We start from the raw sequence: 123,223 nt of genomic DNA on the forward strand, positions 1-123,223 counted from the left end.
CTCTAAGGTTGTTTCCTAATAAGGTAAAATAGGGAAGCTAATCGTGATCCGGTTGTCTCACAGGTTGTTGGGTCCTGGTCAACATATCAGTTACTGTGCAAATAAATGAGTTGATATAATTTAAGACTGTGTTGAATCATAAACGTTATTTTAACATTATTGTTTTTTAGAGGTTATGAAATGAAAGTTGGGGGGGAACCTTGGTCTGCATCAGGAGTTGAATCATTTTACCACGTTGGGTGCTGGGTTAGACGCTCCCCACCCAACAGATCAAACTCTTAACCCAGCATATAAGATAAACTACAACTCCCGGCAGGCGTTGCTTCCGAACTGCGTCATATAACCTCGGCTCGGCCCGGGCCCAGACCGCGCCCTGCCCCCGCCGCCCATAAACTACATCTCCCAGGAGGCCCCAGGGTGCCTGATCGTCCGCTTTCCCCCCGCCCCCTGCCTCCCCTTCACCCTGCGCCAGCAGCTCGGTGGCCGAGTCGGTCCCGCGGCTGGCGGATCGAGCGCGCGCGTCGGGGGTCGTGCGGCTGCCGGGCAGGGCGAGCACGCGCCGGGAGGCCTTGGAGGCGTAGGGGGCGGGGGTACTGCTCGCCTGCTTGCAAGATGGCGGACGAGGACGGGGAAGGGATTCACCCCTCAGCCCCTCACAGGAACGGAGGTGGCGGCGGCGGCGGCGGGGGTTCTGGGCTCCACTGCGCCGGGAACGGCGGCGGGGGAGGCGGCGGCCCGCGGGTCGTGCGCATCGTCAAGTCCGAGTCCGGCTACGGCTTCAACGTGCGGGGCCAAGTGAGCGAGGGCGGGCAGCTGCGGAGCATCAACGGGGAGCTCTACGCGCCGCTGCAGCATGTGAGCGCCGTGCTGCCCGGGGGGGCGGCCGATCGGGCCGGGGTGCGCAAGGGGGACCGCATCCTGGAGGTGTGAGTATCGGGGCTGCCCGGCGCCCCACCCTCCCCGCGCCCCTCCTCCTGCCCCTGCCTCTCCTCTACCCTTGTCACCCCCAGGCCGCACCTCCCCCGAGCTCCTAGCTGGCCTCGCGACCCCCGCCCCTCGGGCCTCCGCAGCCGGGCCCCTCCTTGTGGGCAGCCCTGCCCCCACCAGCCCCGGGGCTTCCGCGACGCCAGTCTCCCACCCCATCGTCTCCAGCGCATGCCCTTGCGCCCCCAGTGCTCTTCCCCTTGCCCCGATTACTCTGGGCTCTTCTCCGCCCCTTTGCTTTCCCGTGTGGCGTGCTGCATTCTGCTCCTCACTCCCCCTCACCTTGCTCTGAAGGAACCTCATCTGTTTCTTACTGACGGCGTTCTGTTTTCTGACCCAGCCAGTACCTTGTCCTCCCCAGGTTCTCATATTAAGCATCGCACTTTCTCGTTCTCCACCACTTCCCCGCACCCCGACCCCCCGCCCCTATGAACTGCCCCTTCTGCCCTCCAGACCAAGAAGGCAGGACCTCTGTTCTGCTCCTACTTTTCCTCCGGAAACACCTTCCCTCCCCGCTCCCCTGCTTTTTCTTTCTTTAGTTATCCTCTCCTTATGGTTAAGCTTCCCCTAAATTTTTCCATCCCATCGTGGACCCCTTTCCTCCTTTCCTTTTTGTATTCCTACTCCGAGTTTACCTTGTTTTCTGACCCTTGCATGCCTTTGGGGTGGGGGGGCGTGGAATTTGACACTGTAGTTTCTCTTCTCGGTTGGCACTGTATCACACCCTAATTTGGAATCTAGTGTCTCCATCAGCACAGCCCTCCGATAGCATCCCTGTCCTGGCCCCCCCGCCTTAACTCCTGCTCTATCCTCACGCCTCCTTCTAGTCAGGTTTCTGGTAGAGCCCTCCGAACTCCTCCTCCTCCCAAACTACAAGCCCTTTTGAGTCTGGCCGCTCTGCTTTTTTAGGGCTTGCCTCTCTCAGCTGCCCCTTCTACTCTGTCCTCCTGTGATCCCACACTTGACTTTGTCTTAGTCTTTCTCTCCCCTAGGCTACTTCTCCTTTCTTCTGTTTTTTAAGGCGCCTTCTGCTGCTGCAGCCCACCCTCTCTCTCCTGCTGCAGTCCCTCTCCCTTCATACTCCTTCCCCACCACATCCCTCCACGCTCTTGCAGGATGCTGCCTTGTCTGTCTTGCAGTCTCTGTGCACACCTCCTCCACTACCCTAATCTAGGTGTTACATTTGCGTTTTTGTGCTTTGCGTTGAAATTCAGATAGTGATTGCAGGTTGACTTGCAGGTGGTGTGTGCTCGCATCGTCTCCGTTCTCCTCAGCGGTCTTCCGTGCTGTGTTTCTTCTTGCTGAATCTACATTTGGCATTCCTTTTTTACGCTTTTACTCTCTTCCTCCATGTTTTGATTTGCCCACGTGAAATCCTTCTGTTTCTACAAATTTTATTTTAATTGTAATTTCTACAATCTTCAGTTGCCTCTTGTAAAACAGTAGGTTTGCAAATGGGATAGTCTCTTGAAAATCTGCCTTATGAAGAAGTCCATTTCTTCTTACTCATCTTGTGCTCCCTGCCGTTATTCTTGGCGTTCTTACTCTATGGTATCCACTCATTCTGTTTTCTCATCTCTTCCATATACCTCAAGAAATAGATGGTTTTAACCTGAGAAAGCTGATTAAAAAAAAGAAGAAGAAGAAATAGTTGCTTACTGAGGCAACTATTTGCCTAAGTGTTTGGAGATAGTATACCTTTCTTCTGTCCTTTCTGTAAATAGACGCTTTCTTATTTCATGAATATCCCACGTACTGTTTCCTAGTATTCTCTGACAATATATTCTTTTTCTTTTTTTGAGACAGAGTTTTGCTTTTGTCACCCAGGCTGGAGTGCAATGGTGTGATCTTGGCTCACTGCAACCTCCGCCTCCTGGGTTCAAGCTGTTCTCCCGCTTCAGCCTCCTGAGTAGTTGGGACTACAGGCATGTGCCACCATGCCCGGCTAATTTTGTATTTTTAGTAGAGACGGGGTTTCACCATGTTGACCAGGCTGGTCTCAAACTCCTGACTTCAGGTGATCTGCCTGCTTGGGCCTGCCAAAGTGCTGGGATTACAACAATGATTTTCAGATTTCTTGGGTACCTAATTATTTTCTTTCTAGATAGCTCAAAATTTGTGGCTGTTTCTTCCAATAGGTGGTCTTGGAATTGACATTTTCCTTTCCCTATGGAAGTTAACTTTGGACTCAGCTTCTTGTTTTTAAATTTAAAACTAAAGCATTTACAATGATAAATTTATGATAAAGTTCTAAATTATGTACTCTTCACAGGATCTAAAGGAACCAAACCAAAATGAATAATTCTGTAGGAGACTATAGTTAATGTGATCTATCTTTGCAGCTATACACACACATCCCAACATACATAGTGGCTTCTTGCCTTTATTGTGGCTTCTGCAGAAGAGCCCAGATGTAAACAGTAAAGGAGACTTCAGATGATTCCCTAGGGAAGGTAGAAGGACTTGCCCTAGGCTTAGGTTCCACAGTAGGAAGCTGGGCAGTCTTCGCCTTCTAGAGAAAAAACATTACTTTTGGCACATCCTTGGTGGTAAGTAGAGAAGTTCATCTCTTTTACTGGGCAGGGGAAAAGATTACTCTGCCCAGAAGACATCTTTGGAAGGTTGTGATGATCAGAAATCTTCCTGGCATTGGTTTCTCACCCTTCCAACTATATGTATTTTGATTTCCAAATTCTCTGAACCTTCTTTGGTACTATAGGGGAATGATAATTACAACCCAAAGCTAAGCTAGTGGTAAATTCTGTGAGACCTCAACTATTCAGTGTCTTTCTATTTTCTTTCTTTCATAGTCTGTGCCTTCTCTTTAGGGTTCCAAGTGAGAGGGGAAATGAGCAACCAAATAGATGTGGTTCTCCAGGGATAATCTGTACTTGTTCCTTGTCTCGATCTTGGTTAGGTTGATGCTAATTTTCCTGAAGCATTTTTTAGGCAATACTCCTTAGAGCTTTTGTCTGTCATCCAAGTTCTTAAAGTTAACGTGTGGTGTCCCAGGAAAGCTTTGCATGTTGATTAAGAGCCAGATGGGGTCAGAATTAGGGATAGGTGGATTTTCATTGTGTGGATGTAGTTTGTATCAAGACGTTGGTGAATGTTTGGACCTTGATAATTGCTATTTAAGAGTTTTCCCTATTTTAGATTCTTCTATTGTGTTTACAAATTGTTTTTACAGCAATTTTTGTATTTTTCAGTTGTTTGGACAACTGATAGAGATGTGAAAGAACAGAGTAACTTTGAGATTTAAGGGCACACAAACTTGGACACAAGTAAGAGCATCAACTTCTTTGTGTTTCTTTTAAAGTCGACTTACTAAGACTCTGTTCTAATCTTTAGTCCTGAAACTAAATTGGAGTGCGTCTGGTTCAGTTTGCCTTTTCTCCTTTCAAAACTGTTTAGATTCTAACTGGTTTGGGAGTCGTGTTGCAGGGCTTGGTACTGCAGTATGAACAAACCCTCTGGGCTCTAAATTTTACTGCAGATGGAAAGTTTTTTTGACTAGCAATGTTAGTTTCCACCTTGTAATTTTTCCCAGTGTAACGTATACTGAGTGTCTTCCCTTTGATGTGTATGTACCTGGAGGCTAACGAGTAAAGAACGCTTTCAACAAACAGAACCAAAATAAATACGTCTTTGCACTAATTATATAGTATGTGAAGTAACATTTGACTTCAGGTTAATTTTCTTTAAGTTAAAGTAGTTCCAAGGACTCTTGATTGATTTCTTGAGAGATGCTGCTGAAAGATTTTAGTGTGCAGTGGATATGGATATAAAACTGTCTGTATTTTTGAGGGATTAGTTTGAGCGCGGACCACTAAGATTGGCTTGCAAGCATTCAAAATCATGATATATTATGCTAGTCAGTGTATATGTTTTCCTCTTTGATAGCTACTAGATAATAGACCCATCAGCTTTCCCTTATTAAAGTCATAAGATAAATTAAAACTGTATATATCAATTTGTTTTTTGAGAGTCAGTTTTCTTACTTCATTTTGTGTGAGAGTTTGAAAATGAATAAAGAGGCTGGTGCCATAAGTATTTTTATGAGTTAAGTGTGAGTCATGTATCCTAGACGAGGTACCGTCTCAAGAGCTGCTTTCGCAATTGTACCTGAATTCTATTTCACTGATATTTTCTAGGTAGATTTTGGTAATGTTTGAAATAATGAAATCATGGTTAGTGGTCAAAGGAAATTTTTATGGCAGTGGTTCTCAGGCTTTAAGGTACATAAGAAGCACTTGGGTGTGCTTATCAAAAGTACGGCTTCTTAGGCTCACCTTCTAAGGGTTATGATTCAGTAGATCTTTCATAGGCCCTAGAAATCTTTTTTTACTCCTTTGCCCCATGTGGGTAATGCAACCCACATGCCCAATTACATGCCCAGGGTGACATAGTAGGTTGTAGGCTTTGGATTCTCAGTTCGTTTTATTTTTTCATTATTATATTGAGAGTGATGAGCTAAGACTATACCAACAAATAGTAAATTGTTAGGCTCTCAAATTCCAGCCTAAATTCTTGCTAAGGTTTTGAAATAAAGATGGATGTTAAGAGGTAGAGCAAGTTAATATTAATAGTGATAATCATTATACCACTTTGCAGTGTGTATAGTGTGTTATAGTTTGTAGTGTTTTTACATCTGATCTTCACACAGCCCTGTGAGATAGGAAGATAGTAAGTTCATCAAGGGCAGGGACTACATCAAATACTATGTATTTATTGTATCGCCAGCCAAATGTCTGGTGGCACATGGAAAGTATTCTTCAATAAATACTTGGCGAGTGAATATATCAGTATTATCCCTATTATTATTTTTTGTTGTTGTTGTTGTTTTTGTTTTTTTGAGATGGAGTCTCACTCTCGCCCAGGCTGGAGTGCAGTGGCACGATTTCAGCTCACTGCAACCTCCGCCTCCCAGGTTGAAGCTCTCTTGCCTCAGCCTCCCTAGTAGCTGGGATTATAGGTATGTGCCACCATTCCCAGCTAATTTTTGTATCTTTTAGTAGAAATGGGGTTTCACCATATTGGACAGGCTGGTCTCAAACTCTTGACCTCATGATCCACCTGCCTTGGTCTCCCAAATTGCTGGGATTACAAGCATGATCCACTGTGTCTGGCCTTTTTTTTTTTTTTTCTGAGACAGCATCTCGCTCTGTAGTACAGGTTGGAGTGTAGTGGTGTGATCTCCACTCACTGCAACCTCTGCCTCCTGGCTTCAGGCGATTCTCCTGCCTCAGCCTCCTGAGTAGCTGGGATTACAGGCATGTGCTACCATGCCTGGCTAATTTTTGTATTTTTAGTAGAGACAGGGTTTCACCATGTTGGTCAGGCTGGTCTTGAACTCCTGACCTCATGATCTGCCCACCTCCGCCTCCCAAAGTGCTGGAATTACATGTGTGAGCCACCATACCTGGCCTATTATCCCTATTTTATAAGAGAGCAAATGGAAACTGAGTGTTTTATCAATGAATGGCAACCAGAATTAAATCCAGATCTTTGGATTCTAGATCTTGAATATTTTCCCTTTTTACAGCTTTGTTTTTTTTTCTTTTTCTTTTAAAAAGACAGAAGTCTCACTATGTTGCCCAGGCTGTACTTGAATTCTGGGCTCAAGTGATCCTCCCACCTCTGCTTTCTGAGTAGCCAGGACTACAGGTATGCACTAATACATCTGGCCTAATTTTTTTTGTACTTTGCTGGTCTTGGACCGCTGGCCTCAAGTGATCTGCCCACTTTGGCCTCCTAAACTGCTGGCATTACATGCGTGAGCCACTGCACCTGGCCATTAACTTAAAATTCTGTTACATTCCTGTAAACTTGGATAGCAGTTGAACTTTGGTTTTACTATTGTGAAATGTAACTATTTTGTATCTTTATTTGCTCACTATTACCCATTGTTAAATTGGATAAGACACAAGGGACTAAAGCAGGTATTCTTTGCCTTTATTGTTGCTATCTTTACTCTGTTGGTTATCAATGACCATAGCAGAACAGTCCTTTTTAAATTCCTTTTAATTTCACAGGTAGTTGAGGTTGCAAACAAATAAAACTAAATTTGAAAATAACATTACTTTTCCCTCAGAAATCACTTCCACAGATTGCTGCACCAGGAAAATATATTTTATCAGTAGCGTAATGATTTGTCTGGGTCTTTTAAGTTATTGTGAAGAACAGTTTTCTTTCCGGCCACCACTGACTAGTTTATTTCAGATGAGGTCTGTTACCATGCTCTCAAGGATAATTATTTTTTAAGATAAGTCCCATTGGGAATAATTCTCATGACCTCCTAGATAAGCAAAGAGACTTAATTGACAAGCCAACACTTAATTTATGATCACTGCAAAGTGCTTTTTGAGCATGATCTGTGGCAAGTTCATTCATTAGATGACGGCATTGCTGACAAAGGATATTGTGGTGGTTTAGGTTAGAGCCAGTTAGGTTCATTCTTTTCTTCCACTCGAAGCTATATAGATGTTTTCTGTGCTTCTTGGGCAATCCAGTAAGAGCTCTGGATGGGTTGGTACAGTTCAGCCCGCATTTGGAAAAAAAATTTAGAAGGTTTTAAAACACTTTTTAAAAAATTGCAACTCATAGTAAGAGATACATTTTATATTATAACCCAATATATATGAAAAAAAAAAACACCTGAAAAATAAGTTTCACAAAAATTATATTTATTGGCTAGGCACAGTGGCTCACACCTGTAATCCCAGCACTTTGAGAAACCGATGTGGGCGATCACTTGAGCTCAGGAGTTTGAAACCAGCCTGGGCAACATGGTGAAACCTCATCTCTGCAAAAACAATAGAAAAATTAGCCACATGTAGTGGTGTGTGCCTATAGTCCCAGCTACTCAGGAGGCTGAGGTGGGAGGATTGCTTGAGCCTGGGAGGCTGCAGTGAGGCACGATCACATCACTGAACTCAAGCCTGAGAGACAGAGTGAGACCCTGTCTCAAAAATAAAACAAAACACCAGAGTGCATGATACCAGTAGATACAGTTTTTTTGTGTGTTTCTTTTTTCCTCCCAGAAAGCTGAGGCCATAGGCGCATGCCACCATGCCCAGCTAATTTTTTGTATTTTTTTTGAAGAGACAGGGTTTCACAGTATTGCCCAGGCTGGTCTCAGATTCCTGGGCTGAAGTGATTTGCTTGCCTCGGCCTCCCAAAGTGCTGGGATTACAGGTGTGAGCCACCATACCAGGCCCACTCTGGTATTTTTTAGTGTGTTCTTATTTTGAGTTTCTTTGTTCAGTTTTTTTAATGCTTGTGGTGGCCTGGTACATTAATTTCACAACTCATCAGGTTGTGATCCACTGTCTGAAAAACAGTAATTTAGGGCATCACTTTTCCTGTTATTGGCCCGCTAGATATTATTTCGTACTCAGTCTGGTTCCACAAGTAAGCACACACTGTGTATAAAGTACTGCTCAGCTTGCATGAGTCACAGGGTCTCTGCATCCCTGCCCTTGAGAAGCTTACACTGCAGTAGGGAAGGTACGGGTAAACAGTTTTCTGTGTGTAAAGCTAAACGAAGTAATGGGGAGAAATGAAAAGCACAATCAGAGTACAGAGGAAGGAGTGAATATGCCTAAGATGCCTGGTGAGGAGACAGCTCATAGAAGGCTTTTAAACATGATCGAAGAACAAATATAACTGCAGAGAAGGGGCAAGGATTTTGTAGGCTGAGGAAAACTGTGACCAAAGAGGGGAACATGTGAAAAGTTCTTAGGCTAGCAAGGGGCTTAAAGTTGCTGTTTGTCTATAGACATTTGTGGTGATAGAAACTGGAAAGGAAGGTTGCAGTAAGATTTTAAAAAGATGGCTTGGAATATAATGCCAAAAAGTTCGTTTTTTTTCTCTTGATGAGCTCAGAATATAGCTGTGTGTGCATGAACACCCAGGACTTCCTGTGAATTCAGTTTTATATAATTATTTACCAGAAGAGGTTGAATAACTTTTCCAAGGCAAAAGAGGAAAATCACTATTAGAATTAGAAGAATTTCAGAGCATCTAGTCTCTTGGACTGTCTTGTACTATATAAAGAAGGGAACTAAGAACAAATAAGCTCTGACACCCAGGACTGGGAGCAGCTGGTGAGGAGCTGGTTGCGTTTAACTTGTGTATGTATTTTATTTCACAATCGAATCCAGCTTCTCAGTTATCCTTTCTCTTTCTCGTATGTTTTAAATGACTGTACTTACTGTTAGGTTTACAGTTGACAGCTTTCATCCCTGTGTGCTGCAGGCCTGTACTGTTTTAGCTGTGCTTTCCTCCAAGTGTGTTCCTCTGATTTGAAGATGCTTCTTTTAATTTAAATCTTTCATTTTGGCATACTGCATGTTGGGGCTGAGGGGACTGAAGACAAAGTGGGGAACGTAATGTGGTACTAAAGTTTACACTTAATACCTACCTTCAAATGAAAATTCATATGAAGCTCCTTCAAATAAGTTTAAGACTTGGTGGTGACCACAGAGTGAATTTTTGCTTTTGCTCATAATACTAGGAGTATTCCAGGGTTAAATTTTGTGATATGGTTTTAGTCAAATGCTTGGTAGTATGTGTGTAGTCTCTTGTTTATTATTTATTGCTCCCTGCCAACTAAATAAGGTTCTCATAATAGTTGAGGAAATGTGCCTCTCTGCAAGGTATTGAGATGCTAAATAAGGAGTTGTGTTTGAGTACTCTTAACGTGTACTTCCTCCAGTGAACTTCCATTGATACGAAAACATCTTTTAAGAAATGGTTTGTTTTTGGTCAAGCTATCTGAAACTTTTTAGATTCTTGTGTCAAACCTCAGAGCAAGACCAGAATGATAGGCCTCTGTGTTCTACCGGCTCGATACACAATGAATTAGCTTACTTCTCTCTGGAAGAGTACAGCCAGTCTGCAGAGTCAGCTGCTCTGGTGCATGCTCTCCCAGCTGCTTTCAAGAGGCTGATCACTCTTACAAAACTTGCAGTAAGATTATTAACTAGGAGGTCATCTCTCTCCCCCCACCCATACCGCAGTACTTTTATATCTATGTGTCTATTTAGTCTTATTTATATTTATTTAGTATGTTTTAAAAATTGGGAGATTGATTAAATGAATATTTGGAGATCTTAGAAAACATGATGGCCTCTGAAAATTTTGGAAACTTTTTCTCCTTTTGCTGATCAGTTTAATCATCTAGAATGTTTGTTCCTGCCTCTGTCTTTACTTGGAAACAGCAATGAGTTTTGTTCTACCTGATGTTGTGTATCAAGGAAATGTGACACTGAAGCTTCCTTTGTGAGTTATGTGCTAGTGGATTATTTTAGAGCTCCCTGTCCTACCCAGTTATCTTTTATATTCCTGATTCGGAAAAGGTCCGACTGTACCTTTCTTCTTCCTCAATGTGTTGGAATAGACTAGAGACTTATAGAAACTGGAGTCTGTGTTTCTTATTTCCAAAAGAAATTTCTGAAATTTAATTTGTATTAAAAGATGGTACTCGATCGTCAAAGGGTCATATCTCTTCAAAGGTGTATCTCTTTACTAATTTGTAAAGACTGTCTTTCATAAATGAAGGTATTTCAGCTGTTTTTTCAGTTGTAGTGATAGATAACACTATCTATTCACATTCATGTACCGTACCGCTTGGGATGAATTGAATATATAGGAAATGGGTGGTTGAGATTCAGGGTGCAGGCTATGGCCTCAGAACAAATTTACCAGGTCACGTGAGGAATCATGCTTTTAATTACATTATGTAGTAATTCAGAAATAGTAGTGAAATAGAACTTTGAAGAATCAAGATTTTTTTTTTCATTTGATGATTTACCTGACTTGCAAACCAAGTTGTTGATAAAGCAAGTAGGTTTTATTTTATTTTATTTATTTATTTTTTATTTCATTCTGATCCGAACGTAGATTTTATTCTTTAGTTAACTTTCACTGTGGTCAGTATACCAAGTTAAAATCATTTAGGGATAGCCTTTAAATTGGCCATGTTGGCAGTGATTTAAGATGTAGCAGCTCTCAAACACTGAGTTGGTGCTGGGAAATGATTTAGGACTAGTTGTGTTTTGCTGGTGAACGACTGAGTGGGGGTCCTCGGAAACTTATAGGAGGAAAATGAATTACTTTAGGAAAATCATCATGGCTATTAGCAACTTTCTTTGCCATTAAAAAAATTTTTTTAATTTAATTTATTTTTCTTGGCCAGTTTAGAGTGTGGTGGTATAATCACAGCTTGCTGAAGCCACAACCTCCTGGGCTCAAGTGAGTCTCCCACTTCAGCCTCCCAAGTAGCTGGGACCACATGTATGCGCTACCACACCTGGCTAATATATATATATATATATATATATATATTTTTTTTTTTTTTTTAATTTTATTTACCTATTTTTTCTGAAACAATGTCTCCCTCTGTCACCCAGGCTGGAGTGCTGTGGCATGATCTTGGCTCACTGCACTCTCCGCCTCCCAGGTTCAAGCTATTCTCCTGCCTCAGCCTCCCAAGTAGCTGGGATTATAGATACATGCCTCCATACTAGCTAATTTTGTTTTTTTTTGTATTTTTTTAATAGAGACTTAGTTTCACCATGTTGGCCATGGTCCTGAACTCCTGATCTTAATGATCTGCCTGCCTCAGCCTCCCAAAATGCTGGGATTACAGGCATGAGCCACCACGACCAACCTAATTTGTGTATTTTTTTTTACAGAGACAAGGTCTCACTTTGTTGCCCAGACTGGTCTTTAACTTGTGGGTTCAAATGATCCTCCTGCCTTGGCCTCCCAACGAGTTGGGATTATAGGCATGAGCCACCAGGCCTGACTCTCCCATTTCTTTTTTTTTTTTTTTCCTCCTCACTCTGTCGCCAGGCTGGAGTGCAGTAGTGTGATCTCAGCCCACTGCAACCTTTGACTCCCTGGTTCAAGCTATTCTCCTGCCTCAGCCTCCCAAGTAGCTGGAATTACAGGCATGCGCCACCACGTCCAGCTAATTTTTTTATTTTTATTTTTATTTTTATTTTTAGTAGAGACAGGGTTTCACCATGTTGGCCAGGATGGTCTCTATCTCCTGACCTCATGATCTGCCTGCCTCGGCCTCCCAAAGTGCTGGGATTACAGGTGTGAGCCACTGCACCTGGCCACCCTTTCCCATTTCTAACATTCTTTGTCCTGCAGTACAAAGACGTAACCCACTGTTATGTTCACCCTATGTTAGGATAGAACTATAGGGTTGCTCTATGCTAATCAAGGTTTTTAAAGATAAAAATGAAAAAAAAATTTATCCAGACAAAATAAATAAGTGTTGTATATTTTTGGACTATTAGAACTTGCTTTAAGACCTCAATGGTAATTTTTTAGCCTCTCACATGTAATAAAGACATCGTGCTTACATTTAAATATATATATATTTATTTATTTTAGAGACAAGGTGTCACTCTGTCATCCCTGTTGGAGTGCAGTGGTGCAATCATAGCTCACTGCAGTTATTGATCTCTTGGGCTTGAATGATCCTCCTGCCTCAGCCTCCTGAGTAGCTGGGACTGTGGGAGTGTGCCACCATGCATAGATAATTTTTAAAAAAATTTTCTGTAGAGACAGGGTCTTGCTATGTTCCCCAGGCTGATCTCAAACTCCTGGTCTCAAGCCACCCTCCCACCTTGGCCTCCCAAAGTGTTGTGATTACAGGAGTGAGCCACCTCACCTGGCCTAAAATTCTAAGACTGGAATTTTGTATTCTAAGAGGGAAATGGATGAGTTTGTTTTTATTGTTGGTGACAAGTGGTTACATTGGCTTTACAGGTAATTATCAGATAATAAATGAGCTTTTTTCTGAATAGCTTGATTATATTTTTATATTTATTTTTTAAATATCTTAAAGCCTTAAGCCTTATTATACTTCTTTTCTCTGAATAACAAATATGATTCATTTATTCAGAAATAAATCTACCTGATTATATTTGTATACTGATTGCCTTGGAGTAATCTTTAACTGTTTCTTGACAAGGAATAAACCCTTGTCACTTCTGGCTAGAGGTATTAAAGATTGAAGAACAGATGGGTCTTACTTGTACTTTTTCTGCCTCAGGTAGCATTCTTTGTAAATAGAACACCCAGTCAAAGGTAAAAAGTCCCAGTGATGGTAAGCAGGTTATTTGACAAGTTATTCTTTTTTTCTCTTTTTGGGAAGACCAGATGCCTATTAACATACTTCTCAGTTTCTCAGCTTTGCCAGGGCCAAACTTTATTGTTATGAATACTCCCTTTTGCCCAGTGTTAAATTTCTGGATGCAAGTGCTTTAAAAATATTGGTATAGGCCAGGCATGGTGGCTCATGCCTGTAATCCCAGTACTTTGGGAGGCCGAAGCGGGCAGATCACTTGAGGTAAGAGTTTGAAACTAGCCTGGCCAACATAGCGAAACCCTGTCTTCACTAAAAATACAAAAATTATTTGGGCGTGGTGGCATGCACCTGTAATTCTAACTACTCGGGAAGCTGAGGCAGGAGAATCACTTGAACCCAGGAGGTGGAGATTGCAGTGAGCTGAGATTGTGCCACTACACTCCAGCCTGGGTGACAGAGCGAGACTCCATCTCAAAAATTAAAAAAAATTAAAAAAATTAAAATAAAAATATTGGTATAAAGATTGAATCTGGCTGGGTACAGTGGCTCATGCCTGTAATCCAAGCACTTTGGGAAGCTGTGGTGGGCATATCACTTGAGGTTATGAGTTCAAGACCAGCCTGGCCAATATGGTGAAACCCTGTCTCTACTAAAAATACAAAAATTAGCCAAAGAATCACTTGAACCCAGGCGCCGGTGGTTGCAGTAAGCCAAGACTGAGCTAGTGTACTCCAGCCTGGAAAACAAAGGGAGACTCAGTGTCAAAAAAAAAAAAAATTAGCTGGGTGCTATGGCATACACCTGTAGTCCCAGCTACTAGGGAGGCTGAGGCAGGAGAATCGCTTGAACCTGGGAGGCAGAGGTTGCAATGAGTTGAGATCAGGCCACTGCACTCCAGCTTAGGCAACAGAGTGAGACTCTGTCTCAAAAAGAAAAACAAGATTGAATCTTTTCATACTTAAAAAAAGGCACCAAAGGATTTGGGAAGTGAGGCTCTTGCCATAGAATCCTGGAAATTTGTTCAATTTCATCTGTATGTGGTTAACATTTTTTTGTTTTCCCCCTCATTTACCAAAGATGAGGCCTAATTAGAATTAGATGAGGGTATTTTTGGTTTGTTTTTATTTTTAGTCTTATTTTGAGTCAAGACCCTTTTACATTGTCTTTTACTAACAGAATAATCTGTCAGAATTATGGCATTAAAAGAAAGTTTTATGACAATGGTTTTAAAAATCAAGAATTGAATACTGTTGTAGCATGAGATTCAAAAAATAAAAGATAAATAAAATCAGGAAGAGAAAACTGAAATTGATTGTAATTTTGAGACCCTATAACTTTGAGGTAGTTGTTTTCTGCTCACTTGTGTTTAGGCAGTTGCTAAGGCTGGACAATGGTTACACTGAATCATGACTGAAGAGAGGGAAGATAGTTTTTGTTTTGTTTTCTAATACTGCAAAGTGCTCCAGGCTCATTTTATGTATTTCCTGCTGTAGTCCTAGAATCAATCATTTTTTAAAGGGCCCTGGTTCCTTTATTGGAATTACAAACGAAGATCTGGGCATTAGGGTGTGGTTTCTTTTAGGCCATTTTGGCTGATAAAGCAAAGAAATATGTGGGTGTATTAACCCTTGTGTATATACATATCTATAAATGCTTCTCTGTGTAACCCTCTGTCTTATATTAAATTAAACATGAGTCCTGTTTCTCCATTTCTACTGCATTACCACATGGATCATTCTAGCCTCCTCCCCTTGCTGATCTATGAATTTCCATTCCCACAGTGAGAAATTTGGCTTTTCCCATCTGCCATCCATTTATTTAATTGTTCAATTCCAGTACGTTTGTTTAGGAGTATCATAATTGTTAACCAGTACCCTTGTGGAGAACAACTTTATTGGCTCTAGTACAGTACTTATTGGTAGCCCCTTTTGCGTTTAGTCTTATAGACTCTTTTCATTTTCAGTCACTTAGATCCATACCGTTTCCTCCACTCACTTTAGTGAGGTTTTTAAAAATACCTTCAAAGTACAGTTAGGTTCTCTTGCCACAGTCTGGGATTCTTCCAACCTCCTGATTTTAAAAATATTTGCATATATTAAGGTTTACTCTTTTTTTTTTTTTTTTAAATACAGATGGGGTTTTGCCATGTTGCCCAGGCTGGTCTCGGACTCTTGGGCTCAAGCAGTCCACCTACTTTGACTTCCCAAAGTGCTAGGATTACAGGTGTGAGCCACTGCACCTGGCCAAGGTTCATTCTTTGTTCTATAAAGTGCTATAGGTTTTGACAAATGCATTATGTCATATATGTACCATTATAGTCTCATACAGAATAATTTCACTACCCTAAAAATTCCCTGTGCTTCACTTACTCATCCTTTTCTTCCCCACAGGACCCTGGTAACCACTGATCTTTGCTTTTTCTGGAATGTCATATAATTGGAATCATACATATATAGTAGCCTTTCAGACTGGTTTCTTTCCCTTAACAACATGGACTTAAGGTTCCTGCACGTCTTTTCATGACTGTTTTTGTTTGTTTGTTTGTTTGTTTGTAGAGACACAGTTTTGCTCTGTTGCCCAGGTTAGAGTGCAGTAGTATGATCTTGGCTCACTGCAACGTCTGCCTCCTGGGTTCAAGCAATTCTCCTGCCTCAGCCTCCCAAGTAGCTAGGATTACAGGCTCCTGCCCCCTTGCCCGGCTAATTTCTTTTGTATTTTAGTAGAGACGAGATTTCACCATGTTGCCCAGGGTCGTCTCGAACTCCTGAGCTCAGGCAATCCACCTGTCTCGGCCTCCCAAAGTGCTAGGATTATAGGCCTGAGCCACCGCCCCCGGCCTTTTTTTTTCCAATGGAGTCTCACTCTGTCGCCCAGGCTGGAGTGCAGTGGTGCAATCTTGGTTCACTGCAACCAACACCTCCTGGGTTCAAGCAATTCTCCTGCTTCAGTCTCTTGAGTAGCTGGGATTACAGGCACCTGCCACCATGCCTGGCTAAGTTTTGTATTTTTAGTAGTGATGGGGTTTCACCATGTTGGCCAGGTTGGTCTCAAACTTCTGACTTCAGGTGATAATGCCCATCTTGACCTCCCAAAGCGCTGGGATTATAGGTGTGAGCCACTGCCCCAGCCTTTTATGGCTTAATGGCTCATTTCTTCTTTTAGATGCATAATACTTAGTTGTATGGCTGTTCCACAGATTGCTTATCTCTTCATCTATTGAAGGACATCTTGGTTACTTACAGTTTTTTGGCACTTATGATAAAGCAGCTATAGCCATTTATGTGCAGGTTTTTGTGTAGATGTAAGTTTTCAACTCAGTTGGGTAAATATCTGGGAATGTGATTGCTGGATCTTATGTTAAGATTGTGTAAAAAGCTGCCAAACTGTCTTCCAAAGTGACTGTATCATTTTGTATTTCCATCAGCAGTGAATGAGGATTGCTGTTGCTCCACATCCTTACTAGCATTTGGCATTTGGTATTATCAGTTTTTTGGATTTTAGCCATTCTAATAGGTGTGTAGTGGTATCTTGTTTTGATTTGCAGTTCCCTGATGATGAATAATATTGAGCATCTTATATACTTATTTGCCATCTGTATCTTCTTTGGTGAGGTATCTGTCCAGATATTTTGCCCATTTTTAAATTGGGTTGTTTGTTTTCTTATTGTTGAGTTTTTCTAGCCCTTTGTGTGTTTTGGATATAAGTCTTTTATCAGATGTATGTTTTGCAAATATTTTCTTCCAGTCTTTTTTTTTTTCATTCTCTTAACAGTGCCTTTTGCATAGCAGAAGTTTTTAATTTTAATAAAGTTCAACTTAGCGATTTTTTTCTCTCATAGATCATGCTTTTTGGTGTTGTATCTGAGATCTCATTGCCAACCCCCTAGATTTTCTCCTATGTTATCTTTTAGAAGTTTAATTATAGATTTGTGTTTTTGTAATCTACTTTTGACATAGCATTGGCTCAAACATATTTCTAGATTATTTTGTTCTTCATGTTTACAATTTTAAGTGATTGCTTTCTAGTTTATTCAATTATTGTACTGTAATTTTCTTGGCTTTTTGTCCCCCGTATTGACTTTTTATAAAAACAAATGGAAACAACGTAAATAATAATGGATGTGTTTGTGCTTAGCTTTTTTTTTTTGTATTTAGGTGCTTGCTTCAGCAGCACATATGCTAAAATGAGAAAGATACAGAGAAGATTAGCATGGCCTCTGTGCAAGGATCACACGCAAATTCATGAAATGTTCCATATATATGTGTATACATATATGTATGTATATATATTTTCCCTTTGGAAAGCAGTTTCACTGGCAATATGCATCTAAAGATATAAAAATGCTCATAATATTTTAACTAATAATTGTATTACTGAGAATTTATCCTAAGACAATGACCAAAATATAAGCGTCGTAAGGGCAAGAATTTTACAATGGCATGCAGAGCACTCTGAAGTATTTCTTGTGAATAAACTGAAATAATCCTAAACACAAAAAAGTTTTTTGAGACAAAGTCTCACACTGTTGCCTAGGCTGAAGTGCAGTGGCACAATCTCAGCTCACTGTAGCCTCTGCCTCCCAGGTTCAAGCGATTCTCCTGCTTCAGCCTCACAAGTAGCTGGGACAGCATGTGTGCGACACCACGCCTGGCTGTTTTTGTGTATATTTAGTAGAGACGGTAGGTTTCACCATGTTGGCCAGGCTGGTATCGAACTCCTGACCTCAGGTGATCTGCCTGCCTCCCAAAGTGCTGGGGAACAGGAGTGAGCCACCATGCCTGGCCGGTGTTCCATATTTTTTAATACAAAAAATGTAAAATAAAAAGTTATTTAAAAAACAACAGGCCGGGCATGGTGGTGGTGACATGGATCTGTAATCCCAGTTACTCAGGAGGCTGAGGCAGGAGAATCACTTGATCCCGGGAGGCAGAGGTTGCAGTGAGCCGAGATCATGCCACTGCACCCTAGCCTGGGTGACCAAGCGAGATTCTGTCTCAAAAAACTTTTTTGTGTTTAGGATTATTTAATTTATTCTTATAAGAGATACTGGAGAGTGTTCTGCATGCCATTGTAAAATTCTTGCCCTTTTGAAGCTCATATTTTGGTCATTGCCTTAGGATAAATTCTCAGTAATACAATTATTAGTTAAAAGATTTATGAGCATTTTTATATCTTTAAATGCATATTGCCAGTGAAATTGCTTTCTAAAGGGATTTTACCTATTTAGAAAACCATTGTCTCATATTCTAGATGATAGAAGTTGATACTAAAAGTAATTAAGGTAGTACTTTTTTATTTTAAAAGTTGTTGACCAGATTTTACTATTTATTTGAAAATGCAAGCATTTTGGAAAATTTTGGCCATTTACTTTCTCTTGTTGTGCTTTTATCATTTATCAATGAATTAGATGCTCTAAGATGTGAGGTACAGCATGTTATTATTTCTAAAACAGCATTCCATATGTCTTTGATATTTGGTGGTCCAGAATGGGAATTTTGTTTAGATCTGTTCAAGCTTCACCTATTTTGGCTGCATTCATTGCTTACACATGTCTAAATCTCGTATCTCAAGAGATTAAGGACAAAGTATGGTATGATTGCTTAGATAATTAGTAAGAATATTCTTCAACTTGTTTACCTAAGTAAGATAGCAAGGAGGCAGAGTTAAATCAAAAGGAGACAAACTGAACGAGTCATATGATTTAAATGCAAAAATTAGAAAGGACAGACTTTACATTTTGGTAGAGTAGTTTCTTGTCTTTACAGTGCAGTTTCTAGTACAGCTGTAATGAACACCTGAGCAGTGAACCAGTGAAAAGTCAAAGGAAGTGTCTCTCTTCTCATATGCCAGAAGTCTGTTTTCCTTTAACTTCAGAGATCTCCAGATTTTCAAGATGTGTTGTGGAGAAGGTAGGGAATTCATTTAAAAAGCTCTGTATAATTGAGAAGATGATACAATAGTGTGTTAAAGTTTTAAACATAGTTCCAGTCACCCTAACTCAACTATTTTTGTGTTTTACATAATGTACCTTATGGGCAAAAATAGAAACAATTTGTAATCTTCATTTTTGCATTTAACAGAACTTTCCCATGTTTGCATATAGTTTTCATAAATATTTTAAGAGGTTTATAGTCCATATGTTTGATTTACTTCAGTGTCTTTAAAGGTTTTGCTAATGTTGGATATTATTTGGCTGAACAAATTATTTTTCAAATATTTGGTCAGAAGAAAATGGTTTGCAATCTTGAATGCTTAATTTTCTTTTTTCATTGAGACAGGGTCTCTCTCTGTCACCCAGGCTAGAGTGCAATGGTGCAATCTTGGCCCTCTGCCACCTCTGCCTCCAGGGTTCAAGCGATCCTCTCGGGTAGCTGGGACAACAGGCATGCACTACCAGGCTCGGCTAATTTTTAAAATATTTTTTGTGGAGACATAGTCCCACTATATTGCCTAGGCTGTCTCGAACTCCTGGCATCAAGTAATCCTCCCACTGCAGCCTCCCAAAGTGTTAGGATTATAGGTGTGAGCTACTGTGCTTGGCCCTTAAAAATCTAACAGGTGAAATCTATGCCTCCTAAGTAATAGAATATGAATTTTATTTGTAATGCACTATAATGGTATTTTTGCAGTGTTTGGTGAATTTAACTCTTGTTCCTTACATTATGGCTTTGATAAACTTGAGAAATGCTGCTGCTTTCTGACTTAATGTTATAATTTGTTGCTGAGGTTTCTTTATTTTATTTAAGATGGAGTTCTGCTCTTGTTGCCCATGCTGGAGTGCAGTGGTGCCCTCTCAGCTCCCTGCGAACTCTGCCTTCTGGTTTCAAGTGATTCTCCTGCCTCAGCCTCCAGATTAGCTGGGATTACAGGCATCCACCTCCACACCTGGCTAATTTTTGTATTTTTAGTAGAGATAGGATTTCACCATGTTGTCCAGGGTGGTCTCGAATTCCTGACCTTGTGATCCGCCCGCCTTGGCCTCCCAAAGTACTGGAATTACAGACGTGAGCCACAACACTTGGCTCCGTTGCTGAGGTTTTAAACTATACTAGGTTTGAAATACGTGTTCTATTATTTATTGGAGATTAGGACGAAGCCAAAGCAGAAGTAGGGGCAAACTAGCTGTGGCTTAATTTTCTTTTCATTACTTTCATGAAATAACCTTGTAAGACTTGGAAACATCCAAAGTTTAGCTTATTTTCCACAAAGAAACGGGAGTTGAAGGAAAAAGCATGTATTTTATATAAGCAGTTTTATGCTGCAGATATGTACAGATTTCATCTACTAGATCTTTAATAACAAAATTATTGATAATAGCAAAAAAAATTCAAAGCAATCTAAAAGTAGAATAGGGGTTATGCTGTTCACTCAGATGGTAGACTCCTATTTCACACTTAGAGATGTGGATATTATATAATAATTTTTATTTTTAAATCAGCTTTACTGAGGCTTAATTTACATGCAGTCAAATGCACACATATGAAGTGTAGAGTCTGAGTTTTGGCAAAAGTATACATCTATTTAACCACTACCCCAGTCAATATATAGACAGTTCCATCACTTTTTTTTTTTCCTGAGACAGTCTCACTTTGTCACCCAGGCTGGAGTGCAGCGGTGAGATCTTGGCTCCCTGCAGCCTTGACTTCCAGGTACAAGCAATCCTCCTGCCTCAGCCTCCAAGTAGCCAGGACTACAGGCCCAGGATGCCCAGCTAATTTTTTGTATTTTTTGTAGAGACAAGGTTTTACCATGTTGCTCAGGCTGGTTTTGAACTCCTGAGCCCAAGTGATCCCCCCTCGCCTCTGCCTCCCAAAGTGTTGGGATTACAGGCGTGAGACATAACAAAGTTTCTTTATGCCCCTATCCCTTCCCCTCCAGACAACCACTGATTTGATTTCCACCACTAAAGAATGGTTTTGCCTGTTCTAGAACTTCAAATAAATGGAATCAAATCAGTCAGATTCTTTTCTGTCTCACTTCCCCAGCCCCCCGTGTATTTTTGAGATTTACCTATGTTGTTGTGGATATGAGTAGTTTTTCCTTTTTATTGCTTCTTCCTTTTATTGGTGTGACACTCCACTTTATCAATATGCCGCAACTTGTTTACCCATTTACTTTTTGATAGACATTGGGTTTTTTCAGTTACTTACTATTTTGAATAAAGCTACAGTGAACATTCAACTACAGTTGTGTGTATGGATGTGTTTTTACCTCTCTTGGATTATACCTAGGAGTGGAATTGCTGGGTCTTGCGGTAAATGTGTGTTTAACATGAGGAACTACTAGACTGTTTTTGTTTTATGCACTTATCAGCTATATATAATAATTGAACTTGTTCCACATATTTGACAAAACTTGGTATTGCCACTCTATTTTAGCCGTTCTTGTAGACGTGTAGCCATTGTGTAGACATGTAGCCAGCTACAAAATTGAAATGTATGTCTTAGCACTTGCAGTTATAGGAGTTTATTATCTATTTTTAATGGGCTGCCTCTGAGACACTAATTACCTTTTTATTAGTTTCTTGCATGACACAGAGGGTCAAAATAGTATTTTGCTTACTATATAGAATGGCTTTTTTTGCTGTAGTACATATAGTGATTGGCTTTGTCATATTTCCATCCATACCTAGTTTTCATTGTATACAGCTTCCTTCACAAGTGGTATACAAATCCTGACTAGAGCTTTTTCTCCTGCTTCTGGGAATGTTTATATTAGCTTTTCAATTTCCCCAGCTGGCCAACTTTGGTTGAATAGAAGTCTTATTTGAAGCCACTTTCATTAACTAGCTTAAGGCCTCTCTCTATTGGGGCTAAATATTGGTCTTATGTAAAAGTAAGGATTTTATTTAAATTATGAAGTGTATCTTTATAATGCTAAAGACATAAAATAAATTAGATAGCATCTGCCTAAGAAAACAAAATTTTGATTTTATTTGTGGATTGTTGGAATTTTTGACCCCCTTTATTTATTCCTTCATTTTAGTATGAAAAGTTTCAAATATACAGAAAAACTGAAAGAATCATACAGTGAATACTTGTGTATCTATCACCTAGATTCTATAATTAACATTTTGCTGTATTTGCTTAATCACATATGTGTTAGTTATTTTTGTTGATGTATTTAGGCTACTGCCTTTCTTTAATAAAAGTGGTGTAAATTGGTAGATCCTACTAGGCAGTCACTATCACTTTTGTGTGATAAGAGAATTAAGTGCTTCACTGATCCAGTGGTCTTGTGAAGGTGACTATTTGTGAACCCCATTATCATTGGTTGAGAGCTTAATCGTTTATTTACAAATGAATTCCAACTAAATTATGTTACAAAGATAGAAGAAAGGCAAAGGAAATTGGTGGTAGAAAAGGTTTATATCATCAGGGAGGTGTGAAAATGCTACCAACCTGTTTGCCCAATTGATACAAATACTATAACACAAATAGCTACCGTTTATTGAGTGGTTACCATGTTCTAGAGCTTCATCTCATTCTAATTTTCACAACACTCCATTAGCAAACGGTATTATTAGCTCCATTTTATGGATTAGGAAATTGAGATTTAGTGAGATTGAGTAATTTACTTAAGGGCTCATTCGTTAAACAGCAGAATTTGTACTCAAACCCAAGTCTGTTTCACTCCCAAACTCATACTTTGAGCCTGAAGTCTGTACTGCTGAAAGTTTCTCCTTGTTGGAGAATTTATATTTTGCTTTAATTTATGTCTTCAAAATTGTACAAAGTATTGGGCCACACCGAATTTGAGTCTGGTATAATAGCCTTCTTGTAAAAAGAGTATATCATATAAACATTTTTATGCCTGTGAAGACCTCTTAATTCTTTTTTTTGAGACGGAGTTTCGCTCTTGTTACCCAGGCTGGAGTGCAATGGCACGATCTCGGCTCACCGCAACCTCCGCCTCCTGGGTTCAGGCAATTCTCCTGCCTCAGCCTCCTGAGTAGCTAAGATTACAGGCACGCGCCACTATGCCCAGCTAATTTTTTGTATTTTTAGTAGAGACGGGGTTTCACCATGTTGACCAGGATGGTCTCGATCTCTTGACCTCGTGATCCACCTACCTCGGCCTCCCAAAGTGCTGGGATTACAGGCTTGAGCCACCGCGCCCAGCCGAAGACCTCTTAATTCTTGAGGAGGGAGGGCCCTTTTTCAAATCAGACATCCTGGGATTTTTACTGACCTTATTTCATCCTCTGAAGAATGAAGGAATTTTCCACTTTGTAGTAAGTCTTGGAATGTATAGCATTCCTTCTATAGCTGAACCAGATAAAATATTAGCAATCCGTTTAGAATATGACAGTGGAAGTTTTTTCCTCTCTTTTCTTAGAAGAGGTTTTTGGAATTATAGTCAGTTTGAAACTTGGTCTTACTAATAAAGAAGAGAAACGTAGATGAGCTCCCTTGCTCCCTGGTTGCTCTTGGTATAAGTCTCACTTAAGTTTCTCTGATGATTTTCAGGGTTTATTTTTGTGAGTGACCCAAGGAACAGTGTATTTTGATTTGAAAACTGAATGAGTGGAGGTGTGTATTGAAAACAATAGTTCTGAATCTTTTTGGAGTTTATATACTCCTCTTTGAAGCTGATGAAAGCTAGGGAAACTCCCCAGAAAAAAATGCATAATATGCACACAAATACAATTTTACATACAAATTTTGTACATCCAGTGGCTCCCAAGTCTACCAACAGAGTGCCCTAGATAAAAAAAATTCTTTAAAGGGAAAAAAAATTAGGGAACTGAAAAGTAAGATTTGAGCATCAGTTTTTATTTTTCACAAATGTGCATTTCACAAAATTGATTGTATTAACAGAAATTTTGTTTTAGTATTTAAGATTTTATTTTATTTTTATTTATTTATTTATTTATTTTTGAAACGGAGTTTCGCTCTTGTTACCCAGACTGGAGTGCAATGGCGCTATCTCGGCTCACCGCAACCTCCACCTCCTGGGTTCAGGCAATTCTCCTGTCTCAGCTTCCTGAGTAGCTGGGATTACAGGCATGCACCACCATGCCCAGCTAATTTTTTGTATTTTTAGTAGAGATGGGGTTTCACCATGTTGACCAGGATGGTCTCGATCTCTTGACCTCGTGATCCACCCGCCTCGGCCTCCCAAAGTGCTAGGATTACAGGCGTGAGCCACCGCGCCCGGCTTAAGATTTTATTTTATTTTAAGACAGAATCTCACTCTGTCACCCAGGCTGGAGTGCAGTGGCACAGTCATAGCTCACTGCAGCCTTGAACTCCCATGCTCAGGTGATCTTGCCACCTCAGCCTCATGAGTAGCAGGAACTACAGTCAGGTGCCACCAGGCCTGACTAATACTTTGATATATTTTGTATAGAGATGGGGTTTCACCATGTTGCCCAGGCTGGTCTCTAACTCCTGAACTCAAGCAATTACACCTGGGATTACAGGTGTGAGCCACACTGTGCCCAACCTGTATCCAAGATGTTAGTATTTTGTCGAGTCTTTAAGGTGTCAGCTTTTGCCAGTGTGTTAAAAAAGGATATTCATGAGTTAGCTAAGGTTCCTAGGGATACTTGAAATTATTTGATGATTTCTAAACTTGGTTTTTCATTTTTTTCTTCTACCATCAAATCATTTTATCAAAACTAGTGAGGCCAAATAATTAGATAAAATCTTTTGCCAATTCCTGACTTAAGATTTCCATTTCTTCTTTAACCAATATCTATATACATAGTACCTCTTTACTTCTTAAACCTTCTGATATAAATGTTTAGGAATTGTCCTACATGTTTTATTACATTAATCTTTTTTACTTACACAGCAACTCTGTTAGGAACTTAGTATTGTCTGCATTTACAGATGTGGAAAGCAAGGCTAAGGAAAGTTAAAACTCAGTCAAGACCAATTCTGATACTAATAGGCAGGATCAGGATTTGAACTCATGTTACTAGCTCCAAAGCCTATTTTCTTTCGATTTTAGCATCCTGCTGTATGATCAGAGTTGATCATGTTTTTTGATCACAAGTCTGACTGATCTGAATAAAAAGCCCAAGTTTTCATCAGCGAGAAGGGTCTATATTTTCTTCTATAGCTAGCTTATTGTAAAATTACTGAATTTTTTGTATATAAGTTAGACTTTCAGGATGTGAAATGTCAGGAGTGCTGAATTTACTGGCTAGATTGTTAAACTCTAAATTAAATCCCAGGAGGCTAGCTGGGGGGATCTCCTGCCTGTTCTGTTTATATAAATGGATGTTTCAGATACCAGACTCTAAGAGACAATTTCAGTGACTGAAAAGTTTATGGAATGCTTGTTACTAAACTTAGCATCATTTTCAGGAAGGAAAACCCCCAATAGTTTAGAACAGGACTGAAAAAGAATTTAACTCTAAAGGGTAGATAAGCTTTAAATGTTAGATTGATTAGAGGTCAGGTATATATTTCCTACCTCTCTTGGGGTAGCCGTAGGAGGGAACCTCCAGGCCAGCTGCCCAGTGGTTTTTGCTGAGATAGCAGCCTGGATTGACATTCTGGGAAGGTAGTGTGGTTTGCTGAGTGAGTTTTGTGAGACTCAGCATCTTTCTTGACAAAATACTTCTTCTAAACTTTGTACTTTGTTTGCCTTGTTTCAGCTTTTGTACACAGTAAAACAGGAAGGAAAATTAGTACGCTGACTGACTATAACCTTAGGTGTATATTTTTTAGTTTGGACTGATTACACAGGGCTTTAAATGAGGTAGCATAGAGCAGGAAAAAAGTTGATAGAATCCCGAGAGGTTAACTGAAGTGGAAACTAGTGTGTGTGAAGAGTAATACTATTTAGCTCCCAAGGTAATGAAACTTGGCATAAAGGAAAATTAAGTTGACTGATTTGAGATATGGAGAGAAATTGGATGTAAATGTAAAGGAATTATTTTCAGTCTTAACTTTTGTTGAGTCTCTATTTACAAATTAAGGGAATGTCTTTTGTGAAGACATTTTTTAACAGAATTCCTATGAGGTTTAAAAAGGACAAAGTACAATTCAAGTGGCAGGGCCGTCAAAAGCCACTTTGAATGAATTATATCCATGCTTAGTTAGGGTGAGGAAATTGGACTGTTTAACTTAAAAAGCTTTGTTTCCTCCTCAGCTTCACCCTCTTTCCATGTGCTTCCTGAAGCTATGTGTGCGATATTAGTATAGAGGAAGGGGAGTCTTCTCACCTCTTTCCATTTTTCCCCCTGCCATAAGTTCACAAAGTTTTTCACGTTAGAAACTGTAAAAACATAAACAGCTTTTCCGGAACCAAATTAATCCTTTGATTTCATGGTTCATACTGTGTGACACTGGAGTGGGGGCAGGAGGGTGGAGATACAAGGTGTTTGGACCCTTCTGGTTTATGGGATTGTCTTTTTCCCTTTTTCCCCTTAGGAACCACGTGAATGTTGAGGGGGCGACACACAAGCAGGTGGTGGACCTGATCCGAGCAGGCGAGAAGGAATTGATCTTGACAGTGTTATCTGTACCTCCTCATGAGGCAGATAACCTAGATCCCAGTGACGACTCGTTGGGACAATCATTTTATGATTACACAGAAAAGCAAGCAGTGCCCATATCGGTCCCCAGATACAAACATGTGGAGCAGAATGGTGAGAAGTTTGTGGTGAGTGTCAGCCCAACTCCATCCTCAAACATCTAGCTTTTGTTTCCCCTAGTCTTATAATTATGCAAATATTATAGTGGTAGATAAAAGACTGCAACCTAGGTCAGTTTGTCTACCAGGAGGATGAGTTCACACGTAAATAAAAGACCCTGAGCCTGACTTGTTGCAAGGGATGAACTACATTATGGAGAAGAGTCCTATTCAGCTTAAGTATAATTCCATTTTATTTTCAGCTAGTTTCAAGTTTGTATTCTGGTTTGTTGTCAGTGTGCGAGTTTTTGTTTGTTTAGTTTCTTTTTCGTTCGTTCTTTTGTTGGTTGCTGTCTCTCTTTGCTAATAGTAGTCTCTTATTTACTGTCGACTCTGTGGAGCTATAGGGCAAGATTAATTTAAAAAGATGGTGTCCTCAGAGATATTTGGGTAATAGAGAGGTTTGCCCATTTCAGAACTTGGATGTCTCTACTCTTCTTTCCACATCATGTTCTTTTCATTTTCTTTGGAGGTGTCTGTGTGAATGATTAACTGTGGTTTTTCCCATGAGTTTCCTGAATGCAATTCCCATGAGCTGTTTCACACATTTCCAGTCTGTTGCTGTTGTAGTTATGCAGGAAAGCCCATCTTGAATTTTTAGTGATGTGTGCTAGACTCTTTCCTGAATGCCTTTGTTCTTCAAAGCCTAATTGCCATGGATAGCTCAGTCTACTTAATTTTTCTCTTGGTTGCAATATGCTTCATTTGCCTTTAATTATTTGTGGAGTGTTGCTGTAATGAGAAATGTTCATTATTCTTACTAGAAAATGCAGCGGGTTTTGTTAGATGCTGGCAAACAGACTACAGGTGTTTAAAGCTGAACAGTTGACTGAAGTGCAGTCTCTAAAACAGATTTATCCTCTGCATAGGAACGAGCTGTGGTACTCATTTATATTTATGGTAAATTCTTTTTAGTGAAGAGATAAGAAAAGCAAGGAAGCTAGAAAAGTTGCAGAGGATCAAATAATGCTTGGTTGCATCTGTAATTTAGCTGTAGATGATAGCATATAGGTTTTATTTCAGCATGGACTTCTGTAACACAGAATTTAGAGTTGATGTTTCAAAAGTGCTAACTTTGAGTCATAAGCATGTAAGAAGTTGAAATCAAGGTCACATCCTAAAAGTAGAGCAGATCGGATGTTGAGACCTTTTGGGAATTACCTAAAACCTTGGGAACTTGAGAAAAGGAATGATGCTACTAATTGTACCTTTATTTATTTTTATTTTTATTTTTTTGAGATGAAGTCTTGCTCTGTCCCCCAGGTTGGAGTGCAGTGGTGTGATCTTGGCTCACTGCAACCTCCGCCTCCTGGGTTCAAACAGTTCTCCTGCCTCAGCCTCCCAAGTAGCTGGGATTACAGGCATGCGCCACCACACATGGCTAAGTTGTGTATTTTTAGTAGAGATGGGATTTCACCATGTTGGCCAGGCTAGTCTTGAACTCCTGACCTCAGGTGATCCGTCCACCTCAGTCTCCCAAAGTGCTGGGATTTCAGGCATGAGCCACCGCACTCAGCCCACTAATCGTACTTTTAAAATCAACTTTATTGAACCTAGTTTACCTGTATTAACATTCACCCATGTTAAGTGTCCACTTTTACAAGTTTTGACAAGTGTGCATAGTCTTGTAACCATCACCACCACAATGAAGATTTAAAACATTTTCATACCCCCAAAAGTTCCCTCATGCCCTTCGCAGTCAGTCCTCACCCCTTACCACTGCTGTTGTCAACCATGGATCAGCTTACTGTCACCATGTTTTACCTTTTCCAGAATGTCAAATAAATGAAATCATATCGTATGTACTCTCTTGTATCTGGCTTTGTTCAGTTAATATTGTCCTTAAGATGGTATACATTGTTATTTATAGCAAATATTTGATTTGTCCCCTTTTTTTTTGTTGAGACGGAGTCTCACTCTGTCGTTCAGGCTCGAGTGCAGTGGCATGATCTCGGCTCACTGCAACCTCCGCCTCCCGGGTTCAAGCGATGCTCCTGGCTCAGCCTCCTCAGTAGCTGGGACTACAGATGTGCACTGCCATGCCCAGCTAATTTTTTTAATTTTTAGTAGAGCCGGGGTTTCACCATGTTTGCCAGGATTGTCTCAATCTCCTGACCTCGTGATCCACCTGCCTTGGCCTTCCAAAGTGCTGGGATTACAGGTGTGAGCCACCGCGCCCGGCCCTATTTGTCTCTTTTTAGTAGCTGAGTGGTAGTCCATTATATAGATTTACTATAGTTTGTTCATCCCTTCATTGTTGATGCACATGTGGGTTGCTTCCAGTTTTGGACTAGTATAACTAAAGCTGCTGTGAAATAGTATTAATATACAGGTCTTTTGTAGATATACGTTTTAATTGCTCTTGAGCACATACCAAGAAATGGAATTGCAGGGTCTTATAGTAAGTGTAAGTTTAACCGGCCAGGTGCGGTGGCTCATGCCTGTGATCCCAGTTCTTTCGGAGGCTGAGGTGGGCGGGTTATGAGGTCAAGAGATCAAGACCATCCTGGCCAACATGGTGAAGCCCCGTCTCTACTAAAAATACAAAAAAATTAGCTGGGCGTGGTGGTGCGCGCCTGTAGTCCCAGCTACTCGGGAGGCTGAGGCAGGAGAATTGCTTGAACCCGGGAGGCGGAGGTTGCAGTGAGCCGAAATCGCGCCACTGCACTCCAGCCTGGCGCCTGGTGGTGGAGTGAGACTCTGTCTCAAAAAAAAAAAACAAAAAAAGTGTAAGTTTAACCTTAAAAAACTGCCAAACTGTTTTCCAAAGTGGCTATACCAATTTTACATTCTCATATGCAGTGGAGAGTTCCAGTGACTCCATAACCTCTTGATATTTTCAGTCTTTTTAATTCTAGCCATTCTCATGGACATAATGATATCTTACCGTGGTTTTAATTTGCATTTAGCTAATGACTCATGATGATGAGCTGATTTTTGTGTGTTTAATGGTGTCTTCATTGATGAAGTAGTAGCTGTTTAATTCTTTTGCCCATTTAAAAAATTGGGTTGTTTGTCTTATTATTTTGTTGTAGGGATTCTTTATATATTTGGGCTCTATAAGTCCTTTACCATACGTGTGTGTGTGTGTGTGTGTGTGTGTGTGTGTGAATGAATGAATGATATATTTTCCAGTTACTTGAAAAAGGACTTAGATAAATGGGGCACAGTGGCTCATGCCTGTAATCCCAGCACTTTGGAAGGCCGAGGTGGGCAGATCACCTGAGGTCAGGAGTTTGAGACTAGCCTGGCTAACATGGTGAAACCCCATCTCTACTAAAAATACAAAAATTAGTCAGGTGTAGTGGCAGGAGCCTGTAATCCCAGCTACTTTGGAGGCTGAGGCAGGAGAATCACTTGAACTCCGGGAGGTGGAGGTTGTAGTGAGCTGAGATGATACCATGGACTCCAGCCTGGGCAACAAGAGTGAAACTCTGTCTCAAAAATAAACGAAAAAATGACTTAGATAGATGTTTTGTAAATATTTCTTTCAGTTTGTGACTTGCCTTTTCATTTTTTAAAACAGTATCTTTCAAAGAACAGAAATTTTAAATTTCGATAAAGTCTAGTTTATCAGTTTGTAAATTTATGGATAATGCTTTTTCGTGTCTAAGAAATCTACCTAACCCAAACACACCAATCTTTTATATTTTCTTACAGAAGTTTTATAGTTTCAGCTGTCTTTTTTTTGTAAGAACTTGATTTTTTATTTTTATTTTATTTTATTTTTGAGATGGAATCTCGCCCTTTCGGCCAGGCTGGAGTGCGGTGGCGCCATCTTGGCTCACTGTAAGGTTCAAGTGATTCTCCTGCCTCACCCTCCCGAGTAGCTGGGACTACAGGCGCATGCCACTGTGCCCAGCTAATTTTTGTCTTTTTAGTAAAGATGGGGTTTCACCACATTGGCCAGGCTGGTCTCAAACTCCTGACCTCACAATCCACCTGCCTCAGCCTCCCAAAGTGCTGGGATTACAGGGGGTGAGCCACCACGCCTGGTCAATTTATAGTGTGTTCACAGAATGGAACGTGGGAGGCAGAGGTTGCAGTGGGCTGAGATCACACCACTGCACTCCAGCCTGGGCGACAGGGTGAGACTTCGTCTCAAAAAAAAGAATAAATAAATTAATAAAAGTACAGTTAGAAGTTTCATTCCTTTTCTCAAGTTCCTGAGGTTTTAGGTAATTCCCAAAAGTTTCCAACATCCAGTCTGTTCTGCTTTTAGCATGTGACCTTGATTTTAACTTCTTACATGCCTTATGACAAAGTTAGCACTTTGGAAGCATAAAACAAATTTATGACATTTTCATCACCTCAAAAAGAACCTCATTCCCTGTGGCCATCATTCCCCAAACCTCCCATCCCCTCCAATTCTAGGCAAGCACTAATCTATCCTCTGTCTTATAGATTTGCATATTCTGGACATTTCATAGAAATGAAATCATGATTTTTTTTTTTGTGACGGGCTTCTTGGCATAATGTTTTTGAGGCTTATCTAAGTGTGGCATGCATCAGTACTTCATTTTCACATTCCATTATATGGATATACCACTTGTATTTATCCATTCTTCAATTGATGGACATTTGAGTTCTTTCCACTTTCGACTATTATGAGTAATGCTATTACAGGCATTTGCGTTACAAGTTTTTGTCTAGATGTATGTTTTCATTTCTCCTGGATGCATACCTAGGAATGCAACTGCTGGGTTATATGGTAACTTAGGTTTAACCTTTTGAGGAACTGCCAAACTGTTTTCCAAAGTGGCTGTACCATAGTTTTTACTCCTATGTTTAGGTCTGTGATCCACTTTGAGGGATTTTTTTGTTTTTGTTTTTGTTTTTGTATATTGTGATATATAAAGGTCAAGTTTTTTGTTTTTTCTCCCCAATGTCAGCCAGACTGGAGTGCAGTGGCGAGATCTTGGCTCACTGTAGCCTCCGCCTCCTGGGTTCAAGTGATTCCCCTGCCTCAGCACCCCTGAGTAGCTGGGATTACAGGCATGCATCACCACACCTGGCTAGTTTTTGTATTTTTAATAGAGACAAGGTTTTGCCATCTCGGCCAGGCCGGTCTCGAACTCCTGACCTCAATTGATCCACCTGCCTCGGCCTCCCAAAGTGCTGGGATTACAGGTGTGAGCCACTGTGCCTGATCAGGTCAAGGTTTTGTTTTTATATGGATATCCAGTGTCAGCAACCTGTGTTGAAAAGAAAATTACTTCCCCATTGAAATATCTTGACATCATTGTGGATAATCAGTTGACTATGTGTGGTTCTGTTTCTGAACTCTTTATTCTGTTTCATTGATCTGTTCATTATGTTCATCATTTCTGAACGTTTGTGTCATTTTGAGATTGGCTTCTGTTAAATGTCTTTTCCCTTGAGAATGAGTTATATCCTTATATTCTTTGTCTATTGAGTCATTTTGGATTGTATCTTGGGATATTATGAATGTTACATTGTGTGGACTCTGGGTTCTATAATATTCCTCTGAGAAGTATTGATTTTTTTTTTTTTTTTGAGACGGAGTTTCGCTCTTGTTACCCAGGCTGGAGTGCAATGGCGGGATCTCGGCTCACCATAACCTCCGCCTCCTGGGTTCAGGCAATTCTCCTGCCTCAGCCTCCTGAGTAGCTGGGATTACAGGCGCATGCCACCGTGCCCAGCTAATTTTTTGTATTTTTAGCAGAGACGGGGTTTCACCATGTTGACCAGGATGGTCTCGATCTCTTGACCTCGTGATCCACCCGCCTCGGCCTCCCAAAGTGCTGGGATTACAGGCGTGTGTTTTAGCTGGCAGTGAGCTGTAAGCTGTGTCTCCTACTGTGGGTTATACTTCAAATCTGTTTAATTCTTTCAGTCTTTGCTGTGCTACTTTGAGTCTGTATACATTCAAGAAGGGATTAGTCTGAGGTACATGTGTTGTTCATTCATAGAATTAAGGAATCACCTTCTCTGGATTTCTCTAGTCTTGGATTCTCCATTCACTCTGGTAGCAACCATGCCTACCTAGAGTCTTTTCCCTATATATTTGAGCCAGAAAGATGTCAGGTTCTGAGTTTTAGTTACTTAAATTGTGCTATTTTGTAACTAATGCCCACAAGCAGAGCAAAGCCCTCTAAATGCAGGAATGTCCCTGGTCCTGTACAGATCATTGCTCTATGTTTTGAGTTCCCCCCCAGTCGGCCTGCTTTTAGTGTGTAATTCAGATGCCTTAGGTAATTGTTTTTGTATTTTGTCCAGAATTTGTAGTGTTTTAGTGGAAGGGTCGGTCTACAGGAAGTGTATGTACTACTTGAAATGGAGTTCTATCAGGTTTTTCTTTATGTATAATGAATATTATGTCTTGACGAACTGATTCCCTTTAAGATTATTTATCTCTTTATATATTATAAATCTCTATCTATATCTCTCTTTATCCCTGGTAATATTTCTGTTCTGAAGTCTCTCTCTCATATGTTCTGAAGTCTCTCTCTCATATTAACATATAGCCACTAATAGCCATGTCACCTTTCTTTTGGTTATTGTTTTTGTTGCTATCTTTTCCATTTAGCCTATTTATATATTTATGATTCAACTGAGTTTCTTTTCTTTTTTTCTTCTGAGACGGAGTTTCACTCTTGTTACCCAAGCTGGAGTGCAATGGTGCGATCTCGGCTCACTGCAACCTCCGTCTCCCGGGTTCAAGTGATTCTCCTGCCTTAGCTTCCCAAGTAGCGGGGATTAGAGGCACGCGCCACCACGCCTGGCTAATTTTGTATTTTTAGCAGACAGGGTTTCTCCATGTTGGTCAGGCTGCTCTTGAACTCCCGACATCAGGTAATCCACCCCTCTTGGCTTCTCAAAGTGCTGGGATTACAGGCATGAGTCACCACGCCCGGCCTAAATTGGGTTTCTTATAGAAAGCTTATAGCTGGATCTTGCCTTCTGGCAAAGTTTTTTATTTTGAATGTGTAGACTACTTACCTTTAGTATAATTATTGCTGTAGTTAGGCTGAATCTACCATCTTGTTTTCTGGTATCTATGTTGCATCATTATTTATTAATTTTTTCCTCATTTCCTGCCTTTTGGATTGATAGAGTATTTTTAAACGATTCTATTTTATCTCTACTATTGTTTTATTAGGTATAATTTGTTATTTTCTTGGTTTACAGTATATGTCTGTAATTTACAAACATTTACCTTCGAATTATATATTTGAATTTATAGTTATATATACATAATATATGGTACATGTGTATTATATATAGTATAACATGTAAATATATCCAATATACTAATTTTATAATTATATAAATATACTATATATTTATATTTACATTGGCCATTTTGTCCCCCATCAGATGTTGTTTAATTCCTACAAATTTGTGAATTTTCTAGCTTTCCCTCTGTTATTGATTTCTAACTTTACCCCATTGTAGTTACAGATGATACTTTTCATCATACCTTTTTTTCCGTGACATGGTTTCTCTCTGTTGCTCAAGTTGACACGCGCACGCACACACACACACACACACACTCACACTCACACACTGTATAATTTAAGACTCTTTGAAGAGTATATTCCACCCACCCCCCATCTTTTGTGCTATTGTCATGCATTGACTTCTTTTTTTTTTGAGATGGAGTTTCGCTCTTGTTACCCAGGCTGGAGTGCAATGGCGTGATCTCGGCTCACCGCAACCTCCGCCTCCTGGGTTCAAGCAATTCTCCTGCCTCAGCCTCCCGAGTAGCTGGGACTACAGGCGTGCACCACCATGCCCAGCTAATTTTTGTATTTTTTAGTAGAGACGGGGTTTCACTTTGTTGACCAGGATGGTCTCGATCTCTTGACCTCGTGATCCACCCGCCTCGGCCTCCCAAAGTGCTGGGATTATAGGCGTGAGCCACTGCACCCGGCCCTTGACTTCTATATGTATTATAAACTTAATGATACATTGTTATCTTTGCTTTAAACAATTGCCTTTTAAAGAGTTGGGTTTTTTGTTTTTTTGTGTTTTGTTTTTGTTTTCTGAGATGTGGTCTCACTCTGTCACCCAGGCTTAAATGCAGTGGTACAATCTCGGCACCCTGCAACCTCTGCCCCCAAGACTCAAGTGATCCTCCCACCTCAGCCTCCTGAGTAGCTGTGATCACAGGTGCGCACCACCATGCCCAGCTCATTTTTTGTGTTTTTGGTAGAGACAGGATTTCATCATGTTGACCAGGCTGGTCTCGAACTCCTGAGCTCAAGTGATCCACCAATCTCGGTCTCCCAAAGTGTTCTGGGATTACAGGCATGAGCTACCACACCTGGCGTTAAAGAGATTAAACATGAGAAAAGAGTTCTTTTATATTTGACCAGTATTTACCATTTCTTTTCTTTTCTTGAGACAGAGTTTCACTCTTGTTGCCTGGGCTGGAGTGCAATGGCACGATCTCAGCTCACCACAACCTCCACCTCCTGGGTTCAAGCGTTTCTCCTGCCTCAGCCTCCCAAGTAGCTGGAATTACAGGCATGCACCACCATGACCGGCTAATTTTTTATTAGAGACGGGATTTCTCCATGTTTGTCAGGCTGGTCTTGAACTCCTGACCTCAGGTGATCCGCCGCCTTGGCCTCCCAAAGTGCTGGGATTACAGGTGTGAGCCACCATGCCTGGCCCATATTTACCATTTCTGATGCACTTTATTCCTTTGTGTAAATCCAGTTTCTATCTGGCATTAGATTCCCTCTGCTTGAAGAACTTGCATTAATATTTCTTGCATTAATAGTGCAGGTCTGTTGGCAATGAATTCTCTTAGCTTTTGTTGATGTGAAAAAGCCTTCATTTCATCTTTATGTTTGGAAGATTTTTTCAGGGTATAGAATGCTGGGTTGATAGTTTTTTTTCTTTTAGTACTTAAAAAATATCTATTGTAATTCCAGCACTTTGGGAGGCTGAGGTAGCAAGATTGTTTGAGGCCAGGAGCTTGAGACAACGCTGGGCGACATAGTGAGACTGTCTCTACAAAAAATAAAAAAGTGAGAAAAAAGAGCTGGGTGCAGTGACTCACACCTGTAATCCCAACACTTTGGGAGTATTGGGTGTGGTGGCACAATGCTTGTAGTCCCAGCTACTTGGGAGGCTGAGGCAGGAGGATCACTTGAACCTAGAAGGTTGAGGCTGCAGTGAGCTGTGGTCACGTCATTGTACTCCAGCCTGGGAGACAGAGTGAGACTCTGACTCAATTAAAAAAAAAATCTCTGCCGGGCGCGGTGGCTCACGCCTGTAATCCCAGCACTTTGGGAGCCCAAGGTGGGTGGATCACGAGGTCAAGAGATCGAGACCATCCTGGTCAACATGGTGAAACCCCGTCTCCACTAAAAAAATACAAAAAATTAGCTGGGCATGGTGGCGCGTGCCTGTAATCCCAGCTATTCAGGAGGCTGAGGCAGGAGAATTGCCTGAACCCAGGAGGCGGAGGTTGCGGTGAGCCGAGATCACGCCATTGCACTCCAGCCTGGGTAACAAGAGCGAAACTCCGTCTCAAAAAAAAAAAAATCTCTCCAGTCTTCTGGTTTTCATAGTTTCTGTGAGATGCCTGCTTGTTTTAGATTTTGGTCTTTTCTGTGGAATGTTTTAACCCTCTCTGCCTACCTTCAAAGTTTTCTCTCTCTCTTTTTTTTTTTTGAGACAGAGTTTCGCTCTTGTTGCCCAGGCTGGAGTGCAGTGGTGCGAGCCCAACTCACTGCAACCTCCACCTCCCGGGTTCAAGTGATTCTCCTGCCTCAGCCTCCCTAGTAGCTGGGATTACAGGCACCTGCTACCATGCCCAGCTAATTTTTTGTATTTTTAGTAGAGGGGTTTCACAGTGTTGGCCAGGCTGGTCTCAAATTCCTGACTTCAGGTGATCTACCTGCCTCAGCCTCCGAAAGTGTTGGGATTACAGGTGTGAGCCACTGCATCCAGCTCTTTTTTCTCTCTTTTAAAAAAACAGAGACAGGATCTCACTCAGTCATCCAGGCTGGAGTGCAGTGTCTGTGATCATAGCCCACTGCAGCCTTGACGTCCTGGGCTCAAGTGATCCTCCTGGCTCAGCCTTCCAAGTAGCTGGGACTACAGGCATGTGCTACTATTCCTGTCTAATTTTTATATTTTATTTTATTTTATTTTTTTGAGATGGGGTTTCACTCTGTCGCCCAGGCTGGAGTTCAGTGGCACCATCTTGGCTCACTGCAACCTCTGCCTCTTGGGTTCAAGCAATTCTCTTGCCTCAGCCTTTCAAGTAGCTGGGACTACAGGTGTGTACCGTCACTCAGCTAATTTTTGTATTTTTAATAGAGATGAAGTTTCACCATGTTGATCAGGCTGGTCTCAAACTTCTGGCCTCAAGCAATCTGGCTGCCTCGGCCTCTCAAAATGCTGGGATTACAGGTGTCAGCTACTGTGTCTGGCCACCTAATTTAAATAATTTTTAGTAGAGGTGGGATCTTGCTGTGTTCCCCAGGCTGTTCTCACACTCCCAGCCTCAAGCAGTCTTCCTTCCTCAGACTTCCACAGTGCTGGGATTACAGGCATGAACCACTGCTCCTCACCCCCAGGGTTTTCTCCTTATCTTTGGTTTTCAGAGTTTCACTTTTATGTGTCTAGGTGGTTGTTTCTTATTTATCCTGCTTGAGGAATTTGTGGTTTGATATCTTTTATTATTTTTTTGAAAACTATTAGCCAGTATGTTTTCAGATACTTTTTCAGCCCATTCTTTTCTCTTGTCTTTTTGGAGGTTCTAGTTACCTCTGTTTTACACTGTTTGATATTGTCCTAGTTCTTTTGGGTGTTTTATTCTGTTTTAGCTCTTACTTTTCTCTTGTTTCCATTTAGATCATTTTTATTAACCTGTCATTAAGTTTGCTGATTTTTTTTTCCTCAGCTGTGTCCAGTCTGCTGATGAGACTGTTAGGGGAACTCTTCCATCTCTGATGCCATGCCTTTTATTTCTATCGCTTTCATTTGATATTTGCTTGTAATTTTCGTACCTGCTGAAATTCCCCAATTCCCATCTGTTCGTACATGTTTTTCGCCTTTTCCTTTTGCATGAGATCTTTAGCATATTAATCACTGTTTGTCTAGTAATATACTGCCTGATAATTTCAACGTCTGGTTATAGGTCAAATTTTCATGCTTCTTTATATATCTAGTAATTTTTGATTGGATGTTGGATATTGTGAATGCAATGTTATTGGGTTCTAGATTTTGTTATATTTCTTTAAACAGTAGAGTGTTGGATTTCTTTTTTTTCCTGGCATACGGTTAAGTTACTTACAAATTACTTTGATCCTTTTTAGCTTTGCTTTTAAGCTCTTTTTGAGTAGTTTAGAGTACCTTTTACTCTAGAACTAATTTAGCTTAACTCCTAAAGCATGGTCTTTTTGAGTTCCTTCTGAATTCCGTGCAGATTTAGGAAGGTCTCTTTATTCTGGCTCAAGGGAAGTTGAATGATTCCATAACCCGTGTGAACTCTGGGAATTGTTTATTTACCGCTCCCCACTGATAATAGTTCTTTCCTTAGATTGTTATTCAGTCAAAATTCAAGGAGACTTAATACAGATTTCTGGAGCTGTGTCTTGGCTTTAGCTCCCTCTTACATGCTCAGCCCTGCAAATTCTAGCTGCTCTGGGCTCCTTGAACTTCAGTCTTTGTTTATTCAACTCAGTGAAGTTGCCAAACTCTATTCAGCTGCAGTTTGGGAGTTACCTCCAGGCAGAAAGCTGAGATGATATGAGCGCTCATCTTGTTTGCTTCCCTTTTCTCAGGGATCATAGTTCTTAGCTGCCTGTTGTCCAGGTGTAAAAATAGTTGTTTCCTATGTTGTGTCTAGTTTTCTAGTTGTATTTAATGGGAAGTTAATTACAGACCACCTGGAAGTCCACAGATTGTTCTGTAAAAGAATATCTTTATTTAGGGATAATTTGATTAAAAGTTGATTTTAAATATTCTTGGCTTTAAAAGAAATGCCAGTGGAACTCTACTTCTTATTATGTAGAGGAATAAATTCCAGATGGACTAAGGACTTAAATGACAAAACGAAAAATTAAAAGTTCTTAATAGAAAATATTGGTGAATAGCTTATAGATCTTGGGAATAGAGAAAAGTTTCTTGAGATGCAAAAAGTGTTGGTTATAAAAAGATTGATAAATTGGACTCTTTCTAGAATTCAAAAAAACCTTAAATAAAGTGATTATAAAAAGATTGATAAATTGCATTCTTTATAGAATTCAAGAAAAACCTTAAATAAAGTTACAAAGTGGAAGAAGATATTCACAATACACCCAATGAAACAGATTATGTCAAGAATATATAAAGAACTCCGTAAATCAATAAGAAAAGCACAAAAACTTAGTATGAAGGTAGGCAAAACGCATGAGTAGGTACTTTACAAGAAATGATACTCACATGGTCAGTAAGTATATGAAGAGATATTCAACATTATTAGTAATTAGGGAAAGGTAAATTAGGACTATAGTAAGAAATCTTTTCACACCAATTCCATTAGCACAATTAAGAGGATCTTTTTATATATTGCTGAAAGAGAACAAATTGGTGCAACCACTTAAGCTTACATTTTGCATTATCCCATGAGGTTTAATATCCATATAATTCTGCAGTTCACTTAGGGTTATACTCAGAAGATATACTCAGAGGAATATCTTTTGCATCTACAACAGGAGGCATGTATACAAATGTTAATAGCAGCATTATTCACAGTAGCTAAAATCCAGAAACAACCCCAGTGCCCATGAGTGGGAGAACAGATTTAAAACAAACAGACAAACGAGCAACTACGATATATTCACACAACAACAAAATGCTGTATGCAGCAGAGTAAACCCCAAAGACATAATGTTGTGATGAGACTGTAGTATAATATTAAGTGAAAAAAGTAAGTACGTTAAAGTCTCATTCATTTTGATACTCTATTTTTATAAGACCAAAATATCCTTTAAAATTAAAATAAGTGGCTCAAGCCTGTAATCCCAGCACTTTGGGAGGCCGAGGCGGGTGGATCACGAGGTCAAGAGATCGAGACCATCCTGGTCAACATGGTGAAACCCCGTCTCTACTAATACAAAAAATTAGCTGGGCACAGTGGCGCGTGCCTGTAATCCCAGCTACTCAGGAGGCTGAGGCAGGAGAATTGCCTGAACCCAGGAAGCGGAGATTGCGGTGAGCCGAGATCGCGCCATTGCGCTCCAGCCTGGGTATCAAGAGCGAAACTCCGTCTCAAAAAAAAAAAAAAAAAAAAAAAAAAAAAAAATTAAAATAAAAGGCTGGGCGCATTGGCTCACGCCTGTAATTCCAGCACTTTGGGAGGCCAAGGTGGGCAGATCACCTGAGGTCAGGAGTTTGAGACCAGCCTGGCCAACATGGTGAAACCCTGTCGATACTAAAAATACAAAAATTAGCTGGGCGTGGTGTTGCGTACCTGTAGTGCCAGCTACTTGGGAGACTGAGGCTGGAGAATCACTTGAACCCAGGAGGCAGAGGTTGCATTGAGCCACGATTGTGCCACTGCACTCCAGCCTGGGCAACAAGAGCGAGACTCTGTCTCAAAAATACAATAAAATAAAACAAAATTAAATGAAATTAAAATAAAAAATAAAAATTTAAGGATTATATATAAACGCAAAAAACATGAAAAGTAAGGGAGTCATGAACATGGTTGGATATGATAACTTTTTGGGGTCAGGGAAGCAAGGATATAGGGATGTGGGATACAGGCAGAGACTATATGGTTTGAATTAAATTATTATCAAGGTCTTAGCTTAGCTTTTATTTTGCTCTTGACATTATCTGTTTACTAACAAAAATTCCACTATTGCTTAAATCATTTTATTTTGTTTTTTTTTGAGACAGGGTCTCCTTCTGTTGTCCAGGCTGGAGTGTAGTGGCACGATTGTGGCTCACTGCAACCTCTGCCTTCTGGCTCAAGCAGTCCTCCCACCTCAGCCTCCTGGACTACAGGTGCATGCCACCATGCCCAGCTAAATTTTTGTGGTTTTTTTTGTAGTGACAGGGTTTTGCCATTTTGCCCAGGCTGGTCTTGAACTCATGGACTCAAGTGATCTGCCTGCCTCAGCCTCCCAAAGTACGCTGGAATGACAGATGTGAGCCACCGTGCCCAGCCTGCTTGAATCATATTTAGGCCTTTTCTTTGGAATCAACTTTAGAGCCAGTTTAGGCCACACACAAATAGCAGTTACATTGCTTTATAATCAACCCTAGGTTTTCATCTCCCTTCAAATTTGCTTGCTTGTTCATTCACGATATTTACCACATTGGCTTCAAATGACTTTTAACTTTCTGAAAATGAAATCCACTCTTAAAATTGATAATTGCCTTTGAAGATATTTAAAAGTATGCTAGAGGTCATTTTAATAGCAAAAATAAGATCATGCTCCTCCTGCTGGGTGTGGTTATTCGGAGTGGGTGGATCACCTGAGGTCAAGAGTTCCAGACCAGCCTGGCCAACATGGTGAAACGTCTTCTCTACTGAAAATACAAAAATTAGCCAAGTGTGGTGGTGCATGCCTGTAATCCCAGCTATTTGGGAGGCTGAGACAGGAGAATCGCTTGAACCTGGGAAGCAGAGGTTGCAGTGAGCCAAGATTGGGTCACTGCATTCCAGCCTGGGCAACAGAGTGAGACTCCATCTCAAAACAAAAAACAAAAACAAGATCATGCTCCTTTTGAAAAGGTAGTAGTTCTTTTTTATACATATAACTTTATACATGTTTGTCAAAAGTAAGTCTTATTTTAAAGTGGCTTTCTTAAGTGCATAGCAGAATGCACTAACCAATATCAGTCTAAGCCTGACTAGATGATTCTGTGATTTAATTTGTAGTAAGTATGCATTTCTTTTGTTCTTCTCCTTCACCAGGTATACAATGTTTACATGGCAGGGAGGCAGCTGTGTTCCAAGAGGTACCGGGAGTTTGCTATCCTACACCAGAACCTGAAGAGAGAGTTTGCCAACTTTACATTTCCCCGACTCCCAGGGAAGTGGCCATTTTCATTATCAGAACAACAATTAGATGCCCGACGTCGGGGATTGGAAGAATATCTAGAAAAAGGCAAGCCAAACTATCAAACCCTACTATACTGAGTAGACGTAGGTTCTAGATACGTAACTTCTAAACTGCATGGCCGAATTTGCTGGAACTGAATAGTGAATATAAGTCGGGTTTCTGACGGTAAGTATTGAATGATCTGGAGCTTTGAAGGAGGACTGAAATGTCCAGTACAGTGATCAGTAGCCTGTTTCATTGGTTTGTTGAATGCTTAACTTAACAGAAAAATGAATATTAATTTTTTGATGCATTTGGTGATCCCTAGTGGACCTTTGTTTTTAGGGTTATATTATCTGCCAGCAAACACATAGTAGACTCAGCAATATGCTGAATTGATTTGAGAACTAAGTGGGCAATATTAAGGCATTTGTAATATTTATGACATTTTTATTAAAATGATTCTTGGCTCACTGATGTATCCTACATGAAAACTTTATTCATTTTACAGGTATTCATAGATAGGTTTGCTGAGTTGTAGGTAATCTAGAGTACTCTTTTCTAAGCAGGCTAAAGGTAGATACTAATACTTCTGTATTGAATTTTTTTTTTTTCTTTTTGGAGACAGAATCTTGCTCTGTTGCCCAGGCTGGAGTGCAGTGGCATGATCTCGGCCTACTGTAACCTCTGCCTCCCAGGTTCAAGCGATTTTCCTGCCTCAGCCTCCCTAGTAGCTGGGACTACAGGCAAGCACCACCATGTCTGGCTAATGTTTTGTATTTTTAGCACACACGGGGTTTCTCCATGTTGGCCAGACTGGTCTTGAATAACCTTGATGACCTCAGGTGATTTGCCCGCCTCGGCCTCCCAAAGTGCTGGGATTACAGGCATGAGCCACTGTGCCTGGCCCTATATTAAAATTTACTTGTTATCTCAGTTCCTCCAAATGATACATCAGGAGTCTGTGGATATGGATGCTGAAACATTTGTTTGTCTAGAAAGGGAGGAAGATGACACAGATCTCCTCAACAAGATAGCTCATCTTGTGGCTCAGGGAAGAGGTCTTTCCTTGCTACATTATAAAGTTACATAATTTGGCAGCTTTTCAATAGGTTTTTTTCTAAAATACCAGTTTAGTAGAATAACGGTCTTACGTGATATTTAGTCATTCTGTTTCCTGTAACTAACTGACCTAGTTGAATCTTTTAAAAACTTTTGTAGGGAGCCTCATTCATGTAGGGAGCCTTATCTATGGGGAAAACCATTTTCCCCATAGAAGATAGTGGAACTTCCTTGTCTGTTTTTAGCTTTTTCTAACATGGACTGGCCTCTCTGAACAAAGCCCTTGGGAAATGAGAAAGGGTACAGTTTTAAAAAATCAAATGAAGTAAAATCATCAGTTTAATTTACTATTCTCGTGAGAGTGTCAGGAAATTGACTTGCTTAAATTTAGAGGATTAGCTACCTACCTTACCAACCTGCTTGCTTTCCTTCCCCTACTGTTTTTTTAGTTGTTTTGAAGCTAAAGTCAGTGGAGTGAAATGATGTGAATTCTTAATTACCTACCCCAGTTTTCCCAAATTGGCTTTAAATTTTTGTGGTTCTCTGACTGGCCTGTTTTCAGGCCAAATAAATATTTTTCCTTTAGTATTTCAATTTTATGTTTGGTTTGTTACTGATTAATCTTTCCTTACCACTGCCTCTTTACTCCATGTTCTGTTGTTCTAGCCTTGTTCATAGGTCACACAAGACTGTGAACTTATATTTACTGAACTTTGTTTTTTTCTTTGAGACAGAGTCTTGCCCTGTCTCCCAGGCTGGAGTGCAGTGGCATGATCTCGGCTCACTGCAGCCTCTGCCTCCTGGGTTCAGGCGATTCTCCTGCCTCAGCCTCCTGAGTAGCTGGGACTACAGGCTCGTGCCACCATGTTCAGCTAATTTTTTGTATTTTTAGTAGAGACAGGGTTTCACCATGTTAGCCGGGATGGTCTCGATCTCCTGACCTTGTGATCCACCCACCTCGGCCTCCCAAAGTACTGGGATTACAGGCATAAGCCACTGCGCCCAGCCTATTTACTGAACTTTTATTTCTCTTTTCTGGTTATGTTTAATATTTTTAGCAAGCTACATCTTTGTATTTTCTATTATTTCCTTGTTCTGATCATATTTAGATGAATGCCATGCCTTAAAACCTTACATGCCAGGCATGGTATGCTGCTTCATTATTGCCCACTACTGATGATTTAAACTTAAACTTTGATATGTCTTTGACTTCATATTCTCAATTTTAAGGCCTTATGCCAGATTTTATCTTTGTTTTCTACAGTGTGTTCAATACGAGTAATTGGTGAGAGTGACATCATGCAGGAATTCCTATCAGAATCAGATGAGGTAGGTGAATACCTCCTTTAGTGACTATTTTCCACTTGGCTTCTTGTGGGGGAAAATAAATTAAAGGTATTGATTATGGGTTACATTTCCATAAGCACTCCAAAAGACTATATTTTTTCTACTCCCTTTAAATGTTTCCTACTTACCTGTCCTTTAAGACCTAGGTTCACTTTCTCTTTGAAATGTCAGGTCCACTTTCTCTTTGAAGCCATCCCTGATGACTGTCATCAGTTTTTCATTCCACCAAAAATTTTTGCAATTAATTCCATTCAATGATCACCTGTTGCTATCTCATTCTCTAATTTTTATACATATAATCAGATTGTCGCTTTATGTTTTAGCTTACAAGAGTGTGTGCTACCTGTAGGTAAGAGCTAAATCTTGATCATCTTTATATTCCCAGTGCCTTACCACAGTATCAAGCATGTTGTAGGTGCTTAATAAATGTTAATTGAATAGAAGAATGAATATTTAATGCTAATACAGTAGTGTGTTATCCACGACTTATTTTATATGTATATGCCTTATTTTCCCAACTAGATTATAAATTTCTTACAGGCAAGGACTTAGAATAAATCAGTGGTTATGATCATTTTAGGCATGAATAGTACCTTTTTAAAAGTGGTAAATGAAAATGGACTTGTGTTGAAATAACTTTCTAGTAAAAATTACAAGGTCAAAAATTACAAGGTTAGAGGAATGTGGTAATCATCAAAAGCAGTAAGAGGATTTCTTTTGAATTGAGAATAAGAATTGTTTACTTTTTGCTAGAAGAAAATCAAGCATCAGGCTAACTTTGAAAGGAAAAATGGGTGAGACTCAGGTTCCATTTTTTCTTTCAACAATATCCTGATTATTTCAGGGTTCAGAAAGGAACTTAGGATATCTCTGGTTCCAGTCCACATGCCTAGCCATTAATATCAGAGAATATACATCGAAACTACTGCTTTCAGTTATTTTCTCTTCTCGCTTGTGAATTCTGAATGGGGAGAGGGAAGTGAATCAAAAATCTCATCTGTGTTTGACCTAGACTGTTTTATGCAAGTTTTCTGTTTTGAAATGTGAACATGTTGGCTTCAACATACTTCTTTTCTCCCTGCTTCTCTTAAAGGTTAACTTCTGCTGTAGCCCTGACTTGTAAATGTGTTGACTTTTTTCCCTTTTTCATTGAAACTCACTTCCTCTCTATCGCGTTTTAGGTTATTGTCTAGCTAGCTTGTTACAGGGAGAGTGAAGATATACTGAGTCATAAATTCCTTCTCTGTGTCTTTTCCCCCAGAACTACAATGGTGTGTCTGACGTAGAGCTGAGAGTAGCATTACCAGATGGAACAACGGTTACAGTCAGGGTTAAAAAGAACAGTACTACAGACCAAGTATATCAGGTAAATTAAATGAACAAGTAGACTTGGCGTTGGATGGTATGAAGCTAAGGAAGATAGATTAAATGAGTCAATACATGTAAAGTGCTTAGAGTGTCTGGCACATGATCAGTTTATTAAATGTTAGCTACTATTGTTATTATTAATGTGAAAGTACTTTACCCTCCTTAACAGAAAGGTATGGTAAATATCCCAGGTTGTAGTGATTAACCCCTCCATTTTTTTTTTTTTTTTTTGAGACTGAGTCTCACTCTGTCGCCCAGGCTGGCTGGAGTGCAGTGGTGTGATCTTGGCTCACTGCAACCTCCGCCTCCTGTGTTCAAGCGATTCTCCTGCCTCAGCCTCCTGAGTAGCTGGGACTACAGGCACACGCCACCATGCCCTGATAATTTTGTATTTTTAATAGAGACGAGATTTCACCATGTTGGCCAGGATGGTCTTGATCTCTTGACCTTGTGATCCACCCACCTCGACCTCTCAAAGTGCTGGGATTACAGGCATGAGCCACCGTGCCCGGCCAACCCCCCGCTTTCCTAATTGTAAAAAAACTTTATAACACACATGAAAACAGAATAGTATAATGAATCTCTATATAGTAATCATTCATATTTAATAATTATCAAGATTTTGCCACATTTGCATTATGTATCCCTTTTTTCTTTTCCTTTAAGTATTTAAAAGTAAATCCCATGTTATCGAACCTGTGTGTACTTCAGTGTGCATCTAAAAATAGAGACTTTCTTCTTACAAAACCACAGTGCCATTATCAAACCTTAAAAATTAGCACTATTGCCTTGGTATTACCTAAAAACTACGCCATAGTCACATTTTTCCAATTGTCTAAAAATGATTTTTTACATTTGGTTTGTTAAAATCTGAATCTAAACAAAGTCCTTAGATCACATTTGATTTTTGTGTTTGTTTTAATGTAGAACAGTCCCCCTGTTTCCCCAGCTTTCTGTTTTCATGCCATTGTTTTGTTACAGAAATGGGTCAGTGTCCTGTGGAATGCCCCACATTCTGAATGTATCTGTTTGTTTTCTGGTGGTGTCATTTAATATGTCCTTCTGTGTCTCTATATTTTCTATAAATGGAAGTTTGCTCTAGAGGCTCCATCAGATTCGGGTTCTGCTTTTTTGATAATACTTCATAGTTGGTGCTATATACTTTATATTGCTTCTCAACAGCAAGTATACAATACTGGGTTATCCCATTTTAGTATTACTAACTAAGGTTAACCAGTAGGTTTAGGTGGTGAAATCTGATCTCTGTTGTAAAATTCCCCACTGATCTTTTATCAAATGAATGTATCCATTGATGATTATTGCCTTAACCAGTGATTTCATTAAAGATTACAAAGTGCTGATTTTCTAATACTCTCATTTCTTCACACTGATTAGCTAGAATTCTTAAAATAACTTTTCCTTGTCAACTAAGACTATTTAATTATCTTGAAATACAGTTTGTGGGAAAGATAGCATACATATTTATTTTACTTATTTATGTATTTATGTATGTATGTATTTATTTATTTATTTTGAGATGGAGTCTTGCTCTGTCGCCCAGGCTGGAGTGCAATGGCACGCTCTTGGCTCGCTGCAATCTCCGCCTCCCGGGTTCAAGCGATTCTCCTGCTTCAGCTTCCTGAGTAGCTGGGATTACAAGGGCCTGCTACCATGCCCAGCCAATTTTTATATTTTTAGTAGAGACAGGGTTTCACCATGCTGGCCAGGCTGGTCTCGAACTCCTGACCTTAGGCGATCTGCCCGTCTCAGCCTCCCAAAGTGCTGGGATTACAGGCATGAGCCACCTCGCCTGGCCAGGATATGTATTTAATCCTTTCTTTTCATTGCTGATTTTCAGAGTAAATACATCATTATATATAAATATAATTATATATAATTAATAATATATAAAATATAATATGTGTTATGTATTAAATAATATATAATAAATTATGTATTATAATTATATAATATATCAATACATAATCATACAAGTAATATATTATTTAATACATATAGAATGCATTATGAATTAACATTATTATATATCGTAATTTAGTATCATAGATTTTTAGATTCAATGTGATTTAATCAATAGCATATATTATGTTTTTGATGCTCAGACTGTTCCGTCTTTGGCCAATGAAAGCTCCTTCATGTCTGCTCCTGTATGCTTTTGATGTAACCTAATATTTTATGATAGCATCCTTGCTTTTTGGTACAATAAGATGTCCTGGCCTCATGTTTGTATATTCCCTACCCTAGATATCTAGAATAGGCCATTTCCCCAAGAAGTCCCATTCTTTTAGTGAGAAACTGTATTTAGAGATCATGATCTGCGTGCTGGGTATGCCCGTATGCCTTTTCATTGGCCTTTAATACTGACTTGATCAGAATTTTCAGGGAGACAGGCAGGTTTCTGGGTACTAACGCTTATATTTCTCCTTTGTAGCAAATGTTAAAAAATCTATCCTCCATACGTTTGTTCATCCACTGGATATTATGGTAAAGGATATATGCAGGATCTCAGGCATTTCTGAAATTACACAATGGTAGAGAATTTTAAGGAAAGTACTAGTTTTGCAGCTTGCTGAGGTTTTGTTTTGTTTTGATTGCTTTTTTCCAGTGTTCCTCTAGATTTTTTACACTTTCATCTTAATCCTGTTACTGAGACTTCTATCTATAAACTGTTTTCTAAACCTTGAAAGCATTTTAATTTCTATCCAGTGCAGTGTAGAATGATAATTTGGAATACTTAACAATGTCCAGTTCCTCTATCACATCATGGATAAACCTAGGCCTCATATGTGAGCAGATATGAGAAGGGATATAGTCATATTTGGTTGACTGAGATACTAATATTCAACAGTTTTGTCTTTGTTTTATCAGCGAAACAATGGCATGAAAAATAAATACCTTACTTATATTGAAATTGATCTTGCAAAGAAATTTTGTTACTACTGGTTTGTGTTTTATTGTTGTTTGTATGTAATTGTCATTTATTCGCACACAGAATCTTCCAATTTCTTTTTTATTTGTCTTGTTAGGACCTGAGTTCCTAGAGAGAATGAGTGATTCTTGTTTAATATGCCTCTGTTGTCCCAGCATTTTGCTATTTTATGTTGATATTATGATGGTAATTCTTAGGAAATGGAGGTGCCTAATGATCCCAACATGAGACATGGATCATCTAAAAAGTAAACAAAAATAATTTGTGAAGCCAGAATATAATTGACAATATTTTAAGCTCTAGAATCAAATATATAGTTTTTTTGTGTTAATGTATTAAATGTGGGCTGAATGTTTGAAACTGGATATTTAAGAATTTGTTTTCTTTTTAAGATCTGTGCTATTAAGTACATTTCTTGTAAGTGATGCTAAAAAAGAATGAAGTCATATTCAGAGAGGGAAGCTAATGTTTAAGGAGAGACTATTATCAGCTTGCATTGGAACAAGAAACTCATATTTAGAGATCATAGCTGTTTGGGTCAGATACAGGTGTTTTTTTCCCTTTTCTTTCATATGTATGTATGCATGAATGCATGTACACATAGATACAAAGAAGCCTAGCTATGCTCCATGAATATAATTTTTGTGAGACCAAGATGGCAGAACCTCTCCCTTTTCCTTCCTCCATAGGCAGACACCTGCCTTTTCCTATAGCATTGTCTGACTTAATATATCTTGTTTAACCTTAGGCTATTGCAGCAAAGGTTGGCATGGACAGTACGACAGTGAATTACTTTGCCTTATTTGAAGTGATCAATCATTCCTTTGGTAAGTGCCAGTGGCTGATAATTAAGTTTTGTTTTCTAATACTGTCAGAAAGAAACTATTTACCTAGAGAAGAACTTCAAGACAAGGGGAGATCCCACTCATTAGAAGCATCTGTAACAATCAGACCAAGCATACCCCATTAAACTCAGGTCATAAGGATGTCTGATCACTGTTGATTCTTTTTCCTCTTTTGTAAGTATAGGTTACAACCAGCACTGAATTGGCAGATACTTTCATGAGGTTCTTTTAAATCTGAGGTTCAAAATTCATATATTCCAATAAAACAGGCTTAAAAAGATGAGATGTTCTACTTAGCCACACGTTGTTTTAGTGTACTTTAGGATTTTTGTGAAGATTCTTAAGAGTAGCTTTCTGTTTTCAGAAGTTACAAAGATATATATTGCTTCAAAGCCTTGTTTTAATGCATACATTTAAGTTTCTATATAAATAAATTTCCTCTTCCAAGGAAGTTTTATTGCATGGTGACAGGAAGTTTCTCTTATCTTTTATTTTATAAAAGCTAGGGATCTAAAAAAAAAAAAGCTAGGGATCACCATCATATTGGTTGCATTGAGACTACAAAGAGGAGAGAGTGAGAGCCTTCTCTGAATAGCATAGATTTCCAACAGTTTATGGGTCTCTTCCATGTCATATATATTTATACAGGGTTAAGGCCATAATTGATATAGATAATATTGGTTGATCAGACCTTCCTTTATCCCAGAAAGGGGGTGAGTTTGGTGGATTTAGGTTGCCTTGCCATCTCAGGTCCAGGTAGAATAACTGATTCCCTGAAAGCAACCATCTCCCTAATATTTTTTTTTCTTCCCAACTCACAGCAGTGTAACTAGGCAGATGTAAATTACATTACAGAGGATTACTAAGGTACCAGGACATTTGGATTCTAACCTTATTTTTTTTTCTAAGTTTTAGTTTCATTTTCTATAAAATGGAAAATATTAAATCTGTCTTTTGTAGTGTTATAAAGCCAGGTAAACATTGAGAGAGGAAGCAATCTCAGCAATTTGGGAGGCTGAGGCAGGAGGATTGCTTGAGCCTAGGAGTTTGAGACCAGCCTGGGCAACATAGTGAGACTGCCATCTCTACAAAAAATTAAAAAATTAGCCAAGCATGGTGACACATGCAGGTGGTCCAAGCTAGGAGGCTGAGGTAGGAGGACCATTTGAGCCTAAGAAGTTAAGGCTGCAATAAGCTGTGATTGTGCCACTACACTCTAGTCCAGGCAACAGAGTGAGACCCTGCCTCAAAAAAAATAAATAAATAAAAATAAAAAGGAAAGGAAAGAAAAGAAAAGAAAACTCAGCCTTTCCAAAGAAAGGCAATTTAGAAATTAAAAGTGGTAGTTTTTTTTATCCTGCTTGGGTGGCTATTAGGAAGTAACATTACTCAGAAGACACTTTTCACTTTGAGGAATGCTGTAGGATTTTTGGATGTAGGCTGGAAAGAACCTTTTGGCCTTAACAGTAAAAGCAGTTCATTGAGAATTGCCACATGAGAGACTCTGAATGCACATAGCTGGGTAAGGGGAGAGGCTTGCTTTAAGGATATTTAGTGGACATTAGCTGGAACATACTAGTTAATGGATCAGATATTTTAACTAAATTTGGAGTTTGTGTTTGCAGAGTTATGTTAACTGATTTGTGTTTTAGTCTATTTTGTGTTGCTATAAAGGAATACCTGAGGCTGGGTAATTAATAAAGAAAAAAGGTCTATTTGGCTCATGATTCTGCTGGTTTTCAGCTGATGTCCACCAAGCATCTTTAAGATTGGGTTCAAGATTGGGCATCTGGTAAAGTCCTCAGGCTGCTTTCTTCCATTTATGGTGTGTGCAGAGATCACGTTAGGCCCCACCTCCAACACTGGGGCTCAGATGTCAACATGAGCTTTGTCGGGGGATAAATATCCAGACCACAGCAACCTGTCATTCAAGTGATAGGTTTCAACCAGCTTGAGACTTGACTGGTCATGGTCATAGCTAGAAGAGATATTTGGCTGGACAGATATGGCTGTTTTGTGCTCCCAAGGCAGAACTCCTTGATGAATTTGAGCTGATGTTCTGGTTCATGATAACATACCATTCTTGATTTGCCTTACATAGTTTATATTAGGGAAATTTCTTATATGTTTTTACTCCAGCTTTCTGTGTTTTGTCTTTCCTTTAGTACGTAAGTTGGCACCTAATGAGTTTCCTCACAAACTCTACATTCAGAATTATACATCAGCTGTGCCAGGTACCTGCTTGACCATTCGAAAGTGGCTTTTTACAACAGAAGAAGAAATCCTCTTAAATGACAATGACCTTGCTGTTACCTATTTCTTTCATCAGGTAGGTGAACTGATCTTCTTGAAAGGCACAACTGCTTTTTATGTTTGAATATACTTGGTACTTTGCCAATTCTTTGTGAATTCCTAGGTAAGCTGCCTTGCTCCTGGGTCTTGAGTTACATTTGTAAAATGTTCTATCCCATTTCACAAAAGATAAATAAATAAGTTTTAGAAGCAAAGCTATCCTGGAGTTTTAAAAATATGTATTCTAATATTTTTAAACAATAGAAAAGGAGCATGTGGCTGTGTACCTGTTCAAAAATTTTCTACCAATATTATACATACACAGAGTTTAAAGCATCTAAATAGTTCTGCACAGTTTATTATGAAAAACAGTTACCCCTGCTTATTTCCATCTCCCCCCATAGGCAACCACCTTCACCTCTTTTAGCTTTGCTTTTGTTTGTTTTCTTTTTGGTATTTACTTCTATGTCTCCATTATAACTTGGTTATATTGCTCCTACTTAATTTTTCAGATTCCAGCAGCATCTCTTAATTTCCCACTATTGAAGATGAGACACAAGCTGTCTTTCCTCTCCCATTCTTACCATATGCCCATACCTTTTTCATCTCTCCCATTGCCTTAATATAGTCAAATTATAATATTTGTTAGGTCAGTATTCAGTGTTTACAATATTATGACTCTGTAAATAGTGAAATTTACAACATTTTTATGTTCCCCCAGCTAATTATTCCCCTCATTTTTCATTTGCTTAATTTTCTGTGTACTTATAATTAATTTAGCTCCATACATACTCTTCACCAGTTGTCTAAATCTCCTCTAAAGACATTCAATTCAGACCCATCAAGTAGTTCATGAATTTCCTCTTTCTGTAGAAATCTTTTGTGGAGCCTCTTCCTCTCTCCGTGTGTGAAGTGGCGGCTCTCCACTCTGTACACAGCTAGGCTTCTGGTATTACCCTTCCCCACTACCTCCTGTCTCCAGTGTTAGAGTACATCGTTTGTATTGCCCTTCCCCACCACCTCCTGTCTCCAGTGTTAGAGTACATCGTTTGTATTGCCCTTCCCCACCTCCTCCTGTCTCCAGTGTTAAAGTATATCGTTTGTATTGTTTTGCTTTACTCCCTTATTTTTGTAGAATACATTTTCAGAGCTGTTCCTCTTTTTATATATGTAATTTTTTATTTTTAATTTTTGTGGGTACATGGTATATATATTTTGGAGTACATGGGATGTTTTGATACAGGCATGCGGTATGTAATCACATCACAGAAAATGGGGTATCCATCCCCTCAAACATTTTCCTTTTTTTTTTTTTTGAGATGTCACCCTGGCTGGAGTGCAGTGGTGTGATCTCAGCTCACTGCAACCTCCGCCTCCTGGGTTCAAGTGATTCTCCTGCCTCAGCCTCCCGAGTAGCTGGGACTACAGGTGCGTGCCACCACGCCTGGTTAATTTTTTGTATTTTTAGTAGAGATGGGGTTTCACCGTGTTAGCCAGAATGGTCTTCATCTTCTGACCTCATGATCCACCTGCCTTGGCCCCTACAAAGTTCTGGGATTACAGGTGTGAGCCACTGTGCCTGGTCAAACATTTATCTTTTGTGTTTTTTTTGTTTTTTTTTTTTTTTTTTGAGACGGAGTTTCGCTCTTGATACCCAGGCTGGAGCGCAATGGCGCGATCTCGGCTCACCGCAATCTCCGCCTCCTGGGTTCAGGCAATTCTCCTGCCTCAGCCTCCTGAGTAGCTGGGATTACAGGCACGCGCCACCATGCCCAGCTAATTTTTTGTATTAGTAGAGATGGGGTTTCACCATGTTGACCAGGATGGTCTCGATCTCTTGACCTCGTGATCCACCCGCCTCGGCCTCCCAAAGTGCTGGGATTACAGGCTTGAGCCACCGCGCCCGGCCTATCTTTTGTGTTACAAACAATCCAGTTATACTCTCTTAGTTATTTAAAAATGTGCAATTAAATTATTATTGACTATAGACACCCTATGGTGCTATCAAAGTCCTAGGCCTTATCATTAATTCTACATCTTTTTTGTACCCATTAACCATCCCCACCAAATTCCCCACTACCCTTCCCTCCCCAGCCTCTGGTAACTATCCTACTTTCTATCTCCATGAGTTCAATTGTTTTGATTTTTATAGTCCACAAATAATTGAGAACATGTGATGTTTGTCTTTCTGTGCCTGGCTTATTTAACTTAACATAGTGACTCCACTTCCATCCATGCTGTTGCAAATGACTGACTCTCATTCTTTTTTTTTATGGCTGAATAGTACTCCATTGTGTATAAGTACCACATTTTCTTTATCCATTCATCCGTTGATGGATACTTAGATTGCTTCTAAATTTTGACTGTTGTCAACAGTGCTGCAACAAACATGGGAATGTGGATATCTCTTCAATATACTGATTTTCTTTCTTTGGGGTACATACCCAGCAGTGGGATTGCTAGATTGTATGATGGTTCTATTTTTAGTATTTTGTGGAGCCTCCAAACTGCTCTCTGTAGTGGTTGTACTAAGTTATATTCCCACCAACAGTAAACAAGGGTTCCCTTTTCTCCGTATCCTTGCCAGCATTTGTTATTGCCTCTCTCTTGGATATAAGCCGCTTTAACTAGGGTGAGATGATATCTCATTGTAGTTTTGGTGTGCATTTCTTTATTTTCCTGTTGTTTGAGCTCCTTCTATATTCTGATTATTAATCCCTTGTCAGATGAGCAGTTGGCAGATATTTTCTCCCGTTCTGCAGGTTGCTTTTTCACTTTGTTGATTGTTTCCTTTGCTGTGCAGAAGCTGTTTAGCTTGATGTGATCCCATTTGTCCGTTTTTCCTTTGGTTGCCTGTGCTTGTGGGGTATTACTTAAGAAATCTTTGCCCAGACTGATGTCCTGGAGAGTTTCCCCAGTAGTAGTTTCATAGCTAGAGGATTTAGATTTAATTATTGAATCTATTTTGATGTGATTTTTGTATATGGTAAGAGTTAGGTCTCTAGTTTCATTCTTTTGCGCATGGATATCCAGTTTTCCCAGCACCATTTATTGAAGAGACTGTCTTTTCCCCAGTATATGTTCTTGGCACCTGTATCGAAAATGAGTTAACTGTAGGTATGTGGATTTGTTTCTCAGTTCTTTATTGTGCTCCATTGGTCTGTGTGTCCGTTTTTACGCCAGTACCATGCTGTTTTTACTAGAGTTCTGTAGTATTTAAAGTCAGGTAATCCTCCAGTTTTGTTCTTTTTCCTCAGAGACAGGGTCTCACTTTGTCACCCAGACCGGAGTGTAGTGGCATGATCACAGCTCACTGCAGCCTCAAGCTCCTGGGCACAAGCTATCCTCCTGCTTCAGCCTCTCCAGTAGCTGGGGCTGTAGGTGCATGCCACCATGCCCAACTGATTTTTTAAGTTTTTGTAGACTTGGGAGATCTTGCCATGTTGCCCAGGCTGGTCTTGAGCTCCTGGGCTCAAGTAATCCTCCCACCTTGATCTCTAAAATGCTGGGTTACAGATGTGTGCCACCACACCCCACCCAGTTTTCTTCTTTTTCTTAGGATATCTTTGGCTATTCTGGGTTTTTTGTGGTTCCATCTAAATTTTAGGATAGTTGTTTTCTATTTCTGTGAAGAATGTCATTGGTATTTTGATAGGAATTGCATTAAATCTGTGGATCACTTTGTATAGTATGGACATTTTAACAATATTGATTCTTCCAATCCATGAACATGGAATACTTTTTCCATTTGTTGGTATCCTCTCTTCAGTTTCTTTCATTGTGTTTTAATTTCTTTTTCAGATTGTTCACTGTTGGCGTATAGAAATCCTACTGGTTTTTATTGTTGAGTTTGTATCCTGCAACTTTACTGAATATATTTATCAGTTCTAATAGTTTTTTGGTGGAGTCTTTAGATTTTTCCAAGTATGAGATCATATCATCTGCAAACAAGGATAATTTGACTCCTTCCTTTCCAGTTTGGATGCCCTTTATATCTTTGTCTGTCTGATTGCTCCAGCTGGGACTTCTAGTACTATGTTGAATAACTGGTGAAAGTGGGCATCCTTGTTGTGTTCCAAATCTTAGAGGAAAGGCTTTCAATTTCTCCCCATTCAGGATGATACTAGCTGTGAGTCTGTTGTATATAGCTTTTATTATGTTGAGGTTCCTTCTATACCCCATTTTTTGAGGGGTTTTTATTATGAAGGCATGTTCAATTTTATCAGATGCTTTCTCATCATCAATTGAAATGATCATATGGTTTTTGTCTTTCATTCTGTTGATTGACATTGTCAATTGTCACACTGATTAATTTGTGCTTTTGAACCATCCTTACATTCCCAAAGATATATCCTACTTGCTCACGATGATTTTTTAAATATATTGTTGAATTCAGTTTCCTAATATTTTGTTGAGGATTTTCGCATTAATATTCATCAGCGATATTGGTCTGTAGTTTTCTTTTTTGATGTGTCTTTGTCTGGTTTTGGTTTTGTCTTTTTTGATGTGTCTGGTTTGCTATCTTTTTTTTTTTTGAGATGGAGTCTGGCTCTGTCACCCAGGCTAGAGTACAGTGGCACGATCTCGGCTCACTGCAACCTCCACCTCCCAAGCTCAAGAGATTCTCCTGCTTCAGCCTCCTAAGTAGCTGGGATTACAGGTGCCTGCCACCACACCCAGCTAATTTTTGTATTTTTAGTAGAGACAGGGTTTCACTGTGTTGGCCAGGCTGGTCTTGAACTCCTCACCTTGTGATCCCTGACCTCGGCCTCCCAAAGTGCTGGGATTACAAGCGTGAGCCACCGTGCCCAGCCTTGATGTCTTTTTTGATATGTCTTTGTCTGGTCTGTCCTTGAGAGTGATCCATATGCTGGATCACTCTCAAAAGAATGTGTGTTCTGCAGTCATTGGATGAAGTGTTCTATAAATATCTATTAGATTCATTTGGTCTATAATGCAGATTAAGTCTGGTGTATCTTTGTCGATTTTCTGTCTGGAAACTCTGTCGAATGCTGCAAGTTGGGTGTCGAGGTCTCCAGCTATTACTGTATTGGAGTCTGTCTCTCTCTTTAACTCTAATAATATTTGCTTTAGATATTAAATATATATCTGGGTGTGCCAGCATTGGGTGCACATATATTTAAAATTGTTATATCCTCTTACTGAATTGACCCCTTTATCATTATAGTGACCTTCTTTGTCTTGTCCTATATTTTTGTCTTAAAATCTATTTTGTCTAAGTATAGTGCCTTGTTCTTTTTTGGTTTCCATTGTCTTAGAGTATATTTTTCCATCCCTTTATTTTCCATCTGTGCGTGTCTTTATAGGTGAAGTATGTTTCTTATAGACAACAGATCAATGGTTCTTGTTTTATTCATTCAGCCGCTCTGTTGATTGAAGAGTTTAGTCCATGTACATTCAGTGTTACTATTGATAAGTAAGGCCTTACTTCTGCCATTTTTTTTACTTGTTTTATAGTTGTTTTGTGATCTTCTCTTCCTTCTTCCTTTCCTTCCTGTCTTCCTTTTAGTGAAGGTGATTTTCTCTGGTAATATGATTTAGTTTCTTGCTTTTTATTTTTTGTGTATTTGTTGTATGTCGGTTTGAGGTTACTATGAGGCTTGCAAATGCTATCTTATAATCTGTTGTTTTAACCTGATAACAACTTAACACTGTTTGCATAAACAAGCAAGCAAGCAAAAAGAAAACTAATAAAGGCTCCATGCCTTAAATATATCCCCCTGCTTTTTAACTTTTGTTGTTGGTGTTTATACCTTATTTTACTATGTTTTGAAAAGTTGTTGTAGTTACTACTTTTGATTGATTCATCATTTAGTCTTTCTACTTAAGATGTATAGTTTATATACCATAGTTACAGTGTTAGGGTATTTTGTGTTTTTCTGTGTACTTACTATTACCAGTGAGTTTTATACTTTCAGCTTATTTCTTATTGCTCATTAACATCCTTTTCTTTCTGATTGAAGTATTCTTTTTAGCATTTCTTGTAGGCCAGATCTGGTGTTGATAAAATCCCTTAGCTATTGTTTGTCTTGGAAAGTTTATTTCTCTTTCGTGTTTGAAGGATAATTTCCCTGCATATACTATTCTAGAGTATAAGGATTTTTTCCTTCATCAATAGACTAAACTCTTTCCTTTACGTATATTATGCCGCTCTCTCCTGGCCTGTAAGGTTTCCACTGAAAAGTCTGCTGCCAGATGTATCGGAGCTCCATTGTATATTGTTTCTATTCTCTTGCTGCTTTTACGATCTTTTCTTTATCCTTGACCTTTGGGAGTTTGATGATTAAATGCCTTGAGGTAGTCTTCTTTGGGTTAAGTCCGCTTGGTGTTCTGTAACCTTTTTGTACTTGGATATTGGTATCTTTCTCTAGATTTGAGAAGTTCTCTGTTATTATCCCCTTGAGTAAACTTCATCTCTTTCTCTGCCTCCTCTTTAAGGCCAATAACTCTTAGATTTGCCCTTTTGAGGATATTTTCTAATCCCGTAGGCCTCTGTCATTGTTTTTTACTATTGTCTCCTCCATGTATTTTCAAGTAGCCTATTCTTAAGCTCATTAATTCTTTCTCCTGCTTGATCAATTCTGGTATTAAAAGACTCTGATGGGCCAGGCATGGTGGCTTATGTCTGTAATCTCAGCACTTTGGGAGGCCACGGTGGGTGGATCATGAGGTCAGGAGATTGAGACCATCCTGGCTAACACAGTGAAACCCCATCTCTACTAGAAATACAAAAAATTAGCCGGGCATGGTGGCATGCATCTGTAGTCCCAGCTACATGGGAGGCTGAGGCAGGAGAATGGCTTGAACCCAGGAAGCAGAGGTTGCAGTGAGCCGAGATCGTACCATTGGACTCCAGCCTGGGCAACACGGCAAGACTCCAACTCAAAAAAAAAAAAAAGACTCTGATGACATTCTTTAGTATGCCAATTGCATTTTCCAGCTCCAGAATTTCTGCTTGATTCTTTTTAATTATTTCAACCTCTTTTTTTTTTAATGAGACAGAGTCTGGCCCTGTCACCCAGGCTGGAGTGCAGTGGTGCAATCTTGGTCCACTGTATCTCTGTTGAATTTATCTGATAGAATTCTGAATACCTTCTCTGTGTTACCTAGAATTTCTTTGAGTTTCCTCAAAACAGCTGTTTTGAATTTTCTGTCTGAAAGGTCACATATCTCTTTTTCAACAGGATTGGTCCCTGGTGCCTTATTTAGTTCCTGGATTGTGTTGATACTTGTAGATGTTTGTCATGTCTGGGCATTGAAGAGTTAAATATTTATTGTAACCTTTGCAGTCCGGCCTCGTTCATACCTGTCCTTCTTGGGAAGGCTTTCCAGGTATTTGAAAGGACTTGGGTCTTGTGATCTAAGCTATATCTGCTTTAGGAAGGACTCCAAGCCCAATAGTGCTGTGGTTCTTGTAGACTCCTAGGTACTGCCTTGCTGTCTTGGACAAGATCCAGAATTCTCTGGATTACTGGCTAGAGACTCTTGTTCTCTTCTTTTACTTTTTCTCAAACAAATGTAGTCTTTTCTATGCTGAGCCGTCTAGAGCTGGGGGTGGGGTACACAAAGCACCCCTGTAAGCCACCACCACTAGGACTATGCTGGGTCGGACCTGAAGCCAGCACAGTACTGTGTCTTGCCTAAGGCCTGCTGTAGCTGCTCCCTGGCCACTGCCTATGTTTGCTACAATCAATCAGCAGGTGGCAAAGCCAGCCAAGCTTATGTCCTAAACTGTAGGGTGGTGAATTCCCCCAGACCCCAGGAGGGTCCAGAGTGCCATCTGGGAGCCAGGGACTAGAGTCAAAAACCTTAGAAGTCTACCTGGTGCTCTGTTGTACTGCAGCTGAGCTGGCATTCATACCACAAGATACAGTCCTTCCCACTCTTCTCTCTTCTTTTCAAAGGCGGAGGAGCCTTACCCCATGGCCACACCCACCTCAGGCCCATGGGGAGTACTGCCACACTCCCGCCAATGTTCCCTTAAGACCCAAGGGCTCTTCAGTCAGCTTGTGGTGAATGCTGCCTGGCCTGGAACTCACCCTTCAGGGGATTGGGCTCCCCTCTGGTCCAGGGCTAGTCCAGAAATGCCATCTAAGAACCAAGTCCTCTTAGAGCTTTGTGAGAAAAGGGTACATGGGAGGACAACATTTAAAAAATCCTGAATGCCTGGAAATGCCATTATTCTACCTTCACACTTGGTTAATGTCAGGTTTATGTATAGAACTCTAGGTTGAAAATGATTTAACTTCAGAAATTTTAAAGAATTATGTTCCACCAATAGGTGTGATGGCTCATGCCTATACTCCCAGCACTTTGGGAGGCCAAGGTGGGAGGATCACTTGAGCCCAGGAGTTCAAGACCAGTCTGAGCAACATGGCGAGGCCTTGTCTCTACAAAAACTGTAAAATTTAGCCAGATGTGGTAGTATGTACCTGAAGTCCTAACTACTCGGGAGGCTGAGGTGGGAGGATCACCTGAACTCAGGAGTTTGAGGCTGCAGTGAATCATGATCACACCACTGCACTCTAGCCAGGGAGACAGAGTGAGACCTTATCTTAAGGGGGGAAAAAAGCCACCTTATTTCTGTACCATTTTATGTGACCCTTTTCTTTCCAGAAACTAAGATCTTTTTGTCTCCATAGGTCTCGAATTTTGCAATCATGTGCCTTGCTGTGGATCTATTTTCATTTATTATATTGGGCTCTCTGTGGGAAATTGGTGGTTCTGATCTGGCAAATTTTCTTGAATTATTAAATTGACAATTTGTTCTCTCATTTTCTGTTCTCTCCTTTTGGCATTCTTATTATTCTGATATGGAATTTTTTGGTGTGCCTCTGTCATCATCTTATCTTCTCTCATATTTTTAATTTCTTTGTCTTCTTGCTCTACTTCCTAAAAAATTTACTCAGATTTTTCTTGTAGCCCTCTTAAGTTTTTTTTTTAATATATACCAGTACATTTTTAATTTCTAAAGATTTTCTTTTGTTCTCTGAATATCCTTTTTTATATATAGTATTTTGTTATTTTGTGGTTGTGGTATTTTTTTCTTAGCTTTCTGAGGATATTAAAAATAATACACTTTTTTAGGCCAGGTGTGGTGGCTCACACCTGTAATCCCAGCACTTTGGGAGGCCAAGGCAGGCAGATCACCTGAGGTCAGGAGTTCGAGACCAGCCTGGCCAACAGGGTGAAACCCCCTCCCTACTAAAAATATAAAAATTATCCAGTCATGGTGACAGACACCTATAATCCTAGCTACTCAGGAGGCTGAGGCAGGAGAATTGTTTGAACCTGGGAGGTGGAGGCTGCTGAGAGCCAAGATCACACCACTGCACTTCAGCCTGGGTGATAGAGTGAGACTGTCTCAAAAAAAAAAAAAAGTAATATACTTTTTTATTTTGAAGTTACCTTTTTACTCCCTCCGTTCTTTGCCTATTTGTTTTGTCTCTGTTGTACATACTAGAAGTGTTCCTCTAACACAGTTGTCTGCTCAAATTTAAGACTGGGAGACTGTACAGCTGATTGGGAGCTCAGCATGTGAGTACATCTTGTTGACTATTACACAATCATGGCTCACCACAGCCTTGACCTCCTGGGCTCAGGTGATCCTCCTACCTCAGCCTCCCGAGTAGTTGGGGTACTACAGGTGTGCACACCACGCCCAGCTAATTTTTGTACTTTTTGTAGAGATGGGACTTTGCCATGTTGCCCAGGTTGGTCTTGAACTTCTGGGCACAAACAGCCCTCTCTCCTCAACCTCCCAAAGTGCTGGGATTACAGGCATGAACCATCATGCCTAGCCAAAGCTCTAGTCTTCTGCTGGCATTGGGGAGGTCAGTCATCTGATTCCAGGGAATAAAGGAGAGGATCTGAGAATTTGATGGTTTCTTAAATATGCTTTTGGTCAGTCCTCCTTATTTTAGCCTCTCCTGGATGGCCACCTGGTGCTATGAATTCTTCGATCTTTTCAGGATTTTTTGATATACATTTGAGTGGTTCTCCATTTTCGCTACTACTAGGTAGGAAATCCAATTATCTTTTCAGGTTTTTTAAGTTGCTATGTATATATCCGTGTTCCAGATTACAAAATTTTGTTCTGATTGTTTCTCCTTGATCTCGTGGACTTATTCCTTTGCTGAAATTTTAGTGGGATTTTAGGAAGAAGTAACTGTTGATACTTGTTATTAATCCACCATCCCTAATTGGAAGCCCTCTTTTAGGAACTTTTCCCACAAGCATTTACATGTATGTTTGGCTTTGGGTCTCTATATGGATTTATAATTTTTACATAGTTATAATTCTAATATAGATACAACCTCTTTCTTTTCTTTTGTCCTTTCACATAGTTCTTTATATATCATTTATGACTGAGTTAATGTAGTATGTGTGTTTAGCCATTCCGTCTTATTAGTTCCAGGGTTGTTTTGTTTTGTTTAGAGGACTCTCCCTATGTTGCTTGGGCTGGCCTGGGGCTCCGGGGCTCAAAAGTCCTCCTATCTCTGCCTCTTGAGTAGAGTGCCTGGGACTACATATGCACCTGGCTAGTGCCAGGGTGTTTTTTCAGTATGTGATTATAAATGATACTATTATTAACTCTTGTAATATCACTTTTTGGTGTTTTTCTCTTTTCTTTTCTGTTCTTTTTTTTTTTGGTAGGATCTCATTCTATCACCCAGGCTGGAGTGCAATGGCATGATCATAGTTCACTGCATCCTCTACCTCCTGGGCTCAGGTGATCCTGCTGCCTCAGCCTCCCAAGTAGCTAGAACTACAGGTGCTTACCACTGCGCCCAGCTAATTTTTACTTTTTTTAAAAAATAGAGATGGGATCTTGCTATGTTGCCCAGGCTGGTCTTGAACTCCTGGGCTCAAGCAATCCTCCCAAAGTGTTGGGATTACAGGTGTGAGCCACTGTGCCTGGCCATATTTTTCTTTTGACTGCAAGCTATTTATCGATTGTGTTTTTGTACCTTGCTGTACAAAAATTGCTGTATTTTGTTAAAATTTTATCTTTGTCATTTTAATATTTACTCTTTTCCTTTTTTTTAATGTTAGTGCTATTAAATTTTTTTTTTTGAGACAGAGTCTGGCTCTGTTGCCCAGGCTGGAGTACAGTGGCATGATCTCGGCTCAAGTAATCCTCCCACCTCAGCCTCCTGAGTAGCTGGGACTACAGGCAAGCACCACCATGCCCAGCTATTTTTTGTATAAACAGGGTTTTGCTGTGTCACCCAGGCTCATCTTGAACTCCTGGGCTCAAGCAACCTGCCCACCTCTGCCTCCCAAAGTGCTAAGATTACAGGTGTGAGCCACCACGCCCAACCAGGATTTTTGTTTTAGAGAAATTTTAACATTTTATATAATAATGTTTATCTATCTTTTGCTTTGTGATTTCTATTAACATTTTCTTGCCTAAGTGTAAGAGGACAGTAGCACACGTGCTTTTATCACAATATTTTATTTTTAATATTTAATGCTTTAACTTACCCAAGGTTTATTGTGGTGTGTGTAGTATGAGTAGTTGGTGTAAGTTAAATTTTCTTGGTATTGCTATCAACACAGCACATCAGGATATATTAAATGATTCATGTTTCATACATTATGCTTAACTTGTCTTTGGTTAAATTTATATCTCTGTGTGTGTGTGTGTGTGTGTGTGTGTGTGTGTGTGTGTGTGTGTCCTATGTTTAGCATCTCTCTGCTGTTAATCTGTGTTTCGGTTTTTGACTCAGTATTCCCTTTTGATTAATGGTTCTTTATAATACATTTTGATATCTGGTAAGGCTAAGCCTTCCTTTTTAAAAAGGCTTGATATTGTTTCCCATTTTATGTTTTCAAATAATTTTTAACCCATTTAATAACACTTTATAAAGTATCCTATTACTATTCCAATTGGAATTTTGTTAAATTTATACTTCACTGAAGAAAAATCACCATTTTAATTAAATGTTGTATTATAATAATGGATGCATAAAGTATCTATTTTATTCAATTTGACTTTTGTTTCCTCAAAAAAAGTTACATAGTTTTATGTTTTAGCAGTGCCCCCTTAAAGTAATTCCCAAGTATTTTATGTTTTTATTGCTATCATGAATGGAATATTTTTTCTTTGTATATTTGGAGTAGAAAATCATTAGCTAGGAGTCAGAATATCTGATTCAAGTGGAAGCTCTACATTGGGTAAATTCTTTGCATAGCATTGCTGAGATCTGTTTTCTCATCTGTTACAGAGGAACAGTGGTGTGTCTCATAGATGGGTTTGTTTATTTTATTTTAAATTTATTTTTTATTTAAAAAATTGAGATGGTGTCTTGCTGTGTTTGCCCAGGCTGATCTTGAATTCCTGGCTTTAAGCAATCCTCCTGCCTTGACATCCCAAAGCACCGAGATTACAGGCATGAACCACCACACCTGGCTGGTTTTTTTTTTAATGCTTATCAAAATTTAAGTGAGGGCAGAGCTTGTGAAATTCCTTTTCGAATTATAAAACTAGAAGACAAAATTATTTAAGTATATAGTATATAGAAAAGTTACTGTTTTTGGAGCAGTATCTTATATCTAGCAGTTTTTCTGAGCTTTTCTGTTGGCTCAAATGATTTTTAAACAGTTTTATTGAGGTATAGTTTACATACAATAATCTGTACATATTTAAAGTATACAATTCGATAAATTTTTTTACCTTCTAAGCCATTTTTAAGCATATAGTTCAATAGTGTTAAGTATATTCACAATGTTGTATAACAGATCTCCAGAACTTTTTTTTTTTGAGGTGGAGTCACGCTCTGTCACCCAGGCTGGAATGCAGTGGTGCGATCTCGGCTCACTGCAACCTCCACCTCCCAGGTTCAAGTAATTCTACCTCAGCCTCCTGAGTAGCTGGGATTACAGGCATGCACCACAAAGCCCAGCTAATTTTTTTGTATTTTTAGTAGAGAGTGGGTTTCACCATATTGGCCAGGCTAGTATTGAACTCCTGACCTTGTGATATGCCCTCCTCGGCCTCCCAAAGTGCCAGAATTACAGGTGTGAGCCACTGCGCCCGGCCCAGAACTCTTTTTATTTTAAAGGAAGGGACAGAATCTCACTCTGCCACCCAGGCTGGAGTGCAGTGCTGTGATCATAGCTCACTGTAATCTTGAACTCCTAGCCTCAAGCGATCCTCCTACCTCAGCCTCCCAAAGTGTTGGGATTACAGCATAAGCCACTGCTCCTGGCTCAGAACTCTTTTAATCTTGCAAAAGATTGAAACTCTGTACCCATCAAACAACTCCCTGTTTTCCCCTCTCCCTTGGCAACTACCATTCTACTTTTTGTTTCTATGAATTTGACTACTTTAGATATTTAATGTAAGTGTAATCATACAGTATTTGCCTTTTTGTAACTGGCTATTTCACTTAATATAATGTCCTCAAGTTTCATACATGCTTGTTGGGGGAGTATACGACAGGGTTTCCTTCCTTTTTAAGGCTGAATAATATTTTGTTGTATGTATATACTATATTTAAACATTGATTCATGGACAGTTGGGTTTCTTTCATTTCCTGGTTCTTGTGAATAATGCTGCTATGAACATGGGTATGCAGATAATCTTGTTGAGATATTTTTTTCAGTATACCCAGAAGTGGGATTACTGAATCATATGGCAATTCTGTTTTCAACTTCTTGAGGAACTGCTATACTGTTTTCCACAGTGACTGTACCATCTCAAATGATTTATTTATTTGCTTGTTTGTTTGTTTGTTTTTTGAGACAGTCTCGCTCTGTCTCCCAGCCTGGAGTTCAGTTGCATGATCTCGGCTCACTGCAACCTGCGCCTCCTGGGTTCCAGCGACTCTCATGCCTCAGCCTCCCGAGTAGCTGGGACTACAGTAATGTGCCACCAAACCCAGATAATTTTTGTATTCTTAATAGAGATGGGGTTTCACCATGTTGCCCAGGCTGGTCTCAAACTCCTGGCCTCAAAAGATCCACCCAGCTTGGCCTCCCAAAGTGCTGGGATTATAGGCATGAGCCATCGTGCCTGGCCACAAATACCATGCCTGGCTGCCGTTTTTTGATGGACTAAGTAAACAACTGTATCTTTTGAAAAGTAATATCAAATTTCTTTTACTTAATTTCAATTATTTTTGTATCATATATTTTGATGGTGGGAATATTCAGTGAATTTCATAGTTCTAAGATGTTATCAATTATAAGATGCATCCCATTATTTTATGTATTGGTATGAGAGAGAAAAAAGCTGTCAAACTGATACATCGTTGATTGTAAGATGCATCCCGATTTCAGAGATGTTAAAATATGAAATAATGTATACATTTAAATTGATGAGATATTATATATTAGATGCTAATGATAATAAGAGTCTTTTCCTTAAAAATTAATAAGATAAAAATTAATCATTTGTGTTTAAATTCTGGTTGAACCTGGCAAATTGTACACACATTTAAACTGCTGTTTCCTGAAAGCTTGCAAAAGTAGCAGTAGTGGAATTTAAAAGGTGTAAACTTGCAAGGACAAAGAGAAACAAGGGAATATACTACAGCAGATGAAAATTGTTGACAGGTTTTAGAAAATGAATGCCTAAGTAAAAGAGTTTTGATATTTGGTTATTGTGGAGGAAATATTGGTGATAGGTAACGTTTATAGTTACAAACAAAAACACGAGGCATTTAACCTCAGAGAAAGTAAAAATTATGCAAGAAAGAAAGTCATAGCATAGTGTATAGCTTAGTTGTGAACAGTGTTTACATACTTATAATAAATAATGCAGTTACGGAGTATTTAATTTTTTATCGAGAAGTTGGGGGAAGAGGAAGAGGGAGTGTTTGGGTGCTACAAGAGTTAAAACCAAATATTTTCAACAAAGTAAGTCAATGGTGTCTAAAATTGGTAGGTCAGGAATTATCAGTGTAAGCATGCCATTTAGAATTATGGAAGGAATATCACAAGAAATTGCTTAAAGTGCCTAAAAGTAGTTGCTTTTGTGGAATGAAGCTCTGGGAACAGGAGGCTGCTGTTTTTATTAGGAGCTTTTTAGTACTGTTTGTTTTGTTTTTTAAAACTCTATACATCTTTTACTTTAATCTAAAAAATTTAAGTAAAAAGGGAATCTAGGGTGGTGATATTTATGTTTTCTACTCAAGAGTCAGTCAAGCAATGTTTTTTTTTTTTTTTTTTTTTTTTGGAGACAGAGAGTCTCACTCTGTCTCACAGGCTGGAGTGTAGTGGTGTGATCTTGGCTCATGGAGATATAACCTCTGTCTCCCAGATTCAAGTGATTCTCTTGCCTCAGACTCCCGAGTTGCTGGGATTACCTGCTCGCTCTACCACATCTGACTAATTTTTGTGTTTTAGTAGAAATGGGGTTTCAGTATGTTAGGTAGGCTGGTTGCAAACTCCTGACCTCAAGTGATGCTCCTGCCTCCACCTCTCAAAATGCTGGGATTACAGGTATGAGCCACCACACCTGGGCAAGCAATTTCTTGATTAGAAATGAAACAAGACCATTTTTACTGCCCATGTGAAAAAAGAGCTCACTTGGAGTTGCTGGAGTAGATAATCTGACTTACCTCTGCCTTGGGGAAGTGTTCATCAAATATTAGTACTTTTGTGAGTCAGACATAGTTGTAGGCATTGGGGGTAAAAACAAAACAGAAAGACAGTTTTCTTATATTCTTATTCTCATCTAAACAATACAGAAATATGGCAAAATAATTGTAAAGCCTTTTCCCTGAACTAAATAACACTGTAAGTTACTTTGGAAACTGGATAGACCAGTATCGTTTATTTCCCCTCCTATTTCTCTGCCAGCTTGTCAATAATTGGTTTAAATTTGGCTGGAGCAGCACAGTCTTTTGGTGATGAAAAGCCAAGTGTTCAGGTTCTTCAGGGCATTGACATTGCATGGTGGTTCTCATTGAACATCCCTTCCCTTCTGTGGCTATAATCCTCGGTGCCTAACTGAGCCCTCATTTGTATGGCCAAGACTGGGGAGAGACTGGCATAATCTTTTTATTAGTCACTTCCTGGCAGGACATTCATATCCTTGTACAATTCTTAGAAGAACTTAATAGCTAAATGATACTAATAATAGCTACTTATATATACTTTACAAAACTCTTAACATCTGTCATCTTTTTGTGGTCCATCTATGAGATATTCCAGTTTTACACAGTGAAAGGGTTTACATGACTTATGCAAGTCACATTGGTAGCTGACAGAGCTAAATGATGAATTAGTCTCTTGACTTAATCTTGAACTCATTTGCCTGTCCAACTATTTTTCTTTCAAAGACTCTGGGAAATGATTTCTACCTTAAGTACCATAACATCATTGATCTTCCTTATTTCATTCTCTCTTTAGTTTAATTCATGTGGCCCTCAAACAAGAAATCAAACATAAATTTCTTCTTTAATACAGAAGAAACCTTTTTTTTTTTTTTTGAGCTGGAGTCTCGCTCTGTGACCCAGGCTGGAGTGCAGTGGCATGATCATGGCTCACTGCAACCTCTGCCTCCTGGGTTCAAGCAATGCTCCTGCCTCAGCCTCCTAAGTAGCTGGGATTACAGGTGCCCACCACCATGACCGGTTAATTTTTGTATTTTTAGTAGAGACAGGGTTTCACCATGTTGGCCAACCTGGTCTCAAACTCCTGACCTCAGGAGATCCACCTACCTCAGCTTCCCAAAGCACTGGGATTGCAGGCATGAGCCACCATGCCTGGCCAGAAGAAACCGTTTTTTATTGCTTATTTTAGCTACCTGTTATTTGTTTCCTTAAGTTTAAATTCCTTTTCCTGCTTTTTAGAATCTTTTATAATCTGTTGTTAGTCTGCCTATCTAGCATCATCTTTCATTGTCTCCTATTCCTTTATTTAAATCAGGCAAATCTGTTTTCTCAAAGTATTTAAGCACAGACTCATTGCTGTTTCCTGACGTTAGCTTATAATTTCTCTTCGTCAGTCTATGCTTTGGGGATCCACCCAAGGCTTCCCTGATAACTGTAATTACCAATAAGTGCATCCATTCCGACTGCACATATCACTGTCTGTACCATACTTGTTTGCTATTTAATCGTTACCATTATATGGCATCTTTCAGTGCTCTCTAATTGTTTACACAGGTATAAAATAACTGATATTTAAGTCTCTTGACATGAGAAACCAGATCTCTCACATATATTTAGAACAATGCTTGAGCATGTGCTAGATATTCTTTAAATGCTAGTTATTCCAGTAAGTATACCTGTTACTGGATGTATTAGTCCGTTCTCACACTGCTATAAAGGCACTACCTGAGACTGGGTAATTTATAAAGAAATAAAGTTTAATTGACTCACAGTTTCACATGACTGGGAATGCCACAGGAAACTTACAATCATGGCACAAGGTGAAGGAGAAGCAAGCACCTTCTTCACAAGGCAGCAAGAGAGAGAGAGAGTGCAGGCAGGGGGAACTGCTACTTTTAAAACCATCAGATCTAGGCCAGGTGCAGTGGCTTATGCCTGTAATCCCAGCACTTTAGGAGGTTGAGGCAGGCGATCACTTGAGGTCAAGAGTTCGAGACTAGGCTGGCCAACCATGGTGAAGCCCCGTCACTACTAAAAATAAAAAAATTAGCTGGTTATGGTAGCTCACACCTGTAGTCCCAGCTACTCTGAGGCTGAGGCAGGAGAATCACTTGAACCCAGGAGGCAGAGGTTTCAGTGAGCCGAGATTGTGCCACTGTAATCCAGCCTGGGCGACAGAGCCAGACTCCATCTCAAAACAATCAAACAAAAAAGCCCCATCAGATCTAGTGAGAACTCCCTCACTATCACGAGATCAGCATGGGGAAACCAGACCATGATCCAGTCACCTCCCACTGGGTCCCTCCCTTGACACATGGGAATTACAATTCAATATGGTCTGGGGACACAGAGCCGGACCATATCCCTGGACATGTGACAGAGTTCACTGGTAATGACTGTGGTTCAAGTGGACAAGAGATTTGCTGAAAATGTATCTGTGTCAATTTTCATTGAGAATGTACATAATAATGATTTTTTACACTCCTTTCTTCTCTACTTCTGTTTTGTTGATAGGCAGTCGATGATGTGAAGAAAGGTTACATCAAAGCAGAAGAAAAGTCCTACCAATTACAGAAGCTATACGAACAAAGAAAAATGGTCATGGTAAGTTTATGTCTCCATAATCCTTTTATAAAATACCCCTTCCTGCCTTTTAAACCTGTCGTTCCAGTCATTTTTGAAAGGATTACATCCTGGTTAGTGGCTTACCTAATTTTTAAAAAGGAGGGGAATAGGGACCTCGATGCAAAGTCCATCGTGTTTCTCCATTTAACACACAAAGATCTTAAATTACTGTATATTGGTACATCATTTTATTATTTTTTTGGTGTGGGGGACAGAGTCTCGCTCTGTTGCTGAGGCTGCAGAGCAGTGGCATGATCTAGGCTCACTGCAACCTGTGCCTCCTGGGTTCACGTGATTCTCCTGCCTCAGCCTCCCAAGTAGCTGGGACTACAGGCATGTGCCACCATGCCCAGCTAATTTTTGTATTTTTTAGTAGAGACAGGGTTTCACCATTTGGCCAGGCTGGTCTCGAACTGCTGACCTCAGGTGATCCACCTGTCTTGGCCTCCCAAAGTGCTGGAATTACAGGCGTGAGCCACTGAGCCCAGCCCATAATTTTATTATTAATAATAACTTTTTTTATTAAAAAGTGCTAAAACAAAAGTCATATAAAACATTACAATAGGATATAGATACGATTTATAAGAACGATATTTAGATTTTTTTTTTTTCAAGATGGAGTCTTGCTCTGTCATCCAGGCTGGAGTGCAGTGGCGTGATCCTGGCTCACTGCAACCTCTGCCTCCTGGGTTGAACCAATTCCCTTGCCTCAGCCTCCTGAGTAACTGGGATTACAGGTGCCTGCCACCACACCCAGCTAATTTTTGTATTTGAGTAGAGATGGGGTTTTACCATGTTGGCCAGGCTGGTCTCGAACTTCTAACCTCATTATCTGCCTGCCTCGGCCTCCCAAAGTGCTGGGATTACAGGTGTGAGCCACTGCACCTGGCCTAGATTTTTAACATTAGACATTATTTTAGTCATGATTTAGAATAGCAAAATCATTTGTTTTTACAGCTTCCATTTCTGCAGTTGCTTAAACATTTATGCTCTGTAGTGCTCTTGGTTAGTATATCATCCTAGAACTCTGCTATTTGATTCAATAGCTATTAGTCTCATGTGGCTATTTAAATCTAAATTTAAATTTATTTAAATTAAATAAAATTTAAAATTGAGTTCCTTAGATGCTCTAGCCACATTTTAATGCTAAGCAGCCATATATGTGCACAGTGAATAGCTACCACATTGGACTGTACAGGTATAGAACATTTTTATCATTACTGAAAGTTTTGTTGAACAGGACTGCCTAGAATGTTCCTTAAATGGCTTTAAATTAGTTTTCAATTTGTATCTGCCATAGATACAGGGATGGAAATTGTCAAAAATAAAATTAGTAAAGAACACATAAAAATTTCTTATTATAGCATTTTAAAATTTCTCTCTTGGAAGATTCACGTGTAGTTGAAGTTTTTTCAATTACAGATGTTCCTCAACTTACAATAGGGTTACATCATGATAAACACATCTTAAGTTAAAAATATTAAATGAAAAATGCATTTCATACACGCAACCTACCGAACATTATAGCTTTGCCTAGCCTACCTTAAATGTGCTCAGAACACATATTACCCTACAGTCAGGTAAAATCATCTAACACAAAGCCTATTTTGTAATAAAGTTAAATTTTTTTTTTTTTTGAGACTGCGTCTCACCCTGTTACCCAGACTGGAGTGCAGTGGCATGATCTCAGCTCACTGCAACCTCCGCCTCCCGGGTTCAAGCAGTTCTGCTTCAGCCTCCTGAGTAGCTGGGACTATAGGCACCTGCTACCACACCCGTCTAATATTTGTATTTTTAGTAGAGATAGGGTTTCACCATGTTGGCCAGGCTGGTCTCGAACTTCAGACCTCAAGTGATCCGCCCGCCTTGGCCTCCCAAAGTGCTGGGATTACAGGCTTGAGCCACCACACACGGCCTAAAGTTATTTAAACTTTGAACAAAAATTTGAGGTACTTGTAAAGACAGCAGAAAACTTAAAAAAAAATTTGAAGTACAATGTCTACTGCACACACATTGCTTTCACACTATCATAAAGTCAAAAAAGCATTAACTATTGTAAGTTAGTGTCCATCTTTATCATTTTCATACTTTAGTAATGATTCTGATAGGTCACTTGAATTCTTTTCTACCTTCTGTGTACTTTTCAGGAGAGAATGTTGATTCTCACTGCAGGGCATAGTGGCTCATGCCTGTAATCCCAGCACTTTGGGAGGCCAAGGCTGGTAGGTCACCTGAGGTCAGGAGTTTGAGACCAGCCTGGCCACATGATGAAACCCTGTCTCCTACTAAAAATACAAAAATTAGCTGGGCGTGGTGGCATGTGCCTGTAATCCTAGCTACTCAGGAGACTGAGGCAGGAGAATCACTTGAACTCAGGAGGCGGAGGTTGCAGTGAGCTGAGATCGCACCACTGCACTCCAGCCTGGGCGATACAGTGAGACTCTGTCTCAAAAAAAAAACAAGAAAAAAGAATGCAAACCAGTCAGCCATTGAACTTAGACTGTAACCTCATATCTAGCTAATATTTTAATCGCTTATATGATGAAAAGAAAGAAATCTCTTTACCTTAGAAAATTACCGAAGATCCGGAAGCCATCTTACCCATGTTCTGTGTATCAGCAGGCTGAAATAGAAAATGCAAAATATTTTAAATGTAATTAAATCTTGGCAGAATTTTGGTTGGAGAATTTTGCTGTGTGTGAGACAGAATTTTAAAACATAACTTCCACTTGTTTTTTAAGATAATGGCATTGTCTTCTATTTATTAATGCATGATTCTAATACATTTGCATCTTTTTGGTGAAAAGGGCCAAATACTAAAGGGCCATCAACTTCTGCAGTAATCTTTTGTCTTTGTGAAAACCAACCAAGTTTTCTTGTTCCTGAAAAGTTAATAGAATCAAAATAATTTCATAAGGTCTCCTAATCATGCCAGTGTGGAATACATACTGTTTCTTTGCAGTTACAGTACTCCAAACACACTGTCTGAAAATCTGTGCATTCAACAGAATGTATTTCTTGAGTACCAAGTATGTGCCAGGCACAGAGCAAGGTGTGAAAGTAATAAACAGGTTTGCGTTGTGCTGTGGCAAAATTTAGAAAATCTGAATCTAATAAACACAGTAATCTATTATGAAGTCATTTTTAGACTTGTTTTTATTTTGTAAATCACCCAGGTAAAAACTCGAGTAGAGTCGATACACAGATGTTTCCCCATGGTCTTTGCCATTGTGTATAAAATGTGCTTAAACATTTGTGGAATTGTCTTAAAAACTTAGTGCCAACATATAACTGTGTACTAGTCACATGATAGGATAGTCAGATTTTGAAGAAAATCTCATCAAAGTTTGAATTTTATAAGTATAATATGTATTCAAGTATCAGTATTCAAAGCCATTAGCCTAGCCAATATTAGGTCATGGTCAATACATTGAAACTTCTCAAATGAACCCTTCTGTGCCCATAGGCCCTGATACCATTAACCATAGCAACTAAGTGTGGTGAACAGGCCTACAAATAGACTCGGCCGCTACAATTAGTAGTTGTCACATCACTGTAAGACCTTCAGCAATACAATGAACTTCTCAGTTTTAGTTTCTTTTCTGTAAAGTGGGGATATTCACATTATCAGCTGTTAAGTAGAATCTTGAAAAAATACTCCAGGATTCTTTTTTTTTTTTTTCTGGAGATGGAGTGCAGTGGTGCAATCTCGGCTCACTGCAACCTGTGCCTCCAGGTTCAAGCGATTCTCCTGCCTCAGGCTCCTAAGTAGCTGGGATTACAGGTGTGTGCCACCACGCCTGGCTAATTTTTGTATCTTTAGTTGAGACGAGGTTTCACCATGTTGGCCAGGCTGGTCTTGAACTCCTGACCTTGTGATCACCTACCTCAGCCTCCTAAAGTGCTGGGATTACAGGCTTGAGCCACCGTGCCTAGCCACTCCAGGATTCTTGGAAGATAAATAAGATTTGTGTAAGTTTCCCTGTCCTCCAAATCTCCAAATACAGAAGAGAGCTCACATCTGTGCATAGTTTATAATATCTGGTGTGACCAAAAACATTTTTGTTTTATACTTACAAAGTTAGACTGAATCTCAAATTTGGATGGTTGAGAATATAATATACAAGAAACAATGTTTTCTCTTCTCTTCCTTCCTCCCTCCTTCCCTTTCCCTCTGTCTCCTCACACAAACAATAGACGTGTAAATTATGCTTTTCTTATGTTGAAGTGGCCTGATTTTGCCATTGTTGAGCAGGTAAATAGTTTCTGTTTCTCTACATAATTTGTAATGATTTTATACAAGGCAGTATGTGTGTCAGTTTTTCTCAAAGTCTGGTCCTAGTCTACTTACATGGCAATCACTTTTGAAGCTGCTTAAAATGCAGATTTCTAGACTCCACCCTACATTTACCAAGCCAGAATCTCTGGAGATAAATACTACCCAAACTGAGCGCTCTGAAAACCTTGTCTCCCAATAAGACTTTACCTTTATTGGCTCACTAAGGGCACAGGTGCCCTTAGTTTTCACTTGGGTTATTTTTAGAACTTATGCCATTAAGAAGTCCCCTGAAGGTCTTTTGCATTCAAGGACTGCATTCTTGGACACGGATGGATAAATCAGCCTTCTGATTCAGAGGGGACGCAGAGGGCATGTATTATGTGCCTGACTGGTCTAGGCACTGTATATGAAGTCTCGTTTTCCCCCTATAACAACCCTGCAGGTATTATTCCTACTTGACAGAGAAGTGGAGTCTGAGAGATTAAGATTCTCACCCGAGATCACATAGCTTGTCAGTGTCACATGCCAGCAGTGTCTTTTATTTCCAGATGGCAGAAGAGAAGACCCCAGGTAGAGTAACTTACTCAAAGTGACAAAGAGAGAGTTTAAGATACTCAGAGCTCCACGCTGCTTCTGGTCTCTTTTACCAATCCCTGCCTTGGCATGCTTCTCTCTTTTTAGAAGATCTGTTATAGTAAAACTCCCAATTGATTGTGGCAGAAATATTTGTCAAAACAGTAGTGGTGCCTCCCAACGAAGAGAACTCTCAACAGATGCGCTATATGTAATCCTATTTTGTTAAAGGACATGAATAGAATTAGTTTTGCAGAGGTCTTAAGCATCTTGGAGCAGAATTGCTGCTTACTGAGCATGTAAAGTTTCTGATGACTATGTTAGGAAGATGGCTTGGATTGAGTGCCAGAGGCCTGATTGCCAGGGTGCTCTTTTTAACATTTTATTGTGTATATGTACACGCACAATAAAATGTGATTTTATATATATAATATATACTCTGTGTGTGTGTGTGTGTGTGTGTGTGTAATTTATTTATTTATTTATTTTGAGATTGACTCTTGCTCTGTTGCCCAGACAGGCTGGAGTGCAGTGGCACAATCTCGGCTCACTGCAACCTCCACCTCCCAGGTTCAAGCAGTCCTCCTGCCTCAGCCTCCCATATAGCTGGGATTACAGGCACATGCCACTATGCCTGACTAATTTTTGTATTTTTAGTAGAGATGGGGTTTCACCATGTTGGCCAGGCTTGTCTCCAACTCCTGACCTCACGTGATCCGCCTGCCTCGGCCTCCCAAAGTGCTGGGATTACAGGCATGAGCCACCGCACCTGGCTGTGTACATTTTTAAATAAATAAAGAAGTTGGAAGGAAAATACAGTTAGCCCCCATGTACCCACTACCCAGCTTCAATAGCCTTCAGCTTTCTGCCATTCATGTTGCTTCTCTCCCTCTCACGTGCTTTTTTCCCCTCAGGAGATTTGTTTGTTTGTTTTACTGTCACCTACTTGAAGCTCACCCCAGGAATTTTTTAAAGTTATTTCCAGATACTTAAAAAAGTTTTTCTTAGCTGCCACTTATTAAATGCCTAATTATGGCCGAGTACTATGTTAAATACCTTTTTTATTTTTATCTTTTATTTTGAGACTGGGTCTTGCTCTGTCGCCCAGACTGGAGTGCAGTGGTGCCGTCACAGCCTTGACCTCCTGGGCTCAAGCAGTCCTCCCACCTCACTCTCCCAAGTAGCTGGGACTACAGGTGCCCGGCACATTTTGTTTGTTTGTTTGTTTTTGTAGAGATGGGGTTTCACTACATTGCCTAGGCTGGTCTCTAACTCCTGAGCTCAAGTGATCCTCCCACCTCAGCATCCCAAAGTATTGGGATTACAGGCGTGAGCCACCATGCTCTGCCAAATACTCGGAATTATTGCTCGCAAATAATGCTGTGGTATAGATGCTATTATTATTTCCCATTTACAGAAGAGGAAACTAACTTGCCCAAGGTAGCACAGTTAGGAAGTAATGGGGCCAGGATTCAAGCCCAGGGCAGTTTGGGCTTCTTAATCACTCCTATGTGTCCCAAGCTTTCCTGTTTATTATAACCGCTGGGCTTGAATATAGGAGTCAGGGATTTCCTTTGTTTATAGTGCTAATGGCAGGATTAAGCAGTATCACTGCTTAATTAAGTTTATCACTAGACTAGGAAGGACAATAAAAAAGAGAAGGTGGAATAGGGCGATAGAAGGAGGGAGGGAAGAAAATGATGTGATTGAAATACTGTTGTACTTGTTGGCCAGACATGGTGGCTCACACTTATAATCCCAACACTTTGGGAGGCCAAGGCAGCTGGATCACTTGAGGTCAGGAGTTTGAGACCAGCCTGACCAACATGGCGAAACCCTGTCTCTGCTAAAAATGCAAAACATTAGCCAGGTGTGGTGGCACACATCTGTGGTCCCAATTTCTCAGGAGGCTGAGGCATGAGAATTGCTCGAACCTGGGAGGCGGAGGCTGCAGTGAGACATGGTTCAACCACTGCACTCCAGTGAGACTCTGTTTCAAATAAATAAGTAAATAAATAAAGACGTAGAGTCTTGCTCTGTTGCCTAGGCTGGAATGCGGTGGCATTACCATGTCTCACTGCAACCTTGAACTCCTGGGCTCAACCTATCCTCCTGCGTAAGCCCCTCAAATAGCTAGGACTACAGGCACACACCGCCATGCCCAGATAATTTTGAAATTTTTTGTAGTGACAAAGTGTCACTGTGTTGCCTAGGCTGGTCTCAAATTCCTGGGCTCAGGCAATCCTCCTGCCACAGCCTCCCAAAGTGCTGGGATTACAGGCAGGAGCCATTGCACCTGGCCTCTCCGGATTGGTTTTGCAGTGTTGTAACTGTGAGAGTCATATGTGCCACTTCATTTTGGTCCAGATGCTTTTTAAGGAAGCATATATACTGGAGACCCAGGGTACAATGGGATTGATTTGGGGACTAGGTGGTGGTAGTAAAAGGAACGGAGGCCTGGAAGTTAAACCTGGGTTCTAGTCCTGGTTGTGCCACTTACTATTACTTGTGGCTGCAGGCTAGTCTCATCTTACTCTTGAGCTCCCATAAAATGACTCATTGTTAAAGTCTCTTTCAGTTTTAACGTTTTATAAATAGGAGATTTGGGGTAGCTTAATCCTTACCACAGATCATTGTAATTTTTGATTGGAAAAGGAATGAGAAATATTTACTCCCTTTCTTAATCGTAAGGATAGATTAGATTCCCATGCCTTCATTACAATGAAAATAGAGGATCAGACTAAGTAGAATTGTGAGATCCCTTCTAGCCCTATGAGTCCTGGTTATCCTGGTTATAGTATATCTTCTGATTTTCATCTGCAAATCTTTTTTTTTTTTGAGACTGAGTCTTGCTCTGTCGCCTAGGCTGGAGTGCAGTGACACAATCTCGGCTCACTGCAATCTCTGCCTCCCAGGGTCAAGCAATTCTGCTGCCTTAGCCTTCCTAGTAGCTGGAATTACAGGCTTGTGCCACCACACTTGACTAATTTTTGTATTTTTAGTAGAGACGGGATTTCACCGTGTCGGTCAGGCTGGTCTCGAACTCCTGACTTCGTGATCCACCCGCTCGGTCTCCCAATGTGCTGGGATTACAGGCATGAACCACTGCACCCAGCATCTGTATATCTTTCTTAAGTAGAGAAAGGACTGTTAGAAGTATGAAGGTGTTGTTTCCTTACTTATGGCAAAATTTAAAAAAAGTATGAAGGCAGAATTTGGAAGTGGGATAAAGAATTGCTAGCTAGGCATGGGGGCTCATGCCTGTAACCCTTGCACTTTGGGCGACTGAGGCAGGAGGATTAGTTGAGCCCAGGAGTTCAAGACCAGTGTGGGCAATATAGAGAGACCCTGTCTCTACAGAAAATCAAAAAATTAGCCAGATATGGTGGTGGGTGCCTGTGGTCTCAGCTACTTGGGAGGCTGAAGCAGGAGGATCACTAGAGACTGAGTGGGGAGGATTGCTTGAGCCCTGGAAGTTGAGGTTGCAGTGAGCCAAGATCATGCCACTGTACCCCAGCCTAAGTGACAGAGCAAGACCCGGTCTCAAAAAAGAAAAAGAAAAGAATTGTCTCAGAGTCCTGTCCCAACTTAGGGATGGGTGCAAGACCAGAGGCCAGGTCTTCAGGTTGTTGGGTGAGAATACTCTCTGTTCTTTTCCTTGCACCACATCTCATTAGCTCTTCATTGTGTTTAGTAACATAGTAACCCTGTTTCTCCTTCCTTTTTTCCTAGTACCTTAACATGCTAAGGACTTGTGAGGGCTACAATGAAATCATCTTTCCCCACTGTGCCTGTGATTCCAGGAGGAAGGGGCACGTTATCACAGCCATCAGCATCACGCACTTTAAACTGCATGCCTGCACTGAAGAAGGACAGCTGGAGGTGAGTGTTCAGCATAGGGCTCAGGCTACGAGGACCTGAGATACTTCGATGCTCACTTGGTTGTGATGTTTTAATTCCTTTTTAGGGGGAAATGAAATCAAAACTGTATTTTGACTGGGGCAAATAAACAAACGCGGAAACCACACCGATCCTCAACTTCATTGGCTGCCTCCGCTGATTATACTCTTCTGTCATAGTCCTCTCTCTGAAGCGATGCAGACATCTCCATTCATTTCTCTTCTGTCACCTGGTCCAAAACCCCCTACCTCAGTTCCCTGTCACACTCAAACACAGACTGTACCTTACTCCCTTGTCTTGGTTGTCCAGAACCAGGTGATCGCATTTGAATGGGATGAGATGCAACGATGGGACACAGACGAAGAGGGGATGGCCTTCTGTTTCGAATATGCACGAGGAGAGAAGAAGCCCCGATGGGTTAAAATCTTCACGCCATATGTGAGTGCGATTTAGGGAAAGTAGCTGGGGCTTAGTGTTTTTTGTTTTTTCAGCTAAATGCATAAATGGAGAGGGAGATGGAGATAGTGGTTGTCTTGAGATATGAACCTGTTTGAACCTTGGAGCCCCCAGATTCATCCTGTCTTTCCTTTAGGCCTGACTGGGATTGGCAATTTCCTATCCTAGTTGGCTCATAGTTACCACTAGAAGGAGCTAGAGAATAGTGGATGGACCAGGCCTGGGTTTTGTGGTACTTGTCAGGGTTTTTCTCTAGACTGAGTTTGGAAGATGGGGTGACAGGGGACGGGAGTTCAAAGGCACAGTCCTGAGGTGCCTGCTCTTGAGAAGTCAGTGAGTGTCTGACCTTTTTTTTTTTCAGTTCAATTACATGCATGAGTGCTTCGAGAGGGTGTTCTGCGAGCTCAAGTGGAGAAAAGAGGTAATTCTAAACAATCCTTGAATTGACTTTCTCATCTTTTTGTTTATTTAAAATTTATAGGCCTGTGGCCAAATACCTGGGACCCTCACCTCCATCTCTGTCTTTCTAGGAATATTAGTTAGAGACTGATTATCTCATATGAGCCAGGACATTCTTCCAGCAAGGTTGGCCTCTGGATGGTGAACGGGCTGTGCAAAAAAGCCCTGCTTCTTCCCTTGTCTAGAGGGTGCACATTGGCTACAGGCTCTTCCATCTCTCATGACTTCATGGACCCTCCTCTGCCAGTTTTTTAAATCAGATCACCCTCCATGTTGTTCCTGACCCACAGGGGCAGCTGTCCTCAGTTGTAGCCGTCTGACTGGATGAGTCCTGGCAGTCTTTCTAGGTGAATCAAGAATGTGTATGTGAGGAAAGGTGTTTGCTATTGCTTTACTGCTGTCTGTATGTGCCAGTGCTGGAGAAGAAATTGGAAGATTCTGAATAATTAGCTATTTGTTCTCAAAGAAAATCTTTGAAAGGATAAAGAGGTCAAGTCAAGAACATGAAAATTTATATTCTTAGTACAGTAGAAAGAACACTGGGCTCTGGGAATTTTATCTGGGTTTTCTCTTGTTTTTTTTTTTTTTTTTTCCCCTCTGTGTAATTTTGGGTAAATCAGCGTCCCTAGTTCTCAGTTTTCTCTTCTGTAAAACAGGAAGACTGAACCAGGTAATTAATATCCAAGGTCCCTGCCGGCTCTAAAAGGCTGTGATTCTAGATGAGAAGTTATATCAGGACAGGTGGGACCAATCAGATTGAGCCGTCCAGGCATACCTTTTTAGCTTCTGTTTGAGGAGTTGTCTCCAGATAAGAGGAGATGTGGCTTCCCAATAACTCTTTTTTTTTTTCCCTTTCAGAACATTTTCCAGATGGCGAGGTCACAGCAGAGAGATATGGCCACCTAGCCTTTCTTTATCCCCTTCCCTTCCCTTCACCCCCATCCTCTTACTCCTTTCATGTCCCGTGTCAGACAGAGTAACCATTAACACAAAGGAAGAGAAAAAGTTAAAAAGTCATTATATTCAAAAGCCCTAAACTAAATATTATTAATAACCCCCTCTGAATTTCATGTCTCTGGAATTGAGGTGGTAGAGAACAGCAGATTGGTTAGCATCAGAAGTCAACTGAGTTAAGACAGGAAAAGAAATAAGCCCAACCAACTTGCCAAAGGTATCTTTGTTCTTTCATCTGGGCCTCGTACCAACAGCCTCTCCTTGTACTATATTTTTAAAACTGGAACTATGAACTTCATCCATTTGCACTGTTCAGACATATATATGTATGTATGTAAAAATTATATATACACAAATTAGCTGCACGTATATACATATATATATTTCTTTTTAAATTTCATATTGATGGCAGTACCTTTTTTAGCTTGTGTTTTTACACACCTTTCACTAGAATCCATGACCTCTTTCGTGCTCTCTTTATTTTGAAACAAACTTTAAAAAGGAAAAAAAAAAAAAAACATTTTACAGGGAAAATACCTCTCCTCATGAAGGACTCGAAAAGTTTACAACCTGCTTGGATTTTTGCCCCTTTTTTGTACTGAGTGTAGATTCTGGCTCGTGGGTTACCATAGAGTCTGAGGAGCAAGGAGTATAGTTTCTTTATCTTCCAAGAGGGTGCTGGGGAGGAGAAAGAGGTGTGTTTCTCAAGGTTAACAGGCTGTAGTTCTGCAGGGAGAGCCTGAAGTCTTGGTGTGGTCTCTTGATTCTGTGACAGTTTTTCTGATCCATCTGTTTCTCTCACTCCTGGCTTTCTAGCCACATTCTGCACTTCCTTCCTGCTTTCCTAGGGCCCCAGTATGCTTTCCCTCAACTGGCCCTGAGTGGAGTTGCGGGTGGGCTCAGGAAGTTGGGAACTTGAAGCTGGTAGTAATTTCCTGTTTTGCTTGCCATTTTTTTTTTTTTTTTGGAGACAGGATCTTACTCTGTCGCCCAGACTGGAGTGTGGTAGCATGATCATAGCTGATTGTTACCTTGAATTCCTGGGCTCAGATGATCCTTCCGCCTCACCCTCGTGAGTAGCTGGGACTACAGGTATGCACCACTGTACCTGGCTAATTCTTTAAAAAAAAATTTTTGTAGAGACAGGGTCTCATTATGTTTCCCAGGCTGGTCTCGAACTCCTGGCCTCATGTGATCTTCCTGTCTCAGCCTCCCAAAGTGCTGGGATTACAGGCATGAGCCACTGTGTCCTTCCCTGCCTTTTTTTGCAGCAGGGATAGTACTCGGGACCAGAGTTAAGCTGATACCTTAGGCAAACAGGTTGGACTTACATAGGGGAAAGCATGAAAGCAGTGCCCCGTGTTCATTTTTACCTTCTCCATTCCTGACCAATAACCACCCACAACTATGACATTCTCTGTGACTTCCTTAAACAGCAGTGATGGGGAGGGATCCAATAATACCTTCAAGGTCTTGGGGAAACTTGCAATGGGTCAGTGGTCTGTGCCAGCCAAACTACAGCCCCATCCAAGCCAGCTGAGGACCCAGGAAGGAGTAGTAGGAATATGGTTGATTTAGATGGTTTTAGTTAAATGGAAACTGAAGGAAAACCTTTCTGCTTTCTGTCCCTCAAAGAGTTCCTCATCTGATCTTGCAGCTAGACCCTTTGAGACCTAAGAGCTGCATCCAAGGATTAGAAGCCAGAGCTAACTGGGGTAGGTCAATATCCCCAGCCCCTAAGCTCTGTAGATAATACATAAGAAGCACCAAGTGAGGCTCAGATGCAACTAAAACACATCTTTGAGCCTTTTCTTTTTCCCTGCTCCCCCTTCCAAGCAAAACCTTCATAGGATGGCATCTTTCGCTCTAACTGGGAGACAGTCATGAATGGTCGTAGTCAACTGCACTGAGCAGCGTTGGGTAGCTGGAAAGTCTCTTTTTTTTTTTCAAGATGGAGTCTTGCTCTGTCACCCAAGCTGGAGTGCAGTGGCACGATCTCAGCTCACTGCAACATCTGCCTACGGGGTTCAAGCAATTCTCCGGCCTCAGCCTCCCAAGTAGCTGTGATTACAGGCGGCTGCTACCAAACATAAGAATGCTGAATGTGTAAAGTTGCAGCGGGATCCCTAATTTGAAGACTTTGACACAGAACTAACTTCTTTTGGCTTAAATGAATTTAAAATGAGCCAAAGGACCCTGAAAAGAAGACATGTTGATTTCCTACTCCTAGATGCTAAAGAGACTTTTGGCACCAGCTTTGTTCAAACTAAAAATAGCAATTTGCCCCTACTCCACTCAAAGTGGGACAGTAATGAACAAATCTGGGATTCCATACGACAGATTGAATGCTGACCTTCGGATATGAGACATAGGGATTTGGAGGCCCCTTAGAGTGGGGAGATGGTGCTGTGTTCCATTTCCGGGATAGCATTCACTTGGTGCTTTGGAGATTAGGTGAGGGCCCTATAGGTAGTTGGCCTGTTGGCAGAATTTTTTAGGAACGGCCCCTTCTTGAAAGTGTCCACTAACAAAGCACCCAGCTTGCAGCAAGGAGGTGGGGAAGGAGGGCAACCCTAAAGGACAGCGCCTTCTCTTCCGCCCATACCCGGCCTTGGGTGATGGAGACGGGGTCCCTGTGGCTGTGCAGGTCCTGTAAGACCAAGCCCTTCTTTGCATGAAGAGTGTTAGTTGTGACTGTTCTCTCTCCCCTTCCTCTGCACTTCTCTTCTGTAATCTCTACTGTTCTTAGTCCCAGCTTCTGCCCAGGGAGGCTTCTACCCGGACTTCTTTTGCAATTTGTTCCTGGGAAGAAGGGGCTCCCCATGCCCCGAGCTTCATCCCAGCAGAACCAGCAGGATCCTCCTGGTCTCTCATTGGCCTCCCTCCACACTTGGTTTCTATCCTCTGGGGTAGAAGCTCAGAGCTTTTTATGGCCCCAGAGCAAACGTAGACCCTGAGAAACCTGTCCCTGCAGAAAGATTCCCTTGGGCCATGCTTTGGGCCCTCTACTCTTTATATGTTTATTCTATTCTCTGTTTTCCCGCCCTCTCCTTACCCTAGGCCTAAGCGCAGGTACAGATATGTGCGTGCTCAGGGCAGCTCCTAGGCCTGGACCGAGCTCTCAGGGAGGAATTAGATAAATATTCCATCATCCTCATGCCTGGCCCATTTAGTTTCACCCTTTAGTTACCCAGGCCAGTAGCTTTGGGTTATCCCTTCTTCTAGCTCCAAACCCAATGCTTGGAGCAGCGAAATAGGGCACTGACAGGAGATGACACTTCGCTCTCCTATCTCAGAATTTGCCAATTTCTGGCTGGGCTCCTAGGAGGCAGTTTTCTTGAAGGGGACTTCATCCTAGTTGACCTAAATTTTCCAGACCAGGAGGGGCTGCTGTGCCCTCCCTTCTCTTCGTCATACTATTTGGCTAGATTGATTCCGCAGTAGAAGCTCTTTGATGTGTTAACCCCAACATACAGCTGTTTCTTCACCAGCTTCCTTGTGTCACAGTAGCTTCCTTTGGAGGATGATGTGATATAACACTCAGAGAGGGGGAAGAAGAGAGGCAGTGGCTGTGCTTCTCTAGCTCCCCATCTTCCAGGTCCACCTCTTGACTTCCTCTTCCCCTAAACCTGAGCACATCACGCCAGGCCTCATTGCTGCCAGGACAGCATCAGCTCACTCCTGAGCAATAATCTAGGGTATGTGGGAAGGTCAGGGCTATGGGAAGGAGTAGATTCAAAGAGGGGAGTGATACGGGGTGGGGGCACTTGGCCACCTGCTAAACTTGGACATTAATTTTATATCATGACCCCCTTTTAAGCCAGTGAGCTGGGCTTCAGTCTTTCCCAGGCCACACACATTTAATTTATTTGAGAGAAACTCTAATTGTATTTTCACTGCAGTATCTTGTATTTTTTATTTGTGATTTAAGAAATGTGAAGAGAAAATACACAGACACAATAATGGCTAACAGTGTTTCTTTCATTCCTTGTTCTAGAGCTAACCACTCTAAAATTGTTTGGTAATGTCACTTAGTGTAATTAATTGTAACATATTCTTTTAAATAAATTGATTTATTGATCAAACACTTCTTTGGTTTCCTAGACTACAAATCCTTTGGGTTGTGTGGGCAGAAGTGAACAGGGACTTTTGAGATTTGAGTTAGACTGGTCAGTCTGAAAAGAAGAAGAAACATCTAACTGGTTTTCCCAGGTAACTAGTGGGGCAGTTTTTTGAGGGCAGGGAATGGAGAAGGGTGGGGAAAGAATCCACGGGAGGCCCTTGGTTTGCAGTTCTCTTCCCAGTGGCTCCTTTGAAAATTCCTTCTTCTCCTTCAGATCTCAGAGGTGATTGAGCTTGCCCATCTTATCTGCAAGCTTGCACAAAAATCCTTTGAAGATTGACAGGATTCCTTTCCCAGCCTATGGAGATAGAGCCTGGCAGAGCCCTTGGGACAGATCTCAGCAATGGTCCCTCCTCCCCACCCCCAGCAACATGTGTATGCCTTTTCAGGTAACTCGGGAAGGTTTTTCTCCTTGGGATCTGGACTGAAAGGAACACATTATGACTATTGAATGTCCAGCACAAAACTAGGTTCTCTGGGTGGCCGTACTCTCCCCTGCGCTCACACTCCTGAGAAGAACGGTGGTCCTGCTGCCTTTTGCTTTTACAGAGGCATGTCAGGTGCTGGGGCCTAATTACCTACTCTCAGGAGTACCTGCTCCTCTCTGCACCTTTATTTATGAACTGACTCTGGTCTGAAAAGTTCAGCATTTGTGGTGGGTGAGACATTTTAATTTTTTATAAAGCTTCATTTATTATTATTTTTACAACTTGCAACCACATGTTTTTGTTCCCTAATTGATGACCCTTAATTGATGACCATAAGAGGAAGGACCATTTTGGCATTTTGTTTGGCAGTTTGGGGACAGACGTTATTCAGGGGCTCATTCATTCACCCATCCTGTGGATGAGGGCTGCTAAGATTTTCATGAAGAGCGTAGTGTTTAAGGTGAACTGTTTTAGCCTGAGAAGGATTTCAACAAGAAGGCATTCAACAAACGTGTGAACCATGATGTGCCAGACACTGTAGTAATTGGGAATGAAAAGACATGGGAGAAAAGGGACCAGACTTGCCCAAAGAACAATGAAGAGTCCCATTTGGGTATGTGCAGGAATGAAGTGGAAGGTAAGGCTTTGAAGATGCCTGCCTGAGGTGTTCTATTGAAGAAAAAAAAAAGCAGAGAAGTTTTGTTTTTGTTAGCTGCAGTTTAGAAAGATTGCTGCTTCAGAACATAGACAGAGGACCAAGTAGGAAACTGATATGATTACTCAGTTAATAAATGTAGGCAGTGATAATTGAAAAGAGGGAAATGATAGGAGAAAGTTTGGGGAAGTAAAATCTTTAATGATTTAATACCATTGAATTTATGTGAAGGTAGTAAAAACTCTTCAGGTTTTATGTCTATGTGACCAGAAAATAGAAATATGAGAGTTGGGACTTTATGGGAGAAAATGTTTTAGCTTTGGACCTATGATGATTTAGATACGGACGGGAAATCCGTATCTAAAGTCCTGCGCCTTCAGAGGGACAGGGCTAGATACAAAGGAGAGCCCTGGACAGGGGAGATCTCCTTGTGCCCAACACTGCAGGACATTCCAGAATTAAGCTCCAAAGAAGGGCTGAAGGATAGGATTGTGAAGCCATGAGCAAAGCCTGGATGCTGCTCTAAAGCAAGGGCCCAGCCTTCCCTAATGGAATTTTCTCTCTCAAACCTCATCCTCTGCCTCCCTCCCCCTTCCCAGTGTGGGTAGGGAACAATCCCCTACCCTCAACCTTCCAAGACTCTTACTTGATGCTTTTAAACTTTTTTCTTTATTTAGACAGAAAAGACCAACTCTTTAAAAGTAAAATGCAATAAATAAATAAGTTAAGCATAGAGAACTGTCTGAAACTGACTCCCCGGTCTCCCCTTACCACTCCCACCCCCCACCCCATTTTCTTTTCCCTAAAACCTCTTTCTAAAGAAAATGATCAGGTAATAAACCCCTTTACCCCTCCCCACACCCCTCCTCCCAATACCCAATTACCCCCCAAAGCAAAGGGAGAAATTAAGAGAGAGAAAAAAATCCAAGGGCAACATTGTCTAAACTCCCAGAAAGAGAGATGGCAGCGTCCGGGCCAGGCCGGGCGGGCTGGATAACGCACGGGTGGTAGTGGTATTTACACGGAGGGAACCAGCAGAGACTGTAAACATTTTTAGGGGTTCAGGGAAAGGTCTTTTCCTCGTGAAAGGAGGAGGGTCTCTGTGGCTGACTGGCAGAGAGGCAGCCCTCAGGGCTCCCCCACACCCTCCTTAGAGGGGGCCCTTGGGGGAGGCAGTGAGTTTTAGGGCTGGGAGCCCAGGAGTCAGGGATATCCTACCTCTAAGCTGAGGGTGGAGGGGAGTGAGAGCCAGCTTCCAAGAAACCCCTAATGTGGGGAAGAGGCTGGGGTGAAGGTGGGCTGGGAGTGTGTGGCCAGCCCCTGCAGCTCTCCCGAGGCCTGCACGGGTAGAACAGGCCCACTGGTGAGGGAGGCAAGTACAAACGCCGGGCACAGAAGGCCTGTCACAGGAGCCCAGCAGAAGGCAGATACCCTGGAACCTTCAAGCCTGTTCCTCGCTCCCTCACAAAGGCCAAAAGGGCACCTAGGAGGAAGCCGGCCCTTGGAGCCAGGGAAGCATAATCACGGCCCTTCAGAGAGGCAAGGGGTGGGAAGGGCTGGTGTCTTGTGCCCCCCAGGGCCACGAAGCAGCGTTTGCCCTAGAGCCCAGTCAAGGCCCAGGGCAGGTGTGCAGAGAGGGCCGGGGGCCAGTCGTAGGAAGAGGGTGTGAGGCGCCCCTTCCTCTGGATCTCCAGACCTGTGAAGGAAGAAACACGGGTGAAGCATGGGTAAGAGACCACCGATGCGGGTCACGGGTTCTGGGGGAGGGAAGGACGCTGGGGTGGGTGACAGCATCTTGGATGGGGCTGCCTGAGGAAGGCAGGTCATCAGAAAGGCCTCAGTCCAAACCATCTGCCCGCACCCCCCAGCCATGAGAGCAGGGTTAGAGGAACAGGAGAGAAGGGGCGAACCACAGAGGAAACCAAAGGATAGTAGGAAGGAAACAGTCAAACAGCCCGTGAGAAAAGTAAAGACTGGAGGGGGAGAGGCAGAGATGACAACAGAAGGGCAGGCAGAGAAATGGAGAGAGAGACAGAGAAGGGGGTGCATGTGAGACACAGACACCTGGAAAAAGAAAGGGAACATCCGCAGAGAAGGCCGGGGGGAGCCTAGGTCAGGGCTCAGGGATGGAGTCTCATGGGGTGAGAGCACCCCCAGCCCCCAGGTAGTGCTCTCATTCCTTTTTGGAAAGGAACACAGAAAGCAAGAGAGAAATGCACAGAACACAGACCACAGTCACCAACCACTGTAGACCAAGCACGTCCCGCGAGCTGCCCCCGGCCCTGACCTTGGGCTTGGGGGTGCTTCCCTCCGCGGCCCCTCCCCAAATAACAAACAATCGGCTCCAAAGACAACACGCTCATTCCATGCAACTTACAGGGGCCCGGAGCAGGGGTCCGGGGATGGGGGCTTCGGCCGACAATGGACACGGGCCCTGGGCTGGGGGGGCCCCCAGGGTGGGGGGAGTTAAGCAGCCAGGATTGGGGGGAAAGGGGAGAAACAGAAAATGTGGGTATTTTTCTTGGGTTGTGTGTTTTCAAGGGTTTGGTCCGAAGGAGATTAAACAGTGTGAAAGTAACCAAGGCTTCCAGCTTTGTGGCTATGAGGTTGAGGTGGAGGCCAGCAATGGGGTGGAGGGACCTGGTAGGTAAACTTCACAGGCAGCGCGACATTTCAGCCTCTTCCACCTAAACCAGAGCGACTCCCAGGAGGCCTGGAAATGGGCTCCCCCAGTCTGTCTTGTGCACTCTGCTGCCCCATGGGTCTGCTGCTACATGGGAAAAATCACCTGCAGTCCAGGGCAACAAGGGCCAAATGTCCTCACTTTTCAGGACAACAGAGATTCTAGGACCAAGAATTCTAGGGTCCTCTGGCATTCTCCACCAGCCCCCTTAATCCTCCAGTCCTGTTCCCCTAATTCCACTCCAACCCAAAAGAAAGCCAGAGACACACACAGACATGGACACTGACCAGACGAACGAGACTGGATATTGTGGAAGGTCCAGGGAGTGGACACAGATAGAGACAAAGACTTGGCTCTTTCTGGGGTCACAGAGGGTGTGTGTATGTGTGTGTGTGTGTGCGTGCGTGCGTGTGCGTGTGAGTGTGAGAAAGAGAGAGAGAGTGACTCAGATTATTGAAAAACAGCTGAGGGAGCTGCCCCAGTCCCCTGCTTCAAGTGCCCAGAGTCAAGGGTAGGGTGGGCATCCTGAGGATGGAGAGTCCAATCAAGGGCCCAGGCTGCAGTGTGGAGCTGGGGAGGGAGGCCACAGCAGAGGCACGGGACCCACCTGGGCGCCCTCAGTAGGGCCGGTTGGCATCCTTAGGCCGCTTTAGCTGGACTTTGAGGCGCTTCATGCCGATCTGGAAGCCATTCATGGCCTGGATGGCAGCCTGAGCACTGGCTGGATTGTCGAAACTCACAAAGCCTGAGGTGAGAGGGGCATAAGGCCCAGCCCAGCCCCACCTTGCTCTCCTGTGCTTAGGAGACCTCCAGCACTACCCTGTGTCTCCCAAGTGTCCCAAATGCCTAGAAAGCTGCCTGCCACAGAGCAGCATTCTGTAGAAATTCGATTGACGGGTTGAATGGATGAATCCAATCCAGTCACTCAAACTACCACGTGCCTCCCAGCATTTTGTGTTGGTGACCCCTTCCTTGGCCTGGATAGCTCTGAGCCTGCCCTTTGAAAACAGCCACTTCCAGACCCTAAATGGCTTCTGAAGCAGAGAACATTCCCTTTTCCCCTGAGGCAGCCTTACAAAGATGTGAAGGCAGCTAAAACCTACTCCCTAAGCCCGCCTTTGAAAACCAAACACCCCCAGACCATGAGCCTATTTCAGACCTTGCAGGGCATGAATTTGGCCAGTTTTTAAGAGAAAAGATGAAGGAAGAAGAGATGGGCCTGGGCAACAGCTGGTGTGAGATGTTGGGTGTGTCAAAATGGTTCTTTTGTACTTTCAGATAATCAGGATTTCAAATACTGGGTCCACAGTGACCATAAATGCCTTCACATGTATTAGACCTTCCCCCGATTTGGAGTTTGGCAAAAAATGTGCCATATCATATTCTTACCAAAACATTTGCTCTGATTGGTGGCCCGGTCAACAAAGACTTTGGCTGAGATGACGTGGCCAAAGGGGACAAACATCTGGAGGATCTCTGAGTCAGTGAACTCCTGGGGCAGGTGGTAGATGAAGATGTTGCAGCCATCAGGGCCTGGGTGGCAGCAGAGACGGAAGAGCTCAGTGCCTGGGAGACACATACTCCAGGAGCACAGGTCCCGGGGAAAGCAGATCCTGGGAGGGCCCTCCAGTCCCAGTCCCCGACAGTGTGGGCCAAGGCTCCAGCCACCCCCTCCCCACTTGCTTTCATCCCAACACGGGCCAAGAGCTGGGCTCAGTGCAGGCAGTAGGGAGTCCCCGAGCCCATAACAAGGGCATTCCCGTCTCCCAAGGCCCCAGCCAGCACCTTCTCTTTGCTGCTGCTGTTGCTGCTGCTGCTGCTGCTGCTGCTGTTGAGGGGGTGGTGGGGGCTGCTGGGTGACCAGGGCTGGGGGCTGCGGGAACGCAGGCGCAACCAGGCTATAGGCTGCCGGGTAGGCTGCTGGGGTGGGGAGAACAGAGAGGGCTGATGGGGCTTCCCTGACTCCTTGGCCCTTCCAGCCAACCCTGTCTCCCTTCCCCTGGCCCAGGCCAGTGGCAGCTGCAGGGCTGAGAGGTTGTCAGGGAAGGAGCTGCCTCAGACCCCCTGGATGTGCCGCCCTTAAAGATCCCTTCTTACAGTTGAGCTTGTCAGTAAAGCCTGAAAGGGGTGACTGGCAGGGAGCCAAGAAGCCCACACCCAGTTACTGGGCTGCTTTCCCTCCTGCTGCTCCTCCCACCTGAGCAGGGGCCTGGGCTGGGGCGCCTCACCTGTGTAGTGCTGCATCCCCGCGTAGGCCTGCTGCAGGGGATCCACGGGGGCCGCGGGGCTCTGGGCTGGGGAGAGCAGCACAGACCATGAGCATGGGCCTGGCATGCAGCGGGAGCCCCCAGGGCTTTTCTGGGCCAAGACCAGGCAGGTGAGGAGCAGAGCTTCTCTGGGCATGGAGTATGAAGGGAGAAGGTGGAAATGCACAAAGCAGTGGGAAGAGGGGCAAGAGTCCAGCGTTAGGAAGACTTGAGTCTGACTGTCTTGCAACCCTGGACAGGTTGCTTCGCTGCTCTACACCTCAGCTTCCTGGTGGAGCCCAACGGGAAGAATCATCCCTGCCCAGGATGGCAGGGCAGGAGGAAGCACCTGTAACCCCCAAAACTGGGAGGGAAGGTGTGTCCTGTCTCCCCAGTGGCAGTGGTGGCTTAGTTGGTTGCTGGGATGGGGTGGGCAGGCAGAGAGTCCCACCTGGGTAGGGATGAACCCCGTTGGGATACAGAGCATCAGGGGCAGGCTGCCCAGTGGGCTGGGTGGGCACCGGGCTGTAGCCGTTGACGCCCAGGGCAGCCGGAATGGCAGAGACAGGCGTGGCAGCGATGGCAGGAGGGGTGCTGGTTCCTAGGGAGGAGAAAGCGATAGAGACAGAGCAGAGGAGCAGACACACACAGAGGCAGAGGACCAGTCAGCAAGTCTGCGAGCAGAAGGGAGGAAGCAGGCCACTCTGACCCCCGAGTCCCTTCCAGACCCTGAGGCTTCCCTGTGCCCCTCCCCACCCCACCATGCTTAGCTCCCTTGCCCGGCCTTGCCGAAGCCATACCTGAGGATGGGGTGATGGGGGTGGCGATGAGGCCATTGGCATTGATGGCAGCCATGTGCTGCATCTGCACGGCAGCCATGGTGGCCATGGGGCTGAGGTAGGCACTGTGAGCCGCTACTAGGGCCGCCTGCTGCTGCATCAGCTGGTGGGAGGGGAGAGGAGAGTGGGGCAGGTCCCTGGTGCCCCCCCTCTGGCTCCCTCCCTAACCTGGACCTTGGCATAGGGAGGGTGGGGGCAAGATACAGGCGGTCAGGAGGGCCAGCCTGGCATTGGGGGCATGCTCACGGCCTGGGTGTAGGCGCTGTAGGCTCCAAACTGGAGGGCGATGGGGCTGAACATGCCCAGCTGGGTGGCCACCTGCTGCATGCGGCGGAGACCTCGTTCCTTCTCAGTGTCAGCAAACTTCACCACCAGGCTGGACGAGGCACCCTGGGCACGGGCCCACATGCAGGTCAGAGGCGCAGGCAGGGTCTCTCCTCCCCAGATCCCTCAGGACCTGGCCTCCATTCCACTCCCTGGCATGGCTTGGCCTCTCTGAGAGGGCAGCCACCATTTTGCATATGACAGATGGAGAGATTTTAATCCCACCCTCTCCCTGTGGTAGGATATGCAAGAGGCTAGAAGAAAAATGAGGTCTGTGAAGGCACGTGCTTGCAAAGTGAAAGGCCTGCTGAAATGGAAAGGGCACCATTGGTTTCTCTGTGAGGACTCTGAGCCGGAAATCATCCCCACCGTGGGTGACTGCAGCAAATGTTTAATCTCAGGCTTGTCTTCCCTTGTAGCTGCCCTGCATGCCTGACCATGACTCCTGCCCCCACACCCCAGTCCTCATGGTGTGCCTCAAATCTTAATACTAGTCTGAGCTGAATAGAAACCAAATTGGAGCATTTGCTCCGATGGTAGAATCCCAGAATCTCAAAGCTGGAAGGGGCATAGTGTCATTGGACACAGTTTTCTACCCAGTGCTGTGTCCCCTCCACCAAGTCCCTGTGAAATGCTTGCCCAGCCTTTGCTGAAGAGCTGTGAGTTATGGGAAATGCATAGCCTTCTGAGCCATCCAGTTCAAATTTAGAGGTGGGCTCTGCTGGGGAAGCCCCCCCCTCAAGTGATCACTGACGTAACGCTGCTGTGCAGGGGCAGGGAAGAAGGGGTGCACATGGGGCCTCTGAGCAAGCGTCCTGGTGCCCCAGCAAATGAGGGTGGGGGCTGTGGGAAGGCTGGAGAAGAGATGGGGTGAAAGGAGGGCTGGGGAACGGAGGAGGCAGGAGAGGGATGTGAGGGAATTTGGCTGAAGGTGGAGGCGGGGAATAGGGGAAGAGGGGGAGGTGGGAAAATGTCATTTGAAATGTGAGGGTGTTCCTTTCTAGGCAGCTTAGTTCTTCTGCCAGAACATCCTTTCCAATAAATTCGAATAGCCCATCCTGAGTGGACTCCTGCTCTGGGCCAGGGCCTGGCAGGTGGGCGGGGTGGGAAGTAGAGGCCAGGGGGTAGGGCAGCGGAGCTCACTGGCAGGGTCCGGCTGCTGTGAAGGGTGTTGATGGCCGCCTGGGCCTCTGCGTGGGTCTGGAACTTCACGAAGGCGCAGCCTGGAGAGGTTGAGATGGAGGAGGGGAGGGGTAAGCGCCCATCCCCGTGGGTCCCCTCGGTGGAACCCCATGCTCAGGGAGCCATGGGAGTGGAACAGGAAGGGGAAAGACCCAGTGGGGAAGGGGCAGTGGGCGGGCTACCTCTGCTGATGGCGGAACGGGAAGCGGAAGGGCCAGGTGGGGACCGGGCAGTGGGCGGGCTACCTCTGCTGATGGCGGAACGGGAAGCGGAAGGGCCAGGTGGGGAAGGGGCAGTGGGCGGGCTACCTCTGCTGATGGCGGAACGGGAAGCGGAAGGGCCAGGTGGAGAAGGAGCAGTGGACGGGCTACCTTTGCTGATGGCGGAATGGGAAGCAGAAGTGCCAGGTGGGGAAGGGGCAGTGGGCGGGCTACTTTTGCTGATGGCGGAACGGGAAGCGGAAGGGCCAGGTGGGGAAGGGGCAGTGGGCGGGCTACTTTTGCTGATGGCGGAACGGGAAGCGGAAGGGCCAGGTGGGGAAGGGGCAGTGGGCGGGCTACCTTTGCTGGTGCCGTCTGGCCCCCGGAGCACAGTGCACTCGTCTATGGTCCCGAAGGGCTCGAACATCTTGCGGACGTCCTCATCTGTCTGCTGCTTCCCTAGCATCCCCACAAAGAGCTTCCGGTCTTCTGGCGGGTAGGGCACAGGAGGAGGGCGTGTTCAGGGCCTCCTGGCTGCCTTCCCAGCCCTTCTCCTTCCGCCCTTCCCTGGAGCTCCTAACACTACTTTCACCACCCTAGGGGCCGGTGGCTCTAGGGTGTGAAGGGGCTGATGGATGGGGAATGGGGTACAGTTGCAGAGGGTGCTCATCCCAGCTATGAAGAACTTGCAGTCCAGCCTGGGCCTCAGTTTTGACATTTCTACCCCCCAGATCTCACCCCCTCTGACCACACTGACTCTTCAGAGTCATCAGGCTTTCTCCCTCAAGAAAGGCTACCCCTTGATGACTCCAGGCCTTGGGCCCGGGGGTGGGAGGAGAGGGATAGAGTCCAAAGGCATAGAACCTACCTCCTCGGTTCTCGCTGTCGGCTGGCTTGACCTGGATCGGCCTGTTCATCTGAAGGAGAGAAGAGAAGGCAGCTGCTGGGGACATCCTCTGAACACCCAAGAGCCCTCCCAGGCCAGGCCCTGCAGAGAGACTAGCGGGGCAAGCCCCGGGCCCTCTAAGTTTCTGATAGGAAGGAAGGGACAGGGCCTAATATTGTTTAGGATTAGGGCCTGAGGGGACCAGAGGCGCAGAGAGAGAGAATGTGGAGGGAGATGCTCATGGGCGCAGATCCAGGCTCCGGTTGGGCTTCCGGTGACTTAGCCAGGGATGGGTGCTGCTCTCCTGAGTGGGAGAAGGGGGCCTGCGCATAGGACCCGGGGCCTGAGAGAGAGCCCGACCAAGGGGTGATTTAATGAGAATTGCCTCAATTCTACAAAGTGGGAGCAACAGAGGTAACTCTGTGAAGAAGCCCCAAGGAGGACTCTAGACTGAGGGAAACCCCACAGAGGCCCAGACTTCCTTCCGACCCCTAGAGGTGTGTCTGCCTCTCTTTCTGCCCCCCTATACCCCTTGACCCCAGGGGGAAGGCACTCGGGCAGCACAAAGGGAGCAGATGCCCAGTCTCCGTGGCAACGGGAGAATGCGCACCATGGCAACCGCCCACTCAGCCTGATTTATCCGTCCCCGTCGCCCTGGCGACCGTGGTGACGTCATCATTTCTGCTGCTCCACACACCCAGAGAAGGAGTGGGGTGGGGGGTAGGAACGGGGTATGCTGGGGGTGGAGGATTTGGTGGGGGCTGGGAGGTGGGGGAGGGGCCCAGAAAAGCTTCCTGATTCTGGAGGGAGGCTTGCAGAGCAGGCCCTGCAGGGGCCATCCCATCCCTTCTCCTGCCTCCCTCCTCCAGAGCAAATCCTTGGTGTCTGGAGGGCTCTAAAGGAGGATTGGCTGTCCCGTGCTCTTTCACAATTTACCCTGTGCACGGAAGTCCTCCAGAGCTCTAACCTCTCCCCGACCCCTGCAGTATCTCCCTTTGTTCAGTCTTCAGTGGAAATGGAGAAATTCCTAGTTCCATTCTCCATGTTCTTGTCTGGTGAGAGGACTTGGAAATTACTCCTGCAGGTTGATTTTCTTAACCAGGGTGGGGAGTATTATAGGAACTGGAGAAAGAGGAGAAGGACTTAGTATTTAATGTCTGAAAATATTTTGCTCTTGAGGACTTTGACAGCTGGAACCACACCTGGTTGCCCCACTCATCTGATGGTGGGGCATAGTTCCAGTGACCAAAAAAATTAAACCATCCATTTACATCCTGAGGGTGAGGCTAGAGGTACCCTCAGGAAAGGCACTGGACTGGGGGTCAGGAGACCTGGGTTTGAAGACTACCCTGCCCTGCCACTTGCTAGCTGGGCACCCTGGACAAGCCGCTTGTCCCCTCTGGGCCTCTGCTTCTCCATCTGTAAAACAAGGGGGTGGGCCAGGCGATGTCTAGTCATGTTCCCATCAGCTCCAGGGCTCCAGCATGTGGAGATCCTGTGTGTGGCATCACTTAGTGCCAAGAAGTGCAGAAGTCACCGTTGCCCCCTGCACCTTCTCACCCTGGATCCTCACCCTGGTGTTGCATCACACCAGTCAGTCTGGCCAATTCCACCAGTTAGGTATTCCCTACCTCGGACCAAGTCTAAGCCCCACCTCAACTGACACTCCTTTCCCAGGGCCCCACCACCCCAAATCTCTGGATCTGAGAGCAGCTTGTGGGGAGGGAGGGTAACAGTCACACAAATCCTCCAGCCAATCTGCCCCCAGCTTTATCGCCTGTCAATCTGGGATTATCCCATTCGAGGCTCAATCTCCTTAGGAGTGTGTATACATGTGCGCGTGCGCAGGCAAAGCTTGGGGGCCAGACCCTCGGGGTGCATGGGGTTTCACCTCCTTCTCTCCTGTGCTCTAGCCAAAGCACTCAGGAAATTCCCTCACAGGCACCTCCGCAGTCAGGCACTCATCCCTACCCACACCCCACAAGAAGCAGAATCAGAACCAGGGTTGCAGGATTCTTATACTTGGTGCTAACCCCTTCCCAGCAGGCCTGGGGATTTGCTGTTCTAGATGGAGATGGGAACCTGGGACCCAGAGAGAAAGGATGCAGTTCCCTCCCAGCATAGGCACTCAGCCACGGAAAGAGCATCTCGAGAAATACCCACCATGGATGTGGATTCTCACAAAGAGACACACAAGTGTACAGACCACAGCAAGGACTATGCTGACAGCAGGCTCCCCCGACACCCTCACAGACAGGACCCTTGGCACCCCAGTGTCCCATTCCCAGCCTCCTTCTTTCGTAGCCTGGTGCTTCCTGTGGGGAGCTCAGGCTTTGTTAGCTCAGCTCGGGCACACCTGCCCCCTCCCCTGAGTCCGGCTGTGTCCTGTTTACCTGGCAACCAGACACAGCGCCTCTCCTCCCTAGCTACTACCCAGCAGGTGACAAGCCCTCCCTCGGGCCTCCCAAAGAAGAACGGGCTATTTATACCCCAAACCAGTGTCGCTGAGCTACTCCACCATAGTCACTTTTAAGGCCCTCATCTTTCTCGCCAATAGTAAAAACCCCACTTCCAATAAGAGCTCACAGTTCTCACAAAAATCTAATTATTTTGAGGGTATACGCTGGGGTCCTGCCACTTCTGGCTCCACGCTTGTTCTGGGCATCCCAGACCACTCACAGGCCCTCTCCGTGGGCCAGAATCCAACTTCCTGACTGCAGGCAGACAGGGAAGGCCTGTGTCCCCCAAGTAGGATTTTGGTTCAGAGTGAAGGGGGAAGAGCTGGACAGAGGGCAACCCTCACTCCACCGCCTCCAGGAGGCCACACCCTGCTCACAGGACAAGTTCAGGGACCTGTGGCAGAGCCACTCCTGGGAGCTTTTAGGGGAGAGAAGAGGAAATGGGGCTCAACAGCTGTAGGCTCAGCCCCCATGCTTTTTCTCTCTGCAGCCCAATATATCACCCTAGCATTGTGGTGCCTTCTAGATTTTGGGGTGACAGAGATGGGGAGCAAGGAGAGGGGGCTAAATGTCTCCCATTAAAAAAAATCCTGCAGTAGGAAGGCATGGAGATTAAACACAGGAAGAACATAATTATGCAGTAGCTGGCACACTGCATACACGTGTGTGCACACACACGCACACACAAGCACGCGCACACACATGCAAACACACACACTGGGGGGAATGCAGGTGGCAGGAGACAACTTGGGGGAGACAAAGGGTCACAGATGTCCCCACAACTGCCCTGGGTCTGCTCCTTCAAACCCCTTGGATGGGAGTCCCTCTTGGAGGATGGAACCCTCATATTTCCTACTGGAAGCTCTGTTGGGTCCCTCTGGATTCTGTCCCCTGGGGCAAGGGCCAAAGTGGAGAATTCAGCGTCACCTGGGAACTGTGGAGAAGGGCTAGACAATCATTAACTGGGGTGCCCTTCTTCCTCGCCCCCACCCTGGGTTGGACTTAAGAAGAGCAGACCGTGGCTCTCCACACCCAGGATGGAGCTCTGCCTGAGCTGCTAGGGCACAGACCCAGGGTAGACACCCGCAGCTGGCACACATGGCCCTTGAGGCTCATGCCCATCCCCAGGCTGTCTCTCATCCATGTCCGCACTCCCGTCCTCTCTACCTTTTCCTCTGACCCCCTCTCATTTCTGCAGAGGCTCCGAGATAGGGAGACAACAGACAAAGACAAACAGTGATGGAGATGAAAACTGTTGATTTGTGAAGGGCCTCCACAGAGAAAAGCAGAGAGGGCAGTTTGGGACTGGATGGGGACCAGTCTTCCCAGGGATGCATGTGCCCACACGCCACACATCTGGCCTGTCAGGAGCTCACGTGCCTGTGCGCACAAACACACGCTCGCCTTGGATCCTGTAGCCTGCTCACACACGTGCACGGGCCCTTAACTCTGGCTGTGGTGGGCAATGGCCATTCTTGCCAGCAGCTGGGATAAGACCACTGGGGGCAGAGGTGTTGGTGGATTTGCCGCTGTTGGCTTTGCTTTCCTAGCAGTACTCAAAGGTTGAGGCCACAGAAGGGCGGGGGGGGGTGGGCCTATGCAGGCTTTGAAGTTGGAGTTGGTTGTAGCGGTTCTAATTTTCCCAGGTCCCCACCCACCCTTTCCCCATCTGTTTTGCCTATTTCCCTCTTAGAAAGAGATAGGTAAGCAGCAGCATTCTCCACTTCGCATGTGGGAGGACTAGAGGCCAGGACAGATGTGTCTCTGGCACCCAGACCCTGCTGAGCAAATGTTTGCTGAGGGTGGGGACGGAGTTAGGTCTCAGGAAGGCACTTGCTGGGATTCACAGTCTGGGAGAAAGCATAGCAGACAGATAGCAAAGGGAGTGGGGGCATCCTTTTCCCCCAGCTTCCGTGACTGGGGGTGGGGGACAGTCCAAGGTTCTTTCTTCCTGCCCTCAGTTGCCAGCCCAGGCTTGGGACAGTCAGCAAGGCTGGCTGGGAAGAAGAAGACACAAAGAGATAGGATCTTGCAGGAGACGGGCCACTTCCGAGGCCACCCCTGCCTCCCTGGGCATACTTGGTGGCATCAGGCCTGATCCTTTACAATGTCTGACCTTGCCCTTGCCTGCTACTCCCAGGCCTACCTCCAGCCCAGACCTGCCTAGAACTGCCCAGGCCCTGCTCTACCCTGATGCTCTGTGGCTCTGTTCCTGGGGCTCTTCCTGGGAGACAGAAGGGAGCCTGTCCGAGCTCAAGAACCACACCGAGATGCCAATCTAGCCGGCACCAGCTGCCTGTTCTCAAGTGCAGGCACTCCTCCCTCATCTCAGAGCCACCCAGGCTGCCTTTCCAGAGTGACAGAAAAGTGCCTGGGTGCCCCCTGCTCACCCTGATCCACACTTGGTGTCCAGAGACTTTTCCCCACACCTTCCAACCAGCAAGTCCTCCCTCCCGTGTAGCCTCATGGACAGGGTGGGAACTGGGGAAGGGGCTGCATCTGCTCCTGGCAAAAGTCACGTTTACTCTATTAATCGCTGCTTTCCTTCTCTCCGGGTAACAAGAAATACATGCGTCTACAGAAAGAAAGATGGATGCTAGAGAGACAGGAGGACTTCCTGGTGACGAGAGGAGGCGGAAAATGCACTCAGTGTCTTGGGAGGGTGGTGAGCCTCCTGCCATTTCCACGGCCCTTCCCAGCCCCTGGCCCTGCAAAGGGTGGGACTCACCCCTGGAAGCGTCTTCTGTTCGTGCAGGGCGCTCTGGGCCTTCAGGGCTGAATCCCGGGCACAGTATGTCAGGAAGGCACATCCTGAGGAGGGGCAGGGGCAGAGAAACATGGCAGGGGGTGAGTCCTCTATCTCCCCTCTCTGAAAGGCTCCCTTCCAAAGACTGAGGACTGAGAAGCTTTCCCTTCTTGTCATCTTCTGCCTGCTGGGGTGGGGAGGTGTCTCCAAGGGGTAGACACTCTGCCCTAGAAGTGAGACAGACACCGGAGGCCTAAATACGGGTGGTGATGGAAGAGGGAGGACACTTGGGCTGTCGGGAGATGGGCTTTGTGTGGGGAGAGAAGGGGCATGTGACCGCCAGACAAGTACCAGTAATGTGGCTTTCTCTCCTGCTGAGCTGCTCTCCTTTCCCCTCTCTCCCTCACCTCCACCTCCCTCCATCTTGGTCACCATCATCCCTCTCTTCTCCCATTTTCCCTATTTCCTCAATTCTCCCCCACTCCCCCATAGGCAGGTGGAGGGTGGAGAGTAAAATAGAGAAGGGAAGGGAAGAGCAGTTAGCCACGCAAGTGCTTCTTCCCTGTGCCAGGTGGAAGGGGAGCTAGTGTGGCCCCTGAGATCCCTGGTGCATGGAGATCTCCAAGTGCTGACACCGACCGCCCCCCCCAGCGCCCTGCTTCTTAGCCGCATGGCCCTCGGATAGGCCTGAGGAGCACCCTCCCTTCTTCCTCACTCTTTTAACTTCCTAAGCTTCCCACACTTTGCAGATCGTTACCAATCTCCAGCCTTCATGCTGCGCTTCCTAGTCCCTCTCTTTAGTGCTGGAGCTGCCCTGCCCAGTCCAGCTCCATGCTTCCCACGTTGAGCACCTGACCCTGTGTCTTGACCCCCATCCCAATATTATCCGGGGCTGCTCAGATTCTCAGTCTTGCTACACACACGCACGCGCGCGCGCGCACACACACACACACACACACCTGCCCAGCTCCTTATCTCCCAAACCAGCTCTCTTGTCCCTCCGTTCTTTCTTGAGTTCATCCCACACGACATCAACACCCCCCACCGTGTCTGAGATCCACATCTTTGCAGCCCTCCTGACAACTCTTCACCCAAAAGAGGCCCTCCTTAGTCCTTCACCCGGGTTTCCTGATCACTCTAGCTGAGTTCTTTTTCAGCTCCTCCGTCCACTTTCCCCAGCCTTGAACTCTTCTCCTTCCACGTCAGCCCTTCCCAGCCACTCCACCCCTCCAGCCTGGTTTTCCCCACCCCCAGCCTCCCGGCCCACCCCAGCCTTTCAGCCTGCCTGACCCTCACCCTTGTGCAGCCCGGTGTACTTGTCCTTGATGACAGTCAGCTCGAAGATCCGACCAAACTGTTCGAAGATGGGCTTCAGGTCCTTCTCCTCCAGATGCCTCGGGATCTGCCCCACAAACAGCTTGATGGCATCCGGCTCCTTCATTGAGGCGGCCCAGGAGGAGGGGCCGAGGGGAGCAGGGAGAGGCCCAAAGGCCAAGGGGAGCTGCCCAGCAAGGAGACAAGTGGTGGGGGCCGGGGGCCCAGCCAGGGCTGGCTTTCCCTTTGGCCCCCAACCACGCTGCTGAGCAGAGGGGCGGCTCTTCACACAAAGGAGGCCCAGGGAGTTGAGGGCTAGGGGTCAGGGGTCTAAGCAGATGCTGTCATGCCACCAGGGGGCATAGCCCAAACAAACGATCTCCCTCCCAGAGATCTGGCAAATGTCCCAGGATGGGGGTGAGTGTGGCCAAGACCTGGAGGGTGAGGTGGTAGCCTGGGCGCTGGGGCTTAGAGAGCTGGGAACTGGGAGTTGAGATGGGAGCTGGAGGTGGGGAAAGGGCCTGAGGAGGGTGATGGGGAGGAGACTGAGGGGTTAAGGGGCCTGCTATGGTTGCCAGCAGCGTCAGTGACGGGGGCCCACTCCTGATGTGGGGCAGGTGAATCTCTCGTTGGCTTCCCTGGGGAGGACACCTCCCTTGTGGCGGATCCTTCTGCTGGGTCCGAAGATCCCTGATGCCAGATGCTTGATCTCTGATGGCGGCAGGGCTCCAGGGGTCCCTTTTGCCCTGCCGCCCCCCTTCAGGTCCTCCCCTCAGCCCCCCTCCCACCCCCACCCCGGTCCCCGGGCCTGGGCTGCTGCCGGCTGCTCCCGCCGCTGGGGCTGCCTGCTTTCCCGGTCACCTGGGTCCCGGAGCTCTGCTCTCCGGCCGCGCTCTCCTCAACAAAAACCTCCCCCCTCCACACCCCCCTCCCCACTCCCACCTCCTTTCCCCTGACATCAGTGATGTCAGTCTCAGGGGTCGAATACAAATTCTCTACCCTAGAGAGGGACGCACAATCCAGGCGAGAGCCACGCCCTCTTTCTATCGCCATCCTTCCTGACTCCCTTCCCGCCCCGAGAAGAGCAGCTGGTCCTGTTGATAATAACCCTTCCCCCATCTTACTCCCTAGTCAGGAGTTGGGCAAAGCACTAAGATGGAGAATTTATAGAGGAACCCTAAAGTGGGGTCCATTGTTCCGGGGGCTGGAGCTGTCCCCGGTGCTGGAAGACTCAGGAGATGGGGGTTGGGGGAAAGAGGGGAGCCCGGCATCTGGGGAGCCCTGAGAGTAGAGAGTCTAGGAAAGAAGTCAGGGGAAAGAAAATGGGATAGGACGGTTGGGCAGGCTGAAGGGGAAGGGGGTGTAGATGGAGAGGGAAGCAGGTCGCAGAGTCTGGGGGGAAAAGAAAAAAATGCAGCGAGGAAAAATGGAAAGTAAGGTGGGGAAGGGGAGAGCAGGATGAGACGAATGCAGAAAGAGAACTGTATATTTTCCAGAAAAGAAATCAAGAAAAACGATAGCTTTCTGGCATTTGCCGACGCCCCCTTCTCTCCCTCTGGGGGGTTTGTGTGTATAAGTGCGTGGGCAGGAAGGCCGTGGAGGCGTCGCGGCAGGCGCTCTCACTTGTAAGCTCCTTGAAGACCAGGACACCGTTTAATTCAGCATCTTACTGTTCACAGTGTCTAGCACCCTGTCTTGCTCATGCGTAGCAGGCGCTTAACAAACACTTCATGCAAAAAACCTCTTGACACAGTGGATTCCTGATTCCTTCAGTGGGAAGAACTGCAGCTGTCAAGCTTCCCCTTAGGATGCAGAAACCCAATTACTCTCCTTTGCTTCTTTCTTCAGTGGGGTTCCTTGAGTGGGACTCAAATTGAGTCAGGTAGCACAGAGGAGCAGGGGAGGCACATTCGGGGACCATTGCTCCCCTCAACATGGATACTTCTATGGATGATTGGCGGGCTCCACGATCTGGAGGGAGCTTGACCCCTCCATGCACTGGGCCCACTCAGAGCATGCCCTCGGTGCAGGGATTATCTGCAGACATCAAACCTTGTCAGTGGCGCCAGCCCTTGCTTTCGTCAGTGCTCAGCAACAGGGGATCTCCTGGGGCTCTAGGCTTTTGTAGAGCACCCTGCCTTCCTGTCATTCCCTTCTTTACCCGGGGTGGGGCTGCTGTTTCCACAGAGGCACTCGTGTCTCTGAACTGTGTCCCAGCCGAATCCCAGGAGCCTCCATTCCTGAGCTATCACGGCAGGCAGGCTTCTCTTCTGGAAGGGAAATAATAGTAACAGCCAGTGCTTACATGACTCTTACTGTGTCCCAGGCTTTGTGCCAAGTGCTTTATATTTACTAACTCCTAAACCCTCACCACCCCCCTATGATGTAGATTTTGTCATTATCTCCAAATAGAGAAGAGGTAACCAAGACACAGAGCTGAAATAACTTGCCAAAAGCCACGCAGCTAGAAAGAGGTCTAGCTGAGATTGGAGCCCTGGCAGTCTGGCTCCTGAGTCCACGCATTTAACTCCCACATCAAACATTCCTCTTAGGAATGGGGGCAGTGGTAAAGTCTGGCCTTTTTTCCTCTTCTGTCTCCATTTAAGCCCTGGGTGAGAGAGAGCCCTTCTTTTTTTTGCTTGATTCTGTTATCACCTCTCATCCTTCCTTGGCCTGGTTTTTTGTTGTGGCCTGGAGCCACACTCTTGCAGGTGCTTGCATTTGAGGGAATGCGTATGGATGTAGACTTGATTACACTTCATCACATGGATGCTTAGGTCCCCCCCACCAAGGGGTCCCCTAAAATGGGGTAGCAGTGGGGGTAGGTGCTAAAGGACTCAGTGGTGGGTGCTCAGAAGAAACGAGTGGTGGCAGAGCCAGGGAATCACGAAGGGCAAACACATCCTGAAAGTAACTTTCCACTCACCTACCCCACCCCCACTGCTCCTTTCCTTGCCTTCTAATCTGATCTTGGTATTTATGGAGATGCTAAACAGATCATGCCCTCTGAGGATGGAGAAGGGGAAGACCCTATGGCCCTGTTGATCTCATTACTCTATGTCTTCTCAGCAGATCTGCCGCTCTGCTGCTCATTCAGGCTTGGGGCTAATCATATTAATTGAAATATTAAACATTCACAAAAGTGAATTAAAGTGAACTCCCCTCACTCCTCCTCCCAGTCAGTAATTGGGGAGTCAGCTGCAGGCAGCAAAATGTCTCTAGTCCTTTGCTTAGTTTGTGGTCCCTAGATTGAAGGTGTCAGTCTGAGAGAAGAGGCAGGGTTTAGGGGAGAAGAGTGGGACCTCTCATCAGACTCTCCTTGCTGAGTGACTGTGAACACATCTCTGGTGTTCTTTCAGGTCATGGGATGGGAGTCCTGTGAGGTAATGACAGGGGAACCCTGAGACTCAGATACCTATTCTGGGGAGTTTCTGTATAGGAGGGAGAGAGGCTTCCAAGTTACTTTCTCTGCCTGCCACCTGCAAGCTCACCCTCTTTTTTATTCCTCTGCAGTCAAAGCTAGGTTGCCCTACATACAAAGATTATTGAATATATAAAGGTAGAGCTCTGATCCTGGTTTTAAATTCTTAGGAAATGAGAAATGCTGGATGATTGGGATATTTTTCAGAAAGGGCAAAATGTGGCGGTATGTGTGGGTATCAAATACTTACTGGCTTCACTGATTGAATACAGAGTGAAGACGTCTGCAGCAGAATTTATGAGAGTGCACAAAGAATTGATTCTATGACCTTTCTGCCCTCAAGGGGCTTCCACCTCAAGTAGAAAATAAAACAGGCCAACACAGTGCATAATAGTGAGTACTGAGACGCTGTTAAAAAAATAAAAAGTGGCCGGGCTCGGTGGCTCATGCCTGTAATCCCAAAACTTCGGCAGGCTGAGGTGGGTGGATCACCTGAGGTCAGGAGTTCAAGACCAGCCTGGCCAACATGGTGAAACCCTGTCTCTATTTAAAAAATACAAAAATTAGCTGGGCATGGTGGAGCGTGCCTGTAATCCCAGCTACTGGGGGCGCTGAGGCAGGAGGATAGCTTGAACCTGGGAGGCAGAGGTTGTAGTGAGCTGAGATTGTGCCACTGCACTCCAGGTTGGGCAACAGAGTGAGACTCCATTTCAAAAATAAATAAATAAAGTAGCCCCTCTCATATATGGGTATTTGGGCTATAGGATGTGATCAGTGAAGAAAGGCTTGATTGATTTTCGAAGCACAAGAAGATCATAGATTTACAGAGGGAGGATAGTAATCATTTTATACTTGGAGGTGGGGAGGTAGAGAACACTGTGCATGGCTCTGTGTGTTTGTGTGTGTAGGTTTGCTGGTCAAGGCTCTGGCATTGTCTAATACAATACAAGCCACATATATGGTTTAAAAATTTCTAGTAGCTATATTAAAAAAGCAAAAAGAAATGAGTGAAATTACTTTTAATAATAAATGTTTTTTGGGCTGGGCGCGGTGGCTCATGCCTGTAATCCCAGCACTTTGGGAGGCCGAGGTGGGTGGATCACAAGGTCAAGAGATCGAGACCATCCTGGTCAACATGGTGAAACCCCGTCTCTACTAAAAATACAAAAAATTAGCTGGGCATGGTGGTGTGTGCCTGTAATCCCAGCTACTCAGGAGGCTGAGGCAGGAGAATTGCCTGAACCCAGGAGGCGGAGGTTGCAGTGAGCCAAGATCGCGCCATTGCACTCCAGCCTGGGTAACAAGAGCGAAACTCCGTCTCAAAAAAAAAATAAAAAATAATAAATGTTTTTTAACCTGACGTATCCAAATTACTATTTCAACACGTACATCAATTACGTTATTGATGAGTTTTTTTATACTAAGCTTTCAAAATCCAGTGTGTATTTTACATTTGCTGCACATTTAACACCTACAGCCACATTTCAAGTGTTCTAGAGCCACAGGTGGCTCGAGGCGACTGTATTGGCTAGCACAGCTCTGGAGGGCCACCACCACCAGCTTCTCTGGAGGGAGTGTGGGGAGAAAAGACAGATCTTGGCCAACAGGAACCATTATCTCTGGTTAACCTCTTGCTCCTGCTGGAAAAAAAATAATCACTTCTGACAGATGGCAGCTTATCTCTCTCTCACTCTATTAACTCTCTCCCCTAAAAAAAGACAAACAACCAAAATGATCTCTAACCAAGATGGGGTTCCTGGGAAGAGGCCTGTAGCCCACTACCTAATTTACTTCTTGTGGTTTTCCCTGGCTTGGGAACTGCCAACACTTTCACTTCTTTTCCTCAGTCTTTGCTGGAAAGGACAGAGGCAGACCAATGATAACCCCACCACGGCCGGGGCGGAATGCTGAGCTTGTTTCTCGTGCTATTTTCTTGCTCCTTGGGGCAGTTGTTCACAAATCTGAAACAACAGCCTCCCTCTTTTCTCCTGCATCTCGGAAGGCCTCTACTGAGCACGATCTCTGCGGGGGTAGGAGCTCGGCATGTGTGTATTGACAGACAGGCTCATGCCCTTTCTCGTGGCTATTTTCAGCTCTCTGGCTTTATGTTTCACTTTCTCTTCTTAATTAGATACTAGAAGAACAAATCTTGAAGATCAAATTCCCGTTCTCCTCCCGTATTCAGTTGGGAGTGGAAGAAAATAATTTAGAATTTGTGAGGAGCCCAGGGTGAAGAGAAAGTTAATCTACACAAAAAAGTCAGTCCAAGAGGGGAAATTCTGGCAGAATGTCCCCCAGGTCCTTTCCAGTATCTCTAGCGGGAGAGAACGTTCCTTCCATTGCAGAACTCAGCTCACTCCCTGTTCTGAGGTGCTTCCACGTTGTTTGAAGAATCCACGGCTCCAATGTCGAATGTCTACAGGACAGAGGGACGGGTTGGCTTCTGGGCCAGTGGAAAGGGAAGAAGCCTGGGTTCTCTTTCCCCAGTGCTAGGCTTCCTCTAGCTTCTGTCCAGGTGAGGGTGTCTGGCTAGATTCTGGGAGACCTTTTTTCCTGTTTTACTATAGAGCTAAGAAAAAAAACAGGTTGGGTGGGGTCAAGAAGGGCTCATTCCACGTACAATTAAGTCCATAAATCAGTCCTCCAATCCGGGAAAGGCGATCCTTTAGAGACCCTCCCTTTCCCCCAGCTCCCTGAGCCCCTAGCCCCCGCTTCGCTGAAGGGGCCGGGCTTGGGGGGAAGGGCGGGGCCTGGGGCGGGGCCTCTCCAGGCCGCGGCCCGTCGCCTTGACGACCGCAGCAAGATGGCGACGCCCCCGGACGCGCAGCCGCTGCCCGACCCTTGGGTGCTTAGCCCCGCTCAGCTGGAGCAGCTGAGAAAATTCAAGGTGGGTGCGCCAGTGCCCCCACCCGGAGTCCACCAAAGCGCAGCTCCCCCAGGACGGGGGCCCCCAGACTGAGAAGAGGGCCGCCGACAGAAGGGGAGCGGGAGCCTGTTATAAAATACGGAGGGCACAGGGGAGACCCCGGGCGGACCTCTGGGCTTCTGGGCCCAGCGCAGAGCCCGACGGGCATCTAGAGTGCAGGAAGAACTACCCCAGGGACTTGGCCTTTGAAATGGGCCGAAATTACCGCCAGACACATCCGGCCGTAGTTAAGACCCCTCAGCCTGAACATCAGGCAACAGAATGATGTTTTATCTGTAAGAAGATGGGTGGCTTAAACTTTCAAGCGTCCTGGGGAAAGACCTGGGTTAAATGCGCACCTGTTTCCCGCAGCCCTGTCACATCTCCAGGGATGAACCCTGAATCTGTCCCCTCATGGAGGTGACCCTTTGCTCTTGCCCCCCAGATCCAGATTCGGATTGCTAACGAAAAGTATCTAAGGACCCACAAAGAAGTAGAGTGGCTCATAAGTGGTTTCTTCAGGTAGGTGGTTTTCCAGGCTCTGGGATTTGTGGCACCCAGGGTTTTCTTAGTTATCTCTGGAGGTTTCCTTCGGTTATCCCTAAATTCTTAAAAATATGCCTATTTTTTAAGACATAAGGATAAATACATACCTCATGACGCCTGGAAGAGGGAATTTGGCGTTGAGAAACCCAACAGGCAGCCACTGGGTGTAAAACACTGTTCTCAACCATAGGAGCTTAACAAAATCACTCGTTGAACTTAAAACAAAAATCAGTTGTCTGGTCGGCCCTTCCCTACCTGAAAACATTACTTTAGAAAAATTCCAAGGGTTGGAAGCCACTCTTTTCTTGGGGAAGAGAAGACAATTTACCAGTGTATCCTGGAATATGTTCTTTCCTTCCTCCATCCCTCCTTTCAAGCTGGCATTTGCTTGAATGGAAACATAACCCAATGGAATGAAAGGCAGAGAATTAACAAAAAAAATCACAGAGTATCAGTGGATGAAAACAATAGCGCTATCTCAAATGCTGTTTGGCTATAGACAAACAGACAAGATTTAAATAATTGTAATGGCACCCATCTCCAGGCACCGTTCTGTTTCCCTACATTAGCACTTACCACGCTCTATTGTAATTGTGCTTCCATCTTCAGTTACTGGTCCAAAGCTCCGAGCTAGCGGAATCGTGTTTGCGTTCTCGGTGCCCACGCGTGTGTGGCATCTTGGAACACTTTTGCTGATTCTCCCAGCACCTCCACAAAAGACAGCTTATTGTCATTTTCATTTTACAAGTGAGTAAATTTAAGCTCAGAAAGGTGAAGTACCTTCCCAAAGTTGCTGAACCAGGATTCAAACCCCTGGTTTTTCCATTGTATTGTGCTGTAAGCACTCCATCCCCATTTTCTCCCTGGACTGTGGGCTTAGCCAGACCCGGGGCCTGCCTTTGTCTTCTCAATAGTTGGCCTGGCAGTCACGTTGGCTCATGCCTGTAATCCCAGCACTTTGGGAGGCCGAGGCGGGTGGTTCACTTGAGGCCAGGAGTTTGAGACCTGCCTGGCCAACATGGGGAAACCCCGTCTCTACTAAAAATACAAAAATTAGCCGGGCATGGTGGCGCATGCCTGTAATCCCAGCTATTCGGGAGGCTGAAGCAGGAGAATCGCTTGAACCCAGGAGTCGGAGGTTGCAGTGAGCCAAGATTGTGTCACTATACTCCAGCCTGGGTGTCAGAGCAAGATTCTGTCTCATAAAATAAAAATTTTAAAAACTCACTATTCATATTATAGACATTTCTCCAAGTGGCAGCAGATTCTCAGAGGGCAGATAGGGGAAGGAGACAGAAAACTGAAACCTTTCCAGTTCTGAAGGTTGGCCAGGGATGTGGCTTGGGCAAAAGATAGTTTAGGAATCCTCCGTCAATGTCAGACCTGAGGATCAGGCCATCACCTTTTGCATCTTTTCTTCTAAAGGGAATTAAGATGATAATCGTTCCTATCCTGGAGACCTTGCACTCCACGTTAGAAGCAGTTCCAGCAGAGAGATTGGGGATATAAGGTGAAAGCTGAAACTAAATCAATATTTGCATTGCTCACAGACAACAGGATTAGAACACCTGGGGGAGGTGAATGAAGGAGTCGTTTCAGTCTCCTCTCAGGGATGGCCTTGCCTCTCCCTTTGTCTAGGAACGGCTTCCAGGAGCAGCCTGGGTGTCTGGGACTGGCTGCTGCGGGGGCACCCAGATACTTCCTTTCTTGCCATGCTCCTGTCAAGGCCAGCTCCACCACCAGGATTTTCTTTTTTCTGTCCCTAAAGCTGCTCTGCTTGAAATCCTCCTGACCCCTTTTCCTGGGTGGAGCTTGAGCGTTTAGTGCTTGAAGTTTTAGGGTTTACTTTTGTTTGTTTGGTGTCGTTGTCTTTTTTGATTGGTACCAGGATGAACCAGAGTCAGCCTCTGTCCCTGCTGGCCACCTCACACGGTCCTTCCTGTGAGAAAAGAGGAAGGGAGACGCGAGAGCAGGGTCCTGAGCACCGCGCCTGTCCTTGTCTGTTCTGCAGATCTCCGCTCTTGATTCATCCCAAGCCAAAAGAAGCTCTGAAGCATTCTTTGTGGGAGGCAAACTCCCCGCTTGGGTTTTTTTTGATCCTAATGACATATGGCCATTCAGCCACACTTCTCCAGCCTATAGTGGCAAATGCAGTATACCAAACTCTTTTTTTTTTTTTTTTTTTTTTGAGACAGAGTCTTGCTCTGTCACCACGCTCCAGGCTGGAGTGCAGTGGTGCAATCTTGGCTCACTGCAACCTCTGCCTCCCAGGTTCAAACAATTCTCCTGCCTCAGCCTCCCAAGTAGCTGGGACTACAGGCACGCGCCACCACACCCAGCTAGTTTTTGTATTTTTTTAGTAGAGACGGGCTTTCACCATGTTGGCCAGGATGGTCTTGATCTCTTGACCTCGTGATCTGCCCGCCTCGGCCTCCGAAAGTGCTGAGATTACAGGCGTGAGCCATGGTGTCCAGCCCATACCAAACTCTTAACACCTTAAGTTTTAGATCTGAAAAATGGAAAGAGTAGGAATCTGATTTATTTTAAGGCACCCAGAAAGCTCAGGTTTTATGCTGCAGATATGATAGCCAGGTAAGAAATTGTATAAGGTCTTTATTAGACATCTGTTTTTGTAAATACCTAACTAAGCAGGTGAATTTTCCCCAAATACAGCAGTGATCACGTCCTTGCTTGGCTGGAAAAATCTTCAGTAGTTCCACAACATTGCCTTTTTGGGTTCGTTTTTAAACATTCTGTTGAAATATACTGAAAAATGACATCTCCTAAGCTGGATGAACTTTCACAGGCTGAAAATACACATGGTTCTATTGTTTTCAGATGACGAAATAGAACCTTACCAGCACCTCACACCTCTTGTGCCCCTTCCAGTCACTCCCCTTAAAACAGTAGCCAGTATCCTAACTTCTACCAGCACGGATTTATTGTGTGCTTTTGTGTTTTATGTGAATGGAATTTTACAATATGTGCTCTTTTGTGCCTGGTTTCTTTCGCTCAGCAGCATCTTGTTGATCCGCCATTCTCACTGCTGTGTAATATTCCATCATGCGTTATACCATATTTCGTCTATTTCCATTGTCTTTTTTTTTTTGAGACAGAGTTTCGCTCTTGTTACCCAGGCTGGAGTGCAATGGCGCGATCTCGGCTCACCGCAACCTCCGCCTCCTGGCTTCAGGCAATTCTCCTGCCTCAGCCTCCTGAGTAGCTGGGATTACAGGCGTGTGCCACCATGCCCAGCTAATTTTTTGTATTTTTAGTAGAGACGGGGTTTCACCATGTTGACCAGGATGGTCTCGATCTCTTGACCTCGTGATCCACCCGCCTCGGCCTCCCAAAGTGCTGGGATTACAGGTGTGAGCCACCGAGTCTGGCCCCTGTCTTTTGAATTGTGTATAAATGTCTGTCCCCAGCATTCAAGGCCCTCCATAACAGAACCTCTTCTGTTTCCCAATACTCCCTGCATGCATCCCTTACTCCAGCTAGACCACATTTCTGATCATTCCGCTGACTCCATGGAGCTCAGGCACAGACACCTCTTGAGTGCCCTTTGGACTTGAGATAGAAAGGTGTCTACAACCCACTTCCTACCCTCACGGAAGTCATAGTCTACAGCATACAAACGATTTCTCTTTCTGGGCCTTTGCTCTTGCTCTTTCCCTAGATCTGGAATGTTCTTGTCCCTTAACCCTCATCCCACCTACTGAAATCCCATGTGTACTTCAAGGGTCTTCTCAAATGCCAACTGCTCTGTGAAGACTGTTGGGGTTTCCCTCTCCGTAACCTCTCTCCCCACTCTGATCTCCCAGAGCGCTATTTCATACCCCTCCTTAGCACTTGCCAGAGGTTCCTTGGCCTCTTGGACATTTGGAAACAAAACTGTTCCTTTTTACTTGCCTGTAAGTTCTTCGAGGTAGGGCTATATTTTATTTTGAAAAAAGCAATCCCTCATATCTAGTGCAATGACGTACGCATAATTTGTGCTCAACAATTATCAAAATGAATTGAAGGAGAAGGCAGGCAAAATTCTTGAAGCTTAGGAGGACGGGGTTCCTGGGGAGTGGGGAGGCCTTGGCCAAGAGAACATATTGTAGAGAGCACTGACCTTGGAGTCTCACGACCTGGGGCCTTTTTGTTTTATTTACTAAGTTTATGAACTTGGGCAAATCATTAATCTTTTGAAGGCTTGATTTCTTTGGATGTAAAATGGGGCATAACAATTGATGTTTCACAGGGTTGTTGTAAAGTGAGGCAATATTTGTGAACATACTTTATGAACCATAAAACTGCGATATAAGACATTCTCAATTCTCCAGTGCCATTGGCCCTGCGGGTGTCTCCTCGCTGGACTGAGGGGCTAACAGCCGTCTGAGGTCCATCTTTCAGCTCTGTTTATTGTATCTTCCTCTGCCCTTGAATTCATGGCTAAGCTTACTGAGGACATCGTGGGGCTGCATATCTCCCACCACTCGCGGGCCCCTCGAGGACCAGGCAGCATGTTCTTCGTCTTTGCTTCTTGCCCCTGGCTAGAGATCTGGTTCAGTGAAAATGGTTGTTGAGGCCGGGTGCCCTGGCCCACTCCTGTAAACACAGCACTTTGGGAGGCTGAGGCAGGAGGATCTCTTGAGCCCAGGAGTTAGACACCACCTGGGCCATGTAGTAAGACCCTGTTGCTACAAAAAAATTAGCCAGCGCAGTGGCACATGCCTGTAGTTCCAGCTACTCGAGAGGCTGGAGATGGGAGGATCTCTTGAGCCAGGGAGGTTGATCCCGCCACTGTACTCCAGGGTGGGTGACAGCGTGAGACCCTGTCTCAAATAAATAAATAAATGAATGCTGAAAAGGTTGTCGAAGGAATGGCAAGCCCCACTTGGCTGCAGCACAACTCTTTTGTGATGTAAGCAATATCCTAGGGTACTGCCATTTAGGATGCTTTGCTCCTTGCCTTAGATATGGAGTCGAAGGAAAATCACGAATGAAAGGGTCTTTTGTCAGAAACCCGTGGGTTTATTGACTCCCAAGATGTCTCGGGTTCGTCTGTGTGAAAGCACAGGACCTGAAGCAGTAGCCACAGCCTGCCTTAAAGTCTGCTTTACCTCCCATCCTATCCCTTCATGTTTTCCAGAGAAATCTTTTTGAAAAGACCAGACAACATCCTAGAGTTTGCTGCAGGTGAGTAAGGCAGCCTCAGTTTCGGGTGTCTGACAAAGCCAGCGCAGGGAGCATTACTGTGAGTTTACACTTGAATAAGCCCAGGATTCTCCCTGCAGAGTCTGGGGTACTCCTTCACCTGATGGCCCCCAGAGGAACTTTTTTTCAGCTTTTTCTTTCCTCCATCATCATTTCCTCAAAATGAGGACAGGTAAGAAATGAAGCAGAACTTCCTCATAGTGAAGATTGTTAAGAATCTTGAGATTCCCAAAGGAACATATTGGCAGCTTTTCCCTTGGGAATCTTAAAGCCGGGTTCTCAACCCTAGCTGTGCATTAGAATCACCTGGGGAGCTTTTAGAAATACTGATGCTCAGGCCCCACCCCAGAGAGTTTTATTTAATTAGTCTGGGGTGGGACCTAGTGTCCATAGCTTTAAAGACTCCCCCGGTGATTCTAATGGACTGGCTGCCCAAGATGCCTTAAGGTCAATGGTATTTACAGGGAAAGGGATGGGTTGGATAATTTCTTCAGTCCTGTTAGTCCTGAGAATTGATTGCATCCCAGACCTCAAACCATTGCTAACAGAATCTCAATACGCCTTTGCTAGCACAGCAGATGCTGCCTCTGATTCACAGTATGCTGGGTGTATAAAAACCCTCATCTGGCGTCATCCTGCGAGAGCCTGGCTCTCCTCTGAGAGGGTATTCTCAGAGAAGGCGTGATAGCTCAGAGACAGGAGCTGGCAAGCTGAGCTGAGACAAGAATAATACTTGGCATTTATTTGGGCCCCAAGATGGGCCTGGAGCAGAAAACCCAGAGAATCCCTGAGCCCTCTGATGGCTCTCTGTGCGTCAGCAGGTGGAGGAGCAAACGGTGCAGCACGGGGTAGGTGGGGGTCGGGGCGTGGGGGCAGGCACAGCCTGGAGGGGCGGCAGCCAGCCTCTGCGAACCCTTCCTGGGAACGTTGGAGCTGGCAGACTCGGAACTGCTCGGGTGGGGGCAGTGACCGCTCATTTTACCGTATTACACCATAAAGCAGGGCCACCTTAGCAGTCCTGCTAGTACCAAGCCAGGCTAACTTTTTTTGGTGGAGTGAGCTGTCTCCTTCCCGGGGTAAGTCTTTTGCCTTTGGATGTAGATGATGTCTTTTTGATTTTTATCCCAGACTACTTCACGGATCCAAGACTTCCCAACAAGATTCACATGCAGCTAATTAAAGACAAGCGAGTGGCTTAATTAGCAAAACCATGATGCTCAGCTGTTGGGAGAGACCAGACAGAATCCAGCCTCGGGGTGGGTGTTAACCTCACTTACAGAGGCTTCTTTACTCTTGTGAAAATAAGCTCTGGTTTATTGGTCCAGGGTGTGAAATAAGTGGAGAATTTAAAGAGAAGTTTAATGCAAATGTTGAGTTTTCTTGAAACTGTTTTGGGGAATTAGGGACTGTGAAGAGAGGCCCAGGGTTGATCTAGCTTGTCAGTAGCAGGAAGCTTCTTAATGTAGCGGAATGGATTAAGAGAGCGGAAGTCGGAGTACAGTAGTGCAGGGGTGAAGATGGCCACAGGGAAATGGGGAGGGGCCGTTAGCATCAAGATGACGTTCCTGCCGGTGGCCACGTGACCTTGATGTGAGAGGGGAGATGGTTCTGTTGCTTCTGGAAGGGGTGGGAGCAGTTTCTCTCCTTGCGTCTTGGATTGGGCACTTTCCCACTCCTGCCTCACCTTTGAGCCAGGCTGTGCCATTAAAGCCACCACACGTTTTTCGGGCAGAATGATGGCTGAAATGATTTTGAAAGCTGAGATTTAAAAAAAAATGAGGTGGGAAAAGGCCACACTCCTAATTTAGTGGAACCATTTCTGTTTTGCAGGGTCATCTGGAGGCATGAGAGCCCTACTGCTGTCATTGTGGGTTTCCAAGCTGCCTTGGGTTCTGTCTGCTGTCGCAAAAGCTTTTAAAGATATTCATTAAACACAGACCTTCCTGCTCTCTCTGCTTTATTTCACTCAGGAGGAGGAAGCCATCCTTCACGGGAGGGCTGCTCTGCCCCACTTTGACGCGTGAGGCAGCAGAGCTGTTTCCGCTTTCAGGGCGGCCAGGGGCCTCTTGCTGGGTCAGTGGGCTGTCGAGCCCACCCCCTGAGAAGAACACAGCTGACCACAGGAGCACAGAAAGAAGCGAGTCCACGCTTCAGCTGTGGTTTTGTTTTCTTGTTTATCTTACTTCCTGGGTTACCGTACAGAGTGTAAGGTGATAATTAACTTTGATTTCCATAGAAGCAATTATAAGAGGAATTGGGCTGGAAGGACATCAGGAGAATGCGAGATTAGCCACAGAAAACATTCAGGGTCATGAATATTGTGAAATATGTGCCCAGCAGGGGATTTGGGAGTTGTGGGTTTTGTTCTTGAGGACTTTGGGGAACTTGCTGCCCATCCATTTGATTTCAGGTAAGAGGTATGGGAGTGGGCGGACGGCCTCAGGATGTCCTTTTCAGGCCTAGGAGGCGTGGGGGCCTTTCGCGGTTCTGTCCTACCCGTCTGGCTTGCATGATCCGCTGGCTCCACTGTGAAAAGAGTCTCTCACCTGTGCGTTAGTTGTCAGCATCACCATAGCAACAGAAGCCCAGCCCAAAGCAGGGGTTGTATTATTTGTATTTCCCTTGTCTCTGCCTTGTTCCCAGCTGCCATCCCCTGCAGTAGTAGAAAGGGCAACAAAACAGGGTGTCTAAAGAACTGTTAAAGCTACACATAAGAAGCTATGGAACAGGAACCCGAGGAGTTATTTTAAATGCCTTCAGAATCACACTTTGGGAGCTGTGGCACTGACAATAAGATGATCTTTCTTTAGAAAATCCAAACGAACCCTTCAGAAAAAACACACATCTACTAAGGGTCTCCGACGTGAAGGGCTGTATTAGACACCTCAGTAACTTTTCCAGAGGGAAGAGACCTGGAACGATGTGAGGAGAGAGCAAAGCGCTTTCCAAGATGTTGTAGCACATGCTTTAACACTGGGATGGTTCGTTCGTTCTTGGGGGCTTTCCTGGCAGAAATAAGAAATACATTTCTTTTAAAATATTTATACTTAAGGTACATTTCAATGCCCTCCTGAGTAAAGAATGAATTTAACACATGTTCATAGGGCGTCTGCTTTGTGTGAGATGCTGTGCTATGTCCTGCGGCAAGACATAAAGACGGTCCCACTATAGAGTCGTTTACAGTCTGAGGAGATGGGCTTCTTTTTTCCCATAACTTTACCTGTCTAAATATCTCACCTATTAGACTGAAAGCTCCATGAGGGCAGGGACCAAATCTGCAAGTCGAACTTGTTTACTACTGAATTCCTGACTCCTAGCAGTCTTTGGCAAACAGCAGGCACTCAGCAAGCATTTGCAGTGAGAATGCGTGTCTGCATAACTGAATGAGCAGTCACATACATCAGTCGCTATAATGGCAATTACATACCTCTGATGGAGATAGGTACATAATATAGGGGAAGATAGAAGAAAAAGCACCAGGTTTGCCTGGGAGAGTGAGGGCGGTCCCGTGAGAACTGGCATGTGATGGATTAGAAAGGGTTTGCCAGGCAGACCTGGGAAGAGGGTAGTCGGAGCACCTTGGTGCTTCCACTCTGCTGAGCAGGATGGTGGTGGCAGGTCCTCTTTGTCACCTGCTTAACCTTATCCTTTTCTTCTTTGCTAACAGAACTCCAGTTTGCTGTGGGCAGCAGTGGGTTCAGCCCCAGGTAGTGGATGGAATTTGATCTGGGCCAACTATAACAATGGCATTCCCTGATTTCCCAGGCCTCCTTGCAGCCAGGGGCAGCCATTTGTTCATGAGCTAGAGGTAAAAGTGTGCTGGGGATTCTACAAAAGCCTTTGCTTTTCTTAACAAAAAAACAGTCGGGGGCAACAGATTGGGTTGGGGTAGGCCTCCTCTTTCTGATTTGGACCCGAATGTGATGTCTCAAACTGCAGCCATTTTTTTTTTTTTTTGAGACAGAATGTCACTCTGTCACCCAGGCTGGAGTGCAGTGGTGTGATCTTGGCTCACTGCAACCTCGGCCTTCCAGGTTCTAGCGATTTTCCTGCCTCAGCCTCCCAAGCTGGTGAGATTACAGGTGCGCGCCACCATGCCTGACTAATTTTTGTATTTTCAGTAGAGATGGAGTTTCACCATGTTGGTTAGGCTGGTCTCAAACTCTTGGCCTCATGTGGTCCTGGGATTACAGGCGTTAGCCACTGTGCCTGGCCCACAAAACCAAATGTATACTGACTTAAATATGGGGTCATTTTTCTCGCCTAGTAAGTTCAGCAGTAGGCAAGAGCCAGAGGTTCAATGATGTTGACAAGTACCCAGACCAGGTTTTTCCCATCCTCACTCTGCCTGTTCCATCATTGGTGCGAGAGGGCTCCTGCACTGTCAGCTGTCCTCTACATTTCAAGCAGGGAGAAGGGCAGAGAGCTGCACCAGCTGATGGTGTCCTTTTGTATCAGCAAAGAAAACCTTTCTCTGAAGGTCTCCCACCTCTGCCTCACTGGCCAGACCAGGGTCATGCAGCCTATCCCAAGCTCAACAGAGACCAGGAACGGGAGGGAAACTGCTGGGTCAGCCCCAAATCAGCATCTGCCCCACCTGCACTCCCTTAACCATCCACCATGTAACAGCTAGGATAATTCTTTTTTTTTTTTTTGAGACGGAGTTTCGCTCTTGTTACCCAGGCTGGAGTGCAATGGCGCGATCTCGGCTCACTGCAACCTCCGCCTCCTGGCTTCAGGCAATTCTCCTGCCTCAGCCTCCTGAGTAGCTGGGATTACAGGCACGCACCACCGTGCCCAGCTAATTTTTTGTATTTTTAGTAGAGACGGGGTTTCACCATGTTGACCAGGATGGTCTCGATCTCTTGACCTCGTGATCCACCCGCCTCGGCCTCCCAAAGTGCTGGGATTACAGGCGTGAGCCACCGCACCCGGCCCAATAATTCTTTTTTTTTTAAGTTTAATTTAATTTATTTATTTTTGAGACAGCCTTGTGTCACTCGGGTTGGAGTGCAGTGTAGCTCACTGTAGCTTCAAGCTTTTGGCTCAAACAGTCCTCTCAGCCTCCCAAGTACTAGGACTACAGGTGTATGCCACCACACTCGGCTAATTAAAAGAAATATTTTTGTAGGCCAGGTGCTGTGGCTCGCACCTGTAATCCCTGCACTTTGGGAGGCCAAGGCAGTGGATCACTTGAGGTCAGGAGTTCGAGACCAGCCTGTCCAACGTGGTAAAACCTCGTTTCTACTAAAAACACAAAAAAATTTAGCTGGATGTGGTGGCACACACTTGTAATCCCAGCTACTCAGGAGGCTGAGGCAGGAGAATCTCTTGAACTTGGGAGGCAGAGGTTTCAGTGAGCCAGGATTGTGCCACACTCCAGCCTGGGTGACAGAGCAAGACTCTGTCTGAAAAAAATTTTTTTTTTGTGGAGATGAGTTGTTCAGGTTGCCGTGTTGCCCGGGCTGGTCTCAAACTCTGTGCTCAAATGATCTTCTTGCCTCAGTCTCTCAAAGTGTTGGGATTACAGCATGAGCGTCCATGCCTGGCCAAAATGATCTTTCAAGAAACTGAAATCAGAGTATGCGCTCTCCTGCCTAAAACCCATTAGTGGTTTCCCATGAGCTTAAAATCCAGATTGCACTCCAGGGACTACTAAGCGTTGCAAGACCCCATCCACCTCTCAGACTGTCTGCTCTTTCCCTCTCACTTCACTACGTTCCAGCCACACCGGTCTTTTTCCTGTTCCTCAAACATGTCAAGGTAGTTCCCATTTTAGGGCCTTTGAATGCTGCCTGAGTTCTCTGCCTGCCCCAGGTGTTCACAGGGCTGGTGATTCAAGTTGGATGCCCTGTGCTGAAAGGAAGAGCAAACTCCACCGTGAGTGGCTTAGACAAACAGGGCTTGCTTCTCTTCCATAGCGAGTCGAGGGGTGGCGGCTGCTGGCCTTGGTTCAGGGCCCGCCTGTCTCTAGTTTCCTTTCCTTCTCTCATGGTCACAGGAGGACCAGGAAGCGACTGGGCCAGTGACACTGTCTTTCTTTTCAGGAAAGTGAGAGCTTCCCCTCAACTGAAGCCGACTCATTGGCCAGAACTGTGGGCGTGCCCCCCTCTTGAAGGGAGGCTGGGAAATGGAGTATTTCGGCAGCCTACAGTGCCCTAGACAGCTTCTTGTCACTGCCACCGAGAGTTCTTTCCTAGTGAGCCAACTAAAGTAGCCTTCCCCAGATATTTTTCAATATTTAGCTAAAAAACATTTCTCCCTTGGCCAGGCATGATGACGCATGCCTGTGTTCCCAGCACTTTGGGAGGCCGATGTGGGCAGATCATTAGGTCAGGAGATCCAGACCATCCTGGCCAACATGGTGAAACCCTGTCTCTACTAAAAATATAAAACGTAGCCGAGTGTGGTGGCACGTGCCTGTAATCCAGCTACTTGGGAGGCTGAGGCAGGAGAATCGCTTGAACCTGGGAGGCGGAGGTTGCAGTGAGCCAAGATCGTGCCATTGCACTCCAGCCTGGCAACAGAGCGAGACTTGTCTCAAAATTATACATAAATGAAAAATATTTTTATATATGTTTTATATATATATATTTATTTATTTATATATTTTCCCCTAGTCATTCTTCTCACATCACTTTGTTTATTTTCTTCATACCCCCTATGACTGTCTGTGGCCCCAGGAATGTGTCCTCCAGTGAGGCCCTGTCAGCCCTGTTCATCACTCTGTGACCAGCACCCACGACAGCATCTGGCACGTGCAGCTGCTCAGTACGCATTTGCTGAATGATAAACTGATGGGCAGTCGGGAGACTGAACAGGACGAGGCCTTAATCTATGCAGTGGCATGAAAAGAGGAGGTGAATTCTCAACATATTTAGGAAGGGGAATTGGCAGGACTCGTGATTTGAATGGGGTAGAGTTATTATAGAAGTTGTAGATTCTAGAATGACTTCCAGGTTTCTTGCACGGGAAAGGAGAGGAATGCTGGAATCGTTGACTAATACGAGGGGAAGCAGGTAGGGGCAGGGGAAATGGGGAGATGAATTTAGGCCAGAAGGTTTCCACTGAGTTTGCACTTGGGTCATGGTGATGTGAACATGAGTAGCTTTAGTGGGGTGGGCAGAAGTTAGATTGCAGTGGACCTGGTGGCAATTGCGAGATGAAGACGTGGAAGTGGACACGCCACCCGTGAAGACAGTTTTCTAGGAGCATGGCCGGGAGAGGAAATGGAGAAAGGGCAGCAGTTGCTGGAAGGGGAAGCAGGGTCAAGGGTGGGCTCCTGTAATGGGAGATGCTTGAGTATCCAGTAATCGGATGCTTTCATCTCTTGTGATATATTTTGCTTTTAAGCTAAAGTTAGGAGTGTCTTGGAATTGCTGCTCAGATTGGATCTGATATCCAGAGAGCAGACACGAGCTAATAAAGGGGGCTACAGGCAGGCATGCTTTGCCACCTAGTGACCTTCGGCACCCCCACTGTGTCAGGTTCCTCATCTTCAGAATTGATGCAGTAGCTCTCCCTAGGCTTGCAGTAAGCATTGCTTCAGTGTGGTTGCCTTGCTTTGCCCACAGGGTGGGAAGGAAGGACAGTGTCTGGAAAGCAGGCCATGCTCAGTTTAACTGGGCTGGCCTCTGCTGCCCTCTCCTGTGCACGGTTGCAGAGTTGACACGCTGTTCGGAGAATGCCTGCTCAAGGTCTGAGTGGAGTGTCAGCAGGAGGGAGAGAAAAGGAAACAAGGCTGGGCTGGGAGTGAGAAAATAGTAACGAACACACAGATTCCTGTAATAAAAAGTTCTTCAGAAGTTACAAAGACCAGGGCTTTAGCCTTGGGCAGTGCTGCTTCAACGAGCACCTTAGATGTTTACTTCTTACTTTTTTTTTTTTTTTTTTTGAGACAAAGTCCTCAGACTGGACTGCAGTGGCGATATCTTGACCCACTGCAAGCTCTGGCTTCTGGGTTCAAGTGATTCTCATGCCTTAGCCTCCTGAGTAGCTGAAATTACAGGCCACGTCGAGCTAATTTTTGTATTTTTAGTAGAGACGGGTTTTCACCATGTTGGCCAGGCTGGTCTCGAACTCCTGACCTCAAGTGATCACCTGCCTTGGCCTTCCAAAGTGCTGGGATTACAGGCATGAGCCACCATGCCCATTCAATGTTTGCTCCTTTAAAGTGTCTGAAGAGAAACCTTGCAAATTGATTATTCATTCATTTATTCATTCACTTATTCTCTCATAACAAATATTAGGGCATATTATATACTCAAGATGCAAAGTTTTGGGAATAAAACACACTCCTCAAGGAACTCATGATCTAGTGAGTGAAGACAGAGGCATAGATACATAGATAATTACAGTACAGTTTCAAAAGTAAAATGTATGATGCACAGTGTATTCTTGGTTACATGTATTCAATAGCTAATATGTTTTGGATCTGTGTCCCTGCTCAAATATCATGTCAAATTGTAATTCCCAATGTTGGAGGTGGGGCCTGGTGGGAGGTGATTGGATCATGGGGTGGTTTCTCCTGAATGGTTTAGCACATCCCCTTGGTGCTGTTTTCATGATAGTGAGTTCTCATGAGATCTGGTTGTTTAAAAGTGTGTAGCACCTCCCCACTCTGCCTTGGTCCTGCTCCTGCTATGTAAGATATCCACTCCATCTTGCCTTCTGCCATGATTAGAAGCTTCCTGAGGCCTCCCCAGAAGCAGATGCTGCCATGCTTCCTGTACGGCCTATGGAACCATGAGCCAATTTTTCTTTATAAATTACCTGCTCTCAGGTATATCTTTATAGCAATGTGAGAACAGACTAATATACAAAGTTGATGCTGAGGAGTAGGGCATTGCTGTAAAGAAAGATACCTGAAGATGTGGAAGCAGCTTTGGAATTGGGTGACCGGCAGAGGTTGGAAGAGTGTGGTGTGGATTCAGAAGACAGGAAGATGAAGGAAAGTTTGGAACTTCCTAGAGACTTGTTAAATTGTTGTGACGAAAATGCTGATAGTGATATGGACAATAAAGTCTAGGCTGCTGAAGTCTCAGGTGGAGATGAGGAACTGATTGGGAACTGAAGCAAAGGTCACAGCCCCTCGTTTTATGTTAGCAAAGAACCTGGTGGTGTTGTGCTCCTGCCCTAGGGATCTGTGGAACTTCTAACTTGAGAGTGATGATTTAGGGTATCTGGTGGAAGAAATTTCTAAGCAGCAAAGCATTCAAGATGTGGACTGGCTGTTTCTAACAACTTATCTCATATGCATGAGCAAAGAAATGATGTAAAACTGGAACTTATATTTAAAGGGGAAGCAGAGCATAAAAGTTTTTTGAAAAATTTGCAGCCCAGCCATGTGGTAGAAAAAAAAAAGGCGATTTTCAGGGGAAAAATTCCAAGCTGGCCATATAAATTTGCGTAAGTAAAAAGCAACCAAGTGCTAATATCCAAGGCAATGGAGAAAATGGTTTCACGTGCCAGGCCCAGGGCCTTGCTATGCCGCGCAGCCTCAGGACACTACTCCTCATATCCTGGCCATTCCAGTTCCAGCCATGGCTCAAAGGGGCCAAGGTACCGCTTGGGCCACTGCTTCAGAGTGTGCAAACCCTAGGCCTTGGCGGTTTTCACGTAATGTTAAGCCTGTGGGTGCACAGAGTACAAAAATTAAGGCTCTCAAGCCTATGCCAGATTTCAGAGAATGTATGGAAAAGTCTGGATGTCCAGGCAGAAGCCTGCTGTAAGAGGCTGCGGTGAGCTGAGATCACACTATGGTACTCCAGCCTGGGCAACGAGTGAAACTCCATCTCAAAAAAAAAAAAAAGGTACTATAGTGGATGCTGTCGTGCCACCCAGATGCCCACCCCCATCAGGACTGAAGCACTCATCCTTGTCCTCCCCCAGCACTTCTCACAATTTTGGGCGACTGACAGTTCCCAGTTGCACCAGCATTTCTGGGAATTTTGGGTGCTTGACAGTTCCCAGCTGGGCTTCCTTCAGGAGTTGCCCTCAACTTAAAATTCATTCAAGATTATGCCCCCTCCTAAGACAGCCTGCATCTACTGGTCAATGTGGAAGTATGAAGGTCTGATTTCCTTGTCTCAGTGGGAGACAACTCTGCAGGGCCACAACAGTGCCTGAGTTCCTGCTGTCCAGGTCTAAGGCCTTCACTTTCTCCCAATGTTGTTGATCCTGAGAGCATGACTCAATGAACTTCTTTTACTCAAATCTCCATCTGAGAGTACGTTTCCCGAGGAATCCCGCCTGACAGTCAGTGCCAAGGGTGCTGAGGAAGCAGATTCTAAAATGAGATTCTAAACTGGAAATGCCTGCTGGCCCGCTGGCAGTGAGGGCCACTGGCAGCAGGTGGAGCATGGAGATTCCCCTGCAGGGGATCAGTGCAACTGTCAAAGCTTTCACTAGTGTTGAACTGGGATGGAATCCTGGGGGACGGCTAATGCTTAGGAGGGGAAATATATCAGGTCTGATAAATATATCAGGTTTTATAAAGACAATGGAATTGGATGGTTAGCTGGAGGCAAAAACAATCAAAGGTTGAGGGTGATTGATCACCAAATAAAGGCTAAGAGTGAAAGCCCAAGGCCCTT

The 123,223-nt window shown here is 43.9% G+C and overlaps 2 protein-coding genes and 1 non-coding gene across 12 annotated transcripts; 2 read left to right on the forward strand and 1 right to left on the reverse strand.

The window, feature by feature from the left end:
- The first annotated feature begins 612 nt into the window (after positions 1-612).
- SNX27 (sorting nexin 27) lies at positions 613-84,556 on the forward strand. 3 transcript variants are annotated; one of them, XR_001108997.2, is made up of 13 exons: positions 613-926; positions 26,485-26,716; positions 41,643-41,835; positions 44,096-44,160; positions 45,440-45,544; positions 49,245-49,323; positions 51,507-51,670; positions 69,735-69,824; positions 78,430-78,579; positions 78,907-79,035; positions 79,415-79,474; positions 79,584-79,859; positions 80,371-84,556. XR_001108997.2 is itself a non-coding variant. In XM_012462721.2 (12 exons), the coding sequence occupies exons 1-12, from the start codon at positions 613-615 to the stop codon at positions 80,416-80,418; spliced, it is 1,629 nt and encodes a 542-aa protein (XP_012318144.1). In that variant the 3' UTR covers positions 80,419-84,556. The 3 variants fall into 3 exon arrangements, 2 of the variants coding, with proteins under 2 accessions (XP_012318144.1, XP_012318146.1); XM_012462721.2 differs by lacking the exon at positions 79,584-79,859; XM_012462723.2 differs by lacking the exon at positions 79,584-79,859 and having other exon boundaries at positions 839-855.
- On the forward strand, positions 17,251-17,357 carry LOC135272337 (U6 spliceosomal RNA). The gene has a single exon (XR_010340498.1). It is a non-coding gene; the product is annotated as a U6 spliceosomal RNA (small nuclear RNA).
- A 2,625-nt stretch (positions 84,557-87,181) lies between the features above and the next one.
- CELF3 (CUGBP Elav-like family member 3) lies at positions 87,182-101,479 on the reverse strand. Of its 8 annotated transcripts, none has more exons than XM_064370851.1 (14): positions 101,413-101,479; positions 100,534-100,639; positions 99,220-99,302; positions 94,015-94,063; positions 93,507-93,632; positions 92,908-92,987; positions 91,687-91,830; positions 91,402-91,543; positions 91,053-91,202; positions 90,584-90,649; positions 90,141-90,275; positions 89,745-89,888; positions 88,963-89,100; positions 87,182-87,368 (listed from the first exon to the last, which is right to left on the reverse strand). In XM_064370851.1, exons 4-13 carry the CDS (start codon positions 94,061-94,063, stop codon positions 88,973-88,975), a joined length of 1,164 nt encoding a protein of 387 aa, XP_064226921.1. In that variant the 5' UTR covers positions 99,220-99,302; positions 100,534-100,639; positions 101,413-101,479; the 3' UTR covers positions 87,182-87,368; positions 88,963-88,972. The 8 variants fall into 8 exon arrangements, with proteins under 8 accessions (XP_064226921.1, XP_064226920.1, XP_064226916.1 ...); XM_064370850.1 differs by having other exon boundaries at positions 93,507-93,635; XM_064370846.1 differs by lacking the exon at positions 101,413-101,479 and having other exon boundaries at positions 93,507-93,635; positions 100,534-101,331.
- Positions 101,480-123,223: the final 21,744 nt, after the last annotated feature.

Source organism: Aotus nancymaae, unplaced genomic scaffold (assembly GCF_030222135.1).
Source record: "Aotus nancymaae isolate 86718 unplaced genomic scaffold, 86718_ANA_hifiasm-v0.15.2.pri h1tg000108l, whole genome shotgun sequence".
Lineage (NCBI taxonomy): Eukaryota > Metazoa > Chordata > Mammalia > Primates > Aotidae > Aotus > Aotus nancymaae.

Bases quoted from the DNA above. Each gene is read 5' to 3' on its own strand.
- SNX27 (XM_012462721.2), top strand. From the start codon at position 613: ATGGCGGACGAGGACGGGGAAGGGATTCACCCCTCAGCCCCTCACAGG. The intron at 26,717-41,642 runs GTGAGTGTCAGC...CTCCTTCACCAG, and splicing joins AGAATGGTGAGAAGTTTGTG to GTATACAATGTTTACATGGC. The intron at 78,580-78,906 runs GTGAGTGTTCAG...TTGGTTGTCCAG, and splicing joins CTGAAGAAGGACAGCTGGAG to AACCAGGTGATCGCATTTGA.
- CELF3 (XM_064370846.1), bottom strand. From the start codon at position 100,678: ATGAAGGAGCCGGATGCCATCAAGCTGTTTGTGGGGCAGATCCCGAGG. The intron at 92,988-93,506 runs GTAGCCCGCCCA...CAACCTCTCCAG, and splicing joins GCCAGACGGCACCAGCAAAG to GCTGCGCCTTCGTGAAGTTC. The intron at 89,889-90,140 runs GTGCTGGCTGGG...GCTGCCACCCAG, and splicing joins ACAGCAGCAGCAAAGAGAAG to GCCCTGATGGCTGCAACATC.